The 144,179-nt window shown below is 38.2% G+C and overlaps 3 protein-coding genes across 3 annotated transcripts in view; 1 reads left to right on the top strand and 2 right to left on the bottom strand.

The window, feature by feature from the left end:
- Nucleotides 1–15,093, top strand: part of PALS2 (protein associated with LIN7 2, MAGUK p55 family member) — a 21,893-nt gene extending 6,800 nt beyond the window's left edge. The window contains exons 3-11 of the mRNA XM_013941363.2: nucleotides 3,313–3,465; nucleotides 4,000–4,227; nucleotides 5,421–5,552; nucleotides 7,597–7,696; nucleotides 8,267–8,335; nucleotides 8,841–9,002; nucleotides 11,432–11,634; nucleotides 12,063–12,191; nucleotides 14,525–15,093. Of these exons, the coding sequence (XP_013796817.2) occupies nucleotides 3,313–3,465; nucleotides 4,000–4,227; nucleotides 5,421–5,552; nucleotides 7,597–7,696; nucleotides 8,267–8,335; nucleotides 8,841–9,002; nucleotides 11,432–11,634; nucleotides 12,063–12,191; nucleotides 14,525–14,701 (1,353 nt within the window). The 3' untranslated portion in view covers nucleotides 14,702–15,093. The remainder of the gene's footprint in view (nucleotides 1–3,312; nucleotides 3,466–3,999; nucleotides 4,228–5,420; nucleotides 5,553–7,596; nucleotides 7,697–8,266; nucleotides 8,336–8,840; nucleotides 9,003–11,431; nucleotides 11,635–12,062; nucleotides 12,192–14,524) is intronic.
- Nucleotides 15,094–24,271: 9,178 nt separating this feature from the next.
- GSDME (gasdermin E) lies at nucleotides 24,272–49,064 on the bottom strand. The gene is given in 10 exon segments (XM_013941365.2): nucleotides 24,272–25,960; nucleotides 27,396–27,469; nucleotides 28,926–29,112; nucleotides 29,229–29,356; nucleotides 31,136–31,324; nucleotides 35,774–35,894; nucleotides 36,934–37,105; nucleotides 45,199–45,280; nucleotides 45,283–45,387; nucleotides 46,535–49,064. Coding segments are annotated over 10 exon segments (1,506 nt in total). The 5' UTR covers nucleotides 46,746–49,064; the 3' UTR covers nucleotides 24,272–25,723.
- Nucleotides 49,065–63,960: 14,896 nt separating this feature from the next.
- OSBPL3 (oxysterol binding protein like 3) lies at nucleotides 63,961–136,609 on the bottom strand. Its single transcript, XM_013941366.2, has 22 exons — nucleotides 136,559–136,609; nucleotides 111,489–111,714; nucleotides 102,982–103,098; nucleotides 102,745–102,798; nucleotides 102,372–102,485; nucleotides 101,299–101,469; nucleotides 97,456–97,582; nucleotides 96,402–96,505; nucleotides 96,167–96,259; nucleotides 95,395–95,551; nucleotides 92,821–92,951; nucleotides 85,357–85,491; nucleotides 84,568–84,661; nucleotides 80,723–80,973; nucleotides 78,658–78,795; nucleotides 75,911–75,974; nucleotides 72,349–72,427; nucleotides 71,745–71,889; nucleotides 70,178–70,322; nucleotides 69,361–69,487; nucleotides 68,689–68,811; nucleotides 63,961–66,980 (listed from the first exon to the last, which is right to left on the bottom strand). Exons 2-22 carry the CDS (start codon nucleotides 111,579–111,581, stop codon nucleotides 66,884–66,886), a joined length of 2,559 nt encoding a protein of 852 aa, XP_013796820.1. The 5' UTR covers nucleotides 111,582–111,714; nucleotides 136,559–136,609; the 3' UTR covers nucleotides 63,961–66,883.
- Between the last annotated feature and the right edge of the window lie 7,570 nt (nucleotides 136,610–144,179).

The following is a 144,179-nucleotide window of genomic DNA, read 5'->3' as shown; positions in this document are numbered from 1 at the left end:
TTTTTTCTCTTTTTTGCATGTACATCAGCAGCAAGCATTCTGCTGATTATTCTTATTTTTAAACAATATTGTCAGAGAAGACTAGCACATACTTAGTGCTTAAAAGGAGAGGGGAAAGGTTTTAAGCACTTCTGAGGCCTGAAGCATTAGAAAATGAGTCCTGAATTTGAGAACATTGAGTTCTTTTGCCTCTGTGCATCTCTCCCTACACCCCCCCCCCCCCACAAAATTGTAATTTAATTGTTCTGGTGGAACATAGTTGGGAAATGATAATCATACAAGGACAAACAATGCCTCATAACTTGATCATGCTGAGGATTTTGGGGGGGGGTGTTAGGGGAACCAAATTCTTGAATTTGAACTTGCCTTCAGCACTGAAGAGAGCTGTTGGATGTGTTTAATGTTTCTGGGCTTACTGAATTATGAACTACATATTGTTTGTTTTTTTTTTTAACTGGCAAATAAGTACAGCTACAGAGAACCACTGTAAAGAAGTGAAGATATTCTAAGCTTATGGACTACTTAATGACAGTATCTTGCAAAAAGAGGCCATAGTGTCTGCCATAGGAATATGTCCATTGTGCCATTCTCTTCTGATATGCAGAGAGTTCTTCTAAGCATTGATTTCATTTCTGTGAGAACATTTCTTCAGTTATCCAGTCTTGGATAGCCTGCTGATGCTGTTTAAGGATTCTGTATGGAGGAAACTTTGAATCATCTTTTGCATATTGATTATTTAGTCCGTGCCATTTTGCAGGCTCTGATAGTGGTTTTATAGATGTTCTGACTCCAGTATGGAAAAGGTCAGATTTCAGGGGAGCTCCAGAGTTGCAGGAGCAGAGGATGCCACTGTTTTTCAAATGTTGTAAGAAAGAAGCAAGTGAAGTCCATGCTTCACTTGAAGACATTCACCATGAATTCTATTGGAAGTATTTCTCCAATCACTCAACCATGCTGCTGAAATAAGAAGGTAATTGTGATCAACATAAAATGTTGGAAAGTAGTCTCACAATGGATATGAATTCATGGACTCTGTTACCAGGTGACTCGGTTTCTTAAATGTTCTTCAGGACTGGGTCCCATGTCCTGGCTGGAATGAAAACATCCTGCTAAAACTGGTATAGATTCTTGAGTCTCAGAAATGAGAGTTAGGTATGAGAAGGTAGTAAATGGACCGTGGCTTGTTTTAAAGAAACTGATAAACTTCTTTTCTCAAAGAAACCATTTTATAGTTGTAGGCAGCAATTTACTGGACTGATAGTCCTTCTGTGACTCAGCCATCATGTAAATAGCATGAGAAAGATTTTTGCAATTGAGAGATACTTAATGAGTTGAGCAGCTGAAAGAATTCATGATTATCCATGAAACTGAGTGAAGAAATATAATCAGAATGTGGATGAAGGAATCAGCTTTTAAGAAGGGAAGAATCTTGTGGAGCATGTTAATTTGAAAAGGATAGCCCAGGCTGTTAACTAGTCATCCCTGACTGTGGATCAGATTATACTCCATAAAGTACACTACCATTATGGGAGGGAGGGGTATGTACAAGCATGGTTACACGTGAGGCTCCATGAGAAAATGTGAGAGTTGAATGGTTTATGGCAAGAAGGTTTGGGACCAGCTTGTTCTAGTATGTGACCAAAAAGAAAACTGTAAGCATCTTACTGATGCATCTACCTGGCATTGTCTGTGGTAATGTGTCAAAATGTGTAGTTGGTACTAGCTGGTTTCATTTTGAAAATGTAGAAAGATCCAAAATGTTTCTTGCAAACACTGGCAAGCCAGAGATCTGTTATCCTGTTTTCTGGATTGGATGCATCTTGGATAATGAAGAACTAGAAATTGCTACCATCTGACAGCTGCTTGATTTAAATAAATGATTGTTTTTCCTATTCATTTGATTTGGTTTATGTCCACAGTATCTGAGCAGCCACAATAACCAGCTGTCTTTACAGCTTTAATGGAAAGGGCAGAATCACTGAGTTAGTAACTCCTTCTAATCTCAGGTTGAAGTATCAGCAGAGTCACTATATAGTTTATTTTTTGGAGGCAACTGAAAATAACTGTTCAGGTTGTGATGCCTTGCAAGGCTTGCTTGTTGAGCTTAGCACTAAATTAATATGGTTGCAGAGCTTTTAGGTTGGAGGTTGGCTTACAGAAGGATGGAGCAGAATGCATGGCAGAATTGTTAAACTGAAGCACTTAAATGTCACCTGCCCCACTTTCTAGTCCTGTTTGCTGTTTTCCTCTGGCACATGCATGTCACTACCACTGCTAGTTCCTATGGTGTCCTGCTTTCTGCTGCTCTCTCCAGCTTCTTACTTGATGCCAATCAGTGATCTAGCTTATGACTGTATCTCATCAGGTCACTGTTTGAAACAAGGTTAGTTCTCTATGTTGTTTGAGGCAAGATAGGCCTAATAGGCATCGCCTCCACTTGTTTGCCTTTCTCTTCCTATACCTGTCAGTGAGAGTGTATGATGCAAGATGCTTTATCTTGAACACTGTATGTGGTGGTTATAGTGTGCCCCTTTTTCCTCTTTTAAGACAGAAAGTCTCCAGTATAATTTCACATGTTTGATTTCTTGTTTAACCTGTATGTATTATCTTAGAAATTTTTTCTTTAATCTTAAACTAGACTTTCTTATAAAAGGTATTTTAAATTGTATTTTCTTCCAAAGATGGTTATATTTATTTGGATCGCCACCTTTTGGTCTGTACTTACATATGTGAACTAGTGAAAACATTGTTAACTATAAGGTCTGAGTTCTTGTCTTCCAAAAAGGGAAGTGTGTCAGCTTGGATTTGTTATAATTTTTTGGGGCTAGAATTCTGCTTTGGTTTTATACAAGCAGAAAGTACTCATTCTGAAGATTGTCAGAAATCCTTGCATACCTATAATTATCTTTAATTTACAGTTACTTCCAAGTTGCTGTAGAGGAAATTTTATTACATTAAACACAAGTATACAGTATACACTGGATACAGTCTTGCTAGGTGAAAGACTATTTTAAGTGCACCTTTTCCATCTTCTTCCCTGTAAGTTAACACATTCCTCTCAAATTCATTGCATTTCTGCTATAATTCCTTAAGAAAAAGTACTTGTGTTTACAGAAGAGTATATTTGTCAAGATAGTATAGTGATCAGGCCATGTGAGTATTTACATTTCATATGAACATGAAAGTTAAATTTTGCTGTTCCATGCAAAGTAAGAGTTTTAAGCCCTAAATAGGCAATTTCAGTGGTTACTAAGCACTAAATCCTTTTGGTTATTTCATAATATAAAAAAGGCTTTTTCTGTTCCCTTGCAGTCACTCTTGGAAGCGCATGATATTGTGGCTTCAAAATGTTATGATTCCCCTCCTTCTAGTCCAGAAATCAATAATTCTTCAGTGAACAACCAGATCGTTCCAGTAGATGCTATTCGTATCCTTGGTATTCACAAAAGAGCGGGAGAGCCACTGGTAAGTAATTGCAGATGAGTGTGTCTTTAAATTAAAATGTAAGTGAAAGTGTTTGCATCTGCTTAATTTATTGCATTAAAGTTTTGATTCTTTCCCTTATCATGCTGTGTAATTTAAGGGGTGAGAGGATCAGTATTGAGAGGTCAAAATAGGAAGATATCTGTGTGTTCTCTATGCTGTTTCTTATAAGAATTTATGATAATGAATAGATAGATAGTCATTAGGCAGAATGATTTGGTAGCATAACTGACTAACACGACATCAGTTTGGTACTAATACAAAATGGCAGGATTGCAACCAGGCGCAATGCAGTCATGGTTCATCATATGAAAAACTTGTGTGAAAGCTCTTTTGGGTCACTTGACAATTACCTGTATATTAGGAACTCTTACAGTGTAGTAACTATTATTGTCAGTGTTTTCTTGCAGGGAGGGAGATGGCATATCCCATAGCAGTATATTTTTGCTTGAGGTAATGGTAAAATGAAAGTGGAATTCAAACAATGGTAAACTTGGTGTCATGTACTTCTTTCAGGGTGTTACATTTAGAGTTGAGAACAATGATCTGGTAATAGCACGAATCCTGCATGGCGGAATGATAGATCGACAAGGTCTTCTGCATGTAGGTGACATCATTAAAGAGGTAAATGGCCATGAGGTTGGAAACAATCCAAAAGAATTGCAGGAACTGCTGAAAAACATTAGTGGGAGTGTCACTCTGAAGATTCTCCCCAGCTATAGAGACACTGTTATTCCTCAACAGGTTAGTAGCGCACTTCTAACAATTCTGTCAAAACAACTTCTGTTTGGTACTTTATTGCGTAAAATTACTGTAAGATTTTGGATTAGCCATGATTTGATTGTTTTTGTACAAATAATGTTAGCAGGAAGGCTAAAATGCAGGTATCTATATTCCCCTTCAAGTACATCTTGGAAACTGGATTATTCAGTAGATTCAGGTCACACCTAATAGAAATTTGCTTAAAAAAATCATATTAGAATCTAAGTCTGATAAGCATTTGTATAATTTCAAGCATGTTTCTTTGGCACCTAGTAACCTCCCATGACCTAGCCATAAGCACACTAAACCGCAGTAAACTGCATGTGTTTGACATGATCAAGTGTCCAGGTAATCTGTTTCATAGAATTCAGAAATGTACTGAATTCAACAGACTGGCTTGACTAAGACTAAGCTTCCAAACCTTAGGTTGGAACTTGGTGGCTATTCCTTATCCTTTTGTTGTTGCTGTGCTCTGTTGATTTCTCCATTGCAGAAGTAATTGTTGCTCTAAATCAGCGCATCTGAAACACGTTTAGGTAGTGGGTCTTAATGTCCGCAAGTATAATGGACTGTGCTTACGTTGAGCAGATGCAATATGCATGTACTGTATTTGAGGCAGGTACACTGCTTTCTTTTAACTTTTTTTCTGCCAGCTTGGATAACAAAGATGTCTCCAGCCTACTGAAGCAATTCAGTGTTTCTTCCCCTGCATCAAATTTGAGTCTTAAGCAGTCACATCTTATTTGTTTTAAAACCTTGAGGTCATGGCAAAATTAATACTTAAGACTCCACAAACCTTGAGGGCACTGCTCACACTCTGAGAAATGTATAAGTTTTTGAGTAACTTAATGTCAGAATACTAATTGAGATGTGTATATTGAAATGCAAAAATGAATGTTTTATAATACACTGTCCAAACAGAACAGTTGGCTTTTTATATTTGTCATAAAGCTCCTTCAGCCAAGGTTTGCACTGCAGATTAATTTTACTCTCTCAGCTGGTATACTATTTGTGATTTTTTTTTCCTCCCATAAATTGAATTTTACTTACCAAATGCAAATTTGATCATGTCAAACTTTTTAGGCTCTAAGTGAAGGCATTACTTCAGCTTGACAGATAAAGTAGCAAGAATGTATTTTGTATTCTTCAAACTTTGTAAATTTTACACATTTCAGGTTTTTGTGAAGTGTCATTTTGATTATAATCCATATAATGACAACCTCATCCCATGCAAAGAAGCAGGTTTGAAGTTTTCTAAAGGAGAAATTCTTCAGATTGTAAACCGGGAAGATCCAAATTGGTGGCAGGTTGGTAAAACAATAAAAGAAAAATTATTTGTATATATATATTAAAAAAATTGAGACCTTCACTGGTTGCATTAATAAGGAACTCTTTAAATAATGAACTATTTATAAATAGTAGATATAAAAAAAAATATTTAGATTGTAATCCATTTTCAAGCTAATAACAAGATATCAACAACTGAAATACAGTTTATACTATTCAATTTTCAGTAGTATATGTAATACAGTCCTTTTGCTATTGCTACTATTTATTTGTCTTTGTTCTTGTATCATAAGCCTAGACGTTCCAAAATCAGTTTTAAGTGGACAATTTCTAGCAGAAAGTCTTAGGTTGACTATAATAATTGTGGTAAGCCTTCCCTGACAGTGACTGTGGAAGAAGTGGACCCCTTCCTGAGTGCTCAGAGTTGAGGAGAAAGAGAGGGAAATTAGCCCTGTGGATTTGAAGAGGGGTGAGAATAGTTATTTTGGAGAAGGTGTATCTTTTATTTCCACAGTGGTGGTCAGTGTCTGTGAGCTGTAACATGCATGTTCATAATCAGAGTGTTTGGCACTTTCAAATAGTAACAGTTCATCCTGCTTTCAGATTGTATTTCTGCATTCGGTCCTTCAGTAGAAATGTAATCCAGCGCTTATGCTATCTTTTTTTTTTTTTTTCCAAAACGCAATGCACACAATTAAACATCATGAGTACCTTTGAATGTAGGATAAGTGAACTTTCAAGACACTTTTCTCAACTGAGATGTTCAAAGTTGCAAGTGGCAGTGGCAATCCAGGCTAAAATTTTAGCATTAATTTCTCTTTCCACCCATAAATTGCTAACTCTGTGCTAGATAACAAGGAGTAGTGGGCCAAACATTACTTAAATGAGCAATGTATATATTGCTCTGAAGAGCAACAAAAATATTTGAAAACACTTCAGTGGGTGCTGCTGAATTCTCTTACTTGTAAGTGACTAAGAAAGAAAGAATTAAAGGGGGGCGGGGGAAGAGGCAGAAAATTTGTTACTGCCAAGTTAATTAGTTTTAGGAGTTAGATGCTCTGAAACTCCAGCATAGTTTGAAATAGCTTATGTGCTGTCTTCTATGTTATTTTTCAAATTTCTCTAGCTTTTAACTTGACAGAACCCGGGAGAAGTAAATCAGAAGGTCTCTTAAACAGCCTCTATGAGTTGGGGGGGGGGAGTAGATATGTGTTAAGCCAATATAGTGTATTGCAAGTAATTCTATGCAGATTATACCACTGGAAAAAAAGTTAGTGGACGGTCAAGAAATACTAGACTGTTACTGAAAACTTGCCAACTGTAAAAATTCAGTTAGTCACTAAGAGGTAAAAGAATACAACTTGAAAAGCATATAGTTCCTGTTAGCAAGAGACAGGTCTACCAGTTACAGAGAAGAAAAAATACAACATTTCATAACTGTGTGTTTGTATGTATTAAGCTTGCTAGGCATTAGTCCTGCCATGGACTAACTAATTTATAAATGGTGTCAATGGAGAATATTAGCCAAACTTTGATTACCAGGAATACTTAGTAACTAAGACTTAAATCTTTAGTTCTGTAGTGCAGAAGCTTGAAGGACTGATTAGATATGTGTTAATGAAATTCCCTGTTTGTGAAATGACAGTTAAAAAGTTGCACTGGAACCCATTTGGAGCAGCACAAGAATACAAAATAAGTCTGTGTACTAGAAAGTCCTGAATTTTGCCACTTGAGAGTTCAATATTTGGAGCTATGGAAGTCCATCTAGGATTTTGATGCCAAAAGTTTATAGCTCTAGGAGGTTATTAACTCAATAGGAATCAGTAGTGAAACTTGTGTCTGTTTTATCTAAGCTCTTTGAATTTTAATACCTCAGTGGCAAGCTACTGTAACTGTAAGGCAAAATTTTAAAAACCACATGTGAATTTGAATTGCTAAGTCTCAGTAATAAAAGTATCAACACTCACCAGTGAGAAACTGGCAGTATGAAAGTCAGTCATCAAAATGTTAATGAGAAAAGTGCTTCTCACAAGTTACCTATAATTTTATTAATGTTTTTTCCAGGCTAGTCATGTCAAAGAAGGAGGAAGTGCAGGACTTATTCCTAGCCAGTTCCTGGAAGAGAAAAGAAAGGCATTTGTTAGGAGGGACTGGGACAACTCAGGTGAGATTTAATGAATTTCAGGAACATATTTTGCTCTGACTCCATTTTTTTCCTTTTCCTGCCATTATAGAAACTTGAAATTTGCTATATGGGAATACTCAATATTGGTAAATGCTAATTATTATATTTGAATAACTTTGTTTTTGGCTTAAGGACAAAAGTAAAAGTATACACTTGGTTGTCATAGATATATGAATCACTTTTGCCACCTGCTGATGAAAAGCTAAATGACGGGAGAAAGCCATAGAATTAGTGTTTTTTTTTTTTTTTAATGCACTAAAAGTTAATATAGTAAACATGTATTTTGAGGATTTTTCTGGAATTTTTTAGAAAGTTTTCTTGGTAAACTAAGTTTATTTTCAGTGTTTTGTTCTTACTATACCATTTAATATGTGAAAATAGATGTAATTTTCCTTAGGATATATAAAAATTCTAGAAAGGAACATAATCGTTTCTTCAAAATAGTCCTTGTAATTTAAATTAATTAAAATTAAATTAAAACTTGCATATATTCATGTAAATATCAAAACATCAAAAATGATGAACTTGTCTCAATTTTTTTTTTTCCAGGGCCTTTCTGTGGAACAATAAGCAGCAAAAAAAAGAAAAAGATGATGTATCTCACCACAAGAAATGCAGGTATTTCTTAATATTACATAAGAATGCAAGTTCTCTAGGCTTCTAAACTTGCAGATAATCTAATGTATCCAAAGCAGAAATATGCAGTAAAATATCTGATTATAAATTCAATAGATCAGATATTTTTTGACGTTTAAAAGGAATAGTGACCAGTGGAGATATGGTGCTGAGTACATATTTCAGTAGGTGAAAGTCAGAGCAGAGTGGTGTGTTAAAAAAGAAAAAACATTAAAGCTCACTAATTGGTAATCACAATTTTGCAGTTCTGATCACTCTGCAAAGTTCTCCTTGGAAGTAAAGGTAATAATCTCACTTTACGCTGCCCCTGAAGGAGTAGCTATTGTATTCCAATACCAATTTAAAGCCAGAAGGCTTATATCGGACTTAAAGCCTTTTGAGTACTATTTATATGCACATATGTTCCATTAATATATAACAGAACTGCTTAATTATTTTTGCAGTAATGACTGAGCATTAACTATTTTTTGTACACCTTTCAATGTAGAATTTGATCGTCATGAAATCCAGATATATGAGGAAGTAGCCAAAATGCCTCCTTTCCAGAGGAAAACACTGGTCTTAATTGGGGCCCAAGGAGTGGGGCGAAGAAGCTTGAAGAACAGGTTTATAGTACTGAATCCCACTAGGTTTGGAACTACAGTGCCATGTAAGTTGTCAGGACTCCTGTGGTAATACCCTATTTTGAGTCTCTGATTAGCCAGAAAATAACCTGAAGTTAATCCCAGTGATTCAATGTACAAGTAATTTTGGCAGAGTATAAAAATTGCATAGAGTGGGAAAACAAAAGGTTCTTCATCTTCTCAGATAACTGGGCTAACGTATGACCACAGCTAGAAATACATGTAACTATCAGTTAACCATTACTGATGCTACAGAAAAACAATTTTTATGTGTGTGTCTGTCAGTCTTTTAAGCATCTGCCTGTCTGTTAGGTTTCGAGTGTCGGTCATCATGAGTAAATTATGGGATTCTATAAGTTCCTAATAGTCTTCACTAATCAACAGCTAGTAGAATTTCTCAGGTCTACTCTTAAGTTTTCCATCTGTAAAAGCATCTTAGCCATTATAAATTGTTAGTTTAGCATCAGAACAGTAGGAGAAAGAAGCAAGTAAACTTCCAATGAAATTGAAGCATTTGTAATCTATAAGGTCCGTATGGGTAATCTGATGTTTTATTCTGTCTAGCATCAGACCCGTGGTCTTTCTTTTTGCTCCCTGCAGAAAAAACCTGCTCCCTTACTGAAGTATTGAATTGTTTTCTTGCCTTCCCTCCATTCAGACAGTTGCTTTTGCTCGTCTGCAAGATCTTTGGTTTTTAAGTGCCCTCCCTCCCCATTGACTGCTGACCAGAGAAGTCCACCCTGGCTCTATTACTATTCTCTGCCTGCCGCCTGCCCTTTAGAATTTCAAAAACAATGTTCCCTTCTGTTTTCAGTGGACAAAAAGTAGACCTGATAATAGGGGAGGAGGGATAAGTCTTAAAAAGAAATTGTGGAGCCTGAAGAGAGAGACAGTTCTTCTGATTTGCTCAATCTCTAAACCACCAAACTGGCTAATGCACTAAGGATTGATATGTATGGCTGATAACAGGATTGATTTCACAGTGTAACTTTAAAAAAAAAATCTTCTCCTTGGAATAGGGTTATTTTACTTTGACAAAAGATACTGAGAAAATTACTGCTTTTTTTAATTATCTATTCCCCTTAAAAAAAAAAAAAAAAGCCCTCAAAAGTACTGATTTCTCTAAAATGCTGTATCTACAAATAAGTAATATGGTGCAACATTACAATGCTTTAACTTAGAGCTCTTGAGTCACCTTCAAAGGCATAAAAATAACTTTTCTAACCTAGTGATCTGACAATCTAATTATGCACATGCAGTACATAGTTTATTGTATATAGAATCTCTTTTCTACCTTATATTTAGATTTTGAGTAGGATAATCAGTAAATTCAATTGGCCTCAGTTTCTTTGATTAGAAGAAACCTCTTCAAGTTATTCCCAAAAGATGTTTTCCTTTTTTGCGTTTTTTGGGAAAATGGCTGAAATGGATCCATACCGCTATGAGGAAAAGCATATCCTTGGTGTTAAGTTCCGATCCTCCAGCAAATGGTGCTATGTTTTTTCTTCAGTGTGGATAGCTGAACTGTTAAGTCATCTTCTGGCTGTGAACTGTCATAGCTCATTCTCCAAAATTTAATTCAAGATGCTCCGAGTTCTTTTAATGTTGTATTAATCATTATAGTTTTAACTCTCCCGTAGAATCTTGTCTATGACTAGATGTTCTAGTGTTCTAGTAATACTTTTATTACTAACAGCTTCAGAAGATTATTTATCCTGGGACATGAGTTTTCTATAATAATGAGGTTGATAGGAATTATTGGCTGGGGGGAATGCTTTCCGCTTGTATCACAGTATTATCAAAGGGATCCATTTGCTGCTATGTTTACTATATTTTGGAGTTCAAACAGTGGGCAGGTAAAATGGTGACAGGACAGCAAAGCAGATAATAATCAGGTGTTTTTTTTCTTTACTTTCACTTTCTTGCTTAAGTTAATGTCTGTGCTGCACACTGTAGGCCAACACTTAAGCTAGCTGTTAATGTTTTACTTAACCACTGGCATTAAACTCTCTCCACTGAATTTATCTTGTTTTAAATGGTAAGTTGTCCTGAAAAGCAGGTTGATCTGGCCTCTGCTAAGTTTCTTGCTACTGTGGCTAGGCTGCTTTTGCTATTCGAGCTAGCTTACTTTATAGGTAGTTCTGGTATGTCTACCCTAAATAACAGTGAGGGAAGTACGTGGTATTTTTAAATTGTTTAAAAGGGGCAGGGGGAGCAGATTTTGACAAGTGCTCAGTTACGTTTTCAAAAGTAAATCTGGCATACGAGAGTTGAAGTTATGTGGATTTCCAGGTCACTTGAGTAATGATTTTATTCGGTGAATAATGAAAAAGATAGCATGAATGAGTGTTGTGTGTGGTGTGAACGTGTAATACAGAGGAAGTAACGTAGTCCAGTCTCATACTTGTATTCTAGAGATAAAAAGCTAATGTTCAATTTAAATTTTTTTATTTAGTTACTTCACGAAAGCCAAGAGATGATGAAAAGGATGGGCACGCATACAGATTTGTGTCACGAGCTGAAATGGAGACGGATATTAAAGCTGGCAGATATTTGGAACATGGAGAGTATGAAGGAAATCTTTATGGCACCAAAATTGATTCCATCCTTGAAGTTGTTCAGACTGGAAGGACCTGCATTTTGGATGTGAACCCACAGGTATGTATTTTATAATGTTATATTCAAAAAGTAGGAATATAATGTTGAAGAGGTATGCCTTTAAATTAAAGGCTTCTTAGCTGCTTGTGTCATGAAAGATTACAATGTAGACTGGATTATTTGTGGCACCTCGTTAGAGCAAGTTAGAACAACGAAAAAAACCTCAGGTTCTGCATGAACGGGGAGCCTTGCATAGTAGTAAGCAATCTTTTTGGCCAAGAAAAGAACAATGTTGAGCATTTTGAAAAGAAACCTTGTAATTCAGGCAGTGTAGGAGTTTCTGAAACAGAAATAAAAATACTAGCCTATCATGTAGTTCTGCTCATTGTAACAGACTAGTTTTGCAGTGCCACATAAGTAATGGGGACGCGTGATGAGTCATTCTCATATTTAGTTAATTGAGGTGCATTTTTGTTCTTTGCTTCCAGGCCCTGAAAGTACTGCGGACTTCAGAATTCATGCCCTATGTAGTGTTCATCGCTGCTCCAGAATTAGAGACTTTGCGTGCTATGCACAAGGCTGTGGTAGATGCTGGAATTACAACCAAACTTCTCACTGTAAGCAGAGTATTTCACATTTAGTTTGCTTTGAACAGGATGTTCTTAAAACTTTTTTTAACTTTCATTTTAGATTAAATTTTTCTGAAATTAAAGTCTCTTTAAGAAAGGTTAGACAAGATCTTTGCTGATTACTTAGTGCAAGTTAATCAAATACTATGTATAAGGCAGATTGCTTCTTTCTTAAAAATAGACCTCTTACAGAGAAGTACTAATTACAAGAATTGCTTGTAATATATTCTTTGAGAAGTGCCATATTTGATTATTTGAGGCAAATTATAGATGTTTGATGGTGGGAATTTTTCTTTTGTAGAAGTGCCTTTCCTTACCATTCACCATCTCTACCCCCCAAGAAAGCTTTGTACAGGTCTGTCTGAAAAAACAGGTGTGCTTTAAAAATAGAATCTGTGTTCCTTAGGAAAGATATTGCAGCCTGCATAAAACACTTAATGCAGCTAGGCCCTGTTTCCACTGCTGCAGCAGCACATGCTGCACTGAGAACGGCTGGGGGCTGCCAGAGTACAGAGGAGTGTTGAATGGCTGCTCCTTGTATTTGTCATGTAAAAGCAAGTGGCCCATTTTATGCATTAGATCGTCTCTCCTTTTCTGAGATACAATGTGCAGCAGAAGGAAATGAGCCATGTTTCCTCCAACCTAGCATATTGAAAGTATTTGTATGGGCATGAACTTTCCCAGCTGCAGGACCAAAGCAAAATGTCAGACTAAGAAGTTAAGGAAACCATTCTGTTCAACAGTGCATCTTCCCCTACCTGAGAAAAGCCATGGCTTGCTGACAGCTCATGATGCTACTGCAGTAGCATAGATAGTAGCAATATCTTACATAATGCTGAAGGGGCATTCAAAGTAATAAAATGGGAGATGGGTTAATTTGCAGTAAATGAATGAATGGTGTGAGTTTTTTGTTTTTTTTTTTCTTTTGAAACCTGTGAGATTCCATTCACTTAATCACATGAGAAAATATCCAGTCCTATTTGTGGCTTCTAGTTGTTATCGATTCTAGTATATCTTTGGGTTCTCTGCCATTTCCCCAACTGAACCCTGACTTTTGCAATGGATATACAAGAAAGCAAGATTAAAACTGTCCAGACAAATCTAAAAATAACTTCTTGCATTTCCTAATATTTGATTCTTTAAAGGACATCCTTGCCTTTATTTTACTTGTCATTATGAATAAGGAGGATGGTTGCATTTAGAACATATATATCTGTATGGACTCTATTAATCATGTCTGTGCATGTGTATATAATGAGTATAGTTTGCAGCTTCATTCTGGTGTACTTCCTGAACAAATAAAAACCAAATGTGCATTGGAAGTATTAAGTATGTTCTGCCTGTTAGTGAATCTGTCCAAATTATTTCTAGCATCCTAAGCTAGATCCTATTGCAAAAATTCTGGCTCTTGTGGTCCTACATTTGCTTGCTTCCTTCATTTACCATGAAGGAAAGGCTATAAACAAAATTACGTTTTCATTTTGGCTGTCACATTTACAACTGTATCAGAACTTGAAAATGTTAGTAAATATTGGTGTGGGGAGCAAATCTCACAACTGATCACAAAAAAATTGTTTTTGTGCAAAAGTGGAGAGGAATCTTTTAAGAATGTAGAACTAATGAAACATGAAAAAGTGCTGAGTGGCAGCACTTCATGAAGTCTTCATAATGTAGGAATATAGGTTTCCTGCCTATTTGACAGCTCATGTCAGAAGTAAAATAAAGCAGTAGTACTTTATGAATCAGAAAAAACATGTGCAAGTGAACAAGAAGGACAAAATGTAGCCTCTAAAACAATAGGACATTCTAGAGCTTTATTCTTCTAGAAATCTATCTTTCATTGTCAAACGTACTTGGATTCTTGGATTCTTTCATTTTTGGATTTTTGGCGCTTTCTGTGAAAATAAAAAAAAAAGGGGGGGGCATAATATATTTATATAACTGATTGACTCAGTTATTCCTAAAGATATTAACTTTATTCTAATTGAATCATCAGTTGCATATACAAAATGATTAATTGCCTGTTGTGTATACAGCTCCAGTTCAGGTGCTTTTATTGGCTTTGTTAAAGATAGCAAGATTTGCAAACCTTTGGTTGTGATATTTAATGTTATTGACACAACATTTTCCAGATCTGTCAAAGTATTTTAACTTAAGTTTTATATGGAATAAAAATGAAAACATTTCATTATTATATTTTAAACTTGTGTTATGTGGTTATAAATAGTCCATTGCAGTATGTGATGAACTAATACTTCTTTGAACTGATAGTTTTTTGCCAAGTCCTATGTTCTTAATTATTTTAAAAATCTTTTCAACAGGACACTGATCTGAAAAAAACAGTAGATGAAAGTGCACGGATCCAGAGAGCATACAACCACTATTTTGATCTGACCATTATAAATGACAACCTAGACAAAGCCTTTGAGAAGCTACAGACTGCTATAGAGAGACTGAGACTGGAACCACAGTGGGTCCCAATTAGCTGGGTATATTGAGATTTCTGAAGATGAGCTTAAATAACAAACAAAATCAACTGCAGCAAACATGCTAATGTGACGAGACATTGTGTAGATACAAAAGATAACTTGCAGCGCCTGTGCATTTTTACTCTGTATATTCAAAAGTACACTATTCTGAATTTTTATAGAAATGTTGAAGGGCAAGTGTACTTAAATATGTAATTTATTTTAATTTTTCTAACTTTTTACAGATAACCTTTCTATTCATATCACATGAAGGAAATGCGTTTAAGCATTTTTATATGTTTTGATTTAGTACCTTTGCCTTTTTCATCTAAGAAACTTTCAGTCATTCACTTTAACATTTACATCTTGGTCTTACATTTTCACTGTGATTAACAAAAAAAAAAAAAGATACTTGAAAATTTTTGTAAAACTCTTGTAAATGTCAGTGTTTAACTGGTCAAAAGTCTACAGTTCTTATTAGGAGGATACACTAATCTTTTTTTTTTTTTTTTTTCCTTTGAAAGACATCAATTTCATGGGAGCAGAATTTTAAATATCGAAATCAGCAACCAACACACAGTTCTATTGCTCCAGCTTCTTTCTGCTTAATGTTGATGCATTCTTGACGTTTCACAAGCTCTTGATGTCTCTTGATTTAAACAACTGTACTGTCGGTTCCCTTATATGTGTCTCTTAAAATAATGTAAAGCAGTACCTTGCAAGCTACTTGTTAGGGTGTTCTTGGGCGCCAACCTGTTAGCTTATTATGATTGAAGTACTGAGGTTAGAAAGCCTGTATGCAAGGTAATTCAGTGTAATTTGAATAATGGTGAAGTAGCCTGACAGAGAACTTGATAATGTGGAGCCTTGTAGAGTGAAACTTAATGTTTAGGACTATTTATTCACACTTGTAAAAACACATTGCTAAAAGAAATAAGCATTTTCTTTTCTTAAAACATTGTTCAATATTTGTATATTGATCTGTGACTTAATTTCTTGTGATATTTAGCTGGCTTCTATATTATGTTTTGGAATATTTGTGAGTGATCAGCTGTTGTATTTTTATGAATGTGATGTAATGGAATTTCTGTGCTCTTTGTTACACTGTGTTTTTAACTGCATTTTTTCGTTGGATGGCTTGTGAATTGGACACTGTCAACTGGTAAAATGCAATGTTGTTTATACCTTTCTGTTTTACAACATGTTTCCTTTTATGACAGTTCTCCCCTTAGTAGGCCCATTGATATATTTCATGTTAGGTCCAAGTTAATCTGTTAATTCATTGATTCAAAACTTATGCTAATGTAAATTTCTGCTTAATAAGAACAAAATGAAAATATAGCTTGTCATGAAGACTAGCTCATTTTGTGACCATATTTTATATTACTATGTTAGCTGTTGTATATAGTAACATTTACCATCACTTAATCAGAATAGGTGTCTAAATTGCAGTCATCTGTTTGCTTAATTTCTTTTCCACCTGGTGGCAGGCACCTGGCTTCTGAATTCCTTTAAACACCAAAGTGTGACACAGAATGCTATCAAACAGGCAACTTCCTCAGAATTATTTCTGAAAGAAAAGAGGCTTATACACTGTAAAAGAGTATTGTTTCCTGGGGCTTTTAAAGGCTTCTATGTGCACAAGGAAAAGAGAAAAGATTGAGATACTACAGAAAAATTTTAAGTCTCAACACCACCTCCCCTGCCCCTGCCAAACTACAGAGGATTTACAAATCCCTCTGAAGTTTGGGGTTTTATGGAGGGGAGGGGTTTGGGGGTTTTTTGTTTCTTTTTTTTTTTCTTTTGAGATCCCAGTATATGATGAAAATGTTAGTCAAAATTATATATAGCCTAGGTCATCTTCGTGGCTCTTAATACTGAGATTTATGTCCTCTAGAGGGAATCTGAAATTTTCTAAGGAAAACTTGTACCACTACTTTGTTCCATTCTTACAGTTTTTCAGGATGCTCTGGTTTTGTTTGTTTTTGGTAGAGCTTTTAGATGTGGTACCAGCATGAGACCTCTGTTTGCCTTTCCCAGGGGAAATGCTCTCTGATCCTATTCCTCAGAGTCTGCGTTGAGAAATGGATCAAGTGTTGTATGTAGCAGCAGTGAAAGCAGACCATTGCTTGACTATTCTAATGATTTAATCGTGGTACTACATGCTGAACATGACTAAACTGTGTTTGTATACTGTGTAACAGACCAACATATGCTGTACATAAGATGTGTTATCTGGACAGATATGATGCCTTTTCATTAGGAGTTAGAATATACTTTAATTGTCTACTTGTGATGCCAAAAGGGGGCTGAGCTCACTCTTCTCTAATGAATGGAATGAGAAGATTCTTCAGTTTCCACACCACAGTACTGCAAATATCACTAACTTTTATTTTTTTCCATAAATTCACTTAACCAAATGAAACATGTGAAACGGGCACCAAGGTTTAGTGAGGAAAACAACTCTGCTCTTTGTGTTTCCATTCTAGAGCTAATACTGTCAAAAAGGGCCTACCTAGTTAGCAAGTCTCCAAACAGCCATATATCTGCTAAAGCCTAGCTCCACATAGTGTTTCTAAATCAAGCAATTAGTGATGATGGGGCCTTGTGCCTGACCATGTGGTGTTGTTAATGTAGATACGAATGAGAAGTACGTTTATAAAGCAGTAAGAGAAGGTGGCTTTCTTAGATTGCGTGCAAGGATCACATCAAAGTATCTGGGTTTTAACTGGTCCACCTGCAAGTTGTAATAAACAGATGTAAGGAATGTATTTTTTTCTTAAATGTTGCAAATTGCAAGTCCAGTTTGGTATATGCTTATGGTTTAGGAAACAGGGTGGTTCTTTCTTCAAAAGGAAAATCAGATTTTCATCAGATATTCAGCTTAACTTGTCACTAACTGGTAGGATGACTGGAATCTGAATGGCAACTAAACTTCTATTTATTTTAAAAAGCCATTCTTGGAGGGTCTTAGAATGAAGGTGCCACTTCCATCATATACATAGTGGTGATAGCCTCTACCTGTTTCAGTATGTTAGATCAGAAGTTAGATACCTGTACATTGTGCAATTAGCAGAAAGATGCTATGAGTGGATTGGTTTTGAGCAAGTGAAAATATTTCACATAATAGCTATTTAAAGTATTTGGGGGTTTCAAATAACTAGGGTTTCTGTATCTCATTCTGTACTAAACATTTATTTTCCAGATACTAACAGGTAAACTTATGTTGACTGTTAATAATAACAGTAGGTATGTATGAGCAAGGTGAAGATGCTGCTAAATATTTAAGATGTGTGGTATACATCACAGGATAAATATTTACATAGTTTAGAAAAGTAAATTATCAAATAGCTGTCTGTGTATATGTATGTATGTGGATGGTTTAAAAAAAAAAAAAAGAAAAAGAAAAAGAAAAAACACTCATGTCTGCAATCACACTACTAATCTACCACGACTTAATCCAGCAATGTACCTGCATGTGAGACTTTAGAACTGGTACACTTCTCTACCTGGTTTATTGTGTTTACTAATGTATATTTTTCTAAATATACAAATATTTCAATCTAAAAATTCTATATTTATCTGTAATTTGTTTTAAGCAGTGCATGAGGTGCTGTAAAATTCTGTACATATAGAGAAACTTATAGAAGAAACACTGTAGTTGCCCTGTGAATGAAAATTTATACATAAAAGTACAGTCAGTGTGCCAATACCCATAAGTTATTCCCTTAAATGCACCAAAAATTCCCTTAAGTATGCACCAAACTCAACATTAATATAAATACTTTGGTGCATGTATACCCAAGTGATTACCTTGCTGTTCTCTAAATGTTACACTAGCAGGTCTACTTTAGTTTATAAATAATGTGACAAAATGCAGTCAATTAAAGTTTAGTATGATAATTATACTGGGACATGTCATCTTTCATATTTATAAAGGGCTTTAAAAATGTTCTGCAAATATAAAATGAAAGTAAAATTGGAGCAGAATCACAAACTGACACAGGCAGCTCAAATTTATAATCAATGCAGTATCCTTAACTTCTGCAGTGTTCTCAGATCAGTGCAGCTCTGTGTACTTTGTAGTACAAAAGCTTTGTGGAGCTTTGAACTTGTGTTTATATAAACTGTTTATCTTGGATAGGCTCAAAATGTGACTGACTTTATTCATGATCTCTCTATACAATTCTAACCCCTTCCATCTTCTAAAATCACATCTAAATGATTTGTTGTACAAACCGCCTACAGCTCAGTGTTCAAGAAGTCTTCTAGTTTTTTGTTTTAGAGGGTGATACAGACAATAAATAGGAAACATTTTTGTTGTTGTTGCTAAATACAGAAAATTCCTGGATAGGTATCATTTTGAAACTAAGCTTGTCTCTTCTATGCTCAAATAAGAACTAGTGGAGAATGACCAAGTAAATAGAGCACGACTCTGGAAATCGGGAGACTTGTGTTACTGTCTGTCTTTACCTGTGACCTATTACCTGAACCTAACCAAATCTGAACTTCCTTTACCTGTTCCTTGGTTCCCCTTCCCCTTTCAGAAGGCTGAACTTTGAGGCAGATGCTGTTGCTCAATACATCTATGGTGCCTACTGTAATAGATTCGCCATCACTCTTTGTGCCTGTAGGTACAGTTTTAAGACAAACTACAGATAGAGATCTGTTGCATCTATAATGCAAATGTATATAGATTATTTGCTTCTTACAGGACTTCTTGCCTCACCCAAATTCTGAAGAGTAAAATTAAACAGTAAAATATTGTTATTGCCAAACATGATGATACTACTTTTGCAAAAGTATTGACAGAGATCAATTTATCTATGTTTAAATAGTGGTTAGTGGATACAAACACTTTTAGTCTGCTAGGCCTCTTGCCTTAAATATCCCTCTAGCTGTCAGTCCCTACAGAAAACCTCTCTTGAGCCATTTTTGTGGTTAAAGCTACTTTCATTTGCTTTCTCTGGTTGACTGTCATTATTGATGGTGGTAAAATAAAGTTCTGGCCAAATTCTTCCCCTCTCTCCCTCCCAGCCTTCTTGATTTTTTTTTTCATGTATTTTTATTGAGCTTATTGATGTGAATTGTTTGTGATTCTTAGCTTGTCTTGTAGATGAAATAGCGATGAATATAAACATCAGTATTTACAAGTAATATAACTTACTGTTTGTGGTACCAAGGTAGATACTAAAAAAGGTACAGTGAAAACACTTGTGAAAAATGGTTTTCAGAGGCAACTTTGGCTTCCAAAAATATTAAGTGTGCCCCCCCATACATGCAAGCACATTCATATATAAATGTGTGTATATTTATATAAATTAAAATTTAGGGGTAACGCTGCAAATAATTCAGACAGTATCTGCTAACTTACTTGAATTCCCCATGTTGGACCATGGTGGGTTACTATTCCACAAACTAGCACAGGTTAAACTGCTGAATTTGTAGTTCACTTACTGGTACTGAAGCTAGAATTTAGCTGTACAGACTTAAAAACAAAATCTCCAGCTTGCATAAAGGTTGTTAAGGAGTTTCACCTACAAACATTTTTTTTTTAATTGGAGGGTTTAAGCAATGTTTATATTTCATGAGATAAATTACACTTCAAGAGTAAGTATGAATTTTGTTCTTAATATTTTTAACTCTTTATCATACTAGCTGAGTATAGAGTTCTTTTTGCTGTTAATGTAATGATTGGATGTAGAACAGTGACCAACCTGCAAGGCTTAAAATGGTTGAAGTAGTCCTGGAAACACTTTCTGCCATTATTCTTTTAATGTCATTAGCTCTGTGCTAATGATTTTCCATGCTTTAGGATGTAAAATTTGGCTATCTTCAAGGCTGATCCAAGTATTTATTCCATAGGTAGCCAAGGCTTACGTAAAACATAGTAAAAACCTCTTCCAAAAACCCAAGCAACTTCTCTGTTACTTGACCTCTTAGATGAATTATAGCATAGAGCAAAATTAATGCCACTGCTTTGAACAGTTCTGGGAGTGGCAGCATGTTGGCTGCAAAAAAGCTATTTTTTTGAACTGATTTTTGTGGATTTACATCTTGTACACAATTGTATATGCAGGTAACTGTTCCAATTATTTTCCCCCTTTAAAATTGCATGTTGAGATTTCCTTCTCCCTCCTCCCCCCTCCCGCCATAGTGCCTGTATGTGACATTTGTGTACTCTGCTGTAAAAGGGGGACCTCTTAAGTTTTAAAATATTGGAAAGTTTGTCACCCTCCCACCCCAAACTGAGCTAAGAACTGTAAAATCTTGGTTAAGTGTTTTGATTTAAATGTGTATTAAAAGTCTGTCACTGCATTTAAGATTTTACTTACCTTGCTTGTTCTCAGAAATGTTTTTCCCCTTTTTCAAGCTCTGCATGTTTTTTTTTCTATAATGTATTAAATTAAACTGGATTTGACACCTGTAAGACTTTAAAAAACTGCTCTCCTGTTTTAAAAAAAAAAAACACAAAAAACCCCTTTTCATTAGCTCAAACATGGTACAAAAAAATCTTAACTATTATCTAGAGTTTCTAATGCAAAACAGAAGATGATGATTGTTGTTTAAATACAGTACTGTAGAGCAGACCTAGGAGATGAGACTTGTTAGCTTTATGACTTTATATTGATAAAGTCAGCTATTGCACAGGACATTTTAAAATCATAACTTGTTTTCTAAGATCCCCATTGTCTTTTTCACAACTAATATTTCCACGCTAAACACAGCCAAGCATAAAAGTGTTAATGTACAAATTGTGAAATTCTGTTAATTCCCAACAAAATATTTTTGTATATAATAAAGATTTAATATTAAAAAAATGTAGTTAGCTTTTTTCTGATTTTTTGGTCATACTGTGGATTTTAGCCAAATAAAGAAGCTATCAAGAAACAATCTGAGCAGATCTACCTTTTATCTTAACTTAATCCTCTGTTGTTGAAAATGGGCTCCACATCAAATAACACACTAAATATTATTTCTAGATGTGCTAGTACAAAATATTAGACAAGTGAAGGTTACAGGCCTGTGTCTGACTGCCAGCTGATCTGCACAGATTAGTCTTTGCAGACATGGTTCTTTTGAGGGATTTTTGTTTGTTTGAAGTCTAACAGGCTTCATAGGTATGTACATTGCTTACATAGCATCTTTGGGGCCTAAATTCAGGGCAGTTGTGTACTTTTCAAAGAAAAAGCTTGAATGTTCACTACTTGTGGTTAGGACCATCTCTTCAGATGGCAGGCAGGGAAGAAAAACTACAACACTTTTTTTCCTTCCCCTTTTCCCTATTGTATCCTCTTCTCTGATGAAACCATGAAGCCTTCTGCTAAGAAATGGGCTGTTTGAAATCCCTGGAAAAAGTGCATTTAAATACAGGCTCTGTAATACACCACAGTAGTTTTCCAGGGAGGGGCTGGGACACTGCAGGTACAAGTGTCAGCTGGGAGTGAAAGTTCCAGCTTGGTTTCTACTTTATTCTTAGATGAAAGGTGTAAGCACAGAACTACATAGTCACACTTCTTTCCTGTTCTTCTGGTGCTATATTTTTGTTCCTGGCTGCACAGGTACCTACTTTCAGAGGGAGCAGCAAAGAGTTTCACTTGAAGTGCCTCAGCTTAGTGACTAGGATAGTTTTCTGGCACATGGAAGCTGTGGAGTCCTCCCTTCCTTTCCCAGGCTGAAGTGTTCAGCTCCTGCTCTAAGCTTGGACTTCCTGAAGTGCATGGGAAATGGGGTTCAAAATTTAAAATTAATTTCAAGCAGGTAAAAGTTTTGCTTGTCTTGTTTACCTTGATGCTCTTGAATGCACTGATTCTCCTATTCAATGTATAAAGCTGTTGAGGCTCTCTTCAACCATCCTGTGAATGTCACTGCTGAAGTTGGGCTCCTTACCTTCTGAGCAGTGCAGCATTAGTAGAGCTGTTCTCCTGGATCCAAGCTGTAGCTATTCCAGCATATGAAAGCACAGGGGACTTCAGGGTTGTGGATTTTATGTGAAGCTGGTTACTGACAGCAAGGCTGAACAGGCTCTCCTTTGTAGAGCTCGCACAAGAAAAGAGGCTGTTGCCCTCATCTTCCCTCTGTCCTGATCCGATTCCAAATTGCAAAGATGAGGTTTCTCCCCTTTTCTCCTGGGGAAGGCAGAAGCATATCAAAGGGAAACAACATTTGTTTGGGATGGAGGGAGTGTTAGGGAGTGAAATCAACCCTTTTATGAGGCAAGCACCAAATTTGTCTGAAGGGCTCTACTGACTTCTTATGACCGCTGTCTTCCAGGGAAGATCCTACCTAACCCTGAAGAAGCATTTTCTGTATGAGTCCAGCCTGTCACACGAAATCGCTGTTTCGTCTGAGATGAGGTGGATGCACACCCATCTCTTCTGAGATGGATTCTGCTGCTCAGGCTGGCCCCCTGAGGGCTATCCTCAGTTAGCTTGGGTCAGCTATCTTTTTGGTCTGATGCTCCCTTGGCCCTTCATATCCCCAGTCTGAGCTATTTTGAATATTAACTTACTGTGCATAAAAGCTACTGCTTTCAAAAGTATAGAAGAAGGAACTACTGGGAGAATAGCAAGATGAACATAGAAATTGCCTTAGCTTCTTTTTTTCCCCGCTATGATGCTCGCTCAGTTCTTCTAAAAACACCATCCTAGGCTACCTGTTGGTCTAGAGGTGCCTCTGTGGTGACAAATGCACCTGTCAAAGGGAGAAAATGAAGCCCTGCCACTAAGAGCTCATAAAAGTACAGTGCCAAGACCAAAACGCAGCCACTGCCTTCCGCAAGCAAATTATCAAGGCTAAAAGTGGTGCAGGCAGGAGATGAGAGGCACTGAGAGACCCAAGCCATCTTAATGACAAGCAGGAAGAGGCCAGGAGCATGGGCTCCCGGGCGCACCATGCTGTTAGCCCCATGTCTTCCTTGTCTCCCCCTTTGCTTCAATCTGAGGCTGCCCTGGCTCCTGCCTCTGCCTCTGCCCCTGTGCCCCATCCTTTCCGGGAGTCTCTGCCCCCTCCTCTGCCCCAGGCGCAGGGCACATGTGCCAGGCCTGCAGCAGAGGTGCGGTATCGCAGGCAAGCCCAGCCCACCCCAATAGCAGCAGGACTCTCACAGAACCTCATGCCTTCAGCCTCCTTGTCTTTAGTTACTGCCAGGGAAGTTGCTATGCTGCTGGGCTCCCCAGGACCATAAGCACTGCCAGTGTCCCAGATGCCCCCACCGAGTGCTTGTGGTAACCTTAACACTCCTCAACTTGAACCTGTTCAGTGAATTTAGCTGAAGCAAAAGACATCTGCATACAAACTAGCTGGGCAAAAAAGTTTTTTTTTTTTTTTCAGAAGTTTCTCAAAAACATCTAGGATTTTCTTCAAACCCTCACCCCCATACCTATATGACACAATGTGACCATCCTGAAAGTAGTTAAACAAAATACTGCGCATAAGGCTTAGAGCAAAACTCCATAGAAAACTAGAGCACATGGACAGCAGCACTACATGGATGCCCACATGTCCTCTTGCTGCCTGTTTGCACCATCTTTCAAGGCCAGAGGAATGACTGGAATCAACAAAGGAACAATGGAAATATAAAATACATGAGGCTACAAATTATTCTACTATTTTGACATAACATTTAATACAAAATTTTGATAAATTAGTTACAGAGACAACTTATGAGTAGTGGTTGGCAGAAGAAGGCTTTTCCATTTACAAACACACATGACTCCTGCTAGTGGTATAACATGTACTTCCATGCACCTGAAGGGCCTTTCCACATGCCACATTGCAAGGTTCCAAGAGCCATGGAAACACCAGCACCTCGATCTGCAAGGGCATCCTGCTCTCTGAAAGTATGGAAAAATACCACGGTGCTTTTTTGCAAAGTCTGCCTTTCTCAGGGAAAGCCTACCCGGCATGAGTTTTTTAAGACCTCTTAGGCAATCTGCTCAAGACCATGCGGTAATGAAGCAAAAAACTGAACCCAGGTTTCCTGCATCCTACTTAAGCTGCAGGGCCTGCTTACTGACCACCCCTCCACACAGGTGCTTGCTTGTTTGCCTGTCAGCCATCTCACAGTCTTACCTGAAAGCACTGATATTCTACTTACTTACCCAGAAAAACATCTTCCCAAGTCCATATTTACTGCATTTTCTTCCCATTCACATGATCACAGAAAATTATGATTAAAAAAAGGCAAAATAGTTCAAAGCACAAAGTGCTTTACTAACACTTTGCTATTAGTCAAAGAAACAAGCAAAACAGCTGCACTGAAAATGTCATGCAGGTAAAATGATTGCTTTTGTGGAATGCAACAGGGACATTTCATATGCACACACCAAAAGGAATCATCATATCTCGAAGGGGAAGTTCAGAATGCAATTTAAACAGCTGAAACTTGCTGTGTAAAAGTTAATGCTGTACAGGGGTATAATCCCTAAGGTGGTCTCAGGTTTTGAAAAAGAACTTACTTACTATTTTCTGCAATGCAGAGTTCATATCCATAAACCCAAACTATACTTAATAAATGAAAACCTAATCAAGTACCTCTCTGAGAGCCCGCCATTCCACTTCCCCCAGAGTAAGGGCATTTTGCACATCAGGTCTTAAATGAGCAAAGCATACACTTAGCCCTGGATTTCCACACTTTGCTTGTTTACAAAAAGCAGTTTGTACTTTGCAGTTTTCTCCCACGCATATTAACGCAAGCAATCTGGCTTCTGCTGCTCTGCAGATACAACAACTATTAGCACGGTTATGTTCCATTTCTGTTCCAGGCTTGTCTTTTCTTCTTCTTTTTTATTCCTTCATTACTTATTGACGTATTTTCCACTGCTGATACTACCTTAGTGAAATTGCAGAGCAGTAGCAAATCTTCTGATGGCAATGCAGAGTGCTCACCTCAAGCATACCTAGTCCATGCTGACCTCCACACCACCTGGATGGACCACCAAAAGTACTCAACTGAGTGTGTCTAAAGCTAGAGACATACATCACATCATACATCAATGCTATACTGCAGAGCTACAGAAAGAACAGGCTAGACCAAAAACTGAATACTCATCAAAGCTCCTTTACATTCCCACCTAAAGCATAAAATCCATACAATGCCACATAAATAAGTGGGAAGAATCTAGGTTCTTTTGCAGTTACAGCTTTTACAGAAGACTCTGTCATTTCCAGGTTAATGTTTGATGAGGCAAACAGCCTTTGCACGACATCAAATCTTTCTTTGTCAGTGAGGGAAGCCACCAAAGGACTGCTCAGTGCCAAGGTGCCATCGGCGGAAGTGATGTTAGGCTTTATTTATGGGAAAGATCAAGAGACATAGACAGAGATGTTAAAAAGGTTTTCCAAGCAGTGCTACTTCTGGCATCACATAGCCTGGTTTTCTCTTACAAAACCACTGGAATACTTAGGAGATGGTGGTGAAGGGGCAAGAATCACCTTACTTGGCCTCGGCATATACAATGTACTCATCCAGAACCAAAGCTCACCTCCCCAGAGCCATGTTTCAAAATGCTCCATTAAATTATAACTGCCTCCACTCTTGGTACCACTCTCTGGATCTTGGGGTTGACTCTCGGGATGCCCTCAGGTCCACGCAGTGAATTACAGTACAAGAGAAACCTAAATGCCTACAGTAAGTGTCTAGATGCAAGCACCAAAAATTGAAGCTGTTTTAAGGGACTCCCAAATGGCTCTTTAGATTCCTGCTATAATGAATGCAGAGGTGGATGAGTCATAACTCATTGCCTAGAAAGGTGTTTTTGACTTACTGACTATGGAGGGAGAGCTGCTCCATAGACTGAAGTCAGAAAGTTTGAGTATATGTCTGGTAAAAAAACCTTAATACCCATATGGTTGGTTTTAAAAGAAAGCCATGCTCTAGCTGCAGCCTCTTTCCCCACAGTACTTGAGCAAGGGCACAAAACAGTTCCTAATGCTGGGACATAGCAACTGAGATACAACCCCGTTACCTGTTGTCATGATGGCCACTGCTCTGACAGCCCGAAAGGCGGCAGAGGAGGGAGCGCTGCCTTTCTCACATATTCAGCACTGTCACAGCCCTTCTGCCCACCCTTTGTACTTGCCCTATGGTGCACACTGTGGAGAAGCTTCTCTCCAACTCTTTCCTCTCCCCCACTCCAGCTTTGCTCACTGCAGATGATACTTAGCTCTCACCCTTATTCTGAGCAACCAGTAGCATCCACTTTGCCTCTACATATTTAAAGGTTCTTACTATAATTTTTGTCACTGAGCTTAAAAAATTCAGAGCAAATGCCAATCCTGCCCCATTCCTTCAGCAGTTTTAATGAATGGCCTCAAAGTTTTGGAACTTCAAAATTTGCCAAGGCCCAAACACTGCTGGTACCCAAGCGAAACTTCTGTTTCCCAAGGGCAGGTGATTGCTGTTACAGAGATTTTATAATGGGCTAGTGAGACTTCTAGTAAATTAAAATCCAAGGCTAAGTTTTACCATTTTCTTTTGCTCACAGCTCAGGGAATCTTCTAAACGCATAGATGTTCTAGAAGTCAGGTATCCATCTGCAGTAAATTACCTTCATTGTTTGCCACTGTCAGACTCCGACCTTGCTTAAGCAATGCCTACAGCTGCAATTCGCACTGGATTCTAATATCTTCTTTATTGGGTAAGAAACACAATAAGCCAGAGCACACAGTCATTACTGCTACTGAGGCTCACACGCTACACAGTCGCATTTTGATTACTCACCAAACAACACAATGCAGGGACAACCTGCAGATCACAGCAGGCATGCAGCAGGACAAGAGTGTAATCAGACAGCTCTGTGAAGGAGAACATTATAATAGGGAAAGATTGTTTCCAGTGAACACTGTAACAGGCTGACTGCTGGAAAGGGTACTTCTTAACAGCAAGCTCTGTTATGGGGTTCTCCTGCTGAACAGTGAAAGACAAGAGGCATTTTTGAGGGCCCCCCAGGTACAACACCATTATGAAACGTGTTCTGGAAACCAAAGCACTTCAGTGCTGAGGACAGCTGTCACGAATGCTCTGGGGAACATTCAGAAGAGGATGATCCACCCCTTTCCTGTCAAACCCAGTCTGCCTCCCAGTTTGTAGAACAGAATGGGACAGGCAATGGGTGCAAAACCCAACACTGACTATCCCCACCCTTGAGACAAGCCTCCTTGAGGCTGGACAAATGATTTGGGCCTTGAGTAAAACAAGATTCTTTGCTCTCAACACTGATATGAGATGCTGACTTCAGTAGAAACACAGTCTGAGAGAAATCATATAGCTGACCCCTTGGGGCAGGGAGATGGACTAAATGATCCCTTTGGTACCCTTCAACTCTATGGCTAAAAGGCTGTAATTCCTAATAGAAACAACAGGCATAAAGCAGCTTTTGATTCTTGATCCAGCTTCAGTTACGCCTGGACATTAGCAGTAGACATTATGTCCAAAGCCAGGTGGTAATGCAACACACTCAATTAGCTGTGCCCCACTGTTAATAGCATGTGACAAGCGTTACTACATCAGTGGGTCCCTGTTTTCTATTTCTTTTGTATCTTTGCAAATGAGTTAAGCTCTCCTACCTGGGTACTGTTCGTATATGCATGCACACGGCCATTTTGCTGCACAGTGCCACATCTAACTAATATCACATTGGACTTCCTTTTGTTATCTTAATGTCATGAAATTCTTTATATATGAGACAGAGGAGAAAAAGCTAGGAAATATGCCTTGGATTTTGCAGGTGGCTTTTAATTAACATTGTGGTGCCAGCTAGATTGTGTGGATGGCATTTGTTTGACATTTACATTTAATCACCTTTTTCAGTAGCAGGAAAACAATCCTCTAATTGCAGTGTCTCTATATTAAATTCATTTTTGCTAAATATACTTTGCACCTCAACAGTATGTGCTGTTACATAGAAGATAACACCTAATATGTAATTCTCAGTATTTAGGTGGGAAGAACTCTGGCATGCAACAAGAACAGAAATTAACTTGCCAAACTGAAATGCCTACTTTCAATGGAAACTAGGGTTGAGCAATCTTGAGGGAATGTGTATTTTACAAGCAAAATCTGTCGGTGATGGAGAACTGAATTTAATTCACAGCCAGGAACGCCAAGCACAATGTACCATCCCCATAAAAAGGAACAGAACAAATTACACTCACTGAGCTCACCAACTGCTCAAAAAGAGCAATAACTGCTTTACACAGAGAAGGCTTCTAGAAGGAAAAAAAATGGCTTTTCTCTTCATTCATGGCATACCAGAGATCGCACTGATGAGGAGGTGAGCAGCTGAGAAGAGTTCCTCATTTTGAAGCTGGTATCTCTGCAACAATAGCTCATTCGGTAACCTGCACCCTAAGAGCTGCAGGAAGTCATCTAGTTCTTGTTGCTGTGCAGGTTTTAGCTCCTTCAGGTCTGGCTTGTCTCCTGTGCAGATATCATCTAACTGTAAGAAAAGAATAAGTAAAAGTAACCTGAAAAGAGAAGTGTTTGTGCAAGAAGGAATGCTAGCTCTATTCTGAAATTACTTTTAGGAAGCAAGCAAAAGTTCCTTCATCTTACCACATCTTCCAGGGCAGCTACCATTTCTTCACAGAGCAAGAGTTCATACTGGGTTTTATATAAAGCTCTTTGCTTGTCTTCTGGCAGTTTCACAAGAGGCTGGAACTGAGTCTTCAACCGTGACAGATCTTTCCGAAGAAAGCAGTAAAAAGTTAAACTAAATATTGCTACACAAATGCCGGTAAAAACAGTTAACATTTTTGCTGTGAGTTTTAATAGCTAATTTATCACCACATCTTGACATCCCGATTTCCATCTGTGCAAGTCATAATGAAATGCTGGAACACATTTGATTATATTTCCCTAATGAGTCAATGAAGCATCAACAAAAATTCTGAGAAAAAAATAAATACAGCTACTAGGGATCAACACTGAGTGTTCAACATTTTCAACATTTTAGATGTCAATATCTTAATGTTAATTGACTTAACCACTATGTATTTAATTTTAATATTGTTTCTCACTTGAAAGTTCATCTCCAGAGAAAGTTTATTGAGGCAGAATGAAGAGTTCTACTCACAACCTTACTTCTCAACATGGGTTAATATGAATTACCAAGCCAAAATATTTTATGACCAGCATATCACCAATAAGCTCAAAGAAAATAAGTTTTCAAGTCAACCATGCCAATTAGAAGGTTAGAATGTGTTTTTCCACATTCCAAAAATATGGGCATGCAAGCATTCTTAACCTTGTTTAAAAGAAGTTTCCCTTCATGTCACTCTGGACAAGAAATGTGCTCTCTTTAAGGATGCCTTTTATATCTAAAAATTCCTTTACTGGAAAAAAACAAAAAAACCCAGCCATGAGCAGATTTTTTCGTATCTGATGCAATCGTATGACTGCCAATCCAAATAAAAGAGCAATGAAACAGAGCAGGAAACCTACCTTAAATTACTTTAGTAGAAACAATTTTTTTAGTCCTTTTAAGAGATAGTTCTGGTTAATCAATTAAAGGAAACCTGCGAGTCTTTTCAGCAAGAAAGGCACAAAGGTATGTCAAGCTAAAACACAAACCAAAACAGTGGCATAGCATTCTTTCATTCAAAAGTATTTTTTTTTATCCACACACAGAGATGCACTCATTCCTTTCAAATGAGTCTACGTTAGACAAGGGCAGAACTTTCTTCAGCACAACAAATAACTAGTTTGGTCATAATCAGTCTATTGAACAAGCCATGAACAAATGGTTAAATTTAGAGATAACAAATGCAATGTTCATCATTAGAAACAGCTGTAGGAATTGTACCAAGAACTGATGAAAAATGAAAGGGTGCTGAGGCCTTGATTCACTTTTCACTTTTTCACACCTCTGGGCTAATGGTTTTACTTGGCACAATCCTGACCCTTCTGCACCCCTACAATAAACAAGCTGTGCCTGGTCCATTATACCAATATACAAACTTCCCTTTAAATTACATTTTAATTTCTTCAGTCTAAGATTTCTACCAAAGATCTCAGAAAAAGGTGAGGGTAACTGTGGGGTGAGGGAAGATATCTTTGTAAATTTTGAGACTTAAAACAAACTTTCACTGAGGAGCTTTACTGAAAACAATTTCCAAATTATGAACCAATACTTCAGTGAGCCTTTCTGAATTAAAACATAAATCATTACTAATCTTACAGAGGTGGCTGGAATATAACAGAACTGATATAAAAACCTAATTTTGGAAGATCATATTTATGACAAAGGGATTCAGCATGTTCCTAGGGGACAGTCCACTGCATATAAATGTTCCAGAAGTAAATGTTTTCTTTTGTTTCTAAGCATTCCCCCAGGAGTTCCTGACAAGGGCTATTAAAATGAACTAACATAATTTCTTATGGATTATCACACCAGAATATTTCCCTCTATCATGTTACTTAACTCACTGTAATGTAATCACATAAAGCATTTCTAGTAATACCTTGTTTCAATACACTTAAGGAAGCATCACTGGGAATGATGTTTTTAGCCCCAGAGTATGTCTCATTATCAACAGCATCTAGTTGATACAGAAGAGAAGCATCTCTGAATAGTGCAGAATGGGGAGAAGTTGAGCCTTCTGTGCTTTCTCTTTCAAAACCTCCTTGCTGTTCATTCAGCAGACAGAATTCTGTAATTAAAATTCAATAAAAAAAATCATGAAGGTACACAAGCAAATACTGAATGAGATGCTACTTTATATTAGCTGGTGTTTGTGCATGTGATTTCGCTGTGTCTCATCTCTTGCAGGTGGAAAAAATGCCAAAAATTGCTGTCTCTGTGAATTATCGAGCATTACTGGGGCCTTGATGTTTGGAAGACAAACATCGAGTGCACAAACAGAGGTCGCGAGGTGCAGTTACCAAATACAAAATGTGACACCTGCTTCTGTGAATTAAAGTAGCAGAGTCTGCAAATAATATGCAAACTTCTCACAGACACTATAAACCTGAATGCCATACACAAGAAACGGAGATATGAATTCTCTGCATTTTCTACCAATTAAGAGATGCACTATAATGCCAGCTAGAGAATCCACTCATGATAGAGACACACATGAAAACACTTCTTGAGATGCATGAGAACCTCCGTAAGGGTCCCCCACAGAGCTTTTTCTGGCCATGCCATCGATGGACCCCTCTTTGAGTCAAGCCACAGGTCTATTCCTAAGTCCTCCAGATAAGTGGAAAACAGGCTTCTCAGAGTAAATCTCTTAAGGACTTCACCCAGCCATGTCCACTACCAGAATCACCCTTCAATATAGTGCCTCTCTAAGAGAAATTCACGGCAAAAACAATGCATCCCTGGCCGAGTTATCCTTTCTGCCTAGACCCTGGGCCAAAAAAACAAGCACTGATCTACCTTACCTTACCCAAACCGGACTGCCAACTTCCCATCACTGCACAGCCTTCCCCCCACCTCATGAAGCTAAATGATGCATGTAAAGGTACCCAGGGAGTCTTTGTAAGGGTTATGCTGAGAAATTTGCAATGTCAAGTTCTGTGCTCATGCCTCCGGGATTGTGTCTCAAAGATGCAGCAAGTGACCAAAGCCCTATTATTTTGATCTTCTTTTAATGGCTAAAACACAAGATTTGAAACTAAGGAGAACACCACAGGCAGGCTAGCAAGTGAAAGTCAATTTTAAAGTAACACCTGACAGCAAAGGAAAAATATAACTAATCAAGCACAGTGCTCACATGTACCAGGCACAAAACCTAAATATAACCTTCCTGTAGTTGTAACAGTCTGTCTCACCAAATTAAGGACAATCAAAGCAGATGAGAAAGCACAGAGAGCACTCCATCAGCAAAGAGCATTTTCAAAGGGAGAGCAGAAAAAGAAATCCCTGCCACAGAAAAAGACAGACAGAAACCTTTTTACTCCTGTTGCCCACATAACCCTTCACGAAGAGAAGCAAGTTTCAGTGGAACAGAAAGTGATTAACACAAATTAAAGAACCTCCTAAAGCAACAAGACTCAGGATGGCAGCCAGGCACCATCAGGCCAACGTGCTCCCATTGCTTTCATTGACACTAACAGGCTTTCACATGAACCCTGAAGGAGGAAGATGGTGCTAATAAACTATTTGCCTTCTGAGGCAGAATGATGCTAATAAGGTAAACAAGCACACAGCATCAGGTGTACATATTCAATAGATATACACACTGCTGTTAAATCCTGTAATAGGACTCAATTCAGAGGAAAATACAGGACCTTGAAGCTTTGTATTATTAGAATTCTTAATAAATTTTATACCTCATGAATTCTGTCAGGCTCTTTAAAAGAAAGAGAAGGAAAAGAAGAAATAAATGAAAGAATATACACGATACTGTGGTATTTTTACTATTGAATTCCCTTACATACATCAATGACAGGCCTCCACCAGTGCAGTTAAATCTTGTCAATTATTCAAATTTATTAACAGAAATAGAAGAAATCCAGAGATGATCAACAAAAACCATCAGAAGCAAAGAGATTCCTGTGAGTGGAGCCGAAACAATCAGGACTGTTTAAATTAGAGACACTTAAGATGAGATAGTCAAACGTATATAAGAATAACAGAACAATGCAAGTCAGTCAGGTGCTACTATTTATCTTGTTTTGTAAAGCAAGAACAAGGGAACTTGCAGTGAAACTAGAAGAGACAAAACTACAAAGCCTTTAACAGGAGCAGCTTTTATATGCAATGGAAAATTAGCCTGAAGGAATCAAAGACACAGAGAATAATTACAGGAAAACATTGTGGTAAAGGAATTAATAACAGATTAGACTTTTTTTTTTTTAATGGCCAAGAATGTCCAGTCACATTAGCTGGGATATTTTTAGGAAGGTTTATATACCATTATTCCTTACAGAATAACTCAAGCACTGACTGTCAGTGGCAAAGAAAAAGGAACAAACAAAACTTACATGCATCTTATTCCATAGTTATATGTGAAGGAAATTCATTATGTTACACCTGCTGTTGGCCACTTGCAGAGTCATGACAAAGGACTAAATTAGTCTCTGAATTTAACTTCAGAGGCTATTTTTATTGCCATAAACAGACACTGACCACTGTTCAGACAGGAAGAAGTTGAAGGCAAGCTTCGCCATACTTATTCTTGGTGGCAAATCCCTAACTGTGGTGTTAGTTGCTCCACTTTGACTTGTCATTGACACTGAGGTAAGAGAAGAATGACAGTATTAATAAAAAAAGAAAAAAAAGAGGGAAGATGTATGTTGTTTATGAGTTCCAACAAATAAAGATGAAACAAGACAGGTTTTTTTGAAGCTTAAAAGATTAGAAAATTAAATATGAAAACAGGATAGGGCAAAAGTGGCAAAAGTGAAGAGGAACACATATCATTAACAACACCCAGGTATTAATTATCAGCTAGCAGGTCATAGGAAGTTCTATCTGGAAATCACATAAGTAGGCTGTGTGTTACATACCTGTGTAGTCTGATAACCTTAATTGCACCTGATTACTCTGAATTACAGCTCTATTATGACTGCGAAGCCAATGCCCTCTGGTTTATCTCTGTGTTCACCTTACGTCTGGGCAATTCCCAATTTTTTTAAATTTATTTACAAGTTATATGATGTTTACTTATATTCCTGACCTACGGACTACCTTAATCTCAGAAGTCTGTTGAAGGAGAAGGATCGACAGTATCACCTGCATTTCTTATCCAAATGAAGTGCATCCTAGATTCAAATATCACCTGCACTTCAACTATTTCTTCAATATATCTCTTGTTTCTCTCCACATTAGTCCTTTTCAACTTCCAGCCCTACACAGTCAATCTGATTTCCCTCCTTCTTGCATAACATCCCCTGAAACCTGCTTTAGGTCTGGGACTTTGATTGAGCACGGGCAAGAAAGAAAAACCTAGATGATGTTGCAAAGCAGAGTTACCATCTTTTCTCCTCCCAAAGCCAAGAAAATAGGATGGGGACATTTCTGCAACCACTTTGAGAACAATCTATATGTGAAAATGTCAAATAGACAGGAAAGTTTCAACTCCAGGCCTACACTTTACCAACATTTTTTTCTTGACAGGACTGATTGATTGATTATATCTAAACATTCCTGCCTGACTGCACTTTCAGACCCAGTTCACTGCCTGCACCTTAGATACTGGTAGGGATAACAGCACAGGCTGTGAGCCAGCTGCCTAGGAACAAATTTGCAGAAAAAGACCTGAGGATCCTGAGGGACAAGCTGGACACGATCAGCAGTGTGCTCTTGCAGCTATTAAAGCTCCCTGCATTCTTTGCTATATTGGCAAGAGCAGAGCAAGGAGGTCGATGGAAGTGATTCTTCCCTGCTATTCAGCATTTGTGAATCCACATCTGGACTGCAGTGACCAATTTTGGACTCCTGAATGCAAGAAAGACATTGACATGCTGGTACAAGCCCAGTGAATGGCCACCAAGATGGTCACAGGCTGGAGAACTTCAGGTACGAGAAGTAGCTGAGAGACAGGTTTGTTCAGACTGGAGAAGAGATAGCTAAGGGGGGATCTTAATGCTCTCTACAGTTACCTAACGAAAGTATGTAGAGAAGACAGAGATAGACTCTTCTCAAAGGTGTATGATGATAGAACAAGAGGCAACAGACAAGCTACAAGGAAATTTTGATTAAATATTAAGAAAAAAAAAAGGTGCACAGTGATGGTGGTCAAACATGAAAAAAGATTGCCCAAAGAGGTTCTGGAATCTCTGTCTCTGGGAATACTCAAAACTTGATGGGACAAGGCCATGAGCAACCGGATCTAACTCTTGAAGTTTGATCTAACTTCAAAAGTTGGCCCTGCTCTGAACTGGGGCTTAGATTAGATGACTTCCAGTGTCCTTTTCAACCTAAGTTATTCTGTGAGTCTATGATTTATGTAAATTTGTGAAAAAGCATTATTAAATCAGATAAGCAGCATTTCACACTGCTGCTTTTGCTGCAGTGCAAATAACAATCAAGGCAATGGACATCACACAACTTTGTCATGTTGGTACATGGGGAAATAAAAACATTTCTCAAGAGAGAGTTCTTTTCCACATTTGAGCTACAGACCACACAAATTGAGCTTTCTACTTACCAAATTGGCCACTGTTCTTTATATACAATTCAATTACACCATAGGCAATAGCGCTGGCTGGAGGAATCTCAAGGATCATGCTAGAATCTTTCATTATACTTCCATTTTCACTCACTGAAACCTAGAGGACAGATTTATTCACCATTTATGTGATTCAGTTATTGTATAGCTTACGCACAAAATTAAGAGAAAGAGCAAAAAAAAACCAGAGAAAGAACATGCTTCGTTCTCCACAACGTTTGACCAAAGCACATGTGATATTTGACATCTGTGAAAAAACAACATAAGCAGCAAGGCAGAGGTACCAAAGTGCCACAAGCAGCTCTCAGACTCTCAGCTACCCTGTTCCAGTATAAAGATGAGCTCCAGGTGCAATTTTCACTTTTGCTACAGAATCAGAAACACTGTGTCAGGGGGAATTTGGCACCCAGTTCAGTGTCCTGACCTACCCTCTTCTATCCTGACTCCTCTTGTGCCCAACTGGAGAGACTGGTACCCAGAAAGTGGCATTGGCACGGAGGGCCATGGAACTGCCTTTCCCAGATTTCAGCCAATGGAGACTCCCTGTACACAGAAGTGATTCATCTACAACTTTAAAAACTTAAAACAAATAAGCATATGTTGGACTTTGGTAACTTTTTCTCAATTCATATGCAATTTTTTCAGATGTCCTCAAAGTGCAATTAATCCCTGCTTCCCTGACCACAAACAAATAGCTTCTCAATATATATTAAAACTCAGGAGAAACTGCAAACATTTTTGATGAATGATTACAAGGCTTTTCAAATGAATTTGTTTCAGCAATGCTTTTCGCTCTTTAACTTTCACTGAATTGTTACATCTGTTTGTTTGATGTTCTGCTCTTGGCAGGAATCTACATAGAAACTGAATCACAATTTGAGAGTGTTGATGGAAACCACATTGTAGACTCGCTCTAAAAGCTGGCACCTTTAGTCAGTGAGGTAAGAGGAAAAACATTTTACCTTTTTGAAGTCTCACAGCTAAGCAGTGTAATGAGTTCTTGCAATTGACAGAATTTGTTAAGAAAAAATGTAAAATACTCTGAAATCTATTTGAAGAAATCATATTTTTTTCTCAAATAATCTGCAGGTTTAACTAGAAAAATATACTATTCCCTGCAGGTGTTTAGTAACTTTTACCTTTATTACTTTTGTACTGCATCCCAGGACGCCACCGATTTTGTCTTCTGTCTGTATATGTTCAGATATCATACACTTTTGAGTTGTTACTATCTTTTCTCTCAAGATGCAGAGCACTTCATGTTTTCTTTCTATTACTTGTTGTAGTAAACTGTTATTCAGATTTATTGTTCTGAAATAAGAAAAGACACCAGTAACAACATAAATACAAGAACTGTGAAAAACCATTTTCTTAATTGTTTGAACAACAATCTTTGAATAGCTTTTATTGTAAAATAACAATGGTTTCTGTATGAGCAACCTCCTCAAAATTACCATGTCCTCTATTGTTATTTGGTAGCAGCAAGACTACAAATACCTGTATTACCCAGTAAATCCCAACATACATATTGAATTCTTGATTCTTTACTTTGAGCAAAAATGTCAGCTGTTTGGCTATTTTCATTTAAGTGACAAAACAACAGAGAACTAGAGACAACTTAAAGCCACCAGTGTAATATGAAAACAATCAATCAGCCAAGCCTGCAGACACTGGAGTGAATCCTCTGCCACTGTGAACTCTCACTGACATTACCAGGGCTATGGCAAGGATGCCAGCTAATCATTCTTTTCAGAGCCTAACATTAATGCAGTCTCAGTAAATCAACGAATTACATACTGCAGTCTTTACTCAGAAGAATTATTTTAACCAAAGAAGTTACTAGGGAGTAAAAATAAGACATGCAGTAATGGTCTGTATTGTGACCTTCCTGCACCCTACTGCGTACATTAGGCATGCATGTGCACATAATATAAGTACATATAATAGTGTAATACATAATAAGCATGTACTATATAATATTATCCACAAAAAACAAAGCTCTGTTTAGAGGGAATGATTTAGATGGCAAAATCAAGTTATCAAACGTTAGGAAATACAGCAATTACAGCCTTGCCAGGCTGCTTAGTTTCTCCCTTTGTAACCATGCCTCTCTTTTCCTTACAGTGTCTCTGCAGTTCTCAGTTTTCTGTCTCTTATCTGATCAGATCAAGTCTCATTTCTTCCCTTTCCCCATTCATCTCAGCTTTGTCCCACAGCCAGTCAGCTCCCCAGTCCCATTTCATCTGATTTTCCTGTTTTCCACCCTCAGAGGACACCAGCTAGCTGCCCATGTCTCCCAGTCTTAGTCTCCCCTCCTTATCACAGCTCCTGGTTCGCACTTTCCAGCCTTGCTCAGCCAATGTCAGTCTCACTGATCTCCTCCTTGTCCCCATTTAGTCCTCTCATTCCTGCCTTTGTACAGGAAGTGTCCTCCTGCTTGCAGTAGGTAGGTGTGCCGTCCGGTGCTTCTTAAGAGGGGGGTGACATGGGCTCCTTTGCTTCCAAGTCTTGATGTTCAGGCTCACCCTGGACTATGACAGCTTGAGGAAGGCTGGTTTGGCCTCTGAAGGTGCATGAGCACTGTGCGTGGACACACTGCTCCCAAATTCCCAAGTTCTTGCTCCGAATTCTGAGCCACCAGAATTTTTCTTAAGGGAGAAACAGCACACAAAGATACCAGAGTCTTATTTCCAGTCCTTATAGCTCGCTACTGAGCTGTTATAGCATTCATTTAAACCATAAACTGGCTGAGTGGAACCATTAACAACATAACCAAGTACTTCAAAAGGCTGGAAAAGATTTCATGAATCTTAAGATTGGAGAAGACTACTAAAAATCACATGCTATAAACTCCTGTGTCACTCAGATATATAATCATCTCACAATTCAAAACTAATGACCAGGACTGTCCCAGTCAAAGAAAAAAATAACAGTGTGTGGGGGCTGGGGGGGAGTGGGAGGGAAAGGACCTCAATTTTTTTCTCTGTGCATCCAATTTAACAAATCATCCCCACCGCACAATGTACTTCAATACATGTTTAAATGCTACTGGAGCTCTTCCTATAATTAGGTGCTTAGAATGAGCAGGAGTAAGAAAATTAGGTCCCAGGAACTGCAAGAGAGGATTATCTTCTAAGAAAAGATGACAAAATTCGCTACCGTATCTTCTGGGGTCAGTAACAATCTTTCTGGTAGAGTTAAAGCAACTTGCTAACTGCATTCTATTGATTAAAATGTGTCAATTATACTGTACTTTTGCAAAATACCCATTGGAGGTGCTCAGATGAGATGTCGTATTTTCTATTAACAGACAACTCTAGCAAGACAGCTGGAAGATTAAAAGATTGCTATCCCTGACTGAAGTTATTCAGTCTTTTCTTCTCCATTTTACTGTAAATGGCTATTCATGGGGCTACATGGCAGTTCCCCCAAAATATGATAGAAAGCCATGTTCTGATTCCAATTTATTTAAATCAAGATATCTCCAGCTTTTTAATTAAAAAGTTTTAGGTTTATTAGATTCTAGGGTTTTGGATTTATATAGTCTGTATAACTCAGAAGTCAGCTTGATTCTTTATTAAATTAAAAATATCCTGAGGCAATTTTTGATCTTTGGAGAGTTATGTGCTTATATGAAAGTTCAATCATTTGAAATGAACTGTCTGAAAAACTTAAGGCTGATTGTTTAAACAAGAGAGCAAAAATACCTCTGAAGCTATGCAAAAGCCACTAGTAAAGCATCCCAAACATTCCTGAGATTATTAATATAACTTTTTTTTCTTTTGGTGCAAAGCCATGCTTTATGCTTGGAATCTTTGGAGTAAGCAAAAATTGAAGAATTGTCAAATGATCACAAACACTGCTGTTCTTAGAAGTTCCTGCCAAACTGGAGCTATTAATTAGCTCAGTATCTTTTAATGGTTCATGCCTATTACATAATTCACACTAATTATTTATAATTCTCAAGAGGTGTGCTAAGAATCCTGAAAAAATAATTAAGGCCCAGGGAACTTGCAATTTTAACACACAACCAAAGAATCCACATGGGAAGAAATACAATGAAGATGCACAAAAACAATTTGTCATTTGCTTTCATATCATGTACTTTTTGCCTGCTTTAGAGGATGACAAACTCAACAGGATATCCTCAAAAGTTAAGAGTAAAAGACACAAGACCAACAGAAGGTACAAAACCACAGAGTAAATAGAGATTTGTTGTATCTTAACTAGCATTAACTCAAGAGGCATTTAAAAATCTGATTTAATCCTACAAAAATGAACAACCAAAATAATTCAGAGGCTTTTTCTTCCATCTACTTCTACAGTACCCCACGGGAGAGGAGCCTGGCTCAGAACCCCTCATGCTCCTGGCTTTGAGGTTGAGCTAAGCACCTAACAGCAGCGTGGCAAAGCGAGTGCCGCCGGTGACATGGCTACGCTTGCAATGAGGTGCAGGGAGGAAGGCAGCACTGCACGAGCCGCCGCAGCACCGTGGCAGCACTAATGCTGCGGGGGCACGGAGCTATTCACCCTGGTGCCGAGGCAGCACTCCCGCAGCTGCGGCACTCTGCCTCAGCAGTAACACGGGGTCCGCTGCACGGTGTGGCAGGGATATGGCCAGTGCATCAGACCAAAGGTTGGAGCGACTTTGGTGGGATGTGTTTAGCTCTAAAGCCAGGCAGAAATGCTCTTCTGTTCCCACTAACTTTAATGACCACAGGATAGAAAGTTTAAAATTACATATCCTTACCAATAGTTAAAAATACTTTTTCTTTTAGGACAACACAATTAAATGCTCTCCCCTAGAGTTCTGGCACTCAACTGCCTATGACAAAACCCCTTAGACCCTGGTGTTGTGTGCAGGCATGTTGCTGGCATCGCTGGGACACAGCCTGCAGCAGGCAAAACCCTCTGCTCTTCTCATAGGAAAGCACGGGATGCTGACTCAAACAAAAGACAACATGAGGTAAATAAATACCCAGCTTATCTAAATTATTTTTGAAAATAGTCATCAAGGGCAAAATGCAAAAGGGTTGAAGTTCAACAATCTGAATTAAAATATTGAGGGGCAATGGCCGCTGAATCTCTGAGTGTACTATCGCAAGGGCCGAACTCATTTGCTAGAATAACAATCTGAGTATCAAGAACAGCAAGATGGTCGAGTTAAATGGCTAAGAATGCAGACACCTGGAAGTGCTTTTTTTGTTCTACAGGTAACATTTCAGAGCTCTTATTTCTGCTCTGCAACCATCGTGCTTCCCATCGCTTTCACAATTTGCTGTATGGGTGCCCTCCACTCTTGTGTGGCCTATCGGATGTTGCTGCATTCTTCCCCACCTTTGAGAAGCTGAGCTGACACGTTCAAAAGGAGACACTATAAAATACAATGAGAGGTTGTATTCCTAAATCCCATTATCAACACACAGATTATGAAATGGTATAAATAAAGATCATTTAAAAGATAAAGATTAGAGAGCTTTGTTCAGTTGTTTGCTCTTTTTAAATAACCTTCCTGAGGTCAATGATTTACTATGCTGGGAGCATTATGGGCCAAATACAAACGGAAAAGAATTTCTTGCGAGTTTTGATCTTACTCTGCTCACATTTAATCAGACTACAGACTTCCATATAATGCAAAGAAGGTTTCCTTCATTATGATTTAACTTTTTTCTTCTTGCATGAGGAAAGGAGTGGAGAATAAATAGGCACAAAGGCAACTTGCTGCAGCTCAGAAGCAGGAAGGAAGGAAGAAAAATACAGAAACCAATAGAAGGCAGACATAGAAGGCAGAAAACAGACAGCATCTGGCAATACAGCAGGCTCTCGCAGATCACATGTCTAAAACCAACAGCTGAGGCGTGGGTCTTTCCTTCATGTATAGAATCCCTGACTGGGCTATCCGCAAGGAAGGCGGACTAGGACCATTTTTCCATCAAATCTTGTCTAGACTTCTCAGTAATCCATCCTGCAAATCCTCACAGCAAGGTGCTTACCAATTTACTGCGACTACCAAAAAGAATGGTTGCAACTCTGAGTACTCTTCCTGCTCACACTAAGGTCAGCACACTTTTCTGGCTGCATGCATTTTAATCAGCCTAAATTACCCACATGAGTGACAGCATTTCACAGTTTTCCCTGCAGAATCCCCTGTAAGGTGATTATTTCATAGAACACCTTCCTCAAGAATACCAAAGGCTTTCCAGAGTACAAATGACAGATATTTCCTCTATTATCTATTCAGCATCCTCCTTATTTTTAAATCACAGACACACACAACCGATTTTACTCACTCCTGTGTCATAACATTCTGTGAGTTCATATAACTCATGTAACACCTTTGAGGGAAAACTGGTGAACGGTTATCTCATACTACTCACAAATGCTCACGGAGTTTTACAGATAAATAACAAAAAGTTTGTGTTTGAATGAGACTTCAAACGTGCCCTGACAGGTCAAGCCAGTAAGAACAGGGAGAGCACACAGTTAGGTTAATGGGCTAAATCTCCACTGTTTTTGTCCTAATATTGTCCCAGTTTTGTCTCAGATAATTGAGTGAATCTTTGAAAATGCATCTTAAAGTGCAATATGCAAGAATATACAATAGTGTAAAAATATCTTTCAATCATATCAGAGCTTACTACTAATAATAGCCTATTTTTCTAATATGCTAATCATGGACTGGAGAATCATTCATATGAAATGATGGAAATTCGATAGGCAAACAAACCTGTTTGCAGCTGATGTGGACTGAACAGCTGCTATCTGCTGCCTTCTTTCTGTTGTTTCTGTCCTCTTGGAGTGTCTACTTTAATCCCCTAACCCAATTCAGTGAAATTATAAAAACAAACAAGTCAACCGTTAATCCAGGAGAACTAAAGAGATTATAACCTATAAACATTTTTACTGGAGGGGAGAACATACTCTTAAACCCAGAACAATCTCTCCAAGTTTAAAGTGTAGGACTGTGCCCTAAAATCAGTATGTTACAGTACCCTGTGAATTAGCAAGCACAACAGAATACAAAAAGCAAAAATAATGTATCATAAAATATGCAAAGTTCATATACCTAAAAGTATCTTTTAACTATGTTTTTGTAATATAGATTATATTAATAAGTGTGTTCTGTATTTAAAATGTCATCACTTTGGCAAGTCAGGAGGGATCTCAACCCGCATCCTTCAGCTGTCATCTCTTTTCTGAAAAGGAGAGTCAATGCTGCATCTGGAATCTGGTTAAAAGCTTAGCAGAATTCTCCATTGTAAGATTCACATAAGAAGTGACAGGAGACTGATTTGATGACATCCAGCACTTGCAACTTTTTGAACTTTAAAGATTCACATGACTTGATTAGAAACCACATCAGCTTTCACTTTTTTCAGATTCTTCTGCTATTTATCAGTAACTTTGACCTAAACAGCCAAAACCAAGAATGACATTTAAGTACAACTTAATTAGGTTATACCCAGAAACTATAAATGAAACAACAATTGATCTGACAAGCACAAGCAATGTGTTTCATTAGATGAAAAAAGATGAAAAGAGCTGTTTCTCTTCTCAAAAAAGCTGACTGCTAAACATCCTCTTGGTACCATACTGCTTTGTATCCAAAATCACTCATTTCTAGGCACCACCATTCCTGAATGTTTCCTATTGTCCCCACCAGCGCTCCATGAACAAGATGAAAGCTTGAAATTAGGAACAAGATCCATCAAAAATCATGGAATATTTATGAATGACTAACTGGAATTTCATTTGTAAGGAATTGCCACTATTTCCAGTGAGCTTCAACCTTATGCTGAATTAATAAATAAATAAATAAACAAAAAGCCAAACTGACTGGTTATCAGTTATACACTTTGCATCATAAGCTTTAATAAGCTGTGAGTATCTTTTCTATAAACAAAGAACTAGCTCCTTGTATACAGGGGCACACACACATTAAACTGGACTACTTCATTGCCACACCTACTAAGCAACCCAGCAGGCCTTACGCGTCTGCTTATCTTCTTCATACAGAGTCAGCAGCTCATAGTGTTTCTGAGTCTGGCATGTGGATGATTCAGAGATCTCTTTCAGATCCTTATACCAAAAATATGTATTTTAACAATAATACACTATTATTACAAACACAACTCATATTTACATTTTATATTCAGATCTGTGCAAACCTACTGACCTACATTTTCTATACACACTTTTTCTATAGCATTCTATCCACTGTTAGAAACCAAATTATAAATCTTGACTGATATTGTCTTACACTAGATGCATGCTAATTTTACAGGCCTGGTACACACATTAATCCCAGTATTGTCTGTTTTTCATATGACATCTAGTACAAAGATAGCAAGGTGCCTTTTTTAAAACAAGTTTGATGACTTGTGAATGCTCATGACAAACAGCACAATGGGCAATTATTCCTGTGCAAATGGAACACTGATTATTTCTAGAATGTCCCTTTAACTCAAGAAAATGCACACTGCTTCAGACAACTTTTGCATGGGTAACTAAAAGCTATCATCATCTTTATCATCAGATCATTAGCAATGGCCATTAAAATGTATTACACCACCTCCTACAGACCTAGGATACAATGCTGTCACATATTAACCACCCTCAATTCCCATATGAGTGAGGAACTGTGATACAGAGTAGACCCTTGACTGTCAGCTGGTTGCCAAGTAGGCTTCTGTCTGTGTCTGTCTTACCGCAAGATTAAGTCAATCACATTTCAGATTAGAACAGAAAGTCTTGGATATCTTGTAAAATTAAGGTTACAGCTTGGAATACTTGTTTTTCTCAGTTATTACTCTGTATAATAGTGATCAATAGTTCTATAAGACAGCTTTTGTTCAACTGCTTGAATGTGTAATCAACATGGTGCTCATCTTTTCCATTCTTTCCTCTCAACTTCATATAATTCCATTGTCTAGCATAGCCTCTCACACACACAAAAAAAAGTAATTATAAAGCTTGCTTACAAGAATATTGGTGGTTCTGAATTCAGTTTCCATAGCATTTGCTCCATTAACAGAGAGAAGCCAATCCATTTTCTTCCAGATTGTTACTTTAATACAGTCCTCCAAAGGAAGAAGGATTTGACCCTTGTTCCACATGGTAATTCATGCAAATACGTAAGATGAAACAGCAGTGAGATTTTTTTAAAATGCAAGGGAAAGATCTGACTGCCAAGCTTTCAAGAAGTTGGAAATTTTCATTTTAGCATGTATGATTTACAGAAGATTTCATGTGCTCGAAAATGAGTTTACAAGAGAAGTAATTCTTCAACTGTGACAACACTAAAGAAATGAATTGCTCAGTGATCACACCTAGCACAAGTCTTTTACCTAATCTAAGTTCAGCAATCTTTCTTGGCCTTTGCAACACCAACATTAAAAACATACCTTCCCTTGACGTCTTTCATAAGCTGCTGCAAATCAATCTCCTGCTTCCTCAGGTTTCCAAAGGAGGACTGGCTTTCCACACCTTCCCTCCGGCTCCCAGGCTGATCTTTCCAAATAAAGTATCAATACTTCCTTGAACAAAATCTTCAAATCTCCCCATGTATTTCACAAAGTCAGACTTCACAATTACTAGGAAAACGATAAAAGTAATTTCAAAATATGAAGACAACAAAGAAACAGCATCAGAAGTAGTTGAAAAAACAGAAACTTATAGAAAATTTGAACAGTTAATGAAAGCAAGGAACAGTACTGAGCAGGTAAACAAAGACTTCCATTGCTCTGCAATCTTATCTTTGCTTCCTTCATATTTTCATCATCTTTGCTCTGCTGATCTTTGTTATGTTGCCATGTTAGGAAAACATATGATGACTAAAATGCTAAGCTCAAATGCTACGGAAGACTTACAAAGCATAAGAGAAATTTATTTTGGCTACAAGGAAAAACTACAAAGCAGAACTGCTTGCATTGTTGGCTTTATATTTTTCCATTATCTCAAGGTATCTCATTATAAGCCTGTCCCAAAGCTCACTGAAAACCAATGGAAGCATCTAATTGGTTTAAAACAAATTCTGAATCTCACATACCTATATATCAAAGAACAGACTCAGAATCAGCTGCTCTTCCAAGCTAGCTACAATTAAAATCTACACCTGAGGACTGATCTATTTTCCTGTATGGAATTATGACATGCCGAGAAATACAGGATTCCTCCAGATCATTACTCCTATGACTTGGTTAGGACTGGTGCAGCTGGATGAAGAAAGAAGCACATGGGTCAGCTATTTTTACCAGTCTCTACAAGAAGAAATGGAGCAGTGGTAAACTCACTTGGCCTGTACAAGCACCTCCTGGGCTGCTGTCACTAACAAAGCACTGTTTGTCCAGTGCATTTTCACCTGGAGCACAGTACAGTTTCATGCTGCTATCGCATGCCGGAATCCCCAAGAGATGTCCCGGGGGGTCCTGAGACAGCAGAGAGCACTGTTATTAAACAGTAGCACTGCAGGGCTCAACAACCTCCAGTCCTCAATTGCACTAGTCTCTCTAGACAAAACACTTTTTTTTTTTTAATGAACATTTATTAGTATTGTTTTTAGCAAAATGAACAGTCAAGTGCAGAAAATATCCAGTCATCCCATTTCTAAGGATGGAGAATACTTCAGAGCAGCCCTCTGAAAGGAGCCCTCAAGTAACATGATTGAAAACAACAGCAAAAAAGATTAGGCTCTGCATTCCTTTTATCTGCAACAGTACTGTGCTCTGAGTATGACTTTACCTGGTTTTATAGGTTTGTCTTCAGTAAGCACATCACTCAGTGTGACTGTCAAGAAATGGTACTTGGGCTTCTGTCAGCACCAAAATTTCTTCCTCTTTGTAACTAAGCTCAGCAGCTGTAGCTTGTCGGAGGCATTCAAGTGGGAGACAGGGATCAAGTCACCTCCGCTGTCAGTTTCTCTCACAAAATTCTTTGTTGCTTTTGCAAACATCTTGGAGAATCACTTAAAGCCTGAAAGATTAAGCTTATTTTTAAACAACTACGGTTGGAAAGTATAAATATTTACATTTTTCACTTTAAAAAGTTCTTTGCAGTAGTTAAGTGTTTTCACCCCACCTTCCACACTGTGAGTTGGGAATCAAGAGTTTGAATAACTTATTCAAAAATAATAAGGTTGCAACCTTATTATAATAACAGACAAAAGAATTTTAATTAAAATTTTAAATATGCAGCAGTGAATAAATAAAGAATAATGCATTACAAATACAGCACGGAAGGTTTACATGTTACAATAATAATGCAGGCATGACATTTATGATCATGTGGATAATGAAAGAAAAAAATTGTGTGAGAACAGAAATATTCCAATCTAAAACAAAAATAGTCTTTCAAAGAAAACTCACAGGTAATTAATCTGTTAGGGAGGAAAAACTTATCCAACTTACCTGAAGTTATTGAGAAAAAGCTTTGAAGTAAGTCTAGGAGCATTGACTAATGAGCACCCTGCGGACACTCTCTGAGATCACAGGAACACAGATGCAATGGCAGAAGATTCCTGCCTCCACACAGAATCCTTCTTTTATTACCTTACTGCCAACATAAAATTACCTTAATCTATATAAGGTAAGTGGATATTATTCATACAAATTATCCTAACAGTGAGTAAACACATCTAGTGACAATAAAAAGTATTCTATGAAAAGCAACAAAAATTTGTATTGACTAATCTGTGACTAAGTTGTCTTTCTAAACTACACCCATGGAAAGTTCATTTTTACCTTCCGAACCTTTTTACATTCAGCGTTTTCCGATCTTCTTTACGACCCATTGGCCTAACTACAGGTAAATTGAAAATATGCTGCTTGCAACTGTTATGCATAACTGCTAAACTGCTACTTAGGTTATTGTACTCTATCTTTTAAATTTGCCTTAAAAATATTGGCATCTCTTCTTGTGTAAAGTTTCCTTTATTTCAGCAATTCATTTTTCTGGATTTACAAGGAACTTTTTCAATAAGGGAAACTGACTGAACTCACAGAAGAAATGGCAAAAAATGACCATTCACAAAGAAGTGCTAAATATGCAATTCTAATAAACAAAGTTTTAGTCTTAAAAAAAAAATCTTTTTTAGTTTTTCAACTGTTACTTGATCTAACAATATTGCCAGAATTAAATCTTTTTTTTTAAAGTTGACAGCATTCCTTTCAATCCCCCAGCTGACACTGGAAAGTTCAAGTAAAATGTCTTAGTTGCCCATCTCTTTTCCTTGAAATGACGTAGCTGCACATTCTCCATTAATTACCTGTCCTGCTCCACAGAGGTATTAGATATGTCAGTTACAAATATGGACCAAAATAAGGTAGGACGGACTTCAAGCAAAAAAAGATACTGCAGCAGGCACTCATGACTGTTGCGAGAAAATGAAAAACTGAGTAAAAATAGTGGTTGGACCACAGTGCTCATGCTTTAGTATCTGCGGGAGGAAAGAAAAAAAACCTCTTTGCAGATAGAAACTTAGCCTTCCATTAGCTTTTCCCAAATCCCACTTCAGAGAGCACTTCACACAGGATTTACCAATTCATGTTGAGGGATCTATCTTCTTATGAAATCCCTATGGCCTCCTCCTCGTTCCCTATCTAGCCAAAGTTAGTAAAGGGTATTTCTCAGCAACACCAGCATGGGAAGGATTTGAACAATGTTGAAGTTGTGCAACATTTTACTGAAAAGTCTTCTGGGGCTTTCATCACAAATCACGGTTGCAACATACTTGCAGCACACTTCAAACTATATGCACTGGGAATATTTCCACTGTCTTTCTCGTTCTCTGACCTTTTCCTAAACTCTAAACTGAGATTTATTTTTGCATTTTTAAATTTCTCCTCCTTAAATTTCCCCAGTTTTCATCTCAGCAAGAACCCTTTTAACAGAATGGGTAATGCAGCTCCATTTATATCTCAAAAGAAACCTCAACAGCAGCAGAAAGCAGCAAAAGACACCCTATTTTTTTTCCCTGGGACTTCTTTTGCATGATGCCATATTTCGCAACCAACCAGACGACTGATTTGTAATGGAGGGAACCATTAAGAAAATTCTCATTCTCTGTATTAGCTGCTCTTCCCTAGGAAATGTAACCTTCTTCCAATATTTCTGTGTTTTATGTTATCATTTGCTCATTCTGACTCCATTCCTACACACAACAGTCACATGGGCAGGCCCTCTGAAGACAGAAAGACCCTTTAATTTCTAAGGTGTTTGTAAGAAGAGAAATTGCAAAAATCAGTTCCTATGATTTAGCTGTTACACACTCACCAGATCAACTTCACCTCATAAGAAAAACAAGTAACACCATTCTATAAAACTTGTTTCTGATGCGTGATGGCTTGTTTTGTGTCTTCACTCAGTTACCACACTTTTGACTAGCAAAAAGGACATCTGGGAAGGATCACAGCTTGCTAATGAAAACTGCGGAGACTCACCAGACAGGGGAGATGGCACTGTCTTTAGCCACAGAATGACAATATTAATGTCTCCTATATTTGCTGTGTTGGGAACGTCTTTGCAGGGAGCATATTTGCTGGGGCAGCAGTACCCGCAAAGCAATAATATTCTGGGCAAATTGCTCTTTATGTCTATTTGGATATAGTGCCTTTAACATAAATTCTAAAAATTCACCCAAGTATCTCTTTTTCACTGGTTCTCAAAACAAAAACACAGAGCAATCAAATGCCATTACTCAGCAGCAGGAAGTTAGTGCAGCTGCCAGGACCGAAGCCGTCCTGACTGAATGGATGCAAAGCGGTCATGGACACTGCATTAAGAAAGCTCTGCCTTTCGATGCTCTTGCTCTGAAAGTTTTGTTAGAACTGTGCGTGGTTTGGCAGAATGAAAAGGGAAGGTACCAAAGCCGGTAGGAAAAGCCTGACAGAGTGAATTCATCCTTACAGACTGACAGCTAGGCGTGAAAGCAGAAGAGAGAGCAGAAGCACTTTCCTTGTCAACCCAGGAATTTAAAATTAGTCTGAATCTGGGTTATGGGAGGAGTATTCAATGAAGAGGATGAGATCAAGTAAAGTTGTTCAGAGCAACTTCATTGTTTAGTTAAGCAGAACAAATCTTACCCTGCCTCATACATTTATCACAGCTCCCTAACTCAATACCTTGGAATATTAGAGCCAAAGAAACATTTTATGAAGAGTAATAATCAGAGTTTACCTTTGCCAGCAGAAAAGCAAGTTCTGAGCAGTTGTCCAATATGTTTTACATTCTGTACGCACGTACAAAACCCCCCCCACAACACCTTTAGAAAAAAAGCTTTAAAAATTTTAGCATAAGACTGCCCAGAAGCCTGGGCACAGCAGACAGGGAATTTGTGAAGAAGGTGACAACTGAATCACCAAATAATATTAGCGCACTGATTGCCAGTTCCAGTTGTAAGGAAACACTTTAAAGGCAGCCCTTAGGGGCCACAGGCGGCCGGGCCGCCGCTCGGCACTTGGCAGCGGTGAGGCTTCCCACTCGAGGCGCAGCAGCGTTACAGCCTCCGAATTCGCGTGGCGACAGTTTAGGCTGAGAGGCGAGTAAAGCGAGTGAATGGTGACGAGCAGCGCCTATATTTTATTACAGTTTCTTGAAGTTACTGTCATATCCTTTCCAGACAATTTAAATTACAAACGCCATAAGCGCTAACGCGCAGAGGCTAGCAGAGATGCTCCTGCAACTAATTTCAGGCCAAGCTGCCCAGGAGCGGCCGCAGCCAGGCCGCTCCCCGGGCGAAGCGGGACGAGCTGCGCCGCGCAGGTCCCCCGCGCCGGCAGCGGGCCGCGGGGCCCCGCCTCGCCCGCCCGCCCGCGCTGCCGCGGGGCCGCGGCCCTTCGTAACGGAGCGCGCAGGCGGCGCCGCCCGTGGCTGCTCCCGCGGCGGCCCCAGGCCCCCTACCGTACTCACGGCTGCCGCGGCGCGTCCCCGCCGCCGGGCCCCGAGGATGGGCGGGCGCCGCCCCGGCGAGGCGAGGGTCGAGGAGAGGCGGCGGCCGCCGGGCGCGGCGCGGGGAGGGGAGGGGAGGGGAGGGGAAGGGCGGGCGCCGCCGGCGGCAGCGGGTGGCGAGACGCGTGGAGGGGCCGCCGCCATTTTGCGGGGGGGGTCGGGCCGAGGGTGGGCGCGGGCCTCGCCCTGCGGCTGCCGGACGCTCTCCCGTCCTCCCGCGACCCCCGGGGGCTTCTGCCTCTCGCCAGCTCCCTCAGCCTGGCCCTTGCCCGCCCTGCGCCAGGCCCGCCGGCCTCGTATTCCCCGGGTTTAGAGGCAGGGGAAGCGGAGGGGCGTCTGCCGCAGCCACCCAGCGCCAGAGCACCGCAGGCGGCAGTGTGGCCCCTGCCACGCTGGGGCAGGCGGCTCGGCTCTTCAGAGGGCTCAGCCACCATCATGGGCCAGGATGAGGCTGTGCTGAGTTTTGCTCGGTTAAGTCCTGTCAAGTAGTCAGGCGGCTGCTGTTCCCGGCTGGTCGTTGCCTGCCGGTAGCATCTCATCACATGGTTGGAAACTGGCGTGGCATCCTCTCAGATCTGACTCAGGTCACCAATGAGCAGAAACGCAGAGGCGCAGTGGCCTGCGTGTGAAATCGATAGGAGGCAAGAGCCCTGCCGTGGGCGACCCAGCCCGAGTCACTGCGGTTACCTGGGTGGGAGTTTCCAAGCCAGGTTCTCCCCTCCCCGGGGCGGCTCAGCACAAGCGTTGCATTGACAGGGTAGCGTGGCGCCCAGGCTGTGTAACAAAACAAGGTTAAAGGTTGGATGGCCTTAAGTGAACAGTCCTCAGGAGAGATAACAGCTAATACGCACAGCCAAAGTAGCAGCAGTACCAGTTTCTCCCATTCTGTTCAACTGTGTACATTACCCAACGCTTCCAATAAATTTCAGCAGGTTTTAATCCATCGCCCCTTTCTCTGACCCCCGCCAAGTGACAGCTTCAGTGAGTCAATGATAAATAGATTTTCTTTCTTGTGCTACACCTGCATAAAGAACTTTGAACAAATAACATGTAACTAAGTAAATATCTCCATATGTAAAAGCTACTTCCCATGGACTAATAAATAAAAATATACCTAAAACATAAAACCTCTATGCTTAGAGCCTCATACTGAGAATAAACTGGAGACCTACAAGTGCTCAATAGATGTCTTTTTCGGATCAGATCCGAGCTGCAGAATCACTAGCTCCAGCAATAATCTTCTGCAGTGGCCCATTCCCAGGCATGTTTCATCAGCTGTCATGTGTTTTGCCCTAAGGAGTGGCAATGTGTGATTCATTTCCAATGGAAGCGTCTGCTAAAGCATATTTTGAGAAGTCAAGCCAGGAAGTTGGACTGAACCACACTGCCATGGAAATACTCAATGGGGAGGGAGGAGACAAATACAAACAGCAAAACTTGCTAGTGAATTTGAGGAAGTTACTGTCTGTCAGGTATACACCAAATAAGGGATGCCTGCTCCATGGATGTTTCCAGCTTTTCAAGAAAAAAACTTCAAGCAGGCATCAGGCCATGCAGCAATTAATTTAAAAGCTTCAGACAGACTGATACCAAAACTGGCTACAAATGGGAGAAGTTTAGGGTTGATCCTCCACCTTGAGCCTTGAGTCATCATGGAAATATGTGCTCTTCGGGTGTATTGCAGAGTCAAAACTCACGGCACGGTTATTTCACGACTGACTGGGAAGCAGGGAGAACACGACACCAGAGAAATGTGCTGTGAGCGTGGTCTAGGCAGGGATCTGCCTGCCATGCACTGACCCTCCTGAACTGGGGCGTGAAATCCATTACTATAACTGCATTAGAAAGGTGTTTTGTAGCAAGGGCAGGAGGAGGAAAGAAGAAACTTTTGCCTGTGTGACAAACTGCCTTCACTGCTGGATGGGATTTGGCTACCTCATCTAAATAAATAAGTAGTTAACAAAATGAAGCAATCTGCACAAGAACTGAAAGAGCCACAAATTAAAAATTAGTAATATATTTTGCCTGTAAGTAGTGACACATATAACAGAAAGCATAGTAGTCTGAAAGGGAAAAAAATCAATAGTGGGATGTCCCTTAAATATCTTCATGTGAAATTCCTCTGACATGGTATTGAGCTATGAAATCATTGAGCAGTCCACCACCAGATGTCAGCATTGCAGAATGGTTATTCCTGCCACATATAGAAATGGTCTTCACACCCTGCAAGTGTTGTGCATTAATTTTTTATATGCTAGTATAAGCTGCCCTTATTTTTTTTAATCATTGGGATGGGGTGTAAGTACAAGATTGTCTGCAAAGGGGAATTTCTTTAATAGCTATCTTTTGTCTCTCTTTCTCTCTTAAAAACTTTTCTAACTGCCTTTGTAGTGTCAGTATTGACAGCGATACTAATGGTGTACAATGCCTGGTAGCCACCACTGACTTCTGTCAGGCTGCATCCAGCCGTGCTAGAAAGTGCTCACTATAATTCAGTCTGTGTATTGAGATGGCAGGAGGCTGTCCAAAACTCCCTGTTGTTAAACCCTCACAGTGGCTGGAAAAGGGTCTGCTGGCTTCAGTTCTGTAGAGGAAATGAGGAGAAGAAAATGGGAGACTATTTTGGGCTTCCATTTAGAAAAGAAGGGTATTTGGGGAGCACAGTTTCTTTTTAAAGGTGTCCAGCATCATGAGCCAAATCACCAGCAAAAGAATGAACTTCTTTCTCCTTTCCCTTTTGCAAGAGTAGTTTTTGTTTCTTTCAAAACAACTAACCAACCTCATTTGCATTTCACTTTAAAATTCAGCTCTTGTTTTGGTGGCATGTTCTGTAATTTTAGCCTATAACCATTCAGTCCTCTTAAACATTTCCTGTTGCAAACAACAGCCTTCTCACTCTCCCGCTGTTGGGCCTGTCATCAGCCCTTCCAAAGTGCCAGCAGTTAGTGACATGCTTAACAAACAGCAAGTTACTGAATCCTGCTTAGAGGACATGGTGGGAGGGCATGGTAAGCCAGAAAGGACTGTTTGAGCTCAGAGTAGCCAGAAAGCCATTTTACAACATTTCTCTACCTGTTCATGTGAGCTTCTGTCCAGAAAGCTCTTGAGGAAGGGAATGGGAAGATAACATCTTTAACCATTGGAAGATGTTGTCTGTGAATTTTGTTTAGCCACTATTTAGAGGAGATGGATTTTATTGTCAGATGCATCTCTGCTACCTTTAGAGGCCAATATGAGGAGAAAAGAGTGTTGTTCATGAATGGATGTTTTAATCCCATTGACAGAGACAGCCGGAGAGTGCAATACTGACAGACATAGAAGAATGAAGGAGATAGACATGATCTCTATAATTCAATATGCCATGTTAGTTGTAACTCAGTCAGTTTTGGTGTCTGGAGTATTCATGTTGGCATGGGGAGAAATGGTACCATATTTAGCTTTCTGTAGCAAATATGTTATGGCGTAGGGCTCCCCTCTGTCACTGTAAGAGCTCTCCTATCCCTGCAATGACTGCATTGTAGGGTTGCCCTAAATTTCTGAAGATCTTCCTCTGAAAACCTTGTGATTATTTTCTGGTTTTCCTATGACTTTAAGAAAATTGTCAGAAGGAGTAAGCTTCATTGATCCTTCATTTCTAATACATTGTGGTTACCTAAGGAATCATCTAGCTACATCTCTAACAATAATACGGGAGACAGTTTGCATGAAGCTGCATGAGCTGAGTGCTTCTAACTTTAAAATGTAGACAGAACTTTCTTTTATTTCTTTTGCAATATGATAAATGTAGACTTAGGGATAGATAATGTTTCCTGCATGTCTCCAAAGTCTTCCATAATAGTTTATTATGAACCATCTGGTCTCATTAATGTTTTATCAAAGACCAGCTGGCTGCTATATTGTTCAAGCTATTCAGTAGTAGGACTTCATCATAAATAAACCAAAAGGAATGGCTATCAAATACTGCCTAAGAGCCCAAAACATTTATTTAGGTCCTATATAAACACAGTTATTTAAAAGCATATTGTTCCACATTAGACTACAAAAATATAAAAAAAATACATGACTAATAAAATTTGAAGTGAAACTTACTATGCTTCTTAATTTTTTTTTCTTATTCTACATCTTTGGTTCTTGGGCAGTTGGAACAGTACCTATGAAGGCAAATGATCAACTATATTGAAATAAGAAACATCAGAATTTGTTTTTGAAAAAGGTTGCACACACAGGATACCTGTCACTGAGCCCAGGGAAACAAAGGCCTCCAAAAATGAGGTCCTTCATCTTTGTATCTCTGCATGCATATGCCTTTCAGACTAAGCATTCTGGTAATCCTTAAAATATAATTGTACACAGCACATAGTACTATTTAAATTTTTGTTGTACAATGCCTAGCACTATGGCAGCTAGGTACAACTGATTGTGAATTATTATATAATATGCATTGATTTAATAAATTATATTTTAAGTCATAATTGTTCTACTGTTACGGTTTTAGATTGATAACATAGATGTGATCCTAAAATTAGTACAGTTACAATTAGTATTGATTTTGTTATTTATAAGTCACCACTGACAACCTTAAAGTTAAAGGCCCAAGGGGTGGAAGAATGAAGCAAAGCATGTCTGAAGAACAGATAGAAAGTTCAGGACAAAACTGGCAAAACAGGAGGAATTAAGCAATCTATGGAAAAGGACCTGTGGCTGAGGTTGCCTGTGGAGAGGAAAGCTGACTGTAAGGAAGATTCCTCTTTGATCAGATCCCAAGATTTATTTTGGTTCACACCGTTCTTGCATCCTCTGAATGGATGTGTATGCACAAGCACCTTGAAACTCACTCAGTATCCAACTGTGGGAACACATTATTTGGGCAACATTTTCCAAAGAATCTGCAGCATTTGACCGCAATTCCTTACAAGTCAGCAGGCCTGATGGTGTTTGTATTACACTGATATAGAGCTCGAACACAGTCTTAGTCAAATCTTGCAAAATGTTCAAAAGCTAACATTAATATTTCATTGAACAACACTAGATGAATGTTTTCATCCTCAGCAACGTTTGCAGCGATAGCTTTATTATGACTTAAAATGAATTTTGTGTCCCTTTAGGGCTTTGTGGCTCTTTTGTTATATTTCCCAGTTATTTTGCAACTCCTTAACCCCCATTGTCAGTATTTGTTTACTGTCAGCTCAATTTCTCCTTTAGAACTGAATGACGACTGGAATTCCTATTCCAGAGCAAATTGAAGGGCTCCCTGGAGAAGAACAAAATAGATGCATTTTTTAATTACCCACAGAAACAGAAATTGGGAGTTTGGTGTAGAGAACTCTGAGGCAGGCCATGCCCCATGCCAGCAGCAGATGCAGCAAGGAGGCTGCAGAGGGCGAAGGAACCAGCGGCTCCCAAGGAGCTGCAAGGCTGCATTACCAGCGAAGGGCGAGCCAGGGCCCCTGGTGAAGGCTCTTGCTTTCAGTATTGGCTTACGGGTGCAGGACTAGGAACGTACTTAGCTTTACCCCTCTATAGGGAAGCAGAGTGTTAAAAACCACAGCACGGCAGCCAGATTTTTGAAACAAGGAGGTTGGGAAGGGTTGGCAAACAGCTCAAGACTGTGTGGGCCACTAATTTTATGGGTGGTTCGGGTTCCTTTTACATTATGCAGCGATGTTGCCCAGAAAGACAGCAAGCTACTATAAACAGCGTGTTGTGGGTCAAAAACAAATTGGTAGATGTAAAAGGCTGTGACTGCCCTGAGGGAAACCAGCACACACCAGTGGTATCTAGCAGATTTGTACTAGGTGGGGATTAGGGCTAACATCACACAAGTCCCAGTTACTGATACTTGCTATATTGTAGCTACATGTACAGACTAATGAATACTTCATTACACTGGGAAAACACTCAAAATATGAAACAAAGTGCTAGTCTGTATTCTGACAGAAATCTATCGTATGTACTCCATCATAGGACTGAAACCTGTGTCCTTGCTCCTTAAACTGCCCTTGTTTGTCTGGATGATGCACTGATTGGGGTGAATAGTATCTCTAACAGATGATGCAAGTAGCTTGAGAGGACGGCTTTCTTGCTGCCGGTATCACCCTCTGCAAATGGGAGATGAAAATGCACGTCCTTTGGCAGGACTAGTCTCAGTCAGCTTGAGCCGGGGCTTGCTTGGTTTCTCCAGATTTACTGGCTGGAGTCACCAATGCCAACACACCACAGTGTGGGCAATGCAGCTTTTAAGAGAGGGAAGACCAGCTGCATCCTGAGAGGAAGCATTAATATAAAAATAAACAATGAGCAACCAGCACTGGCAAAGCATGAACTGCTTTTGGCAAGAACCTCCTGACTGCACACTTCAATACCAGGAAACTTATTTCAACATAAGTACCCTTCCCTCTCACTTGTCCCCCTCACCCTCCCATCATTTCAAACAAAGTAATTCCTGTTAACATTTATATTGGGATCAGTGTCAGAGAACAAAGCAGTCACATGAGCATCAGCCTTAGGAAGCCTTGTGGCCGGATAAAGTCTTCTGTGAAGCATTTAGACCTCACACCACAGCAGAGTTCCTACCATGGCTTTTCTTGTGCTGTGGCACAATCAGGATCTCATTCCTCTCCCAGTTTCTGATGTCCACAAAGTATACAAATATTACATCCTTGAGTTCTCTGCCATCTGCCAGCTTTGCCTGAAGTTTTACTCTCTCTTCAAAATGAGGAAAGGGGACTGATTAAGGATGGGCTAGGCTCACCATTCTTTGGTACACTGAGAACTCAGCCACATGAGCTTATGTTTATATCAAGCTTGCTCTAATTGGGCTACTTGTAGTGCTCTTTCTCAGCAAAGTTCGCAGTGGAATTTTCTCCTGCAGAAGGACTTAAGGATGTGGTGCAGTATTTTTGAACTTCATAAGAAATTTGATTTTTCCATCTCCAAAACCTAGCTATTATATAGCTTTAGTTGCTTTCAAAGGATTTGTTTCATTGACTGAAGTACAGATATCAAACAATGAATACAAGTAGGATGATCTCTTGACTTCACTCCATCTTCAATTTGACAACGGTTGAAAAATTGTAACAGACCTAAGAGTAAACAAAATAGTAAATCTCTCTCTCTAAGCTATTAGACAGGTTCTCATCTATTGATAAATCTACATAATCTTCCTTGCTGTAGGCAGCAATCTAGTCATTGCAGATAGCCTCATAAAATCTAAGAAGGAAAAGATTTTTCAAGGCATGTGCTGCAGTAATTTTAAACAGCTTTATATAAAAAAGCCATGGCAAAGACTGCAGTAAAGTAAAAAAATGGTGAGAAATTTGTAATTTAGGAAAGCAATTTTTATTGTATTTTTATTAAAGAAAAGCGATGTTAATTATGCAAAAAAATAATGTTTTCCAATTTTAACACTCAGTCTCGGTAAAACAGCAACTGAAACATCAGCTTAAACAAAATCTTCAAGAGAAATAAGCATCTTAATGAGTTAGAAAAAGCCAAATCATTCCTGAAGTCTATGGAGTTACAGACAGAAGTCTCAGCTGATGCATTTGTACACAACTACTTCTCTTCCAGAAATTTATTATTGAAGAGTCTGTAAAAACCTGCATTGATGAACTCAGAGTCAAATTCTCAGTTAACTTAGGCCTCAGAGTCATACTCAGCTCAGCAGAGCAATGTTGCTTTACCCCAAATGAGGGTTTACACATAGATTTGGTATCTGGCCAGCTTTTAACGCCATGTACAAACTTTGATTAATCCTGCAAATTCTTATGCATATGCTGCACTAGAGGGGTCTAAGTTAAAATCAACAAATTCAGCATGCAGAGCAATGCTTGCGAGATGAAAGAAATTTAACATAAAAAAAAGAAAAAAAGAGAAAAAAGAGAAGCCAAGATGTGAAAGTTACCATACAGAACAAGCATTGCTCAGCTGTCAGTGTTTTTCCTCATGCTACCATGCTTTAAATCACTATGCAGTAAGGACTGACTTTAATTAAAGATTACTGTAAGTGAACAGACAGCTGACCTTAAACACAAATCAGATAAGGTCTGTATAAGCAAGGTTTAACTCACAGTTCTGTGGCTAGGAACAGCCCATTTTGTCTGCATAGCACTGACTGTGCTGTGGGTACTTGGTGTGTTATTAGCTCCATGGGCAATCGTGAGGCATTGACCCCACTCCCACCTGTCTATAAGGTTAGGTGCTATTGCCCTAGGTATTTATGATCCAGGCACCAAGAATGAGCATCCCTCTGCCCTCTCCCTTTTATAATTATGAAAAAATACTACTGCTTCTGTAGGCTGCTTTTTCTGGTGACTTGGACTGTATGCTTGTTGTTCCAGGTTCCTGTTAAAGCACATTAGATCTCTATGACGTTAATCAGTAATGAAATGATTCCCACTGACATCATGAGCAAGTTCCACAGTTAATAACCCAACACAGAAGCAGAATGGCTGGATTTCACAAAGCAGGAGATGATCCTTGCCCACTATAAAAGCTCTTTTGGCCACTATAAAGGCTCTTTTGGCCTTTACACTTACTCTGCCATATACAACAGCTGAAGATACCGTGTGTGGTAACAGATTTATTGATGCAATTTTCCCAGTTCTTCCCGGAGCCTCCACGCTCCCTCTCACCAACTCTCCTGTACATACTGGGTCTGGGAAGTGCTGCAGAGCTGCAGTCAGGAATTACAGGTTGGTCATGAATTACATTCATTTTACACCCACATTTTTCAAGATCCTAATTCATCCCTCTGCCTGCATATTGTATCTTATACACATATGGTGGGACTGTGAGGCACAGTCTGATCAGATCTGGCAGTTATACTGAATCAGTCTCTCTAAGGGCGAAAACAACACATTAGTACAGTTTCCTTCCCAGCTATTTATTCTATATAGTAAATACCAGGTTTCCTTGTTTTTAAAAGCTGTTTTATGGAGAGCATGTCATCTGTGGTCTCCACTTTCTTGCTAAAGTGTAACATTTATGCTGCACATCTGTCTACTAAAACTGCTTTTAAGAATGAGGTTATGGGTGTAAATGAATTGCATTGGCTTACCCTTTTCCCTGCCCCACTGTGTGGCATAATAGTCATGACATGGTATTGTACAGTGTGTGTAGGTAACTGGTAAACAACTAGAAAATTGCAAAAGTTAACTCCAGGACAGATTGTGAAAATGATAAATAAGGCTTCTAGCAGATGGAAGCTCTTTCATACTTGCCATTTTGGCAACTGTAAAAATCACAGATCACTACAGCAGCTAGACTTGTTTCCGCTGTCACTAACAACCTTTGAAGAAAGATGCTTACAATCCCTGGGAAAAAGTTAGGGTGCTCTATGACCTTTAGCAAGCGTAATTTATTAACATCCAACTAAATTGGTTACAGAGAGAGAAAAAAAATAAATCAAGCTGTAAATTGTGCATCAAGGTGCTCCAACATTATTACAGGTTTTTACAGTAAGTGAAGCAGAAAACAAGAATGATCCTGACTACAGAAACAGTATTCTCAAAAATCTGAGTAACATGATTACTGTAACACATACTGTAACATAAGATACCTTTCCTTAATCCTGAAGTCAGTAATATCCTATCAGAACAAATAGCAAATTCAGCATTTAGCAGCTTTGCATATGTAATACCTCATACATGTGGTATGTTTTTCCAGTACTGGTAGTAGCCAAACGCTTAACATAAATACCAGCGTGCCTGATCCTCAGGGATACCAAATATTCTTACAACCACCTTAAAGGTGTAGAGCTGAAGGAGCTCATCACCTTGTGTGGATAAATCTCCACAATGTTCTTGCAAGCTTTATACAGTTTTGTTTTATACAACAAAACATCAAATCCACAATTTATATATAAAAAAGAACCATTTAAAATACTTTTTTTATCATATGGCAACTATTTATAAGGAAAAACTTCTCTTATTGCTTTCAAAAGCTGCAGCAATAACAGTATCTAAGAACTGAGAGATACAATAATATATTTGGTGATAAGTTACAGCATTTACTAAGTTTCAACAGATAAATTAGGTAACATTTGCATGTTTTTATCAACTCATTGCTGCTGAAGTAAGTTGCACCCAGCAGTAGCTAGAAAATAGAAAGGATGAGTTACTGAATATTGGGAGATTTATTTATAGTAGGAATATTTAATCCATGAATTAAAATATATTCAGCCAAAAGAACCTTCTATTTTAACTTCAATCCTCCTTTGAATAGCACCACCCAATTCCAGCACTTGCAAGGTGTATTCAGCTACATGGATAAGCTGAATTTCATCCTTTTCTATTATATATGCACTGTGGGCCAAGTTTTGCATTCCTCTTCAGCTTGCTCCCCGGTGTATTAGTCATTTGTGTACAAAATAAAGCTGTACTGAACAAAACAAGATGCACTGAAAATTTCCTGCCCTAAAAGCTCATCCTGTAGAGCAACAGATCACACAACAGAACAGATTTACAGAAATGTAGATCCAAGGACATTAATTAGGAGCATATGGAGCAGGTGTAGTTGCACATTTCTGCAGTACACTACCTGTACCAGGCAGTTGTCCGACTGACTCCAGAGCTGCCAGAGGCAGCCAAGAAGAAGGTCCTGTTCAGTCAGAAAAAGGTATGGAAAGAGGCCACAGCATTTACAGAAAGTTTTTAAATTACAGATTTTAGATGTGATTTGTCATTTAAAAGCCAATTAGAATGGAGTGTTTTCCTTCAGCCATTTTTTTCAAGGGAGAGAAAATGTCTACCTGGGACACTGGAATAAGGACTTTTAGATATGAGGGGCCACAGCCCTGTAAAGAGGGCTGTACACAACCACAAGAAATTGCAGGAGGGGGGCACATTTTTTTGTTTTTTTTGGTAACAGTACAAAACTTGTTTACCTGCTAACAACAGAAGTCAGATGAAAAATAACACATAGAATATGTTGTAGTGACTGATTTATAAAATAGATGTAAAAAAATCTAAATTTTGACACTTGCTGCTGTGCCCTAAAGCTGCACAGCTTTTCAGACCAACACTGGAAGAAATTCAGCATATAAACTGTACTGCTTAAAGTTACTTGCAAAAGTGAGTTTTTACATGCCATATTGTTTTTGCTAAACTTTAACTCTTCCTAAAAAAAACCCCTGAAAAAAACCACAAAACCGTGTGTTGCACATAGAGATGCTCTGTTGCTGATTCCCAGATTTTATGTTTTGTTTTAAAAGTAAAAATAGTATAACTGTTAAGAACCTGACAAGCAATATACTGTGAAATATTTAGTCCTGAAAGCATTGCTTGTCTGGCTCAGTTCTTTAGATTCTCTGTTGCCCAATCTGCGGGTACTTACTAGATAGCAGCCAAAGTACAATGAGACACAATCAATGCTACATCAATGCAAGAAGTTTGGAATTGCATGGCATCGCCACATGTGTGCTATATAAGTGCCAAGGTTATCCAAACAATAACGAAATTGTAGCATAGAAGCGAATACAAGATTTAAAAAAAAAAAAAGCTGTTTTAACAGAGTTTGTATAAGGGCTTACTGAAAGCATTGCTTGAACAGCTTCTATATTTGACATCATTAAAGAAATATATAGCTCTAGCCTTATCTTAAGTAGATCATTTTTTAAAAAAAATTCTCTTCTCTAGCACGAAACTTCTCACCTTTCTAAAAAAAGCTTTCCCTTCTCCAGCACTGACCTACTCAGGTTAAGACAATCATACTTAAACCCAGCATTTGTCTTAAGGCATTGTAGATACTTCAGATATCAAGAGCAGAAAGAAACTATAGCAGCTATTGGCAAGCCCTTCTTTATGATGACAAATATTATGTTAGCATATATTATATACATACATATGTATACATGGGCTCCATTCCTTTCAACAGGGAAAGGAGAGTTCCACATATCCCCCAGGCTCTGTTTTTTTAATCCAGTGGATTTGCCTCATATAAAAAAAATGAAAAGTCTTGGAAGCAGAGACCAGCACTGGACCATCTCCCTCCCAGTCACATATCCCAACCCCAAAGCTGTCCCTGGTCACGCTCTGGCCCCATGAATCTTGTATTCCTTTCTGCACAGTGATCTGGCTTCAGTCTCCAGTTCCTGCAGGGTAAGTTTAAACACTAGACTGCAAAGTAATAAGGTAACTGTGTTTGCAATCGCCATCTCCTTCAGGGGCCAAGTTTTTATAAGAAATAGCAATTCTGCTTCAGGTCCAAAGAAAATTTGTTGGTGTCAACTCTGTACCCCAAGAAAAACAGCTACCTAAGCATCAGAGAAGAACAGATCTCTCTAGGATGCTTCCTGTTCAAAATTTTGGCTGTTCTGGCTCTTGCTCCTGACATATTTATTTCCCCAGCTCTGTATAAAGAGCCTAACTTCTTTATTGGATTTATATTTCAAAAAATGTCTGAAAGAAGTAGATCAATGCTGGCAATCTAACACAGAAAACATCTTTTAGAGCAGGGATTACGAAAGGAATGTAATGATTAATGGAGCACCCTAGTTCCACTCAATCTAATGACACCAAAGTGCACTTTGTTACCGAGAACAGTGTCCTACACAAATTATGCTGTTGTTTCATAACCCCAAACTTCCTATGCACCAAAATCAGAAATTAAATGTCATGTCTACAAATCTGGAAGTACATCTGTGAGTTTCTCTTTCTATGAGCACTATTTCCCTGGATATTTTTCTTTCTTTGCTGTGTAATTTGAAAACTGCCCCCTTGTTTTAACACCCAAAGGCCTGAGCTACTCCATGGTCTTGATGTAAATTTATAGCGAGTGTTTTTACTTTTTGAAGGGGCACAAAGCAAAAGGGAGTTCTAGATGAGTGGTTCTCAAACTGTGCCCCTCGAAACCATGTTAAATAATAACATTTATGAAGTGATCAAATAAGAGTGCTACAGCATGCAACAGTCCTCAGGAAATTTTAAGATTGATCCATTCAGCTAAACACCTTGGGAATCACTGCTGTGTGTGAAAGGAAGCACTAAGTTGCCTGATATTTTCTTATTAGCATTCAGGGTAGAAGTGTAGCCATGTACAAAATCTAAATGGGGGGAAGAAAAGATCTCTAGATTTCAGTTCTTAAAAACAATATGTCTTAGTATATTGCAAAAGGCTAATGTAAGTTGTACACTTATGAATACATCAGCAGTGTTTGAAGTAAAAAAAAATTCTACCACAGCTTTTTATTTTACCAAGAATAACTGTATAGAGGATATTGTGATTTTTAAATGATGAATATATTTGTATACATACACAGAAATAACATCAAGACAATTTTCTTCCATTTCTTAACATACTGTTGACAAAAGTTTAACAGCTAAAACCAGCTCTTTCATACAAAATTAACCAGGGACAACTTCACTGGAGTTGGAAACATAGGGTCAAAGGATCATTCACAACTGGTCATACCTGGTTGGCAGTTGTGTAGCACAGTTTTACAGAAGGAGCTATTACTTGTGCAAAGATTTTGCTTCAAGTACCTAAGAAATACCCTGGATTCTTCTCAGGCATTACTTTACTGGGATGATAGTAAAATCCTGAACAGTTCCCCTTCCTAATCTGGGAACATTGCCAAAGAAAACAGTTTATATAAGGCCCTTCCCAGTCCAATGCTTCTTGTCATTATCAAAATGTGTTTTAGACACTTATCTAGACTGTAAGATAGAAGGCAACATTGCCAGCCCAGCCTGAGTTCTCAAAAATCATAACTCAAACACCCAAAATAATGAGATTAGTTTAACACCTGCAGTTTTTAATGCATTACAATTCTTTAACTTTGCATTTTTGCCTCTGACCCTTTAATTTTGGATGTCATTAACTATTGGGTCATATAACAAAGCATATGGGGAAATCCACTTCATACACTGAAAATATTAAACAGCAGTCAGACCAGACAATAACAACAATAGCTGCCAAACAGGATGATGAGTAAGTTTAACACAACCTATATTCCTCCACAAATTTTACTCCCTTTCTTAAAAGCCTTTTTTTCCTTAAAAAAAAAAACCCCTACCCCCTACCCTATTCTGTTGTTAAGTGAATGTTATTTTGAATTTAAATGGTAATTACCAACAGCAAGGATAATTACAAATATCAGCTTATGTCTGTGCCAAGTTTTGATAGTTAATACAAAAATAAAACACAACAAGGGATCAAGCTATGAAGAGATCCCCACTTTTCTCAGAAAGCCAAACAGTCCCTAAAGGTTCAGATTTCTTTTGGAGTCAAAGCCCAAATTTTGTCTTCATATTGACTTGAACCCTGCATCATTGTAAGTTGCTGGCCTCCCAGTTGAGTCTTTAAAAGACAAATTAAAGAAATATGTTAACTTTTTTTTTTTTGGTAATAAATTACAGAAGTGCTAGTGATGCAGAGCTCCTGGGCAAAGCAAATAAAGGTGACAAAGCAATTGTCTGCTTCTAAGACAATGGAGTTTCAAGGTAACAGGAAGCAAAATGCAAATATATATAGATCTAATCTAGTATCACAGATCTGGTTTAAAATGAAAGCATTCAATACATGGATTAATTTTTAGAACAGTGCAGCACACGATAAATTGTAAACTTCTTTAAGCTACTAGTTCCTCTAGGAGGCTCCCTTATCCATACAATGTCCAGTCCCAGTTAAACATGGCAATAACATTTATCACAGGTATTTATTTTGTACTATTAATGTGGCATGATACATATAAGAAAAACAAAAGGGGTTATTGGTGGTGGTGGTGACAGGATATATATTTTTTAAACTTGAAAACTGTTGTTGCCAGAGAGTCACAGACATGCACAGCAGACTTGAAGAATCACGAGCTAGGCTTGAGTTGCAGATAGGCAGGAATGTATGTTATTCTATTATGTGAATCACTGTAGCATTGCTGTTTGAAGGAAAAACAAGAACACTGCCCATCTCCATTATCTTCATTCAAAAGTGCGACCTCTGCTACATCTGTTTCCTGCTATATTTTTGACCTACTGTTTAGTATTTCATGAATCTAATCATACGTATAAAATTACAGGAAAGAGATGCAACCAATTTAGTGCAAGACACTTGAATATTTATCTGAACATAACAGACAGAGGAAAAAAATCAAAGATTCCATACATTTCTCTATAAGGCAGATGGTCATTTTTTTTAACATAAGATCTTAAATACGCTGTTCATTTCTTAAGAGGTAGAAAATATCAAAATACTACGAAAAATTTCTAGCTTAAAACAATTATTTTGCTTAGTCTTTAAAAAGTCTTACTGCTGCAATTTTTCATTAATAAAAACAAATGAAGCTATGGAAGCACAGGATTTCATGCTCTGTATAGATGTTACTTACTGGAAAAAAAGAGAGAGCTTCTTCATCTATTCGGTGCTCAAGCATTATACAAGAAAAGATCTCCTCCTTTTGCCCTGTTGGGGGCTATAAATCTGAAGATTCCTAGTGGAAAATTTTGGTGATTCCTGAATTTGTAGCACTACATTTAGCTGGGTACAGTTTACGTTTAAGGCAGTAGAATCACTGATGTAATCAGCTCAGAACTACCTCTTCCATGATACTAGTAAGAAAGCTGATAAAAACAAAAGCTTATTTAAATCTTTTCCACAGGCAACAAAGGATCGTATTCCTATTCCAGCACCAACTGAAAGTCTGTTTCAGCAATTTCGACTAGTCCAGAGACAGCTGCACTCCTCTTCAAGCTGTGGTAGCCTGCTTGCAGTTTGAATTACTAAGGCTTCCGCTCCCCTCTCTCTCAGCACAGCTAGGAGATGCTGATGTTATTGTCTCCAGTGCAATTCAGTAAGGCATAAGTTAACTCAGAACTGACATTATTACACATTGGAAAAAGTAGTGTAAAAGGTCCTCTTTTCCCTCCAGTCATTAACATTCAGTAATATTTATTAAATAGTTTATAAAAAGAAGTTAGGGTATTTATACATTCAAACAATCATTGAAATAGTCAGAGTAGAGAAAACAAATGCAGAATCAGACTCTAAATTAAGCACAATTCTGGAGATATGCACACTTGCACACATACACCCCCCCACACACACACATATATTATATGCATGTGTGTATATATATATATGTATGTTTTGTATATACTTCTTTTAAGTCAGATCTGAGAACACAGAACAGAGCATCTTCACTTGGTTCCTCTTTCACCAGAGGACAGGATTGTCCAGATTGGAAAAACCAGGTTCTTTTCTAAGGTCCATGTAGGTTTCATTGCTCACCCAGCAGTCATCTTTGGATTTCCTATCAAAGATTAAACAAATTTCCCAAATGTAATGCTGGCATTTTCTTTGCGCGCAATCCCACACTGTGTAGAGATACCCAAACCAGCCCTCAAACCAGGCACAGCACAACTCGGTACAACATTAAAATGAGGCAGTACAGCTCGGGGGACCAAACTGGTTATGCCTGCAGTGGGCCTTGGAGAGGCACCTCACTAGCCTAGTGTTCAACTGAGATAAACGCTTGCTTTCACTTGGACTTGTCAGTGCTTAGCATTTAAAACTAGAGTCAAAATTTTTTTCTTGGTCTCAAATGCCCACAGGGAGCTTATTGGAAACTTCTGTAAGAACAGTGTTCCTGTGCCTTTTTAAAACCCAAATGATCTGTGTTTCTGTCCTGACTGAGACCAAATCCGAGAGTCTCCTTTTTCCTCTCCAAAGATGACTCATCACGTTCACTGCATAAAGAAAGCCTTACAGTTCTCAGTAAAGCAGTAGGGCTCATTGCACTAGGTACTGTGCCCTGAAGGAAACAGTCTGCTTTTAATCTGGTGTACCACATTTTTGGCACAACAGCAAATTATTCTTTTAAGTATATCAAGCTTATGATTTGTAGAAGACAGAAATCACTGTAATCAAAAGGAAAATGTATAATTCATATCTACTCTGGCACTGCGTAACACTTTTGCTACATAGTAACTAGAAGTGTTTATTCTATTATTTAAATCTACAGCACAAATTTCACTTTTCAAAGAGCATCCTTCTATCTTTATTGTGAATATACAATTATACAGTATTAGACTTCGCTTCTATCCTTTTAGTCTGCTGAAAGCAAAGTTTGCTTCTCTTTAGTAGCTGTGGTGAGTTAGCTCACCAGCTTCTCACACACCCAAAGACCTGAGCTGCTCCATGGTCTTGATGTAAATTTATAGCGAGTTTTTTTTACTTTTTGAAGGGGCACAAAGCAAAAGGAGTTCTAGATGAGTGGCTTTGAGTTATTTCTTTTTTGCACCCATGTTAAACATTTCTGTGTTTCTCAGAGTCCTGCTCCTCAGAAGTACAGCATCTACCCAGAAAAAAGTAGGATCTCAGATCTGTCAACTGCAACACAGACCCATTCATCTAGTCTCCCGCTCTCTCACTGGATCCCAAACAGAAAAGCTGGAGGGCTAAAACCCATGTGATCGCTAGCATTCACTTTTACCTTTTGATGGCAGAAGCCCTCTTCAAACGTTAATTGATTTACAACAGGAAAAAATAGCGTCCTCTAAATCATAATTCTCTCCTCATTACATAAGGGGGAACACGTTCAAAAATAGCCCTGGAAATGAAAGGCTGCAATTCTGCAAAGTGCTGCGCAAGGCAATCCCACAGAATTCAGTGGGAGTTCAGCAAAGGTTATTAAGCTAAATCCATCCCCCCTTCGCCTTGTCTGAAGGAAAGAAAGATGCTACATTAGCATATGCCCAGGCTAATTCAAGCTTAGACCAAATCCCATTTGTCTTCAAGGCAGAAGTTAAAGAGAAATTCAGGGATGCACTAGTAGGAAGGCAATATATAATTCTTAGTTTTAACCAAGTTTGAAGTGTTCACATTGCCAAGGCACAAAAAAACCCCAAGAATGTAAAAGAAAACTGGAAAAAAATGGAGCCCACTCTGTCGCAATTTAGAACCAGAACTATAATGCAAATTTCAAAACATGATAGTACATGCTAATCATTATATAGTACCTGAAAAATCTAGGCTGATGCTCCAGATTGTTTTCTTCCAGAACCTTCCGTCGCTCTCTCTGTAGTTGCTCAATCCTCTGCTTTTGCATTTCAGCTCCTTCAATATTCCCTTCTTCTAGAAACCTGTAGCACCAGCAGTGATAGAAAACACGATCGGTGCTTCCCATCAGTCCCCCATCTTTGTCACGTGCCCTGGAGCTCCAGAATTTAGCCTTTATGGCAGGTAGTTCATAGTAATTGAAAAGTAAACAACTACATCTGCAGACAACAACTCACATAACAAGCTCAAAGTAATTTTTATATTAGATTCTTTTCCTCTAAAGTTAGAAACAGCAGAAATTCTACGGTAGAAAGGAATTTCAAGTGCCTCAGTTTTTGGCTACTCAAACACAGTATGCTGGACAGCCAAAACCTGAAAAGATTTAGCACCTTTTAAAAGGCAGTTGTCTAGAAACTGAAACATCCAAAAACCAATTCTTGAAAATATTGATCCATATGGAGTAGACCAGCTCTTGGTAAGCGATTAAAATGTCCGTTTCAGATGCATATTAATACAGAAATGGAAACACACTGCAAGTATCCACTCAGGATAGTCTGAGCTTGAGGTAAAGTGAGTGTACAGAAGTTTAAAACAATATTTGAGAAAGATGTTTAAGAAGGAAAACTTCTTACCTTTGGTCTGGCCTAAAACGTGTATCAGTGGATGGTAGTAATGGTCTAGTTTGCGGGTCCAGTTCATTTAACTCTAATGCAAACTGAGTAAATCCATACCACTGTTCATAATCCTTAGGCATTGGATCTACAGAAGAAAAAAGTACATTCGGAATTCCAATTAAATGCTTTCATCTTTAGAAGGAACCTTCCAAACTTCCCCTCTGTCATTTGTTCACCTCTTTGAGCCAGAGTCTTGATTTTGGGGGAATAAAAGGTATTTAATAGTGTTGTGACAAAAGAGAAAATCTGCTCTGATGCACTACATCAAAACAGATTTCTGTTTTCTCAGTTGAACCACAGCAAAACTGTGATGAAGTGCATGGTACCACCCCAGTGCTTTTTCAAACTACAGTAGACGCAAACCCCCATGGATTTGGGTGAAGTTCAGATATGGCTCACAATACAGAGTTGAGCTTTGTGGGGTATTCTCCAGTGTTTAATACAAGAAATCAGCTGCAGCTCTCTACAAAATAAAGTGCCCCCTCCCTCCCTTTTTGGAGTCCTCAATACACCCTTCACATGCAAATGTGAAAGTGATATCCCCAATCAAGCGAGAATGGGGAAAATGCAGAAAGACATGGGATGAAGTTATCTCAGTATTATTAAGTTAAATGGTTTATTCTTCTGGCCTACATATTAAATGCTTGACAAAAATCTAATTTTTCCACATAGAGATAATAAGAAATTGGGGCCTAATAAACAAGATGAAAACAGATAGCATGTTTATTCTCAAGCAGATTTAAAATTTTGTACATCAACCATTCTGATCACTAACTCGCTCTCCATATGCAGTTTGAAGAGGATGAAGTCCCACAGTATAAACTTTCATGCCATTTCCCAAAAATTCGATGCACAACTGTTCCAGTTTTATCCATGACACTTCCTTCAATCTCATGTGCATTTGGATTCCAATATTTTGCCTAGAATTAAAAAGAACAAGGGGGAAAAAAGGTGCGTAAGACTAAGTGTGAATGATTTTATCATGTGAGTAGCACCTTGTTGTAGCCTGTTTTCTGAAATGAAAACTACTCCTTTAGGCGTGAATTATGGTACAATGTACAGAGAACTACTCTTAGTATTACTAATCAGCGCATTAAAATGCTAATGTTGACAAACATATCTATTTTGTTTGCCTTTTTTAGGGGCAGTACTGGATGAAGCATAGCCAACTTTCATATTTGCCCAGTGACAAATAACACTGATTCCCAACTTATTTATCTACATTCTCCCCCAATTTGAAGAAGAGGAAGAAGAAGAACTGAGAAACAACTGATATTCAAAGTAATCTGCACTTTAGCCAATTTATAATATCAAAGGTATAAATATCTGCAGTCTCTCAGTCTTTAAAATTTGAACTCCCAACATCCACTGCAACTCTGCAAAAACATAACAGTACTTTCAACTAAGTATTTGGAGAAAAATGAAATCACTTCAGTGATTGTTACAAAGTACAAAATATTCAGGAAAGCAAATAAGTAATAAGAAAAGGAACTGTTCAAAAATGATATTAACTTTCCTTCTGCTGCTGAGTGTGCCATGCTGTAGGTGTATGCTGGAGTACTTAGAAGCAGATGACATAGACACAAGCTATGAAAAGCACAGCTTTGCTCCAGCAATCTGATTTGGAAAACTTGGATTAAAACAAGCTGCCTAGCATGTTGTGTGAAACTATTTTTCAGGTGAGAAATTTTGGCATCATTTTAGGTTTCCAGCTGATTTCCCTTTACTAGGAAGAAGTCATTTAATCTACTGCCAAACTAATTTTAATTTCAGTTTTCAAGGGAATTTCTTCAGGATGTCATGTCTGATGCCTGGTACCAAAGCAGAAGTTTTGAACAACAGCAACAACTACAAAACCCCTCAGTTAAGCTCCTTCAGGTACATGGAAAGGGCTAGAAAAGAGCACGGGCTCCCCCGTTAGCAAAGCATCTGTGCAAGGGCTGGTTCGACAGCTGCTGCACAAATGCATCCAGAGCACATGCCAATCCATCAGCAGGAGGCATGTAGTAGACCACTGCCAGTAGACATCTTTGCGTATCTCTCTATTCAAACACAAATATAGGTGTTTGATGATATTTCTTCCTTTCCCTCCTTATACTGTTCTACACCTTGACTGGAATCACCTGAAAAAGCTGTTGCTTTTCTTTCTTGCCTGGCTCTACCTAGTGAGTTGCAGTTCCTTCAGCATTAAAGTCTCACAAAGAATCAGAGGTAATTATAGGAGAACTATAAGAAAACACAGCTTTTAAGCAGTTGTACTCTGCTTCAGCAGACAGCATCCACCCAGTGCTGTGCCTGTTAGAAAGGGTACTGCCAACATTGCTGTGGTTACTGGAAGTCACCTTTATGAAAGTCAGTTTGCAGTTACAAGTGTCATCATTAAGATTTTTGATGATGATCTCTCCGTAGTGTTCAATCCATCTTTGCCCACTTAAGATGTTATGGATGCAAGATGTCACCTTGTTCCACTCATAATGGTCTCCAAAGCTGGAAGAAATTATATACAAGAGAGAAGTCTCATGCCATGTTTAAACTAGCACATTAGCTTAGGAAAAGATCTGCAAAGAATTCTACTTAATAATAATAATACAATTTTTTGAATGCCTCACTGTTCTTGTCCCAAATAAATCCTGCCTCCTAGAAACCCCTTTTTACTTCTGCTGTAAACTCCAATCTTGAATTCAGTTCTCTCAGTTTCTCTGCCCCTCTTTACAAGCTTAAGTTTCTAAAAAGCAATCATTCTAATCATTCTAATTTTATTTTATCTTTTGTTTTTAACCTTTGGAAGAGTTAATGCTACTGTTAAAGTAAGGGGGGGGGGAAATTTCATAATCACTTATTCTTCCAAAGGTCTAATATGGCACTGTACAGCTTGTTCTTATGTGGGTAAAAGTAGTGTCTGTGTGTGCACATGTGTATACAGGAATGTGCTATTGCACCACTCACGCTGGCAGAGTTACATGTGTTGTACCAACTGGAACAATTTCCATGGACTTTCCCCAGAATTTGTTTTTCCATCTTACATCTGAAACAAGAGGGGGGCGGGGGGGGAAAAGGCCATGTTTAGTCATAGGCACCAGTGAATCAATCTATTTCTGTGCTCCATTTCATCTCAAGAAAATGCAAAATAACAAAGTACAACATAATAAAGCGTTCAAAGTAATGCTATGGACCTTTGAATGGTTGCATATTTTTTCATTACATTACTGGTTATTAAAAAAAACAAAAAAAGAGGCATCAAAAGTTTAAGAAAAGACACTTCTGTTAAAAACTTGTTCAAAAGAGTGGAATTTGAATAAGCTATTTATAGGCATTATACATTCATCTGCAATTCAAATAGTGCTGGTGAATGAATGCAGACATTTCCAAAAACAAAAGCAGAATTTCAGATACAAAAATATACCACCTAAAAACATCTGCAATAAAAAAGCAAGAGAATGATTCAAAGGGCAGAAATTGAAGAGGGTTTTAGTCCAATTTCCCCTGAAAGTGTAACTGGCCTTTTAAAATCTGGTTTGAATCACAGAAAGAGCTGCCCAAGTCTCACGTAATTTTCTCCAAAAGAGAAAATGAAGAAAACCCCTCCATAAATTTGCCTAAACTTGAATGGAGTTAAGTTATCAAAAACACCTGGAAGTGAAATAAACATGGGCAGAGAACTATGACACAAGGGGTGTAGTTAAATCAGGCTAAATAATCAGGCAGTAGCTTTTATAGCACCTTCAGAGCCTGGGGGATGGCATCCTTGCTGTACTAGACACTAGAAACTCCAACTCCCTTCCCTGTCTAATCTGAGAATGAGGGAACAATTCATCTCTAGTTTCAGAAAGGTGCTAGTACTAATACACAAGGAAAACCAAAACACTGTGTCCCATGCAACTGTGGGGAGGAAGCTGTTACTCTGGCTGCGACACGGACGCTCAAACTGCAGTTAGGAGAGTACACATCTCCGCAGTACATAAGTGACAGTGACAGGGCTGAGCCACTGAGCTGCCTACCGTTGCAAAGGCGAGGGAATGGGACATAGGGGAGAATTCCTAACAGAAAAATGATTCTTTTCTTATCCCTTCAGAAAAGGGCCTTCTGTTTAGTTTGGTGGGTTTATGCTGTATTAGCATCTTTGGTGAAAGAAATTTGTTTGTGATTCCTATACTGTACGATAAGAGGTCCAAAACTGCCTTGACTATGAAGGCATTCTGCCAAATTCTGTACTAGCTTTCTCTTCTGTAGCGGATGGAAAAGAAAGGGCAAAAGCAAGATTAAAATCAATAAAGACTAAGCGACATAACTATTTCAACACAGAATAAACAGCAGGTCAACATTCTCCAAATATCTACCACTAGGTAATAAGAGAGGTCAAGAACACACACACACACACTGCAGAGGGTCAAACTGCTGAATTGCAGCAGCCTGTGTATGTTCTACGTTCTCAGAAAAGGCAAGACTGCCACACGGCGAGCAGTACACTGGAATCTTGGGAACCAGTGCGTAATTTGATAATCCAAAAATTTTAGGACAGCTAAAAAAAGAAAGTGAACAGTTATTTCAAAACTATGCCCAGACCAATTCAGGTGCAGATACTGTAAATAGCTGGAACTTTCTATTTTAAATTTCTATTGTTCATGTATCCACACTCCTCCTCTGCAAATGAGCACGGAAAAAAATAGGGTCAGTTTCACAAGGCACAAAAACCAGTTTCCAAAATAACTGCCCCTGTCAGCACCCAGCCTTCTGGCTCACTAGAGATGATCAAGAGATTTCTGAATGCTGAGATGGAGGAACTAAGGTCAGCATGTGATGGGACGACAGCATTATCAGGAAAAGGAGAAAAAGAAAACCCACAGAAGTATTTTATAGAAGACAGACATAAGTATTAATTGCATTTAATTTCTTCAGATACAGTAGAACATCTGAATCCCAGGAGCCTTTCGTTTAAGTACGGTGACAGCTTCTTAAAATTACAGAGCAAATACAAATCCCATCTCTGACCTCTACCCTGCAGCATTCCTAGATGCAGTGAGGCATGTAGAAATTTTGCACCTCTGGCAATGCAGCTGAGGTCTGACTTTTTTCATCAGATGATATTGTATGGTAAGCAAAAAGATATTTGCACCCAGAGAGAATTTGCCTCACTGACGAGCTACCTTTAGGATTAACTTAACGTTAATCTTTCCAATCTAAGTTAAGATAGCCCTATTGCAAGAACCACAGCATTTACAAATTGCCTTTTTATTGTGGGGAGAGAAATCAATCAAGCTCAGCTAGCCGCTTTTTTTTTTTCTTTATTTTATTTTATTTTTTTTAAAAGAACTGCTGTACCCTGACTCAGTCTCCTGGGGCATCAAGAGCAGACCTCAGATTCTCATTCTCCTTGCTCAGATACTCAGCTCTCATCTTTACAGAAGAACCTTGTTCTCTAAATGCATGTTACAACAGTTGACAGATCAGTTTTCAAGATCTGTTAATAAATAAGTCTCTTTAGTTTTTGTTAAATTTAGTTTTTATTTAGTTATTATATTTATATATATTTTATTTAGTTATTATATTTAGTTTTTATTATATATCTAGTCTTGTATATACAGTATTCAGTTACTGAGTAAATTTTTGGTCATCTCTACTTTTTGACCAAGAATAAAGGTTTCCTGTCCTGTATTTTACAGAGCAGAGAATTATGTTGAATAATGAAATCCAGACTAAGAAGAGAGGTCTGATTTCTGTTCAGTATGGCTCCAGCCACAGTAACTATACTAAAGTGAGCAGAGTCAATCATAACAAAATTAAAGGTTATAACACAGCTACATTGTGAATTAACAAAACTCTGGCTGAAGGATTTAAAGTCCGTCAAAAGGCATGGTTATGTTCTGTGAATGCTCTAAAAATACCTAACCACATAGATATTGTAACTGGATGACATCTTCACTAGAATTACACAGCAAACAAAAAACTCCAATGTATTTTTTTTTTTAAAAGACTGAATGTTAGTAGTTCATTAGTACAAAATCTTACCATACTGTAATAATGCTAATGGAGAAAGTCACAGTAAATATATTTGTCCCTGTTATACACATTTTTGGGAAATTATTTTCAAAACAGGATTGCAATACCTGTCAGGACTCAGGATTTAACTTGTAGTTTTTCAAACTCTATTCTAGGTAGTTAGGCTTTTTTTTTTTTTTTTAATAGCATGAGGTTCAACTCTTCTCTAGTAAACAAAAGAAAAAAACAAACTGCAGAGAAAATATTTCAGAAGATTTCAAGAAATGCAGATATTTGTACATGAAAAGAATGATTATTTAATGTTATGAAAGACTTATAAAGTTTTGTAATGGCAGAAAATCCAGGCAAAAAGCATGCCGGTAAGTAAAGGCTAGGATTTCTTAGAGCCATTCTGATATGATTTAAACAATTAGGAAAGTTCACCTTTTCCCAGCTTCTAGATATTTCATATTAGACATACAATGAAACTATTATTAAGGCTGTAAAAGTAAAAGATGGACTGGAGAGTTACCTTGCCAAATAGCAAAATTCACAGATTCAGCATGGCATGCAGAAATAGGTGGATGGTGACTGACCTAATAGCAAGACATGAAAGGAGAAAAAAAGACAGACATGTTAACACTTGAACAGTTATTTGTTTTTTTCTCCTTTATTTTTCATAAAAGGCATTTACAATTTGAACACTTACTTTCCCTTTGCAGTTGTGTCCTGAAGGGGGAGCCAGCAAGATTAATAAGTTACTGAGGCCTAAGAAGGCTTGAAAGAAACGGGAAGCACTTTTATTTTAAAAAGGTCTCTTTTTTTCAAGTGATAATTTAACTATTTATTTTGTACGTTGTCTTGAATGTGATAATTATATTTAGCCTTAGGGCCCCACTCATATACTAGTAGAAGTTGCACTGTAAACACACAGAAGTAAAGAAACAAAGGGCCAAGTTCTTCTGTACAATAAATAACCACAAATCCCTCTGACTATGAGGGAGAGGACAGCGCTCAGCATCTCTGAGGGGTCCAAGGGTGGAGAAATTAGACCAGGAAATTCCATCCAACATCAGCTACTACTGTGATAGCAACACCCGACATTTTTTCTAGTCTGGAACTTGAAGCATTTTGATCAGCTTTGGGTAATAGCACATACGTGAATGAGGGCTACCACCAAAATAGCAAAGTAAGAACAGTAAATAAGCAAATAAAAACACAATGCAGACTATTAAAAGAAAACAGTAAATGATAAAGTGACCACATAAAGCAGAAGCAGCCAGCTTTCTTGGCCGCCCATTCTCTCTTCTGGGTGAACATGACTAAGAACTGACCTGGACCAACTCTTTGATATGCAATGCCTACTGTTCTTTTGACAAAGACAACTTAATTTTCAAGGAGAGTTGCTATTTCCTACTTTGAATTTCATTTCTTAATTGCATATATGGCTCAAATGCAGTTTCACTTTCTTCTTTGCTACCCATTTTGCAAATTTGTTATCAAGCGTTTTTCCACAGGCATCCAGGTCTTAACAACCTCTAGTTGGTTAAAAACAAAACAAAAACAAAACAAAAAAACCCACAGTCCTAATTACTCTGTTATGTCCTAATTTACCCAGGGCAACACTGTATCTCTCTCATTTACTTCACCCAGATTAACCCCAGATGTCACTATAATTCAATGGGTTAAACATAGCTCTCACTTAAACTGCTGCAATTCCAGAGTAAACTCATGGAGATAAAGTAGGGTTGTTCCAAACTCACTCTAGGGAGAGAACGGAATCCCCACTATTTTATACATTTTGCATATTACATGGATTACATACTGACTATATACACTACAGGTTATCTACAGCAAGCATCAAAATGCTTGCTTAAACAAGTAATTAGCAACAGTTTCTGATGCAAAGAAAAAGGTTTAATGCTTGCAAGCTGCATGAAATTTCCTTCCTCGTATACAGACCTCCCTTCCTAGTATTCCTCCATTCATATTAATATGCTAACTTTACCACCTTTTAACTTAAATGTCCTTTATTGCACATACTAGAACAATAGTTATTAACAGCCCAAGCCCCCAGTGTTTTAAAATTCCTCTTTAGAAAGAGTAGTCTTTGCACTGACTTATCCAATATTCAGGGGAAAATCTTTTCCTTTCATTCAAATTAACATTAAATTCACTACCATGCTTTGTCACTTTGTTACCCTAATTTGTTGTTATGAGGATAACTCTGGTGCTCTACGTATCATCTTAGAATTAGAATAACATAGTGAAGAATCGGCCATGTTACCGTAACTTTAAAATTCGGTGCTTGCCCTTCCTATTTTGCTTTTTTTTCTTATTTTACTTATGCCAGGGACTCATTTCCTGAGACTAGGGAAAGATCACACAGCACTCTCTTTTGTCAGTTGTATAACGTCTTGTACATCATGTTCTATCTTCAGAGTTTGTCAAAAAACTTAATTTCCTAATGGAAGCCTCTTATAGGCTTTCTCTGATCAAATTTCAAGGTTATGCAACCCTGCCCACCCCACTTCTTGTAATTTTTTTGTTATGTCTATATGGAATGAAATAGCTTTTAATCATTCTTATTCTGATAGACATCAGATTATTTAAGTTTTATCTCTTTTTAACGTATGTCTCAAGCTTAGCTATTTTGGTAACTTGGCTAGTTTATGTATTTTGCACCCATACTTCATAATTATTCTCCTTTTGGGGGATTATTTAGAGCAACACTCAGATCTTGATGTGCTGTATACATCCTTCAACTACTAATCTGTGGTACCAGATTTGAAAGGCATGGCCCACAGAGTATTTGGATAGGAAGGAGAAAGATTCAGGTTGCTACAGAAAAATATTACTGGTTGTTTGACTCTTATTTCACTCTTATATAAGATGACATGAAACAGCTGAAGATAATGCAATGTTTTAAATGATCCTAAACATATAAAAAAGCATGACAAGAACATGAAAGCTATTTACAGCCCTGCTCAGATTTCTGTGTGGGGGAACTGCACTCTGCTTGCCAAGATATCCAGTTACTGGAGTAGACAGCCTTTGCTTCTTCACTGTCAGAGTTAGACATCCCAGAGTTAGATTATTTCATCAAAGAGTGAAGCAATTTCATTTATTTACAATTCTGCAACGTCCCTTGAGTTTTGCTGGGCTCAGGTTTTATAAAGTAATTTTGTATTTTCCTATTAACTCCAGAGGATTCCAGCCATGCATTCAGAATTAAGCAGTCTATCAAACAGTAAATTTAAGGATTGTAGTATACAGTACCTGTTCTGCAAAAAATTGGAAACCCTTATCTTCACGAATACATTCATAGGTTTCTCCAAGCACAGGATTAAAGGGCTTACTTCCAGCTCGGTAGTAACTGGATGCATAGGCAGATACTGCAAATGCAGCTACGTACACCTGTACACATACACAGAATTTTGATTAATTAACCACAGCCACACACCATTTTTACTATACATTCTGATTTTACAGAGGAAAAAGAAAAAAAGTCTTAACTTGACATCAGATTCTATGTAGTCTGCAAAAGATGGAAAAATAAACCTGTAGGCCTACTACAAGTTAAGCACTAACTCAAATATTACAGAATTATTTATACTTCAGACAGCCCTTTCAAGGGTCCAATGATGAAATTGTTAGCGTCAAACACTACAAAAACGTCATCAACGTAAAATGGTATTTCTGAACACTTTAAAACCACACAGCATCTGAAGAAGTGAAATATACACAGTAAAAAGCTGTAAAAGCTTAGAAACCACTGTAAGATTTTGTATTACAACTGGCTTTTGCAGTTATGGTCCCCGATTCTATGGATCTACCAGCTATCCTTTTTCTATACAGGGCACAAGTAGTACCAGATGAGTTTTCACAAAGTTTGCTATGGCTTACGCATTAGCTTGAACTGCCATTTGTCTATTGTATGCTGCCTATCACCTAGTAACGAAACTTTTCTTTGCTGTGATTGAGATGAAGGTGTTCCTTCTAAATTACTACGGCGAGCTCAGCACAATTCCTAAATGTGAGGAATTAGAATTTGGGGTTGTTCAGCAGACCTTGATTGATGTCTCCTCTGTACCATTTTTCTCCCTTTTCATTCCCTTCTCCTCATCTTGTGAAAGTGTAGATGCACTCCTTTCGGCCTCAGAAACTCACTCCATAAGAGTCATTCTGAAGTAAGCTATTGCAACCACTATGCAGCAGCTAACTATCTTTGCCTTGGGAATTCCTCCAAGGCAAAGAGTACTCCATCCTGAGTCTCAGTTTCCCAAAACTTGGGAGTAGGAAAAAGCAGAAAGGCTTGTTTTCACTTCCACATAAAGTAGTGCTGCTTGTTTCCTTTTTCTTTTAACATATGTTCTCAAAAGAATAAAAAAAGCTATGTATCTAAAAATCCAATTAAGAGGCACACCCTCTGTCCTCTGAAGAGGACTTGTATTTGCATACAATGAAAATGAAGACACAATTTAATCTGATTGACACTGAATTATAATCCTTGTAGAGTGTCAGAAAGGAAGAAGAGTCTTCTCAAACAGGATTTATAATACAATTATTTACCCTCATTAATAGCCTCATTTTAACATAAGATATGTTGAGCTGAAAAGATTTGATTCAGTTTAAGGGACAATCCATAACTTTTATTTAAGAGAATTTAGAGAGCTTTTAATCCTTTATTTACAGGCTTATACATCGGAAGCAAAACATAGCTGAAATGCATTTTTCCCTTGCCCATTTGCCAAATTCTGAATTCAGCATTCTGCATTGGCAGCAGATGACACCATTATTGTATTCAATATATACAGGTATTGCTAAGTTTTGAAATCCTGAACATTTCAGAGCAACCCCAAAACCACACAAACCAGTTAATAAAACCAAGGGAGCTCATCTTGTTCATATAAAGAGATCACAGTGGTACAGTCCTGGAAGATTCAGTGTTCTTTATGTACATACACACTGTGGCCTTCATATGCACGAGGGAAGTATACAGTAGTTCAAATCCTCCTTTTTGCTGTAAGTTTTTAATCTTACAGAGGAAAACTTGGTAAACAGACCTAAACTTCTTCTTTGTTTAACCTTGCAGGACAGTAAGGTGCTTGAGAAGAGTTACTTCCTGTTAAAGCAATAGAAATTACGCAGAAGAATCAAAGACTGCGTGTGTAGGCATGCACAGACACATAAGCTATATCTCAGTGTTCACTTTGGAGAGTCTGCCTCTCAGCTGGAAAAAAAAAAAAAAAAGGAACAGAATATCTTAATTTCTTTGGCAGAATGTTTGTACTCTGTTCTGATAATATTCAATGCCGCTAAGTATTTGGAATAAAATGTTTACCATCCTTTCAAATGGATCAGGTGTATGTGCTGCTTTATCTAGCAGTTCACTGTATTCCAGTTCTTCGCAGAGACGCTGAAGGGTGTTAAGCGGCTCATTTAGTTCAACAGGCATGGCCACTTTGGAGAGATCCTTTCCTATATTATTTCTCAGGATATTCCATAAACTGATGTTACTAGTATTAGGACATGAAGCTGGTAAACATGTTCTCCGTTTAGAATGGCATCCAATTCCACTTTCAGAAATACAGTCTGAAAGGAAATGGCAAAACAAATTATTCAATTCAGTGTTTACTTATAGTTGATATTTTAATGCATGTTTGCAAAGGGGACAAAACAGTCCTTTTTTCTGTCAAAACTTCCTTCCACTCCCACACTTCATACAAATATTTCCCTTGAGGTTTGAAGACACCTTCCCATAAAATGGTAAAATTTAAGAGCAAGATTTTAATTTCAATAAATTTTAACTGATGTAAATTCCAGGTACAAATGAAGCATAAGTGCTTAAAAGAAAATTTGTCTTCCTCCTCTTAAAGGTTATAAGAAAAGTCTCAGGCTTTCAGTTGAATTTGAAAGAGTAAATATTTTAACTATCTTATTTGTAAAAGAGAGATTTTCCTATACATTTAAGTGACATAAAACCTCCCTCCTTGACAGAGCTTCAATTAAACTGATGCTTCTCAGACAGCAAGGTGTAACTTCCAGATCCAAGTGTCAAAACATCTCCTGTGTATCTCTTCTTATTTATCTGAACACTCCTACCAGGGAAATTTACTGTGTCACAGGTTTACATGCAGGCTTTTCTACAATGGCCCTAATAGTATTAAGCATTTTAAAAATTTTAGTGGTGTTAGCATCTAGATACACCCATATATTGGAGAAGTGACCTGTTTTAAAGGTGGAAGAGCTGAAGCAACTCTAGAGCTATGGGCTTGCTGAAGATCCAAAAGGAGGACTCATATAGCCACATGAATAGCTGAGCTCTTTGTTGGTATGTCAAAGCAATCTGAGCAGAGTAAATAGTTTCCAGCATGCCATGAAATGCTTTGCGGCACAATTAGAACAGCGCTACAAGCCCTTGAAACAGGCATTGGCCTGAAAATATTATATTGCTTAGCTGTACATAAATCTCATTTCAGAGAGGAATATGCTCCCCACTACATCAACATATTTTACCTTTACATGCGTGGAAGCACCTAGAAAGCTCCTGCCTTAGAATCAGTTGCCATTTGGAGAACTTTGGGTATAGCCCCAGTCAGTCAATCCCTGCCCTCATATACATGCACGCACAGAATCACACACAGAATGGTTGAGGTTGGAAGGGACCTCTGGAGATCATCTAGTCTAACACCCCCCTGCTCAAGCAGGGTCACCTTAGAGCATGTTGCCCAGGATGGTGTCCAGACGGCTTCTGAGCATCTCCAAGGAGGGAAACTCCACCATCTCTCTGGGCAGCCTGTTCCAGTGCTCTGTCACCCTCACAGTAAAAAAGTTTTTCCTCATGTTCAGACAGAACTTCCTGAACACAAGGAAAAACTTTTTATGGCTTTCCCCAGACAGCTTTGTCTTGGAGGGATGGAAACAGTATAGGGCAGCACAGTTCTCCTGCCCAAAGGAATGTGCCCAAAGAATCACTGCCCTTAAACACACAATTTTGACCATTATTTCCTCAACTGATACACTGAGGCAAGCAAGATACCAGCAGTGCTTGCAACAGTGACAAAGAACATAACCACAAGGGCTTACTTCCCTATCACTGCCATGCATGCTAGCCAATACCTCAGAGGGAAGTTTTCAAGTATAATCAGCATCCTCAAAGTTTTGAGGAAGAACTGTCTATCTTTCCTGCCACTCACAAAACCAAGAGTTCTAACATCTGCTGTGACTGAGTTATTGCAAATCTATTTTCACTACAAAATCTTCCTTTTGCATAAAAAGCCCACAGGCATTATGAACCAGAAAACCTACCTGAAACAACTATACTGTTAAGAATGTCTTTTCCAAGAGGTTGGCTTCTACACCTCCCTGTTGGAAAAATTTATTCAATACCAGAAGAGGCCAAAAATATAAAAGGAAGTTTCCTTAGACACCTCAGGAGTAAGGGGATATCTGAAGAGGAAGAAGATAAGTGCTAATAATCTGTTCTTGTTCAAAAGAGCTCTCTGAAATGGGATTAGGCCATGTCCTTTGACAATTTCCAATTGCACACAGAATACGTATCAACTTAATTATGTATTCCGAACCAGCCCATTAACTGGGGTAACTGGTGAGGCTCCATTTGCCAGTCACGGAAGAGGGGTTCTGCAAGACACTGCATAGAAACAACCGCAACAGAAAATATGACAAGCCTTAAAAAAAAAAAAAAAAGTGCATGGTTCGAGCATGCAGCAGGAGGTTCAAAACCTAACACTATATTCATCTATGTACCTAAATGGAATGTTCCTGTCTGGGATACAGACCACACAGCTCTCAATCTCCTTTAAGGTTTCTGGTGCTTGCTCAGTGGTTAGGTTAATCAGAGAAGTTATTTAGATGCCAAGTTTTCTATGCAATAAATATCCCCCTTTCTCCCCCCACAATTCCCCAGAAAAAAAGAAAGACCCATCCAGTTCTGGTTTGCAAGGGTTGGGACGAACGGGCAGCAACAACACTGAAGGACTTTTAAAGCCAGATGGGTCCATTATGATCATCTGGTCTGACCTTCTCTATTACAGTGGCTGGAGGATTTCATCATAATCCCATATATTCTGGTTCAGCTAAAGCCCGTGTAGGAAAAAGGTATCAAGTTTGATTACTAATAGGAGTGGCAGGTTGTCCAAAGGTGGCAGGTTGTCCAAAGCACAGAGACAGCAGCTACCAGAAGCGCGTGGAGGGGCTGCTGATACAGAAGAGCTTCTATGATAATCTCCATTACAAGAAGCAGAAGCTGAACAGCCACACTAATGCAATGTTCTAAGGTCCAGATCACAAGCAAAGTTAATCTGAATTCCTTCCTATCTTTCAAAGGAAAAAAAAAATCTTAATTTTTAAAACAGTTACAAAATACAACAGATCTCCAGGCACTTCAAACTAGCCTGTGCTCATAGGAATCCATTGTTCCTTAAAGATGACTGGTAAACAGCTGCTAGTAAGAAAACACTGTTCAGCATTATTGAAGATAAAATATATCGATAGAGTGGAAAGAATGTTCTAGTCAGCAGAAATGAGAAGAAGGCGCAACATAGTTAATTAGTATATTATGACCAATTCCTCTCCCTCTTTTTTGTTTCTATCTCCAATTAGCAAGACTGTTAAATAAGTACTTTTGTTAACAAGAATAGCATGATTAAAAATGCAAAGAAAAAGTCTTACGGCCACACACCAGACCTGCTGGTGTGTAATTATTCTCGTGTTCCTTTAAACACTAAGAATTCTGTTAAAAACAACAAAACTTTGAATGCGGTTGTTAAATGGCAGACTGAAAACACAGACTGACAAAAGAAAATTACTTTTTGAAGAAAAAAGCAGCAGCTACGGTTTGCTAGTTTAGAAAAAATCCCATGGCCATGAGAGAAACTGAGAAGTTGTTGCAGCAGCACCAGAGAAGTCATGAAAACAGGTGTTTCTCTATTGATACAGAACTACCATTCTACTTAAACAACTGTGCCCTGGTCCTGTTAATCAGATTAGCCAGACCATACTGTACAAAAACAATCTGAGGCTGTAAAAGAAAAAAACACTGGCTGTTTACATCTCAAAACCTGTGATATCACACAACTTCTAGAAAGATTAAAAAAACACACACACACCCCCAAAGAAACAAGCAAACCCCTCTCAGAACACAATACAACAAAACACTGAACTTACCTAAAGTTTGCCTCTCATTCTCCATGTCGTTGCTTAGGTTATCTTCTGAGACATTGTCACTGATATCACTGACATACGAATCATCATCTGATACCTGAGTGTGGGGTGGGGAAAGCAAGCACTCATTAAAATAACCCCATATGCACATTAGAATTGCTATTTCAGCTGCAACTATTAACAGATTTGAACTGTTTACACTGTGCTTCAGTATTGCTGAAAAGTACTAAGCAGGCCTGAAAGGACAAGACTGAGTTTGGGAGAGATCACCATCACTGATGAATTCAACTATTCTTTCAGTGAAAAGATAGTTCATCTTCTTTGACCCCACAGCTAAGTTTTTCTTCCTATCAAGATCTGAGATATTCAGGGAGTCCTAGAGGGAGGATAAAATGGACTGTTAAGTTTCAATATACGTGTCATCAGCCTCAAGGTAACCTGCAGCTACCACAAAGACAGGTATGAACATATATTTCTCTGATACAATTTCTTAACTACCTGTATGATAACTCAAGGCAGTCAGTACAATATACACAATATCTGCATATTACATTATGCACAAGCTACCTGTTTGACATTTTCCTCAATGGGCATCTAAGACTTCTCCACAATACTTATTACAGCTTATTGTGAAGATAAAATGGCAACAAATAAATACACATGGTGTACTAGTTTTCAAAGGATTTCATGTTCTGACAGTCATCTGATTTGCAATTAGCACTCAGAAGGACCAAAGTTCAAGTAGTAGATAATGAATTACATCAGAACGATGTCTAATCTTAGTGCTCAGACCTCATTTTCTGAAGAGCTAGCAGACAGCAGGACTTCCTGTGCATCGAAAAATTCTGTGAGAGAGTCAGCAATAGAGAGTCTGCTTTCATTGGAGATCTGGTGAACCAGACCTCTGCCTTCTTCTCTTGAATTTTCCTGTTTAAAAGAAACAAAAAGTTTTGAGAGGAAGAGTACCACAGATTTGCATTTATGAATGCAAACCTACAGCTATGCAACTTAAAGGGTTGTAAAACACTGGGAGAAGATTGCACATGGTCCTCTGCAATTTATTGAGAGGTAGCATGTGTTTCAAAGATGGAACTAAAAATAAAGGAAAGACAGACCAAAAAGAAGAAAAAAGAAAGAAGAAAGCAATGCGCATTCAGTAAATCAGTTATGGCACTGCACGTATATTTTCCTCCTAAAATCTGATGTAAAAATGCAGTGCTATATGAGTGATTTGTTTAGCCAGCTATATGCAAGTGTATCACCAGAAATCCCCCAAACCAGCAAAATTCCTGCCTCTTTATATTACATAGTAGATTCAGATTCTCTTCCAATCTCAGCAAATGAATTACTCTTTTCCTCCCTTAATGCAAAGTTTGCAGTGCAGTGGCATGCAAAATTCAGAGGAGCAAAGCAGCTTTCTATATAACAGCAATGCTTTCCTAGCTCTCTTTCTCCACTAGACTACTTTCCATGCTGTGTTAATAGGTCAAACCTACACCTGAAGCAACTCCCTATTAACCAGAAACAGCATATTACCAAAGCCACAGAAATGGCATTGCTCTTGTTGCTGCAGTCGTATTTGACTACCATGGAGATCTCAGTACCTTTTACCATGCAAGCCCTAAGTGCTCTACAGATGGCTGGCATTAGCAGTTTCAAAAGGTGGTCTACCAAAGGTGGAATGAGCCACAAGACTCGTTGTTTCATCCTGTGAATGCAGTAAAATATTTGGGGAGGATTGTGCATTATTGCTTTCCCTGATAACTCCACCAATACTGAAGAAAAAGGCCAGCTGGCCCAAAGGAGTGTATTAGCTGCTACTCTCAAGCTTCATTCTGCATGAGATGATTTACTAACTAGTGAGCATGACTGCCCTCACTATCATAATTTTGCAGGGATACATTTCAAGTGGATGAATGTTGGTTGTAGGACACCACAAAAGACTTAATCTGCTTAACTGGTAATAACATATCATAATTCACTTGTGCACTTGCAGCAGTTTTCACACATCTAACACTTCACCATTTCCACTCTTCTAATACATTCTTTCCTCCTTATCAGTCAGTCCCAGCTTGCCTATATTTAATAGAACATTGTAGTGTTTTACCTTCAGAAGAGCGTACACAGTGAGCAAATCACACTTATTCTGATCAGTCTATAATCATGATGGAACTTCTTTTGAGGAATTTCCACAGAAAGATTTTCCTGTAGTATGGAATGCTATTTAGTGTGTGCTGCTAATGGTGAAACAGTAACAAACTAAACTGTCAGCACACAAAAGCTGTTTTTCTTATGCACTCTTGATAAAGCATCAAGAAAATAGGCAACCTCAACCTCTTCTGTGGGAAGGCATTGGCCTACCAGTCAAAAAAATCTTATACATGTGACTGTTGTTACTGGGAGTGCTTTCTAATACTACTTTTAATCTGAAAAGGCTCATAAAAGAACAGTAAATTTTTGTATTTTTTACACGGGAGTTTCATTTTGTCTTCTTTTCTACTCCAGCTCTGGCATGATAAACCACAACATAAGCTGCCCAACAGACAAACTAAACATTATCTAATGCAAACACTTGAGAAGCTTGTTTATAGTGCTTTAATTTTCAGAGCTCTATCATGGATCAGTTGGAGTCAAGTTTTGTGTAGCGACCCTGTCTTCCTCACAGCAGCACTACTATATTCCCAGTCAAATCTTACTAGGCTGAAACTTGCTCAGTATAAGTCATTTTGCCCTTCAGTTCCATCCAAAACCATGTCATGGTGAATTTGTGAAGGAAACCCTTAACGGACCTTTTGAAAGGCATTTTTAGCATGTCTGCATGTATTGTACAGAATGTGTTTCAGAAATAATCTACTGTCATTACAAGGACTTCTACTAAATAAGAAACTAAAGAACTGCTGAGAGTAAAAAGAACGCATTAACACTTCCCCAGTTATCAGCGTAAGTACTGTTCAAATTCTCACAGGGTTAAAAGAACAAGTCATTTGAATGATCAGCTACCCCCCCCAAAGTGTATGACCAAAATCCAGCTCTACTAAAAGAAGCTGAAGAAGTGAACAGACTGAATGACTAAACTCTCTATAAAAATGAAAGAAAATAATTTATTATAATGGGGAAAAAAAATACAAACATGACATCCATTTAACTTCTAATGACAGATTTATAATAAAAGCACAACAGAAATTTCTGTATGAGTTAACATTTGGGATAATCCATCAGAAACAAAGTTCTTGCTTCTCTCATTAACACCATTAAGATCTAGATGCCATGAATATAAATACACCATATTCATATGCATTCTGTGACTATGGGAAAAAACTGTCTGAACATCAGCGTTATCTCAAACTGGTTAACTGGATATATAGAAGACACCCTGCTTTCACACACACAAAACTAAATGGCTGAAAGAGTTCTTATCTCTACATCTCACTATTTTGTTCCTTTTATAAAAAAGTGTCCAATAATGCTTCTAAACCTTAAATGAGACACACTGTTAGCCAGTCTTCTGGGCTAGCAGTATTAAGGTTGGCAACAGAAAGAATTACAGAACTTGAAAGTTAAGATGGGAAAAAGGTGGAGAGAAAAACTGGCATCAAGGAAGCACTGGGGGAAGCTTAGTTCATGCTGAATGGGAAGCAGGCAGGAGCTGAGGGAGAAAACAGGAGCCAGCAGCAAAAAGCAATGGAAGTGTGCTCGGGAAAACTGTTCACAAGGAAAGTCTTTAAAATTAAGTATTACATAAAGCATCATCTGAAACGATTCATAACCATGAAAGCAGGATCTTTTTGCTAACACAATACACTGCAGGGAAGACATGAAGATCAAGACAAGATGCAGCTATGCAAACACTGTCTAGATGTAGGGGCTTAAGGTAATGGACATCACTGAAAGAGGAAAACCATACCCACCTTCACCAAATCTGGACTTGATTTTGCATTAGATGCTGAATCAAGGATCATAGATTCGGCATGTATTCTGCGTAACCGGTCTTTAAGATCTGTGTTTTGTGCTATTGCCTGGAACATTTAACAAAAATATTGGGGCTATGAAGTTCTCTCAACTAATTTGAACAGTGGCTTTATTGTGCAAGAAGGGGAGAATAGTATTTAAAGTGCAGTATAAAACACCAACATCACCACACAAGCTTTTACTGGTTCAGCAAATTGTTTATTATAAATGCTTCAAACCATGCTCCTTACTTCTCAAATTAAAACTATTTTGTTCAGTGTAAGAGAAAAGACAAAACTAGAGAACAAAAGCCAAAGAGAGCTTGGACGTTTCAAGTTAAGAGACTGGGAATATGGGACTGTTATAGGTCACCAGGTTCTGCAAGCTGATTTATTAAGTTATAAACACATTTTATGCATCTTGGTTCATTTCCAGCACCCTTCCCCTACCTCAATCTCCAACCTCACCTCTCTCACCGTTAATTTATACTTGTCACCAGCCAAAGATATGTTTCATTTTCCCATCAACCTGATGTACTGACAGTTCCCTCAGCCTTCTGCTGACATAGAAATAAGGTTTAATTTGGGACCGATTTGTAAAACAAAGTTTTCTTCTTCTTTTGCCGCTGCACTGCAACCTCCACTGTGCTACTGGACTAGACGAGGATGGAGAAAGCAGTTTGAAAGAGTGAAAGATAACCTTTACACAAGATGAACATTTTCTTCCCCAAAATTCCAGCAATGGCAGAAGGCCAGTTTCACTGAACATGGTGATTAGGCTCTGGGGATCAAACTGAAAACAAGGAAAGTCATGTAGCTTTTCTCTGTGTAGTTTGGAGATGGCTAAGATCAATAAAAGTAGCTTCCCCTGCCCCTCCACTAAGAAAGACACAACTGTATTAAATGCAAATACATGATTTTAAATATTAGTATTACACCTGTACATGATTTATATATTCATATCGTATTGCAATAGTATTTTATGCTTTACTGCTTTGAAATTATATGCAAGTATTCCTTTAAATTACTTCTTTTATAATAGAAATCTCTACAGATAAAGGTGAAACAGCTCATTCTTTGTTCCAGTTCAAAAACTGAGGCACTCCTACGAACAAAAAGGAACCTATCATTCACACTAATACAAGTATATAGAATATCATAAAACTGTATAATAAATGAATGTCTTCTTTTCACTTAAAAACATGACTTCATACAGGTTTCATGCTGAAGTAAAACAGAGGAGGCAAGATTACCTGTTCTATTTAGCGTCACCTAAAACACGCTTAAGAAAACTTTGGACATGTGCTTAAGACTCCTGCATGCTTTCTCAGTCTCAGAAACAGGATGGATTAGGCAGGAAACTTTAAGCACTGGAAAGTCTGCAGAGACTGCCCGAAACAACTGCTCCTGGGAGAGGGATTTCCTCTACAGCCAACTTCTAGGTCGTTCCTCTTACAGTAGCTCACTGCAGCTGAAACTTGTTGCGTAGCAACCATACTTTTTTGGCCAAGATCATTCTGTCTTGCTCATAGGTGAGTTCCACCTCACACATTTGGTGGTGAGAGGGAGGATTAAAACAACTTCTATTAACAGGCTCAATTTTTTAAAAATCGACACTCTCAAACACTCCACAGAACACCAACAGATAATCATTTATGATAACACCTTTTCCTTGTCTTCAACAATTTTTCTATACCTTGTGGATGTACCCAGCTCTAACATCATGTCCCGAAAGAGGTACAATTTGTGTCCTGATAGCTTTATAATAGAAGTGATCAGAAGAAAAAACAACTTCTACTGCAAACTCTGGTACTGGTTACTTATGTTGTATGCACCTGAAGGCCAGATGTCATTCAGAGTAGACTTAAAGGAAGAGAACACAGCTCTGCCCACAATAAAAGCATGTATTTAAAAAAAAAAAAAAAAAAAAGAGTTACTAATTTTAACCATAAAAGGACAAAAAAAAAAAAGTCTCCTAAATAATAGCCCCTGTATTGCAACACAATTCTAGCCAAGCTAGGTGATTTTAAGTACTTCCAGTATAGAGGTGAAGGTGCTGCCACAGCCCTTACAACAAACATTTTCCCTGTTTACATCTATTAAATTGAATAATTAAAAAAAAAAAAAACAACCCACACAACACATCTTTTGATGGTTGGAACAATACTGAAGACTTATCTACTGCCCACTTTTGTGATCTGAATCAATACTAGAATGTGGAGAACACTTCCATTTACACCTCCATTTTCTCCCCAAAATATTTCTGATTTCAACAGCATTTTTTGTGGAGGTAGTCTTGGGGACAGGAACGACAGTGGGCTCAAAGTGATGGTGTGGGGATTATTTTCTGACTCTATATATGGAATTCAGAATATAGACGCTTATCTTTCCCTTGACAAGTGATCAAATGGACAACATTATGTATTATACCCACTTACATATATACATACATATACATATATATATGTAAAATAAAATTACACAGCTTTCCTATATAGCATTTTGCAGTTTTCATGGTCTGCTACAAAGTGTTTTCTTTCTTCTACTATAGCTCAGTAAGAAAGACTGTGCTTTTCTCCAGTGACTATTTACTTTTCTAGGACCGTGTGTAGGTCAAGAATACCATCTTAATGACGAAGAGGCAGAGGAACAGCTGCTAATTTTGTGAGTGGAAAGTGCTTCATCCAATTCAAATCTGTTCATTTTTCTTCCTCTGCCAGGCTGAAGAGAGCAAAACAAACTTTATGTTTGATTACTCTCAACCTGTGAGTCGAATTTTTTTTGTTCCTCATGCACGGAAAACACTGAAATTAGCAACAAACACTAAGTCAAAGTCACCAGTGAAGGACTCTCTTCCAACGAATAGTCTCAGAAATATGGCAAGTTTATCATATCTCTGTTTCCAGAGATCTTCAAAGGAAATTCATTCCTTTCTCCTACTCTCTACTGTATGAGGTGACAAAATTTCTGTTGGCACCATGGCTTTACAAAGATCTGCAGGCTAATAGCTCTTACACAGGCGTTAATCTCTGCTTAAAAGAGCTGCCAGTGTTCCCAGATGATTTCTGGATGGCCTATGGAAGGCTTTTTCAGTATCAGATGATAAGACCTAAGAGCACAACTTTTAAAAGACATTTAGAGGATGAAAATGGACAACAGCATTTCATTGCTCAGGAAAAAAAAAAAATCATGCTCAAGTGAGTGTTCAGAAACACTCTGTTCAGAAACCTTAACAACTGTTTTTGATGCAAAAAATGATAGGCAATTAACACTGGAAAAAATGAAAGCCATATACCCAGATGTCAGAAGCAGAACATCTGAAAGCCAAAAGCAAAGAAGTGCAAGTGAGTGAATATAGTTACTGTGCAACAGGTTTCAGCGCTCTCCAAATTCTGTGAAGACATCATGACCTCTAAAGGTCCAGGCAAAGAGGTATGTTATAAGCTAAAAACTCTAATCACATACAGCTTTTGTACAGCAAAGGGCAGTTTTCATATCAATAAAATTCTAGTATTAGCTATGTCACATTTACCAGTGCTAGAGAGTCACCACGGCCTCTGATCAGGCATTTGCAACATACACAGAAATTTTAAGATCATGGTAATGATGACCCTCATTGCACTGAAATCAGATCATTATTTGGCTGATGCATCCAATTATGACCAGCTTGGAAGTCCTGGTCTTGAGCAACTACAAAAATCATACCTACCAAAAAACCCCCACCTTTTTAAAGAGCACAATCTCTTGTCATTAGAACTCTGCTCTAAGAGCTCCTTTGCTGCTTTTAGATAACAGATAATTAAGGTTGCAAGCCAATATAGACAAATTGTACTTGTATTTGCTTTGCAGTATCTCAGTGCAGCACAGTGAAGCTCAGATGAGTTAGAAGCGACAGACAAGTGCTCTTCAGCCTTGATTTTATGCCAAATCATGCTATGACTACCTGAGTGCTGTTTAGGAAAAGGAAAAAAAACCCCACAACCTACCAGACTTAAGTGATAAAAACAGAATGCATGTTCCAGAGAGAAAGCAGACTCATCGTCACAGAACAGCCCTCTGATACTTAACATCAAATCATACAGGTTATACTGCACACCTAGATTAATCTGTCAAATTTTAGTGATTTCACAATTTCTTTATAACTTAGGAAAAAGTCTCTGAAAAGCACTGTATACAATAATGCACTATGCTTCAATACTGAAAATTCTAGCACAGAATAGATACTAAAGAAACACGTATTAATTTGTACAAAATTTAAGAGTGGTAACTGATGACAATGAAGCTTGCTGAACTTCAGCATGTCACTTACGGATGTTAAGGCATTCTTCAAGCCAACTATTTGTGCAGATGGAGACAAGGATGCATCATGTTCCAGCATCTGCTTCAGCTTCTCTCTCTCTGTAGATATGGTGCTGAAAGCCGACTTCAAGGTGAAGAAAACTAGAACCATTTTATAAAAAGTGACAGTTAAAAACAACTACCAAATGCATACAGACAAGTAACATAAAACTTCAATGAAACATCACTTATGGTGATAGAAACTAGAGTCTAGGTTGAGAGATCCAGAGGAGGTTAAGAACAAGTGATATTAATCAAGGTTATCAGGTAGATATTTCAGTAGTAGAAAAGTTTATGGTGAATACTACACTGTTGACTATATCAGCCACATTCAAATTTACTCTGATTATTTGTGACAGATGGCAGCAAAGCTAACTAACCACATCTGCTCTTCACTTGCTTTTGTTCCCCAATTAGCTTGACTCTTCAGACAGTTGTGACTATTCCACATTCCTTTAAGAATTTCAGTGGGATAGAAGAGAGGGAAAGAGGGGGGAAAAAACAAGCAAAAAAATTAAGAAAGCAGCTATGACACAGACTGTGCCATAGCTATGACAGGCTAAAATTTGCTCCCAAACAAGTAAAACTGTGATGTTGAGTTTGGTTCTCTCTTTTCGGGATAAGGAAACTCCAGCTTGTTAGATGATTTAATGACTCAAAAGGTAAGATCCTTAATGTTTGGTGTGCATGCTACACTGGTACTTCCACTCCTTTCTGATTCAGTATTGCTAACTTGAAACATTCAACTCAAACAGATCATGCAAGCTGAAAAAATCACTGGATTTTTAAAGTGGAATACACTTTTCTTATTTTCTGACTTTTGAGCCCCCCCCCCTTTTTTTTTTAATAACAACAAGGAATAAAAACTTGAAGTAATGTTTATGTAAAATTTCAACATTCATCTAACTGAAGAATTAGAGAATTTGCAAGAGCCTTATCATAAGTTTGTAATAAAGTCATGAGAACTGGCAATGCAAAAAATCATCAATTTACAGGGAAGCAGAGGTATAAAATTTGTGTATGCGTACGTGTCTATATTCATGCCAAATGAAAAGGAAAAAAAAACCCATGAAACTTTAATACCTCTCTCTCCCAATCACACACACAGAGTTAACCTGAATAATCATTAACCCGTCTGAGCATCTGAGGTAACCTAATTTACTATTTTTATAAGAAAATACTCCTAAGTGCATTTGAACATTGCAAACCATTGCCAGAGTTAATTCTCATACTTTAACCTATTTCAAGAAATCTTTAACAACATGACAAGGAAGAGGGGAGGATGTATCCACTATGATACACTTTACATTGGCCTTTCACATGTGGATGACATGACCAGAATCCTCAGAGACCCGACATGTCATTTAAGAATCTGTATACTAACTTAAATTTGCAAGAATCATTACAGATTAAAGTCCTAATATTACATTTTATTTAATATGTATCAAGAGATTAAGCAAATTTTTTCTTCAAAACATTATTTTTTCAGAGTGGCAATAACATGAAACAACTTTGGAAAAAATTCAATGCATCTTTTACAAGTTATAATTTATATAATTATAAATTAAATAGCACCCAGTTAACTGCCCCAAAATGCATTGATCAATCTGACCAAAACTAGTAAATGGTCATTTTGCTTAAGATGAAATTGAGTAGAAGATTTCTTCAGCACCTTTAGATAGTGACTTTTGCAACAGCTCCCCCACACACACTCCCTTTTTTTTTTGTTGGGTTTTTTTTTTTTTTGAAAGCATACACCAGTTTTTGACTACACTTGACTTTACAAACCTTACTACCGAGACAGATACAGTCCTTACATAATGGAATCAAGACATCTCATCACTAGAGGGGGAAAAAAATCAAGCAAAGAATGCTTAATGGTAACATCAGTCATCACCTTGTACAAGAGGGGGCAAAAATCAATACTTCCAAAAGCCTTTCAGATACAAATCCACAAATGCCTTCCTTACCAAGATCACTTAAACAATAAAAACGTTTCTGGTGCAAGGGTGATGGAGCAAAGCATTGCTAATGAAAAATGATTTTGCAGAGAAGAAACATTTCTAGTCAAGCTGCCCCTCTGGCTGCTTTACATGATTTTACTCTTCTGTATTCACTAAAAATAGGTTATTACCATAGCAACCTCTTGCATCACCAACAAATGTTGACTGAAGTATAGTGAACCACCCCAAATATACAAACATACACATGCTCATACACAGAGTATAATTTGCTGTTGCATTTATAGCAACTGATTTTAGGACTTCTTCTTTCTGGCAACAAATACAATCTAGGTTTCTAGCACAGAAAACAAAGGGAAGAAAGGTCCTAAAAGCCACTTGATTAAGCCTTTTCTTTTTTCCTGAAAAACTCAAGACCTCAACATTTGCAATTCCTCAAGGGGATTACAGGAAGGGGGGGATGTTTCAGGCTTTATTTATTTATTTATTTATTTATTAAGATGAAACAGGAAGCAATCTCAGAAGTCACATCATTATTAAGCTGCAATGATGTAAAACCACATATGAAAGAGAATTTCATTTACCTTTATGTGCAATGTGAAATAAGTCTTCTTGCATTTTAGTAAATTCTGATGATATTTCAGAGCCATCAGAGTAATTTTTCTCCTCTACAAAATCTATAGTAGATAAGTTAGGATTGGAAGCATGCAGTCTCATCGGGGCAGAAAATACTGAAGGCACCTATAAGGAAGATAGCCATTTGCGATATTTTTACAAACTTTAAAGAAAGCTTTTGTTATTGCCCCTACCTGAATTAGGTGTTGGAAACACCAGAAATGGAAGAACCATCAGTTAGCAATAGGTTTGGAATGGGTGACACCTGGCAAATGAGATCACAGGTGCAATGTTGCCCAAGATGTCATAAATCTCTCGGCAAACTCCAAAGTCTTGGCAAAACTCCAAAGAAACAAGCCCACAGAGAGCTGTAGCATATGCTATACTGTTTTCCCCCACTTATGAATACCTAATGACATGGTCTCTAAAAGCAAGTATGTTCATAACTATCTGCAGAATTTGCAGAGATCTGTACTGCTGAAAGCAAACAACAACAACAAATGGAGGTAGACTGGAAAACATACGTAAAAATCACAGCCAGTCTCCTGAACCAACCAGCAGAGATCCTGAGGCAGATTTCAAAGATGATGTATTTGCATTTTGTCTAACGTATTACTGTTTAAGATGAGCTATCACAGGAGACTACCTAAAAAGGATTCAGATTCCCTAAACTGGATAGGCTAAGAACTAATCAATAGTAGTATTTGGAGAAAGAAGGGCTACAGAAAGGACTGAAGTTACCTGTAACGTTCCTTTAGTCTCTTTGCCAACAACTCTTGATCGCCACCTCCTGTGTGCTCTTTTTTCCTTTTTTGGGCTTTCAAAAGGTCCAACCTTTTAACAACACACAGGACAAAAGTAATACAGATTGCCATAGAACTAGAAAAGCTAAGAAGAATTATCTTTATCCTGTGCTTTTTTTCTCTCCCTTGGAATGGCAAGGGAGAATTTTTGTTCATTTTTTTAAACAACAAACCTGTATAGCATTTATAGCAGGCGCTGAGTATGTCCTGTGAAGAACGTCCATACTCTGTAACAGCTGGTTCATTTCCAGTAAATAGGTGTGACAGTGGGAGAGGTCTGTTTGAAACAAGAAAATATTTTCAGTTCTTCTGAAATAACAGACACGCTGAAAGTTTTTGTCTGTTCGTTCACGGGTTAGTCTAATTTTGATTTTCATTTATAGCTAGCTTAAGCTATTCTTGGACTAAAAGCAGATTACTGGGTGACTGGATAGTATTCTTCTATCTTCAAGTTCAAGTTCAAAATATTGGAAGGCACCTCCATGGCCTGTGTACTAACATGGTATTTTATCCCAGTTGGTAGCGGAAAAGTGAGAGTAATGTGATAATTATTGCAGTTTGGGACTAGTCAGACCTCTTCATGGAGAGGGTACCAATGCCAAGACCAAGCTGTTCATTCAGTGCTAGAAGTGATGCTCCTCTTTATTAGAACTGAAGCTCACTGGTGGGCAGAACTTTACCGAGTATGTATCACATAGACACTATCAATGTGACAAAGACCTTCATGCTGTTAAGAAAGCAAATACAGAAGGTGACTTTGAAGTACACAAAGATCTAATGCTTTTTAAATGACTGGATTTTGGACATTCCCCCTTTTTTTGAATACATATCCAGCTTAAGAAAGTTCAAGTCTTACTACTAAAAGTGACTTTTATATATAAAGAAAATGAAAATATAAAGAAAATGAAAATATTCAGGTTCCTTTAACAGGTCCCCAAAACTGATGTACCCACATCCAAAATTACTAATCCTTTCAGAAACAAGTGACTAGCCAATTAATAAACAACCACCCCCTTCTTACCTCCAATTTCAGAGAAAACTAACTGTAATGACTACTTATGCTGTGCTACTGTCATTATCAGGAACAATCAGGGGATTCATTCAGTTTTCAATCTTAATTAAAAAAAAAACAAAAACAGGAAGCAATCTCAGAAGTCACATCATTATTAAGTTGCGATGATGTAAAACCACATTAGGGCATTTTCAACTTCCTTCAAATATCATTACCCCTTGAGCATTTTTCTATGTCTTCAGAAGACTGTAGCCAAGACGGAATCCGGGACTCATTACTTGAATAGGAAAATGACAGGCTACCTCCAGCTGACAGCGAATTCTGTTTGGTCAAGCTGCCTGCCTGTTCCAAAGGAGAACAAATGGATTTTTAACACACAATATTTTATTGTTGCAAGAACACGTTCTGACAACCAACAGTTGAGGTCCATAATCATTGACAAGGACGGAATGCATTAACAACATAGGAAAAAAAAAGCATAAGAACTAGATTAGGCGTACAATCATTGAGCATAATGTTGGGATATCATATTGTATTAAGAAAGCTGACTACCAGCAGTAGAAAAACAGATACTAAAGGAAGCACAAAATTTGCTGAAAATTAGATTTTGAGGAATGGCAAAAGTCTGCATCAGTTAAGTCAATTTAACACAATTGTAGTACCAGACCTGGCACAGGACCAAGGGAGGACATTCTGTTCTTTCTCCACTCTCCCCAAAGAAGCCCCAGAAGATAACTTAAATATAACATGCACATATTTGTTGGAACTATTTTTTTCAATGAAGAAAGCAAGATCTACTAGATGTTTTCTGAAATTTTACTCAGGGTCATGCGCCTTTAACACAGATTTTGCTTGATAGTCCTTAATACATATGTGAACATACATCTCATCTGAGTAAAAAACCCCACCATTTTGCAGCCTCCCAGTAGCAAATTACAAACTCTTATCTTGTCTTCAGCAGTGGCCACTATCAGATGCTTCAGAAGATACTGGAAAGTCTCCATAAGAGCTAAATAAGCAGCACAATTAAGCAGTTTCCAATGGGAAAAAAAATTTCTATGCATGCAATACTATTATCAGTTGATAGTGGCTTAGAATGCTGCTGTCTTTTCTAGTGTAACCACAACTACTAGTCATCCAAATGCCTAATTATTTTTTAGGCCTTACAAAACCTTTTGTCTTTAGTAACATCTATATCAGGAAGTTGTACAAGATAATTACATATTTTGTCAGCATCTTATTTAAAATCAGTTTTAAACATGTTGTTTCATTTGAAGTGCCATTACATGATATCTTTGCTCTAGGGCTATGAGAAAAGCTGACTAGGTTATTTAGCTCCTCTCTAAAGCATATATATTTTACATACTTTGTTACCTCTTGGCTCACCTTATATCAAAATCTGAGGTAGTACTAGTTTTAAAGCTATTCATAGGAAATTTCCTCTATATCTCAGTAACAGTTGCAGTTGTCTCAGTTAGCTTTTTTAAACTTACAATATAATGACCCATTTTGAGTTGTAGGGTAAAATAAATTGTACTGTCCTGGTGACTTCATTCAGTATTATGATCCCAATTTATATAGTCAGTATCAAATAGCAGTAAGCATCAATAAGCACACATTTTCATATTAATCTATGTAGTTTAGCTATTTCATTACTACTTAAAGGTAACTGTGTGAGCTTTAGTCATCTATATATACACACAAAGGGTCATCTATACTATAATAGTCATCTATACACAAATAATAATCCCAGCACCTTTCCAAACATAAGTAAGCTAAATTTATACAAGTTTTGTGAGCAAATCCCAGATTGTCTCTTCAAAACCTATTGCATATAACCAAACTCTTTTCCAGAATTCATATAAATTAGGGGCAAGAGCAGGAAGGAAGAAGGAAAAAGGCATTGCCAAGGAACAGGGAATGGATCGAGTTTGTACAGCTCCACTTAGCATACTTTTGATTTTGGTCAGTATGGCTAAGATTTAGAATACAAGTATTCTATGTAAACATATACAGACACATACAACCCCTCCCCCCAGACATGCAAACTGATTAGGTGTTTCTAAAAGCAAATATAATGCAAATATAATTTGATATATTTTTTTCAAAATAACCTAATTACTGGATTGATATCAACTAGCATTAGCCTAGGGTTGGTGTAAATTGGCAAACCTCCATTAACTTCAATAAAGCTAAGGTGATAAACTGTAGCTTAAGAACTACCCCTTTCTATTTTTCACATGAAAATAAGTAGGGCTTCTTTGCAGTGCAAATGTAGATTAATAAATTAAAAGTGAATTAAAGTCTTTTATGGCAAAGAAGAAATGGTTACCTTTCCTAACAGTAAGCACAGATTTTAGATATGTTGGTCACATGGACTTTATTTGGATAGCACAGGCATACTGATGCCATGGGGTTTGCTATGATCCGCTTTTGCCCTCAGTATTCTTCCTCCACAGCCTAACCGTCTTGTGGGAGAAAAGGACAAAGCTGTCCCAGGAGGTTTTTCCAGTTCTTTGCAGATGCAGCATCAGATGAGGAGGCTGTCAGAGCCGCAGAGATGCCACGGGCAGCAGCTTTTTGCAGAGGAGTGTGTCCCTGCAGAGTGAGTTACTGTTCTTTCAGCTGCCAGCTCACACAGATGCTCTCCTTGCCAGCCGCTAGCAAAAAGCTGTCCAGCCTCATGCTTGTGTCTGGGAAAGCTCTTCCTCAGTTACAGGATAGTCCTTCCAAGGTGGCAAAACCCCTCCAGTGTCCTGTAGACACACACTAAGCACCATGGAGCTAACTGACAGACTTTAGAAATAAGGACATTGTTCAAATTAACACAATCGTCCCAAGAACCAAACAATAAATTCTATTGCAATACAGATTTAGTTTTGTACAGCTAACAACATGTTCTTTTGAAGTTGGGGATACACGCTTAAGTAAGAGAGATGCTGACTGATCTCTAGTAGTCTCTCAGGGTAAAAAGGAGACATGCAAGCGCTCCAGATGCCTTTCCTTACAGTTTTGTTATTGTCAGCATTAGGGCATGTAGTGTGAAGCTTGGTGTTTCCCAAGGCAAAAAGGACATTTGGGAGTAAGAATAATGGATTGGTTTACATAGCGTTCCTAAACAGCCCCCTAAAACCCTCTACAGGGAGAATCCTCAGCAAAAGCCTAAAACCCTTTTATGCAGAAGTATTATGCTGTTTCCACAAGTAAATGTTGATAAACATGTTACTGACAGCTCAGAAGAAATCCCATCAATCCAGGGAGGTGACAGTAGGAGGAAAATTCTTGAGCTGTGGGTGTGGCATGAAACAAGCCTGCTCAGAACATGCACCAATACAGCTAAGGGAATGAAAACCTTAGCGAGGTGACGAATAAAGCACCTATTGCTACATCAGCCAGCCAGTGTGCAGACTGTTGGGGGTATGGAGATTGTGTCCAGGTGAAAGTAGCAGTCATGGCTTTTAGCCGAAAAGGAGTGCATGGCTGACTGGATCCACCCAGACCACATATCCACCCACAGCACAATCTTTGCATTCGTTTGAACGATGCTTCCACCTCAGTTAAAAATATAAATGGTAGTCACAGATGATGGCTCTAGAATAATCCTAACATACTCCTCAGCTAAGCGCAGTCCAATGTATTAATGTAAACAGTGAGAAGTCTTACCAGCCAGACGATAAACGGAAAAAAGCTAAAGAAAAAACTCTAGCTGAATGTTCTTCTGTGCCCCACACTAACACTCACCAGCACATATGATGTACACAGACAATGATGTAAGCCTCAAATTTTATAATGTTGTCTTATTGTTTTAATTAAGTAAATTATATTTTCATGACTACTTTTAAAACTGGATATTAAGTTAGAGTCCTCATAATTTTTAGCAGCATCACACACAAAACTACCTGGGAGCAAATCTATAAATAATACCATTTTGCTCTTGACATTTTAGATCATAACTTAAATCCAGCTGCAAACTTCCATTATGTTCTTTACTTAATAAACACAAGTTAGGCTAATTTAATCCCTGATGAAAGCTCATTATCTATAAATCAAACCATTACCTTTCTACTTGGAGCAGAATCACACACGCCAGGGACAGAGTCCACAGTAGAAGACACAGGGAAGAAAAGATTACTGACATCATGGGGAAACATGGAGATTTCGTTCTGACGATACATTCTGTGATGACGAAGTTTTGCTACCCACTCATCAAACAATTCCTGAGATTTCACCTACACAAAGTTTCAAGTTTTAGAACATTTACATTCAAAACTGTTAACAATAAAAAAACCCTAAAGTACTTTCTGCCTATTAGGCAGCTAGCCTGGCCAACTTTTATGGGTAAGACATCAATTAAGTTTTTCTAATGATGCTCCTACTAAAGGGCATTCTATATGAGCTTGAACACAACAGAAAATTAGTCACAGGATAAATTCAAGAGAAGGAAATCTCAATTACTGTAGTCATGACTTTCATGCAGAACACAGTACTTAGCAACTTCCAGAATGGAAGAAATGGTATAACAAAAATATTTAATTTATTATTTCATAGTTGCCATTTTTTTAAGATTTAGCAAAGTTTAACCAAGCATTAATGGAATTTTGATTTTGGTGAGAAAATCATCACATCATCAACTGCTAATCAAACCAATTTATTACACAAGAAAGGACAGACGAGTCTACACCTTTGACTGTACAGAAAACTCTGCAGATAAGATGAGCAGCATGATACCACTACTAAAAGTAAAAGCAGGCGTGCAATAAGGGCATAACCTTTGCTGAAAAAAAAATACTGAAAGAAAAAAAGCTGCTCAACATGAGGCATCTTCCAAGTTTCTATTCACAGAATAATTTTGTAACAGAGTCACTGACTATGGGACAGTACAATAAGGCCTCTCAAGTTATAAAGTGTAAAACTAGTCTGCTGTGGCAAAAAACTAAGTTATCAGTGTAATTAACAGACCTCCTACTATTAAAAAAAAAAAAGAAAAAAAAGGAGAGCACACGCACAGGCGAGAGCAAGTGAAAGCGCACATGAAAGTGAGAGAAGTTGCAAACTCCTTTATACACACTTAATGTTGTTATTATACTTCCACAATTTTGGGAGCAAGGTTAAAACGATCTTGAAGACCTACCTTCAGATGGTATATCTGCTCTTCTGTATCCAAATCTATACATTTTGTTGATTTCTTTACAGACATCACAGAAAGTCCAACATCAATACAGCCATGAAGCTTCCCTCTTTCTATCTGCAAAAAAATAAAACAAAATAAAGCAAAACCCCAAAAGAAAACAAAAAATAGCATTCATAGTAAAACCACTATGATTACTGGAGCAAAAAAACAGACATTAACTGCTAGAGCCATCATTCCCCCCGCCCCCTTCAACCTTGTATTTAGAACTGTTGAAACTTTGTTTCTACTTCCCAACAATATGGAAATAGTAATACTTGAGATAAAAATACTGTATTTACCTTATAATGGCCTTAGAGGGTTTAGGACTACTTACATCAGCTTTGCATTTAGAATATTTCAAAATCCCTCTGTCCAAAAAGAAGTATCTCTGTAAGCAGGAAAACAGAGTCTTTAAAAAAAATTTCAAAAAAAGAAAGCACCAGGAAACAACTTACATATTTTCTTAAGAGAACACATTCTTTACTCTTAAATAATCTTTTTGCAATGGCAACATACCATGCAAGTCACATCCACATGGCATCAGGCTTTCAAAGACACATTTCTTTCCTACCTTGTGCCAGCCTTTCAAAGGCCATTTCCTCTTTTTCAGCAAGCAGCCTTCCTGCTTCTGTGGTTCTTGGGTACAATTCATTGCTCCCCGGAGTCCTTCCACAATTTCCCAGCTGTCCTGCTTAAACAGAAAATCCAAACCTAGATCTTATTTCTTCCAAAGAACAGACTTGTTAGGAGAGATTCAAGAAGAGGAAGGCTGTACGTAAAAGAAAACAAAAGGATGTTGAAATCTAACCTTAGAGCCTTCTTTATTCTTTGTTACTTATCTCCCAAGAGACCTGATTCTCTTTTAGATTGAGAGAGACAATATAAACCAAGCAAAATGCTATTTTTCCGGCACCGTTTCTCATTGAATGTACATGCTTACCAGAATTTTATATATAAATATCTCTCTCTCTACTTACATATACGCACAGTGCATAGTCACAGGCTAGCCACAGTTTAGCATAAAAAGCTTTCTGCTGTCATGGGCAGAAACAGCCTACACTAAAAGGACACATTTTGTAGGTTATGAGGTAGAAGTAAAAGACTCTGAAAATGAAGACCTTTTCTATTTTCTTTTGCCTGTAGTCAGCAACTCAAGGTTTTGCATTTTGCTGTGAGCTGTTGTCTCCCTAAAGCAAAAGAATAATACAAAAAAAAATACAAATAAAGGAAAAAGCCAGAGAAGCAATGCAAATACTATGAGGAACACTATGTAAAGGCAGAGAATGAAGAATAAAAACCACTCTGCATCATCTAAATCTTTAATCTAAAGATGATCTCTTTTCTGATATGAAAAACTCTTAAATGAAAGACTCTGCAGCAACATACAATAGAGAAGAGAATAAACTTGATGGTATTTTTTTCGTGTCCTCAGCATGACAGCTAAGTGGAGCCTGCTAGCTGCAGTTTCACAGCTATTCAAGTACAAAGCCAGCTATAAGCCACAACAATTATGGACTTTTTTTGGCACAGCATTCCAGTCCACCATCTTGAAAACAAAACAAACAAACAAACAAGTTCCACCATCTCTTTTGCCATAAATGGAAATATTAGGCCACTAAATGTGTGTGGTTTGGGATTTTTTTTCCCCCTCTCATTTAAGATTATTTATTAACCCTTATATTAATCACAAACATTGAGACTGTTAAGATGATATTCCAAGATGCTGATTTCTGTCATCAAATATGGTATAATGTTATAAAACTAATAATTTTACAAATTCCTATAAAACTAAGTAGTATGCAACAGATCATTCTGCACTTTGCTCTGAAGTTTTTCACTGCAGTGAAATCCCATCACTATATCACTGCCTGGGAAGTCAGTGGTCCATCCTCCTGCCAGAGCACCTGTCTCCTGCCCAGCATCCTCCAACACGGCTCTCAGGAAACTTGCAGCCAGCAGCCCTGGCAAAAATACCCACAACCCCACAGGCATGAAAAGGAAAAGGCATTTCTCCACATCCAGACCTACCAACGTGCCAATCCAGCTCCCAAAACAGGGTGCAGTGACAGTCACAGGTATTTATCTTTCAACAGTTTGATTCTCTTCCCTTTACTACTGGGAAAAATCTGTTATATAACCTCAGCTCATTTTGCAACATTAGTGCAGTGCCAAAACATCTTTTAGGCTAGTGGGGGGGGAAAAAAAAACAACCTCATTTTATTCTCACCAGGTCACATTTTCATGCAGTAACTAGATGCTTCCTGGCCAAGAACAGTAATTTATAGCCTGCAAAATGGAAACACTACTTGTAGTGCAGTTACAAATGACAGGTTGACAGCAGTTGCTGTTTGGGGCAAGAAATCAATTTTATAATTCACACTGAGCTGAACTGACTGCTGCAAAAGGGTCCATGTGTAGAAAAAATTTCTGCTCCTCAGGAAGCATGTTCTACTATGTGAGCCAATATAAAAACTAAGCTTGTCATTGACTGATTTCAAATCAGCAGCTTGGAAAAAGGTAAATATTTTTAAAAAGTGAGAAAGCTGAAGGATTTCATTAAGAACTAATGAGAGTACCTACAAGTTTAAAAAGAACGGTGTGTTCCTGTATGGTTTTTTTCCCCTTCTTGAAATTGGCCAGAAAAGCTTAAAAGTTCTTTTGCCCGATGCTGTCAAGAGAAGCTTACCAGGCAGGCAGTTTCCATTGCCTTAGCTAAAAGGTGTTAAACTGCAGTCCCCAAACACATAGTTTTTCCACTGAAAATTAATCTGATAGCAGTCAAGACTACTGAACAGTAGATCCTTTTTAATATTCTAGCATTAAGCCTTATGAAGCAAGTTTCTTGAACACTGGATCCAATTCTCATAGACTTTTGCTAAGCTTAAGAACAATATATGGTTGACAGAGATCAACTTGTGGGAGAAAAGCAGAACTCTGAGCACAGTTAAAAAGAACTCTGAGCACAGAATGCAGATTCACCTTTCTATAAGGACAAGCTTAGGAAGAAATGGGCTTCTGAAGTGAGACAGATTCACGCTACATTGAGGTGAGAAAAACGGAAGCAGCTGAGAGATGGCTCAACTAGCTACATTCACCTGGAATATACCTGGTTCAGGTAAAAAGTTCAGGTAAAACTTCTAAATACAGAGCACATCCTAGTCTGCATCACACACAAAACTGTCTGGGTCTCTCCTGCATTCCAGGTGCAAGACATCTCCTACAAGCTCCTGTAGGAGAGCCACATTTCTCACTGTTCCTCTAGTCCCCAAGGAGCCAAGACAGTGGGTTTGTTTTTGTTTGTTTTTTTTTTGTTTTTGTTTTTGCTAATAACAGTTTTTTAATAAGAGTGAAAACAGGAGGAAGAGCTGAAGCAGAAGCACTGCTTCCCACTAAGTGGGTCCCAGCAGAGACTGAAGGAGCCTCTTATGGTATAGTTACATGCCATGCTCACAGCACTAAATGTGATCCTGCCAAATCTCAGATGAGAAGCAGTCTCCTACTCACATTTCTGCCTTGTTGTCTGGGAGCCTCATGCTTCTTCAATTGCAAACTTTAGTTAGAGGAAGTTTTAGAGCCAGCTGAATTAGATCCTTTTAGAAGCACAAGGACAAATTAGCCTCCAAGTTACCCAAGGAATGACAGGGAACAGTAGAGAGAATTAACAGTTTGGGGGAATTGTTAGATAACAATAAGACGCAGCCCTGCAACAAGAGCAGGCACTTATTTGGTCCTGCATCACATTCATCTAGCCAGAAGAGTCAAGTCTTTCCTATCTGAACCCTCGAATTCCCATAGTTCTCAAAACACTGGTGCTGTGACTGTTTTTGGATCCATTTTGCTCTTGACCCAAACCTTGTAAGATCGTGATCAATACTTTGTTTTTCATTAAACAAGGTATCAGATCTCTCTTTCAAAAGAAGTTTTAGTTGCTATTGCTGGGACCAGCTGCAAAGGAACAGAAAACTGCTCACTCTCTAAAATTAAGGCAAATGACTCAGGCTGGTTGGTTATCATCTGTTCTCATCTGTCTGAAATAGCAGAGGAGCAAATGGAAATACAAGATTTCCTGAAAGCTGCTGGAAGCATTTAGATTATGCTCCATTTTGCTGATTCTTATCCCACAGCAAGGAACTGAAAAAATACCCCACATCATAGAGATTAAAAAAAAAAAAAAAAAGCCACAGCTGAAAGGCATTAATAATACTGGTGTAGGCCTGATGTCCAAGATAGTACAGTCTAAAGGTTATGACACTTCAAAAGATTTTATAATGTAATGGGCCAATATCTGCACGAAATGATCACCATGTTTGCTGCCTGAGACAGGAATTTCCATCCAGGCCCAGGGAGGGATATATTATAGTTACTTCTCTCCGATCCAGAGGTCCTCATTTCAGGTCAGCACTGGAAATTTGTATTGTAGCTGCTACTTGGGTTATATCTGTTCTGTGGCTGGGGAAAAAAAAACAAAAAAACAAAAAAAACACACACACTTTTTTCTTCAGAGATAAGTCTGTCATTAGATAACTTTGGTTATTTTCTTTATTTAACAAACTAAAAGCATCTTGATTTTCTGCAATATTCTGTACCATACAACTTCAAGGCCATAAATTATTTCAGGAGAAGGAATGAAGTAATGAGTCTGAATGGCTCTCAGACTGATGCTTGCTCTTGTAGCTCCTTGAACAGAACAGCTGAGAGCGCCAGACTTTCTTCCAGTGTAAAATGCAGTCAGTTGTACCGTATATTTTAAAGTGCCAAAAATAGAAAGCTGCTTTGTGGAGGATAAGGGTTTGCATCAGCTGCAACTAAAGAATTTATTACAGTTCATAAAATTGGCAGAAGTGATTTAATTTTCTTTTTTAGAACATGAGATTTTTTTAAGCAGTTCTCCTGTCATAAAGCTTTTCCCTACTCTATTTAAAAAGTTGGTTAACATATTAGACTTTAAAAATTACTACCATAATGTATCTTTTTTTAATCATAGGGCAATTTAAAGAAGATCAACAACAGCTTTCCTTCCTCACAAAAAAAGTTAGAACTGTGACTCTGTGGAAGACACCCCTTTATGTGACTGAAAAAGACAGGGGAGAAAATAGCACAGGGGTGGATGTGGCAGTAGCCTCCTCGCTGTAATGGGGCTTTAAGGTGAAGGTGAACTTAGTGGAAAAGGATTAACTGTCAGTGTCTTCAGGTCACACTGCAAATATGTTGCACCTGGCAAAAAAAGGACACTAAGATTAGCAAAGGAAGAAACAGGGGTCTCAGAGTCCTGCAGCACTGCTTAAATCAAGTCTTCCGTGTGATGGTGGACCAACTTGTGCATCACAGGACTCTACTTATGCTCCTCAGCATTTTCACATGTTGCTCTGTGGGGAGCAATAACCAAATTTTAGCAGACATTGGAAGCCCAGAGATACCTGATACCACCATGATTCCCTACCCCAATCTCAAGTTAGTACTTGCTCCTGGGTGCCAGTGCATACCTGCAATGGAGTCCCTGCTTCGGAAAACAGGGAGGCTCACAACTAATTACCTCACTGATTTTGCAAAAAATCTAGCATGGTTCCTTTACTCCCAAGCTTTTCAGAGTTTCTTTCCACTTAATCAGATTAAAAGAACTGCCTTGTCAGATAAGCAGCACAGTCCTTTTGGCAAAACAGGAAGAAGCACCCAGGCAGATCTGTTGTTATCTAGCAAGCAAAGAGCAGTCTGGTTCTGAAGGTGCCTGAGAGAGGCACAAATGTTTGCAGGAAGAGTAAGAAGTCTTCTGTAGAACTGGAAGACAAAGGAAAGAATATTATGCTTCACCTTCCACTCAGCAGAGCATACAGAAAAATTATTTACTTTCAGGACACTGCTAATAAAACATTGGTGTTAAATTGTATTCTTTTCTTCCATGTCTTGCAAATCAAAATTCTGCTAGAGCCAAGTCGTGCATATGGTACTTTTTTGGTTTGAATTAGGGTATTCTTACTGTTTTGTTTGTTTTTGAAGTTTTACAGAACTTTACATGGTTGGTTTTCTCTTAATAGAGACCTAAAGTGTTGTCATTTAAACAAACATGCAGATGAAAAAGTCAAATTAACCCTCAGACAGATATCACTCATCCACAGTCTTGTCAGCCCTGAGCAGGTGGGTATTAGTATGGGTAGACTGTGAAGCTCCAACTTACCAGTCCAAGAGGCTGAGCACAAAAGCAGCATTTAATGATATAAACAATACTACACAATCAAATGTAACAAAAAATCTTCTGGGGGAAAGGGAGGCTGAGAAAGATCTTGATTTCCTTGTTGCCTAGAGCAAAAATTCAAACCTTAAACTAGTAAAACGAGGGTACACTTAACAAGACACAGACCTTTATAACTTGCAAGACTAGAAGCCTTCTGGGAGCAGAAGGGGAAGAGAACTGTTCTTCACCCAAAGGATTGCTGTGTCCAGGCTGGTAAGTCAGCCTTGTGGAGTATTGCCTGTGTTAATCCTAAAGGTCTATCTTTCCATATGCAGCAAAGATGACTATTTATCAAAACGTTCACTGAAACATGCTACCAACACAAACTACAATTAACAAAGAAATTTTAAAAACATAAGGGAAAAAATAATCAGCACAAGTTTTTTTTCAAGTAAATATCCAGACAGTGTGTATTGTACAGGATATTTAAATCTTTGTTTGCCCCAGTAAAACAGTTTGTTCTGCAAACTGCATGACAACTTCAGTGTGAAAAATCAGTCATGTGTGAAACACCAAAAGCATCAGGGAATTAAGGAAGCAACAGCAATAGCACAGCCATGCATATAAACACTGACAATTCTGGGGAAAAAAAATTCATGATTTAGAATTAATTGGGGTTTTTATTTTTCCTTTCTAGATTTAGCTGGATTGAAGGAAGACCTCTTGATCACTTCAGCAAGGGCTAGACGCAAAGAAAGTTATACTGTAAGTATCTAATCTAGGAAGTTACTACATTTGGTAAAGGAAGGAGTGGAGAAGGTATTGAAGAATTCCCTACAAATATTAGAAGTCCTCATTAAGAAAAAAACAAAAAAGAAAAAAACAAATGTAAGCGGAGCCTTAAGAAGCACATGTAACTTCTGAAAAATGTGTTTCTAAATTCTCTGCTTGCTTTACATTGGTCAGAGCTTTTAGCATTACTTAGTGATCTTTTCACAGCATACAAGCAGCAACGTGAACTCCCCCAACTTCTGCGGGCTTGGTTCTGTCATTAACAGAAGACATGGACAAGTCATTGAACTGATGTGCCTCAGGTTCCCTACATGCAGAAGTGTACTATTACTTACTTGGTGCTGCAATGACCAGTCATGAAAAGAAGAGAAATATTGAAATATTAATTCACAGTGGAGACACCTAACACCCTGCTCCATATTATCATGAGGAAACAAAAACTATGTTGCCTTCAGTATACACTGGGAAACAACCCACTTTACACCTCCATTTAACTTGATCTGATAGGTGTATGAGGTAACTTACCATCTGCCTGACTATAATAAATGAACACGGATGTACCAAAATTACAAATAAAACAGTAAGTTGCATCTTTCACCTCTGTCAGCTATACCTTGCATTTTTGTACAGGCTATCAAAGGCTACAATTCCAGAAAGAGACAAGGTGATATTAAACCTTACTAAGTTATTCCCTTCCTCCAAAGAAAGGGTGTGAGAACTTTTGTTCCTTTGGATAAGAAACAGGACTGGCTAACAATACAATTCCTGGACAAGGAAGCTGAGCTATTCAATAGATTCGGTAGTTACATGGAAATGAGTGGACTTTTTGCAGAAATTCCCTCTGCATAAGTATAAGTGCTTTTACTGGCTACATAACATCCTAGTGGATTTAGTCATGCTCATATAAATTTTATTATTAAAATACTATATAACATCATTTGATTGACATTAACTGTTGGAACAGACAACACTAATGTTTTAAATTATGCTTTTTTTTTGCGGTTATCTCATACTGAGGATATGAGAAAAATAATACTGCAAGAAACCAAAAGAGTACCCTGAAAGCAAGGATTTCGTTGCTCAGTGTACTAGAAACGCATAACATTTCTTACAATCACAGCACTTTAAAAGGTAGAAATTATTCAGAAATTTGTCTGCCTTTCCAATTGTGTGTGCAGGGACAAAAGGCCCAGAAAAGCAGGTGCTATTTCAAAACACAGCTGAGGTCTGCAAAGCTTTCGGGGGACTTGGATGCTCAAATCCAATTAAAATTTCAACCAGAGGCAGCTTCAAAAGCTCCACTAAGCCAGCATCTGTACAAATAAAACTTTATGTTGAGCACACTGCTCACATTCTTTTTGCAAGCATGGCTGGACTGTGGTTAAAGCTTAATTCTCAGTATGGCTGCAGGTCAGTTTTTCTTGCCCACACACAAGAGCAGTCTTCAACACAGTCTCACTTGTCAGGTACAAACACTCATAGGTTTAAGTTTTAAAACTGTAAAATTAAAAAATAGCATAAATAATATTCTCTGCAGAAAACTAAGCATGGTTTGGTGTTTCATACAGTATCAGGCATCCAGATGCATCATGCTACACATTTTCTTAACTACAGTTCTACAGCACAAATCAGCACTTTTAGGCACATTTTCAGTTTCAATAGGGGTTCCCTGTCAAGGTTCAGAAAAATGCATTCCCTTTCACACATGCATGCACACCTTTCCCTGGAAACTTGAAATAAGCAGAGCAGATATACAATATTCTACCACAGAAGTGGTACATTCTAGGGAAGACTTGGGATTTCCGCATCAAAGAAACCAAGCGTCAGCAGCAATGTTTCACTATAAAAGCAGCACACATAGTTAATTCAGATTTTTATCTCATTCTGTTAATCATTCCAGTTTTACAACTGCCTGATATCCAATAACATGTTTACTGCACTTGACTGAAAGCTGCCATAAGCAAAAACAGAAAACAGAAGAAGGAAACCTAGAAACAAGATAAAACAAACAAGCAACAGGAAAACAAGATTTAAGAGTGTCACTGATACCCAAAAGCAAAAGTAACACCCAATCTTGATAATTCTTTTAGTTTGGGGCGGGGGAAAAGTTGTATTACCTGACGACTTCCTTGCTTGGAGGAGCAGCTGCTCGTACTCCTTGAAGGAGACAACATTTTCTGGGATGCACCAAGGCTTTTTTCTTCATTCATGATTCAAGACAATTCACATAAACTCAGTTAGAACACTGTTAAAAGGGCATTAGGCAAATGTATCGGAAGACTCCTGAGAGAAATGCAGGACACATCCTTTACCCAACACATGATCTTCATCTCATGGAAATTCCTGAAAGGGAAGAGGGGGAAAAAAAAAAAAAAAAAGATTAATCGAACACAGTCTCTCTTACTGTCATCTTGCAACATGAATCAAGAAATCATAATAAAGCCTTTGGTAATATAAACTGACTGCATTACTGTACACCATTAGAAATTAATTCAACAAATGCTTTAGGATAATTTTCACGCATTAAATAGGAACAACAACTACTTTGGGTTCTAAATGCACGCTTTAATCATCATTACTTATGCAGAACACAATGGAAGCACAATATCAAACATCTTTTTAAATATTTAAACCCATAGTCAAAAAAATTAATAAAGATGCACAGAATATGATTAATATCTATATGGAAAGGGCTGAAGCATTCTCAAAATCAGGAAAAAGCATCTAAAAATGTCTCGCCAAAAATATAAACCAAAAAATTTCTGTTAGATACTTCTTTTCCCAGTTCCTTAATAATGTAAGCAAGTATGTGTGGCATCAGGATGAAAGGAAAAAAACCCCAAGAGATAGGCTAAAGTAAAGATCATGCAAACTCAGCTACCTAGAGCTCTGCACAACTAATCCTACCTGGAATCAGAAATGTGTAACTACTGTCACATTCGTTTCCTAAGTCAGTGACTGGAAGAATAATTAATAGTTTGTTTAATAACAGTGGTGGTTGCAGCATGTGCAAATAAAAGCTATGCCAGTAACTTCAAATAATGGATTTCCAGTGTGGGCAAGAGTTGCCATGGTAACTGATCTTTTTTTTTTTTAAACCCAAACAGAGGACATAACAAAAGGGTGATGCTTTCCAAAACTCTGGGGAAGAGCACGTGGGCCTTTGCAAGTTGTATATCGCTTTAGATTTTACTGTTCGGGGCAAGGAATTTGCACATTAGGAAGAGTGAAAGAACCACCAACTAGGAAGGTACGGAAGTTTCCACGAAGAGGAGGGAATCCCATTTCTGACATAAGGAGGCATCACTTCAGAGTCTGCTTGCTTGCTTGTTTACTTAGACTCACATTCATGTACCGCACTGAACCAGGCGCACTCGATATTGAAGAGCATTCATTTTTTCCTTGAAGAGGCTCAAAAATCTATTCCAAGAGAAGCAGCATTTTAAGGTCCCCAGTGAAATTCTTTGGGTATATTTTAAGAATTCAACTTTCCCTTTATAAAAAGGCAGATGCTATATTTAAGATGAAGACAACAGCATGCCACAAAAACATCTCTCCCTACTGCTATAGTTTGCAAATTTATGCTAAACAATAGTGACGAGACAGTCCCAGTCTCCAAAAGTCATGCGAGAAAGAAAGCTCTGCTAAGACTATTCACTGGTGAGTCACTTTGGCAGTTATTTCCAGTAACCATCAGATACAAAGTCAACAAATACAATACAAGAACTTGAAAACAAAACAGCACAGTGATGTGCTAACAAGAGCTGAATTGAGCCTTGTGCACAGGTTTTACGCTTAGAGTACTATTGAAATTAGGAGTAGTGCATGTTAGAGAAGCTATATTCTCTTCCTATCTGGAAGACAAAGTTTTCCACATGGCATTTCGCTAAGGACCATCACTCTAAAAGGATTTGTTTTAGCTCACTTTATGCAGGTTTTAAGCTGCTCACTAAGCATAAAACATGACTTTCCTGATGAGGTTCAAGCTGAATTTAGTAAAACAGTTTAATGGTAGTATCTCTATTTACAAGCAGAGATCAAATATTCAGGACAGGAATGTAAAGATGTTTTGGACAAACTCACAGTTCAGATAACCCCTTGAAAGCACCATGCAGCAAGTGTTTTACTAATGCACACTGTTTACTCAGTAGGCAACACTCTTCTTTACCGCTCAGTGTTCAAAATGAGCAATATATCACTTTGTTTCCATTGTTGATTATCTAGCATTTTGGCAAAGATTAGCAAACTTCGTGATGAGAAACAGGCAGCTAATTTGCAGCTAAATGCGCTGAGAGTTATCGTTGTCAGGACCTTGTGAGTAGATGCCCAGGGCACGCTGATATCAATTATATGGCCCCCCTTTGCCCATTTCAAATACTCAGCAAAATGGAGGCGACGTCCTGGAAGTTTCAGATAACTGAAAAAAATAGGCGTCACTGATTTCAATACAAAAAGGAGCCATGCAATCAGAAGAATATTTCTATCATCATTTTTTCAGCGTGGAGTCTAAATAAAATTAAGAGGCGGGCACAATAGCATTTCAGCATAGATCAGAAGTGCACTTCACTTGCAAATCTCCTGATCACCCCCCAAAATTACCGCCTTATGGTGTGCACTGCAGAACAGCCTTAGAGCATGGAAACCAAATCCCGTTTGGACAAAATGAAACCAGCAGACACGCTCCAGGAGTGCATCTAGTGCTTACAGCATTCAGTTTGCATCCCAAACCTATAAACAGCACTTATCTCTATTTGTCATCTGCTACTAAGAGCTTTATCTTTCTACATCGATTAAAGCAAATGTAAACATATGACAACATGTACAACAGGAAGACCTATTAAAAAAAAAGTAGCATCTTGAGTTATCCTCAAAACTTTAAGATAGCACTAGTTTAAGGCAGTTCCTCAATATCAAAATTGATCTCTTGCAACTCTCAAAACAATAAGCTTGCAGCAAAATGTAAGTGTTCCCACAGTTCACAAAAGAGGAAAGGCAGACATTTAGAAAAATCTGGAAAACTGCAGTATGCAGTCAACATTAGGCAATTATTTTTGCTATGGCTCCAGAAGAAAAATAAAGACTGAACAGCTGTTTCAGAGCTGTTTCTGCAGTGAAAGAGCACTGTAAAGAGCATTTAAGCAGCAAGACCGGAAGCATGTATCTTATTTTGTAGCTGTAGTCAATTAAAGTCTTGCGGATAAAACAACAGCAACAACAGAAGCCTGAAGAAAGTCATGTGGGCACAGCAAGGGCATGACAGAGAAATTCAAATCAGACTTGCAAACGACCTCGACTTTCACTGAATTAAAAAGAATAAACCATGCTAAAACCTTTCCTCTCTAGTAATTATTAAAAAACTAAGTTACATTCACTCACATCCACCTGGATCAACAAAACAGTATTATTTTCCAACTAATGCTTTCATGGCTTTCTCCATTATATTTCGAATTGTTGGCTTTAATCTATCCAACAGTCTCATCTGGCTCAGCAAGAGAGTTATTTATAGACTACAAGTATGCCACATACAACTGCTGAAGATGTCTTTTCAAGAAAGTTAACTGCAGTTCCAAAATTACCATAAGATTCATGCTACCGAAGGACATAAAACAAATACTGTACTATTTCTGAGTATGCACTTTACAGGAAAAAAAAAAAGGAAATAATTATATAAAATTAAGTTATTAAAATGAGTTTTGAAAGCAAGAGTTCTTAACAAATTAAGAAAATTAGCAATAATGGGAAGTATTTCAGAAAGAACATCAAACAGATGCTGTCTCTAGATACTGTCCAAATCACAACCTCTGTTGAGCACATATGGTCATTATATAGGGGTACAGGTTCACGAATGGCTCAGAAATACTCTTATGACGCAAACAGTTACTTCCATCTAGCCCACTTCTTTAAGGAGGATATTGATGTAATTAAATCACACTACTTCACTGACCCAAGAGAGGAAAAGTTCAAACAGGGAGCAACGAAGAAGGGGGCAACAAATCAAGCAAGATGTCAAAGAAAAACATGCTTCAATGTCAAGTCTGCTCAGCCTCTTCTGAAACAATGCAAGTGTCTGTTGTTTCACTAACCCTTGGAGTGAATGATGCAGTTCCTTATATTAGTAAGATCTTGTATAAATTTAGAAATAAGTCAGTATGAATCCTGAAATATAAGTACACATAAAAATACCACCTTTCCTCACGTCCACCATAGACATTGACTCTAACATTGCATGTGACACGATTAATTTTAAATGTGTAATCTTGACACTTTTTTCCCCCCTCCTCTCAGGGAGGAAAAGCAGTAATGGCTGTATTATTACTGTAAGCAGTTAGCTCTCATACCACCCTTTAAATCCAACTTTATAGACAGGCTAGACAGGCCTTTAGCACAAGGCACCCAAATGAGCGAGGTCTCAGGGGCGCCCTTCCCAGCTCCTAGCACAATTTGCACACAGAATTCAAGTGCGAAGCCACAAGCCCTGGGACCACAGGCACCAGTTTGTAACCCACTAAGAGAGGATTCCGCAGTCTCCCTATGAAGAAGATGGAGGAGAAAGTGAGAGCTACGGAGCTGTGATCAGATCCTATCCTGGGAGCATATACACTTCACACAGCAGGGCTGATGAGGTTGACAGCCCTTACTGTGTTCAGTTAACAGACAGGCAGCAGGATTATTTGCAATGGAAACAGTATATATCTAGAGAAGGACTTACAAGTCACAAAAAAAACTAAAGGATGATCAGGCAATGGAATAGAGAGAAAGGCTTGTTGTTTTCAACAAGCAAAGTCATAGGCACATGGTATCATTTCACAGTCTATACTAAAAACTTTGGAAAGGACCACCTGTTACAGTTGGTTAATGATAATGTCCCAGGGATGGTATGAGTAGAAACATTACCATCAAGGCTTTGGCACGAGCTTGGCTGCCTTTCATTCTTCTGTTATCTGTTACTATTTAAAGCTTTGTTTAGTTCATTAAAACAAAGATATTCCATTATGCCCCAAGCTTCTCCTTTTTAAAACAGCTCTCATTATTGCTAAAATGTTACTGAAATACAATGAGTGTTTTTCTACATTCAATTTTGATAGGCACTATTTAAGTTCTGGTAGTCAGTGCCTTCTTGTGACAATATCTGTCTGTTTGCCAGCAGGTAGTAATTCAAGATCTGAAGACAGCACTGTCTGTACACCAAGAAAAAGACATCACTCTCCTGTCAAGTCACTGAATCCAATATAATTTTGTATCAGACTGTCTTGTTTGTGAGGTGATAAGCTATGTAACGTTGTAAACTGCATTAAGCTACCAAGGTTGACATCAAGCATTATATTTTATTAAACGAACTGACATAGCTGTGGAGAAACAAAACCAAAATCAATCATATGTGGTTTTAGGTATTGCAGCAAATAGGACTATCTGAAGAAGAGTTTCTGTGACCCAGGTATGATCCTTACCACAGTCTGAAGAGAAACATCACAGGGTATGTATGAACAGGAAACAGTTTCTCTTCTTTCAGCTCTTGTGGAAAGTTAGACATACTTATTAAAGAGTGGCAGGATCCAACAAGCCTATTTTGTCCCCTCTGATGTGGTGTTTTAGCTTTCACACTTCAGTATCATTTACTTTTTCAAGGTTTTGAAAAAGGTACCTCTTCTTTTCAAGGTACACTGAAACTCTGTTGCATCTGTGTAGTGTATGTCACTCAAAATTTGTTAAAAAAAAAAAAAAAAGTCACACACTTCCTTCTGAGGATATTTAAAGTTTCTCCTTTATAAGCAGGCTTATTAACTCAAAATTTAAATCCCATTAACTTTAATGACCATGGTAACAAGATTCAATTCTTCTTAGGACACACACAAATTCGTGTAAACATTTCACAATGTGTAATGACCACGAGTTACAAGAATTTCTGATTTCTTCTAGACCAACTTACTATATTTTTAGAGGCTTCAGCCTCTTAAGTCTATTTCAATACGCCTTTTCCAGTGTTATGACATTAATGTTTATAAACAAATTGCTGCAGCCAGACCTACAGCTGTCTTTTAAAGATCATGTAAAGACCAACTATATTTTCATATTAAGATAGCCTGAAACTTAAGAGGTGCATAGTCCAGTACTCTGACCAAACAGCAGACAGTTGTAAGCCCAGTGTTAACCCTCTCTAACATTTTCTTAGGCTAGGGGCCACTAACTCACCTATATTGTTTCTGAACATGCAATACGTGAACAAACTTTGACACTTCAGAGAAGTGGAAACGATTAATATTTATGAAGTATACTGAGGATAATTAGTACCACATTAAGTAAGTGCTAAGTATTTTTGTTATTAATGTGAAAAGGTAAGAGTTCATTAACTCTGATCTTTCAATGGAAGGAAATTGGCAAATATAAAGAAAACCACATTTCTGTGTACAGAGTGTTCATTTTAATAAAAAAGTTAAAGATGTTCACAAGACAACATATCCAAAACATCTCTAGGATGTCCTCACTGCTTGTAATTAAGGCAGACATACTATTCTGAGATGCTCCATCTCCTCTAGAAGTCATCCAGACAGATTTCATTAAAAAACAACACAACTTTGCGGATTAATTCCAATCTTTTTGGTTCAGTTGCACTAGACTACAGATCTCTTAACCAAAAATAAAAACACAGCACCAAGTGGCCTCACTGCTCTACTGAAGCACACACATCCTCTACTAATACTTGAGTTCCTGACTCAGCAGGCTGTCTAGAAAGAAGAAAATACAGATATTTTTTCTTGCAGCTATTAGCTCAGGCTCTGTGTAGGAAACACTGGCTCAACATAGCAAATTGCAAGTATTCTTGGATAGTGTATAAGGATGAATACACATTGCAAATATCTTCTCAAATTAAATGCAACTAATTTGCTGGATTCTTTTCCTTCAATAACTGACTTAAATGTATATACACCATGAAGTTAAGATCCTTTGAAATTTCAGAACTGACTGTTGCCTAGCCAATGCTTTTTATGACAGTGAAGCAGACTGACATCAAAACACACCCATTCTGATCAGGGAAAGTGTTTAGGACCACTCAACCACCTCTACAATTGCCCACAAGATAAAAAGCCAGCAAAGAGAAAGAGCTATGAATGACCTCATGCTTAAGTCATTTACATTTAAGTGTCTAAAAGAAAACACAAACACACAAATAATTAAGAAAACATCCAAAACCCAACTTGCACATGAAGATGTGGGCTGAAGCACTCTCATATCTGAAAGAGTTCATTTTACTAGCAATCATGAAAATTTGGCAGGGTGTGTGAATTCCTGAAATACCACTTTTGTGGAAGCCTTCTTCACTGAAATAGCAGCCACTGTACACAATGCATAGGGAGTAAACATTAAAGCAACTTAGCTGCCTGGTTAGACACAAAAGTAGTAAACATAAATGTCAAACTACTATTTTATGAGTTAAGTCCATAGGCTCCTGAAACCTCCATGTTTTTGGCTTAAATGGTGGGGGATATTATGAGTTTCTCAGACTCCTATTTTATTATAAACATAAGGATTTTCAATACATCATATGATATATAAGTAAGTATGCACACTGATTCCATCTTTTTCTCATGATGATAACCCCTTCCCCCCCCCCCACACACACACACAACCACCCCCCTATCAGAGGGACCAACAGGCAGGTAACAGATTCATTCCATCCATTTTATTTTTGTGTGAAGTTACGGAAAATATGAGTAATACAAACTCAAATAGTGTACTTCGCACAGATTCCTGATGGATTCTTCGCATACTGAAATCATGACAAACATTTTTACTGAACTGCAGGACAAGCAAAAGACTCCACACTTTGTAACGGCAATCTGCATAAATACAGGATAGACTAGAGGAAAACTGAGGAAGACTAAGTGGGAGAGCTGAATGGAACAGACTTAGGAAAAAGTCTCAGGTTCATAACAGATCCCAACATGACTAAGAGTCAAAATGTCATGCTGCTGCCGAAAAAACAAATATTAACAGGGCCATGCAATACCAGAGTAACGCCAACAGAATTCATGATATAATCCTGCACTCACTCACATTGGTAAAGCCTCAGTTAAAATACTATACCTCACTTTGGTTGCCATGTTTCAAGTACAATTTGGCTCTAAAAAGAGACCTAACTCTGAGAATTAGAGAGGAGTAACAAACAAGACCCTGAAAGGCAGATCACAAGATTGGGGTTTCATTAGCATAAAGGAAAACAGAGGCTTATCATCAGCGAAAGGTGACCTAACTGCATGCTGCTGCCCCAGCAGCACCCTAAGATCCCACCATCTGCCCCTTGTGAGAGCTCAGCTACATTAGTTCAGTCCTCCAGCAAAAAATAATACTTTGGGGGGGGGGGGGAAGAGGGGGAGTACGATTACTTTTCAGGTCTCTAATAAAGATAAGTTTAGTTAAGTGCTGAAGTGATTGCCTAAGAAGATGGTAGAACCTCCATCATCTATCCTGATCTTCAGAAACCTTGAAACAACTGTCAGCAATATAATCAACCTTGCCTAGAAGCAGAAGGATGGAGTAGGTGAGTTCTGTAACTTCCCTTTCCACTCCATTTTCTACAACTCAATAATTGTAAAACTATGTTTAAGTAAATGCTTAATTGAGGTAAGTATCCAAGTCCAATAGACTCACTTAAGCCTCAATGAAGGTTAAGAGAAGTGCCTAGTAACTATTTTCAGGACACATCTAGAGCTTAATTTTATCTGAAGTATTGACTCCTACTGGTGAAACCTCCTTCTTTGTCTAGGGAAAAACATGCAGTTTAAAGTAGATGTGTCTTTGAAACTTGAATTTTTAAAAGGAAAGTCACACTCATTGCCCCTTACAGGATGGTTAAGAATCCCTTTTGGGGGGAGTAATGTATTAAAATATGGGTTTTGTTAATTCTGTATCTTTTAAGTTTCTGCATGCTTTTTTATAGAATATTTATCAAATTTATTGGGCTAGAGCACTTGCCTTAATAGTTAAGTTACTATTTATTTCACAATGATTTATGCTAAGTATTCCTGGAGCACCCATGGAATCAAGTAAGTGTGGAAAAATTAGGTTTAGGACAGAAAGCTGAAGTAGAGAGGCAGTATTTTGAAGCCAAGCATTACAAGAGCAGGATGAGAAGAAATAAAAGGACATTTGAGAAGGCTCAGGCTGGAGCTTCTTGAGGACAGACAGGACGATGCCTGCAACTATCTATTCTGCTGGGAACACAAGTCATGGACATGTATGCAGGCAACAAGAACAGTGAGAAGCACCTGCAGATGGAGTGAACCATTCTCTTGGAAGATGCATCTGTATCACAAGTAGTCCTAAATCCATTCATATTTATGACTGTAATGAACACCTTGACAAGGGGAAACAGGAAAGAGGTTCCACAGATCAGATTTTTCCATTAGCAACATTATCCTCAAGGCAGAGGATAAACATGAACTGAAAGAGACCTAGAAGCAGAGAGACATAAGATGTAGGAAAATGGTTCATAAATTAGAATGATTACATGCAGTGCTTTGCCAAAAAATGATGAAAAACAGTAGAACTGACACGTGTGTACATACACACACAATGATTTAAAGATCCGTCCAGTGTTGACATTTGAAATATCAGCTTTTGGAGCCAAGAGGAGCACTTGAGAGAAACTGCACAGAAATCAGCTCCTTCAAGAAGACTATGACAAAAAGGCTATAAGGTAAATTGGGACAGCCACAACATAAAGGCCAGAGCAACAGCTGATGAAGGGAATAGGGATGTTTCTCACTTCTGGATTAGATGAGGCATATGAAATGATACAAGTCACGTAACATATAGTCACATCAGGGGGAAGAATCAATCACAACAGCTGGGTTAGCAAGACAAGATGCAGGCTAGAGATTAGGGTCTCTGACTAGATTAACAGGGTAGCTATTAAACAGGAAAAAGGCCATAAAAAGAGATCCTCTCCCCACCTCAAAAGACAGAAAAACAAAACAAGCCGCCCAGTTCCGAAATGCTAGCGGAGGACCTGAATCCAGAGCTAGGGTTACCTTAGAGGTAACTTTACGCAGACTGAACTGGTAAGAGAATTTCTGACCTTTTTGACCTTGACAAAAGAAAGAAAAGTGAACATGAAGCCATGGAAGTGGCAAGTGTGCTCAAAAAGAACAAAAGGTCCATTTCAGAGTGTGCTTTCACATCAACTCTTGTCCTACCAGCACATAGCTACAGTGGACCAAAATCTAAAAGCAAGTTAGGAGACTGGCAAAAAAGGAAAGCTTCTATTAAGAACTGATGAATAATTTAACATTATTATGGGCAATCCAGAACAAGGAAGATGTATAGAGTTTTAATGGACTAAGCTTGTTTATACAATTCAAAAACAGGATGGCATCCCAATGTAAAATATGGCATCCCTCCAGCAATAAAGCTCATAGTACAAATCTGCTGAGAATGTCTGTGGCTTTCAGCAGTAGCTCAGTGTCGCCTTCACTGACAGGTTACAGCTCAAGCTTTAAGGTATTCTTGCTCCCAAGCAATTTGTTACTATCCCTTCACTGAAAAACAGTTTTTCCAAAAATCACAGGAGCCCTCCGTAACTCAGTTAAGTGTAGAGTCAGCTGTCACAGTGGATGGTATCAAGTATTTTGCTCTGCAGGCCAAAATGCAGGGATGGTAATCACCAGCTTGTGGATAGCAATGAGAAAGCGGAAGTGGTATTATTTTCAACTGATCCAGACAGATCTGAAAGGAGATACTCTGTTCCTAATCTTACATTTATATTCATGTTAGTGCAAGCTACTGGCTATCATGAGCTTAATTAAAAAACAAAAGAACTCCCACTTGATTAAATAAGCTGCAGTTACACTCCTGTTCTCAAGCATTTTTAAGAGATTTAAAGACTGGAGGTTTTAATTAGGATGCCTCAGCAACATGGAAGAATGAAGAATTTACAAGAAAACTTGAATTGAGATCAGTGAGAGCGCGCTACAACTTAACAACTCAGGTTTATTACTCCTAATGAACACAACTCATTTTTTTACTTCAGTTCCAGTCACTGCAAGCAGGCTATAGAAACAGCCGACAACAATGTGAAGACTTTTATAATATATGCAGTCTAGTATCTTTGTTGCTTCATAGCATTTTTGTGGTTGGTTATACTTGAACTACAAACAAACAACCTGGATTTTAATTACAGATTATAAAAAAAAAAGCAATAAACTGAACTGATGTAGATTTCCCTTAAACTTTTAATATTAAAGAGTGCCACCATTGTTGTTGTTCCACTCCTATCTCTCTACTCTTCCCATCATTTTTGTGTGTTTGTTTCCAAAATGCTTGTGTATGGGACAGGCTTTTCTAGACCATCAGAGCTTGTAACAAACATACATTGAACCTGTGGTTAATTATGAGTAGTGCAGCATCAGGTGTAACCTGGCATACCTAACAAGATATTTCCCATAATTTTTCACATAGTGCACTTGAATTTCTGAAAAGGAGAACAGACAAAAGAGTAGTAATTTCTTTGAGGAAAGAGTGAAAAGCTTTTTTTTTTTTTTTGGATAAAACTCTGTTTGAAGTAATAAATATATGCCAATTGTGTTTCCATTACCTTAGCAAAGGAAAGGAAAAAATATGCAGGTCTACTATTTTCTTAATATTCATCTTCAATGACATTTTCTATGATTTTTATTTGCCAGCAAGCAACGCTTTCAAGACAGAAAAACCCCATCCAGTTACACCATTTTTACCTGTAAAATAGAGAATGCATAAGGAGGAAAACACCTTTACAAATCCTACAACATAAAATTCTATTTTCAACATAACATTGTATTTTCAAAGGCTGCTGAAGTTTGAAACTCTGCATAAAGAGTTTTCATTTAGTCTTGGCCACAAAACTCCAATTGTGCAAAGATTAAAGTGTTTTCATACCAGCAGCACTATTTTTTTTTCTAGAAAGAAATACATCTGTGCCACACAGAGTTAAACACAACTCTCAGAACAGAATTTCATTATTTTGTTTTATGCGTTTCATTGCGAAAAGGTGGAAGAAATAAACACCTGCAGAAAGTGAAGAGCTGGAGAAGGAATTTGAAAAATAAAATTACTATGAATGGTAACCAAAGTTAATAGAACTCGAATTCCAGTGTTCTCTTCTCCTAAGCATTATGCTATACTGTTCTGGGGAGCATGTCATAAAATATGTCAGAGATGTTTGGATCTTTTACTTTTGTTATTCCAAAATGACAAGGATTTACATGGAATGCTGCAAAGATAAATCTTGGAGTGACTGATGGCAGCTGAAAGGATTACGTTTGGAGAAGTAACATAAAACAGCTTCTGCAGTTCTGTAGTCTTCCTTTCTGCACTGAAAAATAAGAAAAGTCATCAACTGTCTGTCCTGCCACAAGCAAGGTGGCAGGGGGAGGCGGGGGGGAAGCCTGGAGTCCCACAGGTCTGACTTCAGACCCTCATCCTCAGACATGCTAACTGGCCTGACTGTTCTTCATTATCTGGGGAAGAAAAGCAAGGTAGTCTAAAGAAATTTCACTTCTCCACTTGCAGTATTAAAGACTGCTGCAAAAATTCCTTTTGGAAAGGCTTAAAGGCTTTCCTGGGGTAGAAGAGGGGGCTTTTTATGTAGTAAATTCTTTATGGATAAAATTTCTATGAGAGGCATTTGGGGGTTGGAAACAAAGATGGTGCAAAAGGTACCACATAATCTGATTGCCTAACAAGAGCCTGAAAGCTTGTATATATGGACAGAAAATTAGAGGGACGTACAGTTTCTACTTTGACTGAAGAACCAGTCCCCTGATGTCCCTAGTTACGATGATCTTCCAGGTTAGAAAACTTGCACTGATCTGGAGAAGCATAAATAGTTCTTGTTGAAACTACTCCCACATTGTTTGAAGAGTAAGATGATTGAAAGGATGCTCGCTCGAGTGAGTTTACAATACTAATTAGAGAATGAACAGAGAAGGCGGCAATTGCTTCAAGTCAGTGACCAAACCAGAGAATAAAACAGATACAGTGACAAAACAGGCATGATCTCCTTTAACACTCCAACATCATTTACATCACCTAGAGAGTTTAGAAGTAGATCACTGATCATGCTGAACAGGTATCACTCCTTTCAAAAGGGTGACCAAAGGCAAGTCATGCAGAGTACAGCACGAGACATTTCTTGAACATCTGGTGCAGTATTCTACACCATCATTTTAATAAATGGAATTAAAACACTGCCAGAATAGTAGGCCAGTTCGTTTGGGAAGCCCACACATCAAAATCCAAATAATTTATATTTCTGCCAAGTAGAAAAAAAAAGTCATTCAACAAGCAGAACGAAAAAGATTCTGATCTCTCTCCTTACATTTTTCTCCTTTTGGCACTATTATGTTTTTGAACAAAAATTTTGAAAATGAAACATGGGAGTCACATCTGAGCAGCATCCAATGAAAACTGGCCACATCACCCTTCCCAAAACATCCACCCTGAAATACAGTTCATTCAGACTGGCCCAAATCTGCATTAACTTTCACACTTTATATTTTGCTTGCACCAGAAGCGATAGAATTTCCAAACACACAAATTCTTGTCCATCACCAACCTATTCATAAATTCAGTATCGCTCCCAAACGTTGGATGTAAAGTTGCCTTTATTCTCTATGGTGTCCAGCAACTGATTCTGAAGAGCCCGTCATCTGCTCTTGCAGGCCGTTTGTCCAGTTCCAGTATACAGTGCTTCAGGGTAATTGCAGCTTCCCGTAAACGCTGCAGCGCATTGCTTGTGATTCCTTGTGCAGAGAGATCCGACTTCTTAATTTTGCCTGGGGACTCAAAGAAGCTTGAATAGAATTCACATCTGCTACTTCTAGTTTGTACATTCACAGCTCCATCTCCTCTCTCCAGCTTCCCCCTTGCCCCATTTCCAGTGTCTGGAATACTTTTCTAGAGCTAGGCCAAGATATGGAAGAGTGTGAGGTAGTTAAAACCAGCAGCTTTACCACCTCATACAGCAAGTTTAAGAGGCTGGCAAACTCACCAACGAGTGCAGGAACTGTCAAGCTGGGTGTTATGAGTTAAGCACAGCGAAGTAATGCAACAAATGCATTTCTTTCTATATGAATGTAATGATCCTCAGCTAATATACCTAAATTAAGTCACACATTAGTTATGTCCGCACAGAGCGGAACAACAATTAACATTATGTGTATAATCAACCACTGGCTTTTTATATTCTGAACCAATTCTAGGGATGCTGCAGGCCTGATTTTTCCTCAGCTGAGCAAGCAGTGAGAGGTTACTTGAGCAACATCCACTTAGAATAATCAGCCTTCGTGTCCACATGCACAGAAGCAAGATATTTCAGAGGCAGCAAATTAAGTAAACCATCAGAAAGCAAACAGCTCAGATTAGGTTGCCACCGTTTGTCCAAAACCACTGAACAAATGGCCTTCTATTTGACCTTGTGTGTAACAAACAGAAGAGGACTTGTTCACCACTATTAATAGAAAAATCAGCAATGCTGATTTGCATAATCATTTCAAAGTATTCTGCAATACAAGTAAATGCAGTAATATTAGTACTTCTTTTGTGACAAAAATAAAATATTCTTTATAACGGAAAGTACTTTCTCCTTACCCTGCATTTTATAACACTTATTCTGTTTCACAGCAGCTAAACACTAAGCAAAGACCTTGCTGAGGACATTTGTTAGATCCCAAAGCTATCTGTTCTCAGCTTAGTGACAGGAATTTTACTGACTAATAATTGTGGCAGTTGAGGCCTGATGCTGAGGCCTAAGGACAATTAAAGGTCACTGTCCATTAGATTATACGGGCCACTCGGAAGAGATTATTTGGATGCTGAGGTAGAAGCCAACTAGCTCTGAGTCACTGCAGAGTCCAAGCAGATCTGGATATGTCACTGAACACCTGCATCACTTGTGCTTTCATAGCTGGCCCCTGTACTTGCAGATCTGTCAGTACACCATCTACACCTGGGAGACTCAGGCTGAACTCATCCTTCCTCTTTATCAGAATACACCTTAACAGCTATATTCCATTTATCAGGCTAAGAAATTTTGCTGCAACAGCATCTTCCATGGCAAAACTGCAATTTATGCTGGTCATAAAGCTGTTTAATTTCCAGTACCTATACAAATTATATGCAAATTTATATACATATTTACTACATATAGGTGTACAGTGCTGCTATCTATTGATTCAAGTGCTGTTAATCCTTTTAAAATTAAGTCTTTTTAATGAGCAGATTTAGTTTTTCAATAGCACAGCCTTTGTCTTTAAATGCATACATCATGCCCAGCATGCCGAGACCACAATTCTGGGCTATAATTTATAGTGATGCATGTTTATGTAATTAAAAAAAAAAAAGTTGATCTCCTCATAAATGAAGTCCAATTGTACAACTGGAGCAGAAGTTTCATCCCCGATGCGGCCAGGTGTCCAGGTGAAATGTTGTGCTCCTTACCCCTTGCAACCCACTATCAGGTTACAGCCACCAGTTCAAAGGTCCCACTTCAAAGCATTCACAAAAATTCCTCAGATGTTGTGCTGCTAGTCATGAATTGAGTTTGAAGATGCTAACAAATTCCAAAATATTCAAAGCTGTCTAAACAGAATCACACCAAGTAACATGTGCTTCAACCAACATCACTCCTCCACGGCATTTATATCCTCCTCCATTAGGACTTTAGGAAAAAAAGGCAAACTAGAATAGTCATTTACTCTGAGCTGCATTGCAGCCTTATTAGGGGGGTTAAAAAGTTTAAGCTTGCTTTTTTAAAAATATAAAAAAGGCAAGACATTGACAGGAATAAAGTGAAAAAGTCTTAGAAATAAGATTTTGGCCTGTTTATATCTTACAAAAATCTGAAATCGGTTCATGATTTGAAAATGTTCTGCTACTTCTGCTTTAAAAGATGCTGTCAGTTTATCTTTTATACAAAGAAGGGTACCTGATTTTAAGTGCATGAATATAAAGTTGTAAGAAACTTATCACTCTTACCACTCATTTTTTTTCTTTCATTCCCTGTATTTCTCTAAGCCTCCAGTTAGTGCCCTTTACACCTTTCTCCCATGCAGCCCTCCACACCTCCCACCACCTTGCACAGATGACTACCATTGATGTGTACTGCTACCTTCCTACCAACACATCCACTTTCACTAAAACATGACTCATTTTAGTGATACTATTTTTGTGCATTGAAAGATGCTCAGTATTTAGGAATGTTATGTGTTTCTTCTTTTGACAAATACTTCTGTCACAACGTCCAAAAATCTTTCAGCTGAAATATAATTCCAGAGAGAAATCATACTTTAGAGCAGTCAGAACCAGTGAGAATTTGCAGGCATTTCTCTGGGGGCTGGAAGAGAATGACTTCAAATGAAAAACTGAGTTTCTTATAGCAAGTGCCTTCAACAAGACATCTCAACTTCACGATCAAGTGTGACTTAATGAGTCAGTGTGAAGCTACTTCACTGACTGGTTTGTCTTTCCTTTCATTTCAAGTGCCAACTTTTAAGTAAGAGCTGTTCAGCTCCTTACAGTCATTGCTTTCTTATATGGGATTTTTTTTTTTAATTGAGCATTTTTTTTCAAGTTATCTTGCCATATTAGGAGATGAAAATAGTTGCCAATACAAGTAATATATCACTGCCCTTCAAAACCAATTAATTTACCCCAAATATATTCAAATCCAGTCCCTATAAAAAAAATTTGTTTAGTTTCATGTGTGCCATCCAGCAAGGTATGCACTTACTTGTATGCACTTACTAGAATAGGAAGTGCAATTTCTAAAAGTTCAGAAAAATTTTTTTGAAAGACAGGCTTTTTCCACACCAGACCATAAATTGCCCTTTATCTGATGAAGATTAGAAAGTTGCCGACAAAAGGGCAGATATTTTATAACTACTCAGGGTAAGGACTGATGCAATTTCCTCTGTAGCATCTGCTATTAGGCAATGCCAGAGACAGTTATAGAAACACTCCATGGAGTAGTCCATCCCTGGTGGCAGCTCTGCACCTTTTCACCAGCATTCTTTCACTAAGAAGCTTGCAAATACAGGGTAGAGAGAAGTCTCAGGAGACTACAACTGCCAAGTAGGTGGGGGGAAGGAGTGCTAGTGACTCGTGTCCTTAATGGCTGTTACCTAGCTAGCACCAACTCTTACTAGTGTTTTCTTCAATATTTCCTTGAAAATTGTTTGGCACTGAAAAACAAACAAACAAACTACACACTAAAATTTTACAGGTGACACAAACCACAGTTTGGCCCAATAGCTCAAGTATTCTTCCAAATTCAGTGTCTTATATAAAGCATGAATGATGGCATAAGGGAAGAAGATTTAAGTAACATTTCAAAAGATTTGGAATTTCCAGGTGTGGGATGACTTTGAACACAGGCAAGTGAATTTCCCCACTCTCCAGCTACACCCCAAGCAGAATTTGAACCAGTAAAGACAGAATTCTTGTTTCCAAATTTGATATATCCAAAGTGTTTTCGGGGAAGCATCCAACACAGTCTACTTCCATAATAGAGCCTCTACTGCAGAAAGCTAAGATAAGTGGGGATTTTACCATTTCAGTTAATTTTTATTAGACAGACAACCAGAGTCTTCCCTCACCGCTGCTACCCTCCCTTCTCTTATTTTCAATACATCCCCCAATGACAATGGGTGAAATAAAAATAAAAAAGTGTGTCAAAGACTGTTTTAAAAGAAATCCAAAGAGTTCACTCTTCATTTCAGACATGCACACTTTTATAGCTGGTTATAAGGCAAAGACATGACATGTACAACAATAAATTTTTCATCCTCATTGGTCTGCTACAGAAGAAATTCACCTCTTAACCTACATTTCCATTTATTTATGTTTACTTAAGGATGATGAGTGAACTGCTGTATCCATTAGTGCTCTTTCAAACTACATCAGTACCAGATTAGAAATCTTGGGTTTAATGAGCTTTGATTTAAAAGTCTTTGTTAGTTATTCCTATTAAAATGTATTATTGGAAACAAAGAACTGTCTCACTGTTATTTAGACCATGGCAGTTAGAGCTGTTGCATATTTTAGACCTGTAGTCTTTCCTATTAACATAACAGAAATGAAGGCCCTTATGTTCTCTGTTTCTCAAAAAACAAATAGATTCTGTCACCCCACGAGATAGCATTAGAAATACTTAAACTTGGATCATTATGGACAACTTGAAAGATTAAGAAAAATAATCTTGTGAAATTTACAGATGCTATTCAAAATGTTTTTTAACCTTAAAATTTTATTTCTGAAATTATGATTACACTGCCTGACTATAGCCTTAAAATGATTTAAAACAAAAAAGCAATATGCTTAACAGTAAGGTTTTAAAAGTATGCTAACCATGGGATTAGGAAGAGCTACTGATCTACCACTTGGAATCAGTGTGCTCTGGAAAGCTAACCTGAACTTTTATATAACAGCATCTTCTCTAGGCACTTTCTGTTGCCTACCCTTAATTGTTGTATATTGCTCATTCAAAATAGGGAATGCAAATAGGAACTGAAAAACTGCTATTTCTTCACCTAATAAATGAACAAAGTAACACCAACAAATTGTGCAAGAGGACGAGATCTACACTTCTACATTTCTGAAGGACAACCAGAAACAAACCAGCACAACACATTTCTGGTTCAATAATTCTATGCGTGTTGCACATTCTTTTCATTCTTTTTGTTTCTGCATTTTAACCAATTTCGATGCAAATGCAACTTGCCATGGATCATATGCAGATTATTTTAGTCAACGTTCCTAGAGTAATAAAAAGTTAGAAAAGTACAAACCTGAATTAAACTGCTCCACTATATGAGTTATTCATTAAATCAGCAAATGTGTATAGCTGTCTATAAAATTACTTTTGTTTTTTAATTAAACTAAGTTAATTCTAGTACAAAGTATCCATTTACAAGCCATTCTTTTAACAAGGCTCAATCTTTTGTTATCTTCATAAAAGAAAGCAAAAATAAAGATTAAAACCAACTAAAGAAACGTTTTTCTTCTCGATTAATGGCCGCTTCTGTAGTTTTCCAGTACCACCTTAATTTACATGAGCATAGAGATACCTAGCATGTTTCCTCTATGTGGTAGAGAACAACAATACTGTTACAGACTCCTTTGTCTGTATTTTTGCATCCCCATTTCCTTGAAACGTCCTAAATTTAGTTAGAAGTTTACTAGCTATGACAATCATCTACAGGCACAGAAAATTTGCAAATTCACACTACCCTCATGACAAATGGAAATCTCCACTGAACATTTCAGCATTTATGCAGCAAGTCTCCCTCCAGCCAGTGGCTAATCTACAGCTTTCTTAAGGGTCCCAAAGTCTGGGCTAAATGAAGGATTTTTTTTTCCACTTTTCCCAAATTAAATGTTTTTTCTCAAAAGCAGCTGGCCAACAGAAGCTGAAAGATATTATAGGTAAAACTATAAACCAATCTGTCTTTGGGAATATCTTTCTCTCAAACAGTGTTTAGATCATTTTGTCCAGCTGAACAACAGCAAAATCAGCAGGTAGGGAATGGCAGGTCATTTAATGTTGAAAACTTCTTTAGCAAACAATTTCAATTTTTAAGAGGCAAAGATTTGTTGCCCCACCAACCTTTGAGCTAGAACTGCATATAAATGGACACTGCACTTTTTCCAAGTCCTTCTTATTCTTACTAGTAATACAGGAGTCTATTGACATCCTCTCAATTAGAAACATTAAATTTTTTCACTGTAAACACAGTCAGCATTATTTTATGTCCTGATTATTAATGCAGCTGACATCTACTTTTTCGCTAATATAAGAGCCCACAAAAATTAAAATCTATTTCAGTTTGTAGCACTTGTGACAGCTTGTAAGCATTTCAAAAACAATTCAAAACAACTGGCAGCACAACAGAAAGGCAATGTGCTTAGTATCACCCTTTTCATTAATCATTTAATGTTAACTTTTTAATAGAGTAAAAATTTCTATTTCCTTGATTTTTCTGAAAATCTGAGATTCCTACTATTTAAAGTAAACCACTACTTGCAAACACACTTGTGAACAGTTGACAAATTGTGCAGATACTAAATACTGGAGTAGAAAATTCCAGGGGATAAACATATGCCTGGACATAACAGGGGTGAGGTAGGAGGAGGAGAAAAAACAAAGTTTTTTAATACTTTTTAAAGTAATACAACATATGAAATGTACTCTCAGATCAAGCCCTTTTTCCGTAATCATCTGCCATCCTCCAAAAATACAGCAGAACTACCACTGCAGAGTTGGTGGTACAAGGACATGGGGGGGAACCAAGGTTTGCAGTTAGAAGAAAGAGACAAGCTTTTGGGTTTACAAATCCTGTTTCAGATCTGAAACAGCAGTCACAGACTTCAAAGGCAAGTGCAAAATGATATGTAAATAAACCCTGAGCACTGTTATATACATTTTAATATATATACACCCACCTCTGCATATGTCCGTGTACACAACTCTTCATACGCTCTTGCCAGCCCCAAACACTTGCTCTTTAGTCTCCAGTTAATTTAGGAGAGGACCCTTCACACCAGGTCATTCTCCCTCCCAAGAGATTTGCACGTTGCAACCTCGGAGCAAGCTGGCCCTCCTTTAACTGGCCTCCCTGCCTCTCCCTGCCCCACACAGCACCAGCTTCGGCTGCTGCGAACGCTCCCGGGGCTTCACCCTGCACACGGGGAGCGCGCGCCCCACACAGCACTTTTTTATTGCTCTGATGCATGCTGTTGGGCCAGCAAAGTCACCAGCCAGCACGCTTTACTCCCCACCAGCTAAGATCCAGCCTGGTTTCCTGCCAGAATCTTAACGTTCTCTTACCATAACTTTGGCCGATGGGAGAATGCATTTTTCTTCTCAAAAGCTCCTGCTATGCTTTCATAACCAGAAAAGCACAGGTCTCCACAGCAGACGTAAATTTGATTTTACGCTTGCATAGTCAACACGTTTAATAAACTCATTAAACAAATACTGCAAACATATTATACTTCCACAAAAGCATTTGTGTTTATTAATCACTACTGATAATTATCTTTGGTCAGGTTTGACCTCTTTTCATCTCTCATTTATGGTTTGATAAAATGTGCAACAAAAAAATCTACAACAGATTACATGCTTGAACTAAGACGTGACATTAAAACAAGTTTAAAACATGTTACTACAGAAGCACACTGACTGTGAACTTTAAACAATGGCTTAAAAAATATATATATATACACACTGTTAGCATTTTACTCAGTGTTTAACATAATCTTTATTTTTTCTTGAAAAGTACCCACTTTAGTAACCACAGTATTTTTCTGATTAGCATGGGAAGTTTTTTCAAACCCAAAAGAGCAATGCAATTTTCATTTCTTCTTCAAATACCTACAAGAACTACATGAACTTTCCTTCTGAATTAAAATGAGGCTATGACCTTTTCCCAAAAGAAAAAGGGAGTATGAGGTATTTAAACTAGGAGTCAGGGAAAGAACAAAGGCGTCACTAGAGGCCAAAACCATACTTCATCTACTGTAACATATGTGACAGGATCAGAGATTCAACCCCCCACCCTCACAACACAGTGTTTGCGTCATTGCCACACTACCAAAAGGGTCCACCAAAAACTGCAACCTTCTCTTCCTCTCTCATGCAGTTACTTTTAACTTTGCTGTTGCACAGCTGAAAAGCCAGAGGCCCTGAATCTATACAACAGTTGCTCTTCAAAAATAAATTTCTAAGGCCACCCTGGAAAAGGGACAAATCTTCTGTCCTCTGATGTGTCTGATATATTATTATTTTTACTCTTCACCTGGTAGAGACATGAACAACTTGTTAGAGTTTATGTAGGTGAAGACACGACACTACTGACACACCAAATTCTAAAAATTACATTAATTGGGGATCATACCAAATCAGCAGTCCAGTTGTTTCAGAGTCCCTCTGTCTAATCAGCTACTGTCTTTATTTAAAAGCAAAGATTTTTTTTTTCTTAATATAGTAACCTTTCTCTAAAACTAAAAATTAGTGATTATGCACTTGTGAGATAGAGTCATCCTGGTCCTTCACCCCTCCCCTTGCTTAGATGTCACCTGTAATGCTCAGCTATAGCTTACATTAGTCTTAAACAACAACACAAAATTAGATTTGTTTCAACAGCAACTAGTGAGACAGTAAACTTACAAACCTGCTTTTTCTCCCCTTCTCCACTTTTCTTTTTTTGCACAAACACCCACCTATGCTACCACCTATTGAACAAGTTAGCGTAAATATTCAAAAAATGAATAGAATGAAAAACACACACACTTTGGTATTTGTCTAAGACAAATAATTTAAACTCATAGATAAGAACCTGTGCACAAAGATGAGCTAAGGTTGTGTGCACATTGGTTATTTTTACACTCACATGTACACGCGCACTAAGATTCGACCTCAAAAGCATTTTCCTCTGAAGAAGCACGTACCAAAGGTTTAAATTTGTTTGTGAGCACAGCTCAGACAAAAGCATGCTGTGGGATCTGTAGCACTGCATGACATATTCCAGTACAGAATTCATAGTTCTGTACCAGGAGTTGCTCATACAAGACACTTTCAGTAAAGACTCAGCAGATACTGCCGAGTTGCCAATATTCTCAGCATTTGTCAATATTCAGCTTGCAGAATAAGTCTTGTGAAAGTATTTAATTAACTTTCAAATCAACATACATAATATTTGTACTAAGGGGCTGAGCTTGAATTTATGTTTGCCAAAACTGAGATAAAATATCAAAGGAGGAATAGACCGGAGTTCCACAAGGTTTCTGAAATAACCCTTACAAGGGCTGAGGAGTAAGGATTACTTCCGTCACTGTATTTTCCTCTATGTTCCAATGAGCAGTGAAGAGTTCTCCTAAAGGCTCTTCAGTAGCACACAAAAACAGCTCCTATACCTGCCATAGATTCAGTTTTCAACTTTGTGAAGTGAATTTAAAATGACTTCACTATAAGGTGAACTCACTTTGAATTACAAATACTGTTTCTTTCCTTATTCAAAGGATAGAGAACTATTCAGTGAAATTACACTACGTGTTAATATGAGATTTAATATAACTTAAAATAAGGATGCTACAAAGTGTTGATGGATTCTGAGAGTGCGCGCCAGCATGATGACACTACAACAACAATAATATTAGTTTTCATAGCTAAGTTAAATAATCGCTTTCATAGAGCTGTTGCAGAAGGCTGCAAAGAGAAGCAATGAAGAATTTCCTTTTTATAATTGTTCAAACTCTGTTAGTTTTGTATCCCTGGAATTCTACCACCTTTCCTCTTGGCAATTATCAATACTGTCTGTCAATGGAGAATAATATTCCTACCCTGAAAGTGAAGGATTAGAATATAAAGAAAGCAAGGATTTACCCCGGCTTTGTCACAGGTTTCCTGTGCGACTTTTTATAAAGTCATTAACATACCTGTTCCTCAGGAACCCTTTCTGTAAATAAGATAGCCACATGCTGCACAGTGGGGTGGGGCAGAGCTGTATTCATTTCTGCCAAGTACACTGAAATTTTTTGCAAATCACAAGACAATCGTAAAATATTACTTCGCTATTTAAATATAAAACATGCCAACATAATAACCTATCTACTTAGTAATAGTATTTGATAACAAACTGTTCTATCTGCATAGGTAAAGTGACCCTATAGCAACTGGGCACCTCCCAGAGAGCCCATTGTGGCAGTGCCTACCAATACAAATAAATTAAGCACAAGCAACATCTTTCCACTCCCTGCCCTCTTCCTCCAACTCTTTCTCAGCTTCTAATTTGCAGAAGCTGAGAATGTACACAGATGTCAGTGTCCTTTACAGCAGCCACATCTAACAATGATTCGACTGCACTGGCATGCCCACATGCCTGCTGTGTACTTAAGTTCTCATGACTCATTTCCAACTTTCCAGAAGAAAATTAAGTCAGTCCTACTGGGCCACGTACAGTTGACAATACCCTGCACAGGCTCACAATGGAAATTATGAGAAATGTAGCCCAAAACAATTCAAGCTAAATGTAGTTAGTAAGCCTACAGAAACACAGATGTAAATATAATGGGGAATTAGTGCAAGACAGCAGTGTTACATTCTGTTTTACAGGTCAAATATCCATGTAAGCCTGTTAACACATATTTCAAAACATTAGCTTTATATGAATCACAGAACTGCAAGAACTACACAGGTCAGAACATCCAGTCTTCCACTACTGCAAGCAACTACGTAAGTTTTATGCAGAAAAGGCCTACAACATCCTGTCTGTCCTACGTACCTTACATCACTATGTTAATATCAGTAGTTTAAGAAGGCCAAGAATATAAATAAAACGCGCCACAAGAAGTTAGCTAGGGATCTCAAGGGCTTTATCAGTGCCCCTACCCCAAAAGAGAACTTGGTAAGTAAAAGCACTGAGTGCATTCTGAATACACGCTATTAGAGAAGGCAAAATACACAAGTGCCATGACTGGCAATCTGATTTGAGACAGAATTTCTTCCTGATCCTAAATCTCAAAATTAGTGAGCACACTAGCAAAAACACACCAACCAAGAAACAAGCAGCTCTTCAGTACCACCACCAGTACCATATCATCTCACTTTGCCAAAGTCCCTCTCTGGCCGAGGCCTACTGAGAGCACTTCAGAATGAGACAAACCACAGAGAACCTCGCTGTGCACTGGGGTGGGAGATTCCCTTCCTGTCCTGGTAGGTGACCTGTAGAAATCCCAAAGCCTAAGATTAAAGAGATCCCAAACCTAGTGCAACCCCAAAAATGGTATTTTTCCTAGTCCTCTCTCAAAATAACACAGTGTTAAGGTATTTCCATCAACTCCCCTCATCTCAGCAGAATGTCAGGTTACATTACCACAACTCCAGGCTCACCCAGTTCATTTCCTTCCTACATCCTTCACTTCTAGACAATATAACTTAGCACAACGTATCATCCCAAAAGGAGGTAGAAATGCTCTCTCTGTGCCAGCTAGACTACACTCCTCTCCCTTCTCCATGGATGGTGACAAGTCTTCATAACAAGAAGCTTCTTACACAACATCAGCATGTCCCCTCTAGGCTGAAGGAGGGTCCACATCAATTTACCTTCTACTTTCCTATAGAAAGGACATCACATCTATGATATTAGGACTAACTTACAGTGAGTGGGTGGTCTCCGAGTGCCAAGTTTCTAGAGAATCCAGATCTCCTCTTAGAGAAGTGAAAGTCTGAGCAATTCCATCAGGCAAAACCTGACAACCTCACACCAGTCTGGTGCTAGATCTGAAGACAAACAAGCAAACAAAAAAAAATAACACAGATTAAAAATAAAACTGACTGCTGCATTCTGCCTTTCCATAACTGGGGAGCACAAGGGAGGAAGGGAATATAATCTATAAAAAAAAAAGTAGAATATTTTCAGTTATTTAAAACTAAAACATTTCCCTAAAACACAGCATTTAGGACTAAACCTAAGGATATGTATTAGAAGTTCAGATTAGCAATCCTCTGCTGTATAAAGCAACTAAGTTTTAGTTTACTAACACACTAATAGAGCAATGCATTTTGAAACAGAATTTTTTCTTGCCTCAAGGATCCAGGATTCTGTTCAACAAACATGTAATTCTACTTAGGTGGAATAAATCCACCCATAACATCTTGTCAGCACAAGGAGAAAAAAAAAAAAAGAAGAATCCTGCATGGAAAGAGATGCCAGAGGGTACTCTCTCCTTGACAAGCTTATACCATTATTCAGTTGTTACTTTGAAACAACCAACATGCATTTTTGATATTTAGTCAAATGCACTTTTTCTACAGACAAACCAGTTCTGCAGTCTTAGCAGCTTGTAAGGCTTCTCTGTACAATATGAACGCTAGCAATCAGAAAGGGCTTATGACAAGGTTTAGGTACCTTGAGTTCAATTTGAGTTTAAAAGAATCTGTATTTTAGCTTCTGTCTACATGCATACACTGTACAGTCCTTCATTTCGATTATTAGGTTTCAATCTCTGTTGAACCAAGTCAGTTCCCACATCAGCTTGATAATAATCTTCCCAGAAGTGTAATCAACATCAAGCAAAATAGTGTCTTGGTACTATACATCATTTACTGTTTATAAAAACTAACATATCATTAAACTTCCTCTCAAGCTCTGAGGCTTTCTTGATCTTTGCTCAAGATTAACATGAGACAACAGAGATTTCTTCAAATTATTTGTACCCTGCATTTAAAACTGTATACAGTATGTGAGCTTCAAAAATAATACAGCTTTAGCAGTTATAATTTAACTTTTCTCTCAGTTATTATTTCAACATGCTGCCAATAGACAATCCAGCTTCTTTTCACAAACACAACTATTTAGTACTTCTGCCTTCACTGAAATATTGACATTACTTATTGGCATATCATTTAGTATTATTCTTAAGACATCAGCATATTTTCAAAGGAAGAAGGAAATTCTTTTCCCTGTTTTCAACCCACTGAGTTCTGAGCAATACTTTTGCCTTCTCCTATCAACTGTCTACACTTAAGGACTCCTAATTTCACGTTTACACTCAATTCCTTGCTGCTTCTGTTACATTCCCAAAAATGTCACCACCCCCAGCTGGTTTGTAATCTAAACATCTGTGATCTAATTTTAGGACTAGATCATTTAATGTATAAACTTATGTATTTTTATAATAAACTATTAAGGTTGGAAGTTTTTAAAAGCAGAGCTAGAAGAAAATATGAAATATCAAAATTGATACATCAAGGTTAATTTAAACTTTTCCTTTATGCTGCCTCTTATAGAGAGCTAAAATAGCTATCAACACAACAGCCCATTGACATTTTTAGCCTGTAGTGGGCAGAGACAGCTGAAATAATAACACATTTGAGTGATGAACCAACTTGAAGATTTTATTAGTCAGACATTCCCAAATTTGTGGCTGGCGTTTTTCCCAGCAATAAAAATAAATAAATAAATAAAATAATTAATTAAATAAAAGCTATTCTACCTTTAAAACTTCCAACTAATTATGCATTAAAAACTTTTCATTAGTAAGGCAACAGAACCACCTGATAAGGCTCCAAAAATAAATAAAAATACCTAATCCTGAAAAATAGTGCCTCTAATTCTTGGTATTATTTACAAGAACAAAGGAAAAGAAATGGAAAAAATTATTTCATCTGAAATAGGTTAGTTAACAGACAATTATATTTGTTATCAGGTATATCTTACATACGCCATAGAAATAGCAGTGACCTTAAGGGAAGTGACAGATACTAAAGAATACAGAAGCCTTCTCCTTCACTAGCCACATTAAGCCATCAACAGCTCTGTACTGACTTTCAAAACACGTTATAGCTTTCAGAAAAGATTTATGCCTTCACTATAGCAAAAAGCAAGAAAAACAATTGAACTTTTCAACAGAGCCCAGAAGGTCAGGCCTTAGGCAGCAGCTCTGCAAGTCAAGGGACAGGAAAGGAGAGTTGCCCTTTCCACCATTTTAATTTCAAAGCCTCCACTTCACTAAAAGCTAGGTAAAACAGTATTTAGAATTTACCACATTATTCTGCAGCCTTCTGTGTATGAGTTTTGCCTTGTCTTCACAACTGCAGATTAGTGAATTATATGCCACTTTTACCTGCCATCTAGGACAAGCCAAATGCACAGGCCTTTAACTTGAAGGGGGTTTCTAAAGGTACCTCAGATCAGGGAGCCGAAGCTTGTATCAGCTGCTCCCTCAATCACTCCTTAAAGCCAACTGGTGCCTTTGTTCTTCCACTATCTTTCCACATTTTTGCATGCACCATAAGTCCTCCCCCCCCCCAAAGCAATTTTTCCCCCCAAATCATTGATCAGAAAGAGGCCCCCTGTTCCTCATTGCTCCCCAAACCTCTGAGCTGCATTAATCTGGTCTGATCTAAGAGCATAGGGATGTGTACCCCTAAAATGCCTTGGACACTACTGAGCTCTCATCTGTAGCATCTTATCTGGTCATAGGAATATCTATATAGCTTGATACAGCTCATGAACATTTAGTAAGTCCTTTCCACAACTAGTCTATAAAATAGGCCAGCAGGTAGAAACCTGTTTTTAGACTGAGATTTTCCATTTCTGAATACTTTGCAATACAGGCATGCTTTCTAAAATCATCAGGGAAACCAAGATCAGCTTAATTGCAACAACCTTTGCCACTCTATTGACTGACCTGTAATTTTTCTACATTTTTCCTGGGCTTGTGAAAGAAGAAAACCGCAGACTTCAGCAGACATTCATGTAATACTTCAGGATATCGTATTTACAAAACTCCACATTAGAAAAATTCTGAAGTCTGATAAATTGGAATAGAAAGATAAATTGAACAATAAAAATGTATCTGACAATGGGTGACTATAGCTCCTGTTAGCAACACAGAGGGAAGCTCATTTAGGGCAGAACAGAGTACATTAATTACTTGGCATTCAAGAAGAAAGAATACACAATAATTGACAATTTTAACTCTACGACAATTCATTAAGCTGTTTTGTACAGTATCAGCTCTAAAGAAACTACACATTTCTAAGTGTATTTCTGGAAAAGTCTACCAGGAGCACACTAAACTAAGACATAATCTGGCAATAAAATTCTGGTTGGTATAAATCTGCAGCAGGCAGGACAAAGCTGTTCAGGAGGAACCACCCAGTTCTCTCCTTTCTCATCGCAGCCATTCATTCCTGCCCACAATTCCTATCAACACGAGTAGCAACACGACTGCAGAGGGGAACGAAATCAGGATAGCAATCCTGTTAAAAACCAAGCCAGAAAAAAGCCAGATTTTCAGCCACACCGTTACGTACTGCATGAACATTTGTGCCACTACATGGGAGATGACAAGGACAAACCAAGCAGCTGCAGACAGGAGGGCAGGGTGCCACCACCCCTTTGGGAAGCAACACAAAATGATGCTGGTTTACGCTGAAAATGTAACTAGGAATAAAATAACAGGGAACAGTAAAAAGCAAGTATACTGCCAGAAGCAATTTGCAGTAATAGACAATGCCTTTTCAAATTCAGAGTTTGGGCCATGTGAGCAAAAGCTGCCAGTCTGAGACCACGTATTAAAATCTTACAGCTTGCATGATGGATAAGCTAGTTACAAATGTCATTATACAGTGCTAGCTTTAATTGCTCTGAGCTAAATATAACTTTAAGAATTTAATAGCTCCCCCTCAGCTTTTCTGACATTCAAGAAGAGAAAAATCTTCAAGTCAGAAAAAGCACATAGGCATACACAGTTTCATGTCACCACAGAGAAACATGAAGAAAACCCCTAAGATAATTAAGTTAAGGTCTCAAATGCTCATTCAGAACTATTCTTTTTAGTAAACTGTTTGCTTTACTATTCCACCTCTCTGATTCCAATTACAGGAAGTGACTGAAGCACACATACCTGCTCCTTTTCAAACTTAAGCCATTTATTTGCTTTAATAGCAGACAGCACTGGATCTTGCTCACACATCCAGTCAAGATGCTGCCTTCACAGGCAGCCTGCCCTGGTACCCACATGCTTCTTCCTGTAACACAAGCTAAGCACCACAGGAGAGGAAAAAGAGGAGCAAGTCTCCTTCTGCACATGCATACAGCCTGACCCTTACCTACAGCTGCTGCATTAACATGACATATATGAAGGGGTCCAAAAATCTGCTCTAGCAGCAGAGACTGCACCACCCTGATAATGGCATGGAACAAGTTCTCTTCTGCCTTCTTGCACTGAATAACGATTTCCAAAGACTTTAAAAGTTCTACACAGCAGGTTCCAATTTCCCTCCTTGAGCTGATACAGGATTTCAGGCACAAAATTTAGCTGACAGCTAGAAATATGTTCTACAAATTCAGCATTTCTGTTCATCTTAATTTTTTTCATTTTAAAGGTCATGTAACTGAAACGTCCCCACTTCTTGCACAATTCAGGGAGTTTAAAAAAAAAAAAAAAAAAAAAAAGACGCTTCTGTAAAGACAGACCCTTTTGACTTTCCCTCAGGCCATGACTGCAAAATCCCACTGCAATCATCACCTGCTTGTCCCTTCTACTTATTTTCTCTCTCATTTCATTCATCATCCTCTTTCTTCGACTAAGCTAAACTCTTAATTTTTATTAAGTTCTGTCCGTCTTCATCCCTGTCTTTGCTGAGTGGGGAAAAGAAGAATAAAGCTACTTGAAAAACAAACAAAAAAACCCAAAAAACAAAAACCAAGAAAAACAGGCATTCAAACCATATGAATTACTGAATGCCACAGTAGAGCTGCAAAGATGGGCTGGATAAGGCTCTAGCTTTGCCACTGTTACAGAGCCGTGCATGTAGTGTAGGAGCACCAGCTGGAGGTCTGCCAGGAAGTGCCTACTGCACTGAAAAAGAGCAAAGCTAGCATACCATTGCTTTTTCTGTTCTCTGACCTACCATTTCTGACACACAGACCAGGCTGGATAAAACAGGCTAGAGGAACTGCATCTATTTGCTGCTGCTTAAAGAGAAATTTTGAAGTAAGTGAGCCTCCTGACACGCGCTGTTCTGCAGTAGAGCATGGACGTTCCACTGCTGGCTGAGCTAACACACAACAGCAAGACAGGGAGAAAGGCCTTCTAGTGTCAAGGCAGGCATAGACAGACTTTATTTATCCAGTTCAGCTAAAGCAGTATATCATCAAGCTCATTGCCATGAAGATTTTTTTCTTCCAAAGTAACAGATCAAAACACAGATAAATAGCATCAAAAAATAGGGATGAATGCTGAAGGCATTAATATATTTTCTGTCATTCTGACAGAAGTCATTTTTGTTTTAAATCTCTACCAGTCAGAAGAACCTATTTAGTACAGCTGAATGTTTTAAAAATGTATCATGCATCCACATTATGGATAAATACACTCTTAATACTGTATGCTAACTGGAGTGAATCAGAGGCAAGAGACCTAGAGCTCTGCAGTGCTCTTTCTGGTTCAGCTGTTCCCTTCTCAGACACGGGCAACCAGATATGGCTGGGGCAGCCTGTCAGCTGCAGGTGCAGAAGTCTTGAGCATCCTCTTCCGCACATTTAAAACCACAGTGTAAGGTGCAGTTGGAAGAAACGCACCACATGTCTTTTAAGAAAGAGGGGGAAAAATAAAATGCACAAGCAAAAGGAGGGAAGAACAGTGGGCATCAGCCAGAACAAATGTAGGATTAGTCTGGGAAAGGAAGCATACAGCTGCAACAGCATTATGTGACTGACCAGTAAATCCTTATCTGTAGATTAGCAGGAGAGAAGAGACATTGGAAAAAGGTCATCTGATATCTTGCATTGGTAACACTGGAAAGATTTTGCCCTCCCCTGCAAAACTGGAAGGCCTATGCAAGTATAACCCCTTATTTTTTCCCCTCTTAGCCTCACATGTACACACAAAACCCCCATAAACTGAAGGAAGAGTATCATCGGCCTCGGGCCAGAACAGTTCTGAGGTCTAATTGTTCGCAAAACTTCCACAGAAACATCAATTAGAAAGCTATCAAGTTAAAACAAGATCCACCAGGATAAATATACGTCACCCTCCAGGAGCCGCAACCTACTTACAGTAAGCAAGAATTTTTCTTAAGGAAAAATAAATAAAAATAGATGTGGCCAGCTACAATATTACACATTCCAGAATCTATCTATTTACCAGATGGTTTTCTCTGCATCTGGTGACCTGCAAAATTGTCTCAACTGTAGCAATAACTGGTGAAAACCTCTGGCAACAGCTACTAATATATTTGTGCCTTTATGCAAAACATTTAGGTCACATTTCAGTGAATGCTTTCACTCTCAGACCAAATAATTCACATATGACAGCCCTTCCTTCTCCTCCTTGCACTTTAACTAAGTATTTTCATGCTGATCTGAAGCTATAGTATTTCTGGTGTTCAAACTTACTTAAGTTAGAGTACAGCATGGGGGGAGGGGGGGGAGGGGAAGAGTCTAAAACTTATATATAGCAGGATCTCAAATAATTGACCCAGCTATACCTCAAAGGATTTCATAAAGAAACATTAAAATAATGAAGAGAGAAGTGAGGGAAACACTAGAGTGTCCAAACTCACTTATGGAAATAGGACTCTCCGGCTGATGGACTTATTCATGAGACAAGACTCTGGCCCTATGAGACAAGGTGGCTGAAAAGAAGGGATTTATAGATGAAAGTGAGAAGTGAAAGTTGTTGAGCACCCATGCAATCTTCCCATCTAACCTCACTGCACCAGCAGAGGAAAGAGTAGTTCTTGGCCACATCCTTATTTAGCTCTGAAAATTTGATAAAAGAATGAAAGTCCTAACACATGGATGAGAATAGGGGTCAGGTAGGCAAGCAGTCTGCCTAAGTAAACAGGCATGGTCAAATAAAGCATCTGAAGTATTTGCATACTAATAAAACAAGGCTTGTACTACAAAACTGAAAAGTGCAAATTAGGTAATAAGTATGAGGCTAGCTATCACAAGGATAACAGAGGCTTGGTGGCTAAAACATGTATTTGAAAAGTATATTCTTACCAGAAAAGCCAGAAGTGGAAGTAAGGGTAGTACAAATCTTCACAACTTAAAATAGTGATAGACTTAAAAACACCACGCCACTAAAAAAGTAAGAAGGGAAGCTGTTGTGTGTAAAAAAACAAAAAAACAAAAACAAAAAAACCCCATTTAAAACAAACAAACAAACACACACACACAAGAAAAACCCCACACCACTTTAAAGAAGGCCAGTTCAAGCAGTCCTGTTATTAAGGGGCCATTATTAACAGGCTGCTATAG

Source organism: Apteryx mantelli, chromosome 2 (assembly GCF_036417845.1).
Source record: "Apteryx mantelli isolate bAptMan1 chromosome 2, bAptMan1.hap1, whole genome shotgun sequence".
NCBI classification, from domain to species: domain Eukaryota; kingdom Metazoa; phylum Chordata; class Aves; order Apterygiformes; family Apterygidae; genus Apteryx; species Apteryx mantelli.
This window is presented reverse-complemented; position numbering and strand designations above follow the sequence as displayed.

What these genes read in the sequence shown, in the direction of transcription:
- OSBPL3 (XM_013941366.2), bottom strand. Translation starts at nt 111,581, where the DNA reads ATGAATGAAGAAAAAAGCCTTGGTGCATCCCAGAAAATGTTGTCTCCT. An exon ending in TCCAATTTTTTGCAGAACAG is followed by an intron (nt 75,975 to 78,657) that starts GTACTGTATACT and finishes TCTTGCTATTAG; the next exon opens with GTCAGTCACCATCCACCTAT. An exon ending in AAACTGCATATGGAGAGCGA is followed by an intron (nt 69,488 to 70,177) that starts GTTAGTGATCAG and finishes TTTCTTCTGTAG; the next exon opens with ATCCAATGCCTAAGGATTAT.